Raw genomic sequence first — 144179 nt, forward strand, 5'->3', positions numbered from 1 at the left:
ATCCAGGAGGGTTTTTGATATGTGACGACAGCTGCTGCACTGTTGTATTATTCTGGTAATTTCCCATTGTCGTATATCACGACCTTGCACCTCTTGAGTGGAGAAGAATGATTCACAGCATGTCGATGCTCTTTTTGAGTTTTCTTTATTTATAAAAATCAGGTATACATATTTTGCAGAGAGAGAATCATTGAGGTCAAATTAAAAAGCCTGCAAGGGTCCAGTCAAGTCCGATTCTCCAATTCTGATTCTCTAATTCTGATTCTCCAACAATATCAGGGTGTTGTCCCAAATATATAGGCTTATGCAAATTAACCTGCAGCTGTGGATTATAACCTTTTTTATAAAGATTACTATAAGTGGGAACAATGTCTACATCCTTAAGGGATATAACAATCTATTTAAACTGACCACCCACACAGATATAAGGTTTTTTCAAAATACAGTAAAGACACTGCACCAAAATATTCACAGCACCGTCAGTGCAGGAGCATGATTAAAACTTATATTTATTCTTTGTAATTACAATTTGAACCAGAAAGAAACAAACACCAAGGAGAGAGAGATAAATTGTGGACTGATTTGTTAGAAAAAAATCAATTTCAGTTTCAGTGAAGTAATATTCCATTTTGAAACCAAACGTTGCAATTACACATGTATAAAACAGTTTGATCATGAGTAAAACGTTGATCTTACATCCCCGCCAAAACAATTGAAGGTCAAATAAAAGATTGTAAATGTGTGATAAAAAGTGTTTGATTTCGTGATCTGAGTTCAGATCACAGAAAAAATCCTTCCTCTTCAACATCATAAGACAGTGATGTGTTCATCCTCCTCCTCTTTCTCCTGTCCCTCTGTTGTCTGCACAGAAAAAACTCACTTAAGTCACTAATATGTGGTTGTAAAAAAGAAATACAAAATGAAATAACTCACTTACAGTACATCGACAATAAAACTTGGCAGACTGCTGTAACTACAATTGTATTTCATTAAAATTTTTGCAGCAGATAAATAATAAGCACTCAACTAAATGATCCCTCCATGATACAGATATAGTTCTTATTTGTTCAACCTTTGCATCTGTCACACTCAGTCAGCCCAAAAGCCCTCAAAGCTGTAATAATACTGGAGTGTCAGCTGCACATGTGATGTAGACTACAACCAGGTCCATTCATCTCCAAAGAACTCTCAAAAAGCACAAAACTTAATTTATTGTCCCTGACAGTTTTCTTGCAGAGCAGACTCCACAGGTAATTGGTCTCCTCACCCCATTGGCTGTTCCTTAAATGAGGTAATTACACTGAACACTGTATGCCTCCAGTATACTGTTCAGAAGCAATGAGATTGGATGTTACAGGTCAATTGATAACTGAATAGATGGTTCATCAATAAGCTGATGATACATAAACTGTGTCCGAATGTAAGTCTCATATACAGTAGGTACCACAAACTGGTCTCAGTGTGTTGCTTTTCACTTAGTATTCAATAAAATCAACAAATCAACAATTTACTGCTTTATACTGACAGGAAAATCGATAAATGCAAATCAAACTGTGACTTTCATTCATTGATGTTCTTATTGTTGTAAGATACCTGTACATTTGAGCAGAACACAAAAGACAGATGTTTTGCATTCCAGGCTACCCCCAAAAGATGTAACCTCACTTTTGAACCAACAGACCTGAGGATGGAACTACCACACTAAAGTGTGAGTCTGAACAAATAACTTACAGCCAGTCAACAAACACATCCCCAGGATATTTCAAATGCCCTCCTCTGCTCCAATAATACTGTAATGTCAGTACTTCATTACTTTTCTTATTATTTGAATGTGTACATTTGTATTCTCACTTAGATCTGAGATTTAATGGTATTTATAGCTATATTCTGCAAGTCGTATGTCTAATAAACTCACATATTAATATTTCCATATCCATTAGAGATAAACATGTGATATTTGGTCTCATTGTAATCACCGGTGGAATCAGGATGCCAGATTTTTATTCATTGTATTTATTAGTAACAACATATGGTTATTTAGAAACTTGTCTTAAAAATATTAACAATTAAGCGTGTGACATCTGGCCTCTTTATGCGCTGAGGGAATGTAAGCATGACACCACCCCTGGGAGGGCAGCCGTCCAGGGATTGGTCAAGCATCTGTCTGAATCTCTATCCCAAACTTTCCTTATAAAAACCCTCACTGGAATGCAACTTCGAATTTCCTTTGTTACCAGTGCTATAGGTGTCCCATTCTATCTCTGCCTAGCACCGCTAATCTCAAATTCAACAGAATCTTCACCTCCACACCTGCATCACCACCTTCTCTCCCACTCTGGGAACATCCACACTGAATCAGCTGTTCTGCAATTCAGAAATTACAATTGGCTTCTCTATCCAAATGTAACTCTAAATTTACCACTGTTTTACCAGCTACTTCCAATGATGGTCATACTTTGGTTTGCTCACCTGTTAGCGTACTTTCCCTGCAAAACTGCGGTTCTACGGTGATGTAGTCATTTGTAGCATTACTGTTTGTCTAGTTAGCATGTTGTTGTGTTATTGTTGTGTCGTTCTGCGTTAGTGTGTGTGTGTAATAAATGATGTATGTATAAAGTCGTTCCCTTGGCTTTCTGTAACTTACTTTCAGTTACTTCACGATTCTTTGTTGCTTGTTCTACCCAAGTTCAGGTTAATTCTTTGCCAAAGTTAAATTGTTTGTTATATACACTCTCGACTGAGCACCAAGAGAAACAGCTTTATTAGTGTTGTTATACTAACTCTGAGATTATATCGGTAGACGAATAATTAAAGTGGTTCCACATGGTAATTCTGATTATCGCCGTATTTCCTAAATCAAGCTAATTGTCCCTAAATTGTGTGTTCTCGTATAAACAGGTATTTAACCCTTCACTATGTATTGTAATAAATTAATAATGATCCAGATATGACTTTGAAGAAGCTGTATGTTTGTTATACACCTGTGTCACAGGTGTGACACAGGTGTATAACAGGTTTACAGGAGTGTAAGTTATTTACCAGAAACAGTAGTGTGTGGTGGATGATGAACTCTCTGGTGAGTCTGAGCAGATCCTGGTTCAGAGTCTGAAAGAGAGATGGGACCAGAACCAGAGCCAGATTCTGAGCTGACATCTTGTTCACCTTAGAAAACACCTGGACCCTGAAAGGCAGGTAATTAAGCTTGATTAAATCCAACAAATATCAGCTCAGTTTCTACAGTCCTGAATTTTTTTTTGCTCACATGAACAACAGTGTTTAACAACAGCTCACTGACATCTAGTGGACAAAGACTCATACTACAAGCAGAGCATTGTTTAACTGTGTGAAGTTATGTCCTCATAACTTCAAAATGCTGTAGGAGGCTCAAGACCTGGTTATAGGTTTCAGGTTAGACTCAGGTTTAGGTTAGGGTTAGGCATTCAGTGGTGATGGTTACAGTTAGGGTAAGGGGCTAGGGAACGCGTAATGTCATTAAAGCGGCCCCACAAATATTCTAAAACAAGGATGTGCGCATTACTGTGTCTTAGTGTGTGTGTGCGTTACATGTAGAAGTGTCCAAACAGAGCACTCAGTGTAGCTCGGTTGTTGTCAGGAAGTTGCTGTAGTAGCCGTCGGTATGCTTTAAACCTGGAGCGTTCATCTGAAATCACTGAGAGAGAAAGTACTGTTAGACTGAGCACTATTGTAGTATTACTACTATTACTACTGCTGCTACTGCCTCTGCTGTTAGTACTACTACACTTAAACAAACACTCTACTGTGCAACTAATGTGATTTATTATAAATCCTAATGCCCTGCAACAGTACTACATACTGTAGTACTACATTCATTTGTATTACAGATACTGACCTGCGGCCTGCAGCCAAGGCTCTGTGTTGGGTATTAAACTCTGCTTCCGGCGGACATACTGTTTGAGGGCAGAGCCAGCATCTAATACACCCTGCTCATCACTCTCCAGGGGAGCAGAGCTTGGTGATGTCATGAGAGCCTCCACCAATTGGTTCACTTTGGCAGCGAGGCCACAACGGCGGTACACGCCCTCCACCTTCAAACCTGAGAGAGACAGATGTCATTTATTCAGATCAAGGCTGGATTACTAGCCAAGGAGCTGTCCCTGGACCCCAGAGCCCCAGGGCCCCCAAATTTCCTGGTTCACTGGACCTTAATACGTTTTTGGGATACTTATTAACAAGCGCAAAATCTATTTTGATAATCAATTAATCATTTAAGTGATTTGAAGCTAAACCGCCATCATTCTGTTTTCAGTTTCTCCAGTGTGTCAGATTTTCTGCTTTCTATCACAATAACTTAATCTCTTTGGGATTTGGACAAAAGACATTTGAAGACATCATTTTAGACTCAGAGAAACTAACATTTTTTATGTTTTTTGCACCAAATGAGTAATCAAGAAAATACTGTCTAGATTAATCATTAGTTGCAGCCTTACAACAGTTTACTGACTGAAAACATAAGATTGTCTCTGTTTTTCTTGGTGTATACAGATTATATTATGTATGTATATGTGTATATATATATATATATATATATATGTACATATATATATATACTATGTTCTGACCGTGGGCTGTGATGTGGGAGATGCAGCGTTCGATGCCAGGTGGTACCAAACCTCTTGATCCCAAATCCATCACCGGGTACACTGACTGACGAGCTGAGCTCTGATTGGCTGCAGGATGGAAGCTTGGAGCTAAGCTCTGATTGGTCAAAGCTCTCTGCAGGTGGTTGAACCAGGAATGACAACTGCGCTGCTCCTTGAAACGCAAAGACACACTCCTGAAGAGAGAAACAGCAAGATTTTACCTTTAATGTCTTACATACCTGTGGTGAGCTCAGCCAATGAGAAGCAAGGAAACATAAAATCCTTAAAATGTAAATCAAGTACTTTTATCTCTGTCTTCAGTTGATATGTTAAAAGTACCACTGATTTCATGAGCTGGTTGATTTGTAATTTCTCATTCTTTAAATCTGAATGTTGTGTCTGTGTCTGTGTCGGTGTGTGTGTGTTTGTGTGTGTGTGTGTGTTGCACACCTGTCTCCGGTTACCATAGTGATGATGTTTTCAGATGGCACCATTTCTGAATGACAAATCAGTGAACATTTAGATGCTTAATTCAAATTGATGATCACATTTTAAATAGAACCAATTCCAGTCATTAATTTAGTCTTAAAACAAATGGAAGCAGACTCGATCCATCACCATTATCTTTCCTAAAAAAATAAAAATAAGCCTGAAGAATATGCCATTTAACTCCTGCTGAAATCAGCTTTTGTTTGTTAGAATTATTATTTGAATGTACGTTTACAAGAATACACATTTTTAAAAAGTATAAATCTTTGTTCTGAATAATTTCACAGTGAAGAGTGAAGCTAATGTTTGCTTCAGATTTCAATTTTGACAGATTTCCTCGGAAAAAACAAACAAACAAACAAACAAACAAAGAACTGATTAATTAGAAGAAGCAGACCAGTTTGAATCAATTTTGACTCCAAAATGTTCCTGCAGGTGGAGCTCAGGAGAAATTCATAAAACTTAAGGTGTTAGGAGGCACTCCATGTACAAGGTGTGAATAATAAAAAGACTGTTACCGTAGTGAATGATCGTGCTAAGTTCCATACTCAGAGCCTGTTGTGAGTATCTGTGGACGGGGTGAACACTAACCCCATCCTCCCACAGTAACAACCAGGCATCAGATTGACTTGAGGCTCTGCCCACTTCTACCACACATACTTTACTGACTGCAGAAGCCTGGCCCACCTCTGCATAAGACACGCCTCCTGGAAGAATCACCTGGAAGCAAGAACTCAGGGTTTATTAAAAACTAGAACTCAGCTTAACCTCAACCTGATTCTGAACCCTAAATCCAGGGCTAAACCCTGAAACAGATATCTGAAGAAATGAAGACTTAATTCCTCAGTGTTCAAAATTGAAACCAGTCCTCACACACACTAAGAGAGTCAGGTTTACCTTCAGTATATGAACCAGGTGAGTAAGCAGACTGTCCTTATCATCAGCAGCACAGATCAGCTGATCACTCAATGTCACCATCTCAAACTGATGAGCCGGTCTGAACAAACAGGAACACAAGAAGAGGAAGAGATAAATGAACTACAAGTAGAAACATTAGTAGTGTTGGTAGAATTAAGAAGAAATCCACTGAGCACAGACACAAAGAAAAACTCTACATGCTCTCAATGATACTATCACACCTTTTACACTGTTACTTATCTTAGACAAATAAAGCATCAATGAAAACACATCATAATCTTTTCAAACAAGAGCTGAAAAATGAAAAACCTGAAAGTAATGGGGAAAAAAAAAAGTTACTGAAATGCAATTTAGAGTGTTGATAATTTCTTAGTAGTTCGTTGTTTGTTAATGTTGTTTTACTATATCAAATCCTTTACATTTTCTCTCCTCCACATGTTGAACCTGCTTGTAACAAGCTGCAGTGACAGACAGGCATCCACCAGAGGGTGCTGTTGTCTTCAATATCAGTCCACAAGGGCTGCGGTCAAATAGTCCTCTTTGCTTAAGAAGGTTCCTCACTGAGTGAAATGACCCAGAAGTATCCAAGTGGCAGCCATGATGACAGCTGGTTGAATTCTCTTAATGCTAAGGAAAGGATCTTCAGTGCTTCCTATCTTATTTCCTTTAGCATAGGATACAAGGTATCAGTAGTAGTATTAATAGTAGTAGCACCAATCATTTTAGCATCAGTAGTGTTAGTGTTATTAGTATCAGTAGTATTTACCCATCTTTGAGGAAGACAGAGCGAACTTCTCGCAGGTCGAGGACATCACACGCTGCTGAATCATTTTCTAATGAAAAGAGAAAACGATCTTCCTCCAATTTACCATGAAGCTCCTCCTCTTCTTCACCTGAATACACACACATTATTTTAATTTTTTATGACAATCTGACCTGTAGTTTTTGAGATGTTTGTCTGTGGACAAAAGTGCTGGACAGACTGATGTCATTATTTTTAGGACCCATCTTTGGAGGCCGAAAGGTACAAAACACTAACATTTCAGAAAATTAATAAATTGTGTTAAATAGTTAAAACGTGTCAGAACCACTGTTTTCTTTTCCAAAGTGTGCGTTGTGTTTTCAGAAAGGTGTGTGTGGTTTACATTTAAGAGCCACCATTAAATTACTTTTTTTGTGGTAATTACTTTTTTTGTGGTAAACTATTTATGTTCAGTGCTCCCATTATAAATCCATCCTGGTAATTCAGCCCGTTTTCTTACCGGAGGGGGCAGAGTCAGGTCTCCTATTGGCTGACTGAGGCTGATGAGTTGGGCACTCTGAATAAAAGAGAAAAAAAGAGACCTCTGTAAAGAATCACATCCTGTTGAGTTAAATTTAATGTAGGGTTTACTATGTTAGCTGTGTGTCTTACCTTTGTGTCTGTGTAACATGTGTAACGTGTGTATGTTACCTGCATGTGTATGTGTATGTGTGCGTTACCTGTATACTCGTTGAGTCGGAGCAGCTCAGTCTGCAGAGCCTGACCTGCCCTCTCAGCCAGAAGGATGGGGGAGGGACTCTGAGGGTCTACCTGACACACCTGTACACAGATAACATCACTCAGATACAGAATTAAAATTAATCACAGAGAACTGCTGCTGCTCTGCTCACTGCTCTTTTTCACAGCAGACATTTTGAGTTTGACGATGACTCTTCCACCCCAGGGTCCCCGTAAAACACTACAATGTGACAGTAAGCTAACACCAACAATGCCAGGACCCTGATTCTGACCCACACATCATTAAATTTTACTATTTACACTTTTTTAAACCTGTGAATGTCTGTTACATGAGCAGCTCCAACTGTAGCACAGAGGCCACACAGACAGGTGGAGCCGCTCAGGAGACCAGCCCTGAGGCTGGACAGACAGGAATCAGTGAAGGAAGGACTGTCTGGTGGGTAGTGGCGAAGGCAGGACCGCTCTGGTGGGTAGTAGCGAAGGCAGGGTCCCTGTAGAAGTTGAGCAGGAGGCTGATGGCAAAGGTGGGATCTCTCTGGAGGCAGAGCAGGAGAGCAGTGCCGTGTCCTCACTGGAGATCGAGCGGGAGGGCTATGGCAACAGTGGGTCCCCTCCGGAGGCAGAGAAGTATTCTGGGGTCCAGAGTTAGTAGCCAGTGACAAGGGACATGTACAGGCCAACAGGGGAAGCAGAGAAACAGGCACACTGGAGGCGGACAACTGGAGCTCCAGGTAGTCAACCTAATGATCAGGCGGGTCGTGGCCGGCTGAGATGATGGCCAACTAATGGTCTAGGAAGTCTGGCTGTTTGTAAGCAGGGACTGTCAACTGGAGATTGGGAGCAGGTGTCGGCTGGACTGCCGACCAGGAATCCGGATCGGGCCTCGGACCGCCAACCGGGTACCAGGACCAGACTTGATGTCAGCCAATTCAGGAACAGCCTCGGGAACTGATGGGACATTAGCCAGGATGGCCAACTCAGGGACAGGCTTGATGTCGGCCGGGAAGGCCGACTCAGGAACAGATGAAATGTCAGCTGGGACCACCAACTCAGGACCAGGTGAGTCATTAGCTGGGACCCATGACTCAAGAGCAGTGTTTTCATAATACCAAAATTGATGTGATACCTGCTAAATATGTTAATACTGAAACAATACCAGAAAGCCTGTTCTTATAAATTGTAATCCTTAAATCTAATTTGAATAAATAGAAAACTAGAAAAACCACTCAGTAGAGTTCCAAAGAGGTGTATTGAGTAATTTGTGTTCAGTCTACTTTAGTTTTCCAGCACTTTGAAATTACAGACATGCAGTGTAGATGTTTTTTAATGAGATAAAATTTCATCAACAGTTTGCCTTCTTCAGTGTTTAAAAGGGAAAAGCAGAGCATCATATTTATAACTTCCAGGGTGACTAGATAGATGAAATTATCTGTATGAAATAGATAAAGGATTAAAAACACTCCATACAAATTACTTTGCATGTCCTGTTCTGAAATAATTAAATTTTGCTGAGGTAAACTACTAATCCAGTAAAAGTTACATATGTAGAAATATATCGAAATGGCCACAAAATAATTATTCAGTTGTTTATTTACTTCATACAGACAATTTCATATATGCGTGTGTGCACTTGTGTGTGTGAGAGATTAATCATTAGTGAATTTAGTCAGATTAGAATCATAAATATCTTTACAGCAAATTGTAAAACCATCAGCTCCAACCTTTGCTCCTGAGCAGATCAGAGACATCGTTTCTTCTATGCTGTCACTACAGACCACCTCACGTAGCCTCTGAAACACACATATCCCATGCATTCACATCATCATAGACCTGTACAGATGTTGTTGTTAATGTCTCAAAATTTAAGACAAATAAATATGACCTTATATTTTGTCTGGTATGTATACAGACTATCTGTGAAACTGTTCTGATATATGGTTTCAGATTAAACTACTTGTTTTATTTTGACACATCAGGTGCCTCCTCAGAGCATTTTTGATCAAAATCCGCTTTTCACATATTGGCAGTTACTATGAGCTAACATAGCAAAAATAATTGTTTTGTTCATATGCTGAATATAGAGATATTTACATGGATATAAATGTATTTATATGTTTGAATAGGCTGTGCAAAATATATCCATATATTCAGCATTACAAATAAGTATTAGGTGTGTTATTTTAATATTTTAATACCTTATGTGTTATGAACATATGGCTTTACATTATTTAGCCAAGGTCTGTAATATAGGATTTGAAAATACAGTGTGTAGTTTACAGGAATGATGAATATTATAATAATTTTCAGTTGGTTTTGTGAAATATTATTATACTATTACTCAAGATGTGTTTTCTGTTACACAGAGGAAAATAAAAAATAACTTCTTAATTTAAATCTAATTTATGAAGGCATAATAATGTAGTTTGAAATGCATGAACATACAGGAAAATATCTGATTAATATTAGAAGAAATATATATATATATATATATATATATATCTCAGCAGTTTACTCACATTAAAATCGGACTAATGGCCATGTATAGTATGTAAATTACATATTTACTGAATGTCACTCACCATAACCAAAACATATAAGTAACATACGTGTACGAACTGCGTATACCACATGCATTTCAAAATATAGTAAAAATAGCAGTTATGATGTATGACCGATGTATCAACACAAGTATTTTATATCATAAATGCTAATAAATAATGTCTCAGAATACAATGAAATTAAAGCATAGAACAAATAAATGATAAAGATTAAAAAACAAATGAATCACGGAATCCTAAATCCTAAATTTGGTATAAATTTTATATATATATATATATATATATATATATATATATATATACACACACACACACATACATATATATATATATATATACACACACACACACATACATATATATATACATATACATATATATATATATATATATAAAACCTGCACTACTGGTTAAAAGTTTTAGTATGCCCCTGTTTTTCCAGTTTTATTTAAATTTCAGCAGTTCAAGTCCAGTGAAAAACCTTAAACATTATGAAGGTCAGCGGTAAACTACCTAAGGTAAAACAAAAAAAAAAACAAAAAAAGGTTTAGGTGAAAAATCACGTAAATTTCACAGAAAACATGCCTTTTTCGGGGTTAAGAAATTGGTTCACTTACAGCTATGGAAGAAAATGAAGCCTTGAAAGTTAATGCAATCAATTCCTACAGTTGCCCCTTTTGTTGATTACTTACAAACCCTCTCTCTGTACACAGCAGTGTTGGAACAAACTGTTACTACAGCCTCTGATGCATTATTCGGACAATACTGTACTGCAGGAAGGAATGGTGTGTAAGTAGATGGTGGCTTCACATGATGGAAGACCAGCACTGTCTCCAGATTTAAACCTCATGGAGCTGGTTTTGGATGAACTAGACATTAAGTGTAAAGGCAAAGCAATATGCAAGTGCAGTACATTTGTGGGAACTTCGGCAACAGAGTTGGGACAAACTTTATGAACAATATTTGATTTCCATTTTAGAGAGAATATCACAAGTGTGCTCAGCTGCTCAATGAGTCAAAAATTTATACCAAATTTAGGATTTAGGATTCCGTGATTCATTTGTTTTTTAATCTTTATCATTTATTTGTTCTATGCTTTAATTTCATTGTATTCTGAGACATTATTTATTAGCATTTATGATATAAAATACTTGTGTTGATACATCGGTCATACATCATAACTGCTATTTTTACTATATTTTGAAATGCATGTGGTATACGCAGTTCGTACACGTATGTTACTTATATGTTTTGGTTATGGTGAGTGACATTCAGTAAATATGTAATTTACATACTATACATGGCCATTAGTCCGATTTTAATGTGAGTAAACTGCTGTCTGTACATTATTACAGTAACCGCGGTAACATGTCAAAGTCTGATCGTCTGTGGATTAACAGTATAGTATAACTAAATATAACTGAGTCAGACCTGGATCATCAGAGAGGGAGAGGACGTCAGAGAGTGGGCTCGTCTGTAGCGCCCTTTGCTGTATTTATCCTGGATGAACTTTGACCTTTCCTCATTAGATGACTCAGGAAGCAGCTGCTCTGCCGCTGGCACTGCTGCAGCCCACACCTGATTTGCCAGCCAGTTACCGTAGGTAACAAACAGCTAGAAGACGATTAAAGGGTTAAATGTCCCGAGAGAGATTGTAAACACCCCCCTCCCTATATGAGTGGTTCAGTCCCCCCTTACCTGTATGAGTGGCTCAGTCCAGACCTTGCTGTCCATCTTAAGACTGCGTACCTTCGACAGGTTGCTGCCAAGAGCTCGATGCTGACCTGAGAGAAGACTGTTAGTATTCTGCATTTAAACCAGTAGATCTGTTAGCAATGTCAGCCTTCCACACTTAGATTTCATTCTTTATATTTGTGGGGAAAAAAAAAAAAAATCAAATTTAGTTGTCCAACCCTTACTGGCTACCTGTCCACAGGTGGTTTACATGACCATTCATTTTAAAAAATCTAATTAATTTCACTTTCACTTTCAATAAGTTCCTCAAGGATCAATTTTAAGGCCCTTGTGTTTCAGTTTAACTTTTCAATGCTGTGACAAAATGTAACACCCACCTCTTTTGACCAACTCTTTTTATGCTGCATTCAGGCGCTACCCAGCATTTTAGATTTCCAGTTTAGCAGCAGGTATGTTTCCCCTGATTAGCATACAATACATTTAATCTCAGCGGTAAACTTGGTCCAGTTCCTTGATTGCTTTAATTTACAGTAGTAAGTAATGTTTGTGGTAGTGCAGTAAAAGTGGACTTGCAATAACCCAAACAACTTGTAATGATAGTACAGTTCCGTGTTTCAGTATTGAGTTAAAAATTTAAATTACAATAAAATAAAATTGTGTTCTTATGAAAAAATAAAGATGTTTTAGTGATTTTGATATAATGTTTATGCCTGAAGCTAAAATGGCCTTCTGCTCTAACAAGTTTGTACAGTACTTTTTATATTGTTTATTTTTATAGAGACAATGCATATCAAACAACATTACTGTATATTAACCCTAACATGACCAACTCTGATGTCATACAACTGTCTGGACTTGTAAATAAGAGTAAACATGAGAATCTCTCCATCTCTACATCCTTAACACATGATACAAACTCAGCATTAGCCACCCTGAGTCCTTCATTAGCTTGTACCTGCACAGGCCTGACAGATGACCAGTAGTAGGTTGACTGAGGCCCAGTCAGGATTTGCCGAGCCGCAGTCACCACACACCTTGTTGGTGGGGTTTTCCCAGAGACGCATTGTCACCTGGCTGCAGGACAGAGCGCTGCGGATAGATGAGGAAAGACTGTCCATCCAGATGGACAGATCCTTTGCTGAATCTACAGATAGGCTGGAGGTGAGGGGGTGGGATTACAGAGAATCAAAGAGGCAAGAGTTAAAAAAAAAAAAAAAAAAAAAAAAAAAAAAAAAAATCAAAAGAAAAAAAATGTTTCAATAATATTTCTTTACTAAAGGACTACAACAGTCAGTAAGACAGAGCAATGTTAAAACTGACATGTAGGCAGACAGACAGGTATGTACTTAAAGTTCTTGTATGGAGTGATGAGGGTAAACGAGTGTTTTCCTGTAGATTTGACAGTGGCCACGTTCAGGGGGACAGAGAAGGAGGCGATACCCAGCTGATAGCCCTCTCTGTTGGGGTAAATCCAGAGGTTGTGACCCCAGATGGCAGCGTAGGCACGGCTCCGTGGGTCCTTGATGGTGATTTGTCCGTGCAGTTCAGCAGGGGTGGGGCTTGGCTGGCCTCGGGAAGCCAGCAGAGATGTGACCCAACCATCCTGAACCTCTGAGAGACAAAAAACACAAGATAGAGAACATTAGTACTGCAATATCTGTCACTTCCACAGTTTCTACAGTGACAGATATTGCAGTACTACAGGGATGTGACATAAACTCCCCTTTATTTTAGTCATGTGGAGCTAAAAGCAGTGTTGAACATTGTCAGTATACTGCTATTTCTGTCTGCTCAGACCACCTAATAGATATTTTAATACACTGATGGCTGAGAAGCACTCAGACCTCTCAAAATCATAAAAATAAACCTCACTTACACCAGTAGTAAAAAGTATATAGTTCTTTCAGTTGATCACCATAATGATTTTCATCTCCATCACACCAGGATATAATGGTAATTGACCTTCCTTTTCTACAAACTTCTGAGTTGCTCCCGACAAATCCCAGATTTATACAATGAGTTCATTTGTGTCATTAGTTAGTGTCTGCCTTTGTTATTTTGAACAAAACTCCAAAGCCTGTTTCCTCTGGATAATCAAAATACATTTTCTGATTGAATTTTCAGATCTTACAAAGTTTCCACTTAGACTGGAACCACTATTCACTGAGTCACATGAAGTGGGAAGATAGCTCTTGAATACAGAGCAGCCCATACATCTAAGTCCAGTAACAGGCGATTCCTTATCTTGTTTTTCATGTAGAGTAAGGATAAGAAAGCCAGCTCAGAGATATTTTGTCAGGAACTGTGATACCACACTGATTCCACATTCAGACAATGATGGGCATCGATGTCCCAGAAGCAGACAAAACCTGTCCGTAAAGCCGTAAGCTCAATAGCTTTCAGTGTACTGTCTAATGTTAGTTCTTTTGGTCAGCACAGGTTCAGTCATCTCAGACTGTGCTGAGATATTGCAGTATTTTTCTGATTTATATTTACTTTAACAACTCAAAAGACAAAAACCAAGTTAGAACACAGGTAAGCACTTAAGCAGACAAAACCAAAATGGATGAGGCAAAGGTGAGGTCCAAAAACTAGCAAGGGGAAAAGCTACCAGCCAAAAGCTACACAAGGAAAAAGGGCTGGGAAAACAGTTAGTGAAACCAAAATAAATCAGGAAATACTATGAACAATGGAATAAATGAAAACATGACCTAGGAGGCAGGGCGGGACATGACATTTGCAGTGCATTGCTCTGGCACTGTTGTATAGCCAGAAGACTCAAAAGCGGAAAAAACATGATGCGTTACTCACACCTGAGCAACCCTGAGGTTTCGAGTCATTAGCTTCGGCATAACTGCGTATTTGACTGGGTTGTGAAAGTGACAATGAATGTAAAATATAATGTAAAGGCAGTTTTTATTTTTAATTTGGTGAAAAGTTAGTAAAAACACACAAAATAAAAAATGTAATTTAAAAAATATTGTGGCACAATGGGTTCATCCTCGTGGCACCCAGTCTAGGAACCAGAGCAGCAGAATGCCTTAGGGGAAGCAGACCACACTAGAGTGCATTAGAGAGCAGTGTTCTTACCATCACTATGAGCCATGAAGTCATAATGTTTCTTCCTGAAGTAAATAGAGAATCTTCTTTTGTCTTGTTTCTTCACATTGGTGATACTGGAGACATGAAACAACACCTCACTGAATCGGTCCTGGTAATCAAAATAAAACGCAGCCATTACCTACTGACAGGCAGACAGTACAAAGAGAGTATACAGAGAGAGACAGGTAGAGAGACATTGACTTACTGTGCGTTTTTTCCAAAGAGACATCAGCTGTCCGTCCAATGTCGCCCATAAAACATTATGTCTGTTAGAGAGAAAACACGTCATCTGTCTCTCTGTGTTTCAATCTGCCCATCCTCCATCCATTTTATTTCTACCTTATTAAAATGTGGCCTGAATAAGATGTCTGTTGTGACTGCCGGGTGTTGTCCTGATTTGGTGTTTCTTAGGGATCAATCTTGGATATCCTGTTATTTTTCATTTAAATTACCACGATTCCTCTGGGTCACATCATTCATAGATACACTGTTTATACTGTTCTGCCGCCTGGGGGTCTGGGGCAGCCGTTTCCATTATTTCTGTTATTTATGACACAATCTACAGAAACGTATCTTGAAAATGATGATGATAGTGATTGATGCTGTTACCTGAAGCCCTTCCAGACATCCAGCCAGCTGGATCGGACCACGGCGCTCTGTGGAGCTGAACTCCCGCTGCCCCTCTTCTTCCTCGACACTCGAATAGTGGCGACTCTGCAGGACAAACACTCTTTAACTCACAAATATGTATTACATAATCTACAAATTAAAAATAAGATTTACATATTTGTACAATAATTTGTGCGTAATTTTGGGTACTCATAAATGCGTGCTTCAATCCACGCACAAATACCAAGTAATTTGATCACTTGTAAAGCAGTTTTACAAATGCACACATCACAACCAGAATAAGTATTAAGACAGTGTGTACAGATTTTAACTTCAACTTCACAGATCTAGTAAATTTTGCTTGCAAAAAGCTTCCTGTGTATACAAATGTCTAAAAATATTTGTGACATTTTATCTACAGCTTGTTAAATGTGTGTGCACAGATTGCCTGATACGCACGGATCAGATTACAATTTTGTATGGAGTTTTGAGAGTCTTTTCATGGTCTCCCGCTCAACACAGATCCACATATGCATGCTGTGTTTAAGTGCTGGTGTAATCTGTAATCTAGAAAATGGGCTCAATAGAGCACAGACATCCACTAAGGCAAATGTCAAACAACATACACCAGATTTCAGAGGAAAAAAATTCAAATCTGGATGATCTGGATCTGCTCCAAAATTAATCAGTTCTTCCCTGGCCCATGCCCCATCCCTCCACCAAGTGCGGTGCAAATTGGTTCAGTGGTTTTTGCGTAATCCTGCTGACAAACAAACAAACAGACATGGGTGATCACATAACCTCTTTGGTAGTAAATACAAAAGAATGTCACAGATATTTTCAGCCCTTTTGTATACACAGGAAGCTTTTTGAACCCAAAAATGATCAGATCTGTGAAGTTGAAGTTAAAAATCTGTGTGTAAAATATTTATAAAATTTATTCAGGCTGTGATGTGTGAATTTGCAACATTTTTTTTACATGTGTTTAAATTGCTTGGTATTTGTATGTGGACTGGAACATGCATTTATTAGTAGCCAAAATTATGCACAAATTGTTGTACACATTTGTAAATTTTATTTTTCATTTTTTCATGTATTACACATTTGTGAGCATATTGACTCCAAACTTCTGAGAGCAAGAGGAAGCAGTATGAACACTTTCTAACTGAAACAGCAGAGTACTTGCTGACAACCCGAATGACTGTGAGATACAGTTACAATAAAACCAAATCTAACATCCTACACTGCCTCTGTTAGTTTTCATGTATACATATTTATAAATGTTTATATAAATGTGATATGTCTCTATCTGCAGAGTCCAAAGCTTCACAGAGCAGCTCTGTTGTTAAACTGCCCAATAAAAACATGATGCTTCACTTTACCTTCAAACTAAATATTAGATTTACACTTTGACACCAAAGCTTATCATCCAAAAGGGATTAAATCAAATATCAAAACTCTATAGAGACATTAGAGCCAGCAGTAAATTACCTAAGGGCTGGCCATCATGGAGGCATTCTCCCCAGGATGATGACCATGGTCGCTGACTGAAAGCTCTCACCCAACCAGTAGCTCCTCACATCTCCCAAAATATCAGATAATTGTTTGTAATAAATAAACCACAAATAAAAAATCTAACTGCTTCATATCTCACCTGAAAGAAATATGAAAACTAGATCAGGTGATACAATAACAGTTGTGTCCTCCACCCCTGCTGCTGGTTGGTGATACCAGTTTATATTTGAATAACACAAGTCAGCTACCCAAGCGTCCTGGGTAAAACAGACAGAACAGGAACACTTCTGGATATTTGATTTGGACTTGCCTAGATGTGGACTGAATTGGTGCAGTCCACAAGAACACAAGAGCAGACCTTGTGTGTTTGTGTGTTTCTGTGTTTTTGTACCTCGGGATCTTCTGCTTCACAGGTTTTCCTGGCTTTTCTGAATGGCCAGGAGGACAAGGAGGGGGCGGGGCTGGTCTAGTGGGCATGATACGACCTGGAGGACTGGTTGGAATACTGCAACACCAACACACTGTTAGCAGCAGCAGAGGAATTGTAATCGTTGTAGTAGTTATTGTAGTACCGTATACATACTTGTTAGTATTTGTAGTCGAGACGAAAGCAGGATCTCCTTCCATTGGTCCATCAGCTCCAGAGGGGGCAGGGCTAACTCCTGTATTTTCCTCCTCATTGGATGACTCAGAGTCAGCTTCCTCAGCTTCCCAACAAGCCAACACTGTGACATAAGGGTTTTCGCCTCCGATGGTGTGAGGAGACGGAGTTAAAACTGGAACCAGAACCAACAGGATTCAGACTAAGGAGGATGAAGACCAACAGGACCCAGACTAAAAATAGGGGTAAGTTTATACCTTCATCTGTGGGCTTTGCAGCTCCCTCTACTAGAGATAATGTGACTCCGGCAGTCTGGTCTAAAGTTGACATCACCAGCTGTGACAGCGCCCCGACATCTGGACACACATGATACAGAGACACAGTGAACATGTCGAATAGCCAATCAGGAGGGAGTATGTCTGTTTTGACGTACAGGACCAATGAGTGTTTGGCGGGGGGTCACTCTGAAACGTTTGTGTGGCTGTTTCTTTTCTACTTGTGTGTACAACTTGTATGTTTAAATTTTGTCTCTATTTAAAACCTGGGTCCTGCAGGAGTTGGATCAACCAATCGTTGTGCTTGACACGCAGGTCCACATGATGTATTGTTTGGGAGATTTTGGAGGTGCACAGCGGCTCATCTGTAAACCTCTGCAGTCCATATTTAACCATGGGAGAAGCATAATTCCAGCTTTAGGGAGTCCTGAAGCAGTTGCCTGCTTTGTCTGGTTGGTAACCCAAAAAGACATGATTAAAATAAAGCACTTTAGATTCTTGATGATATTTAGCTCATTTGGACAAAAATGTCTGTCAGATGAATGTAATGTGATGTAATGTATCGTGATATAACATATTGTGTTGTAATGTGATGAATTGTGATTTAATATGATGTAATGTAATGTGACGTTATGTAATATGATGTTATGCCATAAAATGTAATGTGATGTCATGTAATTTCATGTCATGGCATGTCATCCAGCCTTCTTAGAAAGACTGGATTACCAGGAAAGTTCTTCAGAAGGAGCCATCCGTACAAGAGGCCAAATGTCCTCAAGAACCTAAAGAAAATCCAGTTGCCTGTGACTAAGCACCTCTAGACAACATTTGCAATATTTAAATGTAAACAAGACTTGGATTACTAACCGGGTTAAGCAGACAACTGACCTGGGACTCCAGACCTCCAGGGGCCAAAAAATTCCCTGTTTCATGATTCTCAGAAGAAGGCCTTTGAATGAGAGGTGAGTTCCCTTTGAGTGGATAGTACATAAAACTGGTTCAGCCTCTAACCAGTCTGACCAGGACCGGGTTATAGTTTTTATGGTAACTGAGGTCAGACTAATTAAAACCTTTATGAAGATCCTGGTCTCAGTTCAGATTGACTAATGGACTAATCATCTGATTGATTCATTTATTGATGTACCGGTGTGAGGGTCTCCGGAAACTCCGATCCTTGGCAGCAGGGGGGGGGGGGGTTTACCAGCAGAGGGGGGCGGGGCTGACGAGTTGTTGCTAATAGCAGGGTAAGCCACACCGCTAACAATCCCTCCTAAACTGGGTATGTTAGCTAATGAGCTAACGATGCTGTCGAAGTTAGAAGCATCTGTGTTAGCAGCAGGTACAGGTGTGGTGGAGGAGGTGGGGTTTAATGTAGCAGCAGCTGGGTTAGCCACAGCGCTAGCAAAGCCTGCTAAGCTAGGCACGTGGGTGGTGATGCTGTTAGCCAGGCTGTCTATGGAGTGGGGGGCAGGGGGGGCGGAGGGGGCGGAGCCTCCGATGGCGGCAGCAACTACAGCCAATGATGGAATGTTGGTAGCAATGATGTCAGCAACACCAGCCAGAGTCGGGATGATGACACCACGATCCGAACCAGCGGAAGGAGGAAGATGACCATTTTCATCTGAGGAAGAGGAGGAAACAGTGACATCATCATTAGAAATCAGCCGATAGGCTGAGACACCTGTCAATCAAACAGACATCTGTGTCCACCTGCAGTTCCTCTGACGTTCACCAATGGCTCCAACTGCTCTCTACTAATACAGACTTTTCACAATAAGAGCCCTATTATGACCACAGAGGGGAGGCTTTCAGAATAAAAGTTCCATAAGGAGATATGAAGGATTAAATAATTATGATTTGATGTGTGTTAACAGGAGTTTTATGTCAATTACAAACAGTCACGACAGACTGGTTTTGTACTAACTGTTGTTTACATGAAAATACAACACAAGAATACAGACACATGATGCTGACTGTGATGGATTCTCTTTTTAAAATCAAGGTTAAAATGAAAGAAATATAAAAACAGATGGATAATTAAAAATTCAGCAGGGATGTGACATTTATATTTAACATGTATGTTTAACATGACAAACCAGCTGCTTGCAGGGGAATAATGGAACTAACTACTCATGGTCATTAGGAAACCTGGAATTAATAGTTTGTTGCTATCTGTAATTTTAAAATGTGTTATATGTGTCATAAGGAAATTATAAATCATTAGACAGGCTGGTTTGGGGCTTAAAAACTATTAGAGGTTCTCCAAAATAATAACTGTGCTGCCGTTGATGCTGATGAGGGAGGCTGCATGTGAACTTTCATTCATGTTTTTCCAAAAACTTTGAGAAGCGGAGCCCTGAGAATTTCTGCTAAAGGTTATTTGACCAATCATTTGTTGTAGCTCAGACAGTCGTTTTTAGTGTTATTATTATTATTGTTTTATTATTTATGATAAACAGCAGAGCAGAGAGTCAGGATTAGGCTGCTGATGCATATATCTGGATTCAGTCATCTGTAGGTGTTAAAGTTGTTGTATAAAGAGGGGAGGGGGCACACTGAGGCTTCATATGTACTGGGGGTCATTATTCTCTGGTACACTGCTGAATGTAACATGTTAACTCTAACAGTACAATCAGAAACATGTGATGTGATCTTTACAGTCTGTACATTTCCTGAAATTATATGATCTGTCAAACTGGTTTCAGACAATCAGCAGGCTGCTGTTTCACAAACATCAACAGCAGGTGAGTTTTTAATCCACCGGAACAAACCGGTTTGACTGTTCACACTGAGACAACGCTGCAAGACGTCAACATTGAGTCAGGCTAAAAAGAAAATGAGAAACAAAAAACTAAAGCTGTCCCACATTCAGACATCAGTCAGCTGCAAGTGTCCCATATTAGAGCCATCATTTAAAATCTGGATTCACAGCATTTAGCTTTACTTAAGAGTGAATCATAGGGAGGCTAAGATGGAAAATATGTGTAAATATTGGAGCTGAATAATGAAAATAAACTGTGGTATAAACAAACTTCAGTCAGTCATGAGAATAAAAAATATGATTTTAAAAAAGCTGTTATTAAATACATGACCTGTTCAGGAGAAAGAGTTTCTTCATTGTTTATGATTTATTCTATTTATAAACGCTGGTATTGCACTAACACTGCACCAATACTAACACTGCACTAACACCAATAACTAACACTAACACAATAGTAATGCTAACACTGCACTAACACTAACACAAGTAAAAACACTAACGCAGCAGCTCCCACACAAACATCCTACTATCCTACAAACAAATGGAGAAATCTCTGTCTGTCTGTATTTTGATTTTCTCGACAACAACTCAAGGAAGTGCACTGTCGAAGTTTTTTGGAAGTTCTTTCTCTGCGTGTGTGTGTGTGTGTGTGTGTGTATACCTGTGCTCAGGTTAACATCATTAGAAAAAGCTGGATTTTCATCAGTCAAATCTCTGAAACACAGAACAAAATATTCTCACTGATGATGCTATAAGATTTTATACGTAAATTTGTTTTCAGATTTACATGCAATAATCAGCTTTTAGTGTATGTGTGTGTCTGTATGTGTGTGTGTGTGCGTGCACAGATCTAAAGGATTGCTGCATATATTTTAACATTTGTTATTTGAATAGTTTGTAGATTTCAAGGTTTGTTCTGTAGATTTAAAGGTTTTTTCCCATAGATTTAATGGAGAACTGACCCATCCAAAGAGGAGGCGTAGCTCAGACTGTCTCTCATGTAACGAGCTCGAGGCTTCGGGACAGGAGGAGGAGGAGGAGGAGGAGTCATCTGGAGGACAGGAGGGGACATTTAGTGAATCAATTACCTGTCAGGAAGCATCATCATCTCCTAGCAACTAAATATCCTTAACACACATGAGTGGCGGTCTGGAGACCAAAGGGAAAAAGTGAAACCAGGGATAAAGAATGAAAACACTGCTGATAAAATGTCCTGCGGTCTATTCTGCATATTAACTCAAAGGTTTAATTGATTAGTGTTTTCATTAATTTCTTTAGCATCACCTCTCAGGCAAGACGACGTGTTACTTTAAATAGCCAATCACCGATGTTGGCTGCATTGATATCAAAACTGGTACACAGGGATGATGACTCAAGTGCACAACCCTGGAGACAGTTCAGAAGCATAATCAAAAAGCCTTTACTCAGGAAAAAATGGTTTGATACTTGGGAAGGCAATCAGTCAGGCAAACAATGCAAAAAGGACTAAGCAGAGGTGAGGTCAAAAACACAAGCAGAGATCCAGAATATCAGGCATATTAAAACACTAGGAAAATGCTGGAACACTTGACACTAGGACTGAAGGCAAACTGATATAGGGAACTGGGAGCAAACAGACTAAATACACAAGAGAACAGGGATAATTGGACACAGGTGAAACAAATAAGGGCAGGGCAGGCAATCAAAGAAGTGGGAAACACATGAGGGCAGGAAGTGGAAATGAGAGTTGAGGTGAGTAACACAAAATAAAACAGGAAGTAAAGCAATAAAATGTGAAACAAAGAAAACATGACTTAATACAGTGGAATAGACTTGAGAAGTGAATCAGCTCATCTGACCAATCATATCGCTTGACAGCAGAAGAAACTGTACTACTCTGGTCTACCTGTGATGAACCTGAGCCTCAGGTCAATACAATACAATCAAACAAAATATGTGGTCCTTTAAACAAACTGAATAATATTGGAAATGAATGAAAATAGTCTGAAACTATAACTTGATGATTTTATAATTCACCCAAACATAAGCAGACAGAAGATTTAACTTCACAGACAGATCCAGTGTTTCAGTTTTAGATCAAACGACAGGTTGAAGGTTTCAGGCAGAAAAACAAGAAGACAAGTGAAGAATCAAACGGACCAACACAGACAACACAATCTGACTGTTCAACATAGAAACTTAATGAGTGTTTGTCTTACTTTGTTGTCACTGTAATAACGAACACCTACGAAACCTGCTGCTTACCTGTCTGTCTGTATACCTGTCTGTGAGTTTACCTGTCCGTAAGTTTACCTGTCCGTAAGTTTACCTGTCTGTGAGGACTGCTCTCTGTTGAGTCTCTGTCTGTTTCACATGTTGAACTTCCTGCTTCAGATATACCTGCACTCATAAACACGTCACTCTTAAATCTACTCTTGTGTGTGTGTGTGTATGTGTGTGTGTGTGTGTGTGTGTGTGTGCGTGTCTCAGTGTGTTTGCTGTTGTTTTTCTATCTTTGTGAAGACCTTTTTCAGTTTAGACGTCTGTGTTGAGGAGCTTCATCATACTATGTGCGTAGGCTCTGAGGTTATGCTGTACTATAAAAGTCCCTCTGTGTGTTTACTCAGACACTCTTTCACTGTTGAGCTGCATGTATGTCATATAAGCTTTAGATGAACTTTTTAATACATATTTTACAGAAAAAGGACTGTAAATTGCGTCCCCCATCACTTCCATTGAAAGTTCATTAAGAGGGGATTTGTTTATGTCGAGTATGAACAGGAGGACTGATTACAGCGTGAAAGAGTTCAGGTGTTATAACCATGAATATTTTTACAGTGAACTCAGATAAATCTCACCGGTTCAACCTGCTAGCAGGAATGTAGGTGTGTGTGTGTGTGTGTGTGTGTGTGTGTGTGTGTGTGTGTGTGTGTGTGTGTGCATGCTGAAGTCATTGTCAAGTTTTTTGTTTTTTTTTGTTGTATTTTTAATGAGAAGAAAAACAGAAAATCACCAACAGAGTTTTACTCTATTAAGGAGAAAAGAAAAGGCCTGGTGTTAAGTATGTTACCAATGCAGGGAATCCTGAATGCAAGAATGCATGAAGACATTCTTAAGATGAAAAACAGAAAGCATTCATCGTGCACTCTAAGACAGAGCAGAAAAGAACAGAAGTGTAAATTAGCCCAGAGGCTTCATTATCATCTGTTGTTAAAATGGCAATCTAAAACTGAAATAAAATGATATATACATTTTATGGTACCCACCCTAATTAATACATACAGACCAAAACAATACACACCCACCAATTAAAAAATATGACATAATTATGAGTAGTTAACAACAGTCCCTAAACAAGTTTAGAAAAAAAAACACTTAATACCTTTAAAATTAAACTCCACTGCAGAAAAATCTCCATCTTACCTTCAAGTCCCTTTTTGTATAATTCGGCTAATGTGCCAAAAAAAAAATCTAGTATCTTTTTTCATTTTAGTATCTCCACTAGAATTTAAAGTTTACAAAAGTTAGGAAATAATCATCACATGTATGAAGATTGAAGTAGCAATGGATCACAGTTTGGTAAACAAAAGTCAAATTAAAGACAAAAAGATTGTTGCAGTAGAGTTTAAAACACACTATCTAATGATATAGTTACTCTAGATGACAGTGCCCCGGCCTCCAGCACCACTGTTAAGAATCTCTGAGTTATCTTTGATCAGGAAATGTCCTTTAACTCCCACATAAACAAACTTCAAGCTCTGCCTTTTCTCACCTACGTAACACTGTAAAAATCAGGCACATCATTTCTCAAAAAAATGCAGAAAAACTAGTCCATGTTTTGTTACCTCTATGCTGGATTATTGTAATTCTTTATTATCAGGCTGTCCCAAAAAATCTTTAAATTCTGTCCAGCTGATCCAGAATGTTGCAGTGTGAGTACTGACAGGAACTAGGAAAAGAGATCACATTTCTCCTGTGTTAGCTTCTCTGCATTGGCTCCCTTTAAAATCCAGACTAGAACTTAAAGTCCTCCTCCTCAGCTACAAAGCCCTTAATGGTCAGGAACCATCACATCTGAAAGAGCTCATTGTACCTATTACCCCAGTAGAACACTACGTTCCCAGAACACAGGCTGGCTTGTGGTTGCTAGAGTCTCCAAAAGTAGAATGGGAGGCAGAGCCTTCAGTGATCAGGCTCCTCTACTGTGGAACCATCTTCCAGTTTGGGTCTGGGAGGCAGACGCCCTCTCCAGGTTTAAGAGGAGGCTTAAAACCTTCCTTTTGATGAAGCTTACAGTCAGGACTGGCTCAGGCTGGTCTTGAACCATCCCCTAGTTGTGCTGCTATAGGCCTAGACTGCCGGGGGACTTCCCATGATACACCGAGCTCCTCTCTCCTCTTCCTCTCCATCTGCACGCATTCATATGGCATCAATGCTCGTTACCCCCACCCCCATCTCACTTCTCACTCTCTCCGTCTCTCTTTGTCTCTCACCCAGCCAGTCAAGGCAGAGCCCCCCCGCCATGAGCCTGATTCTGTTCAAGGTTTCTACCTGTTAAAAGTAAATATAACTATGAAGAATACGGTCCAGACCTGCTCTACATGAAAAGTGCCCTGAGATAACCTCTGTTACGATTTGGCACTATATAAATAAAATTGAATTGAATTGAATTGAATTGAATTGAATTGAATCCAGAGGTGGAGGGATATGAAGGGATTGATAAAACTGTCCCTTAAAAAGGAAATTAGAGCGCTGAAGGTTAAACCTGAGATTTATTTTTGTCTGTCAGGAAAAATAAGACAAAGAAAGGTGGTTGAGAGCTACTTTTCTTTAAAGGCATCTGTTAAAAGGAAAAGGTTTTTTTGTGAGTTCTGTGAGAAGAGAAAATTTGGTTCTGACTGGTCTAAGACCTGGTCACTCTGGTCTCACCTGTTCCAGCATTGCCAGATTTGACTGACAAAAATAGTCCAGTCAGACACTTGAATCTGCTTATATTGTGGAAAATTAAGTACGCTGAATTTTCTGTGATCAGATCCTGTTAGCAATGTACCCATTGATGTACAGACGACTATCACTGGATCACTGTGATACTAAAGAAAACTTAAAACATGATGATTCTGCAGCCTCTTATTACTTTTATTTCTAAGGGGATTTCTGCAGCTTTAGTCTGGAGGGACATCAGAGGTCATGATATTCTCAGGAAGTAGAAGTTACACTGAATCATATCAACATTTGTTTCATGCCTGTGTTTTCAGATCTGAGTCAGTTAGGACTCTGAAAAGGAGGACTGAAGCTTTAATGTTGATGTTTGACTGGCGCCACCTGCTGACTGACTGCTGGTGTTACGGTCGGTCAGAGTACACTGCTGTAATCAAACTTTATAAAAAAGGATCCCTGGATCACACACTTGTACATTGTGTCTGAAGTGTATCAGTCCAGTTCACACCCAGCTACAAACAAAAAATAGTAAAGTAGTGAAGTATGAGAAAAATATTAGTAAAATATAAATGCAGCTCTGTCCAAGAAAATATCCAAAAAACTTGATCATTTAAGCTGTTTAAAGTGGAGTCAGTTTTAGTCTCAAAGCTTCAGAGTGAAACTGCTGCTATTTTGATCTTTAACTGATTTATTACTGGTCGATCAATCTGTCTGCTGATACTGTCTCCCTACCTCTCTGTCTCTCACACACACATATACACAGGCACACACACACACACACACACACACACACACACACACACACACACACACACACACACACACACAGGCACACACACGCACGCACACACACACACACACACTCACTAACTCCACTTTATTTAATCAGCATCACTGCAAAACACACACAAAGTAACACACATTAAATCACAGAAACACACTTGACAGCAAAAACGAGTGGAAAACTCACAAAAAGACCTCTTCAGTGTGTGTGTGTGTGTGTGTGTGTGTGTGTGTGTGTGTGTGTGTGTGTGTTAGTGTTTAGCGTGCATGTGTTGGACTCAGTTCACTTCCTGTCAGAGGAGGGGGGGGCAGATTGAAAACAGACGTTGGCTCTCTCTCTCTCCCCACTGCAAGTTAATGTCTCTCACCCTTTTTCTTCCCTCAGTGCTGCAGACTCGCCTTCTCCCTCTCTCTACTGTGAGTCTATGTCTCTCGCTTTCTCTCTCTCTCTCCCACTGTGAGTCCGTCTGGTGGTTTCCATTCGTCGTTTGTGTGGAATGAATTCAGACTGAGGAGGAGAAGAGGAGTGAAAGAAAGCAGAGAAAAACACAAGAAGAAGAGGGAGAGCAGCATCAGAAGGTCTGAACAAACTAAAAATCTTTTCTTTTTTCACCTATTCCTTATTTCAGTCAGTGTCTGATGAGATTCTGCTGATTCGACTTGTTTTGGAGACTTCACATCATTTACTGCAGTAAAACTATTAGTACCACTGTGTACAAGTACTCTGTTTGGAGTACTGCATCACTGCATTCAGAATGTAACTTTGGTAGAAGTATAATCAGTGACATTCACGTGAAGTATCGAAAGTACAAATACTGGTAATACAGAATGATTCTCATCGTCAGTCCTTATCACATCACTGATTCTGAGTCATGGATGCTTCAGCAGCTTTTTACCGGGAGCTGCTCCAAGTGGAGCTGATACTTATTATACATTTGTCTATTTCATCTCTAATAAAAGCATCCTATTTTATCAGCTGGTCGGGTTTCGACTCTGTAAAGTAACTGCAGCTGTCGGATAAATGTCTTCTGTTTAGAAATGTTTTTTCATACATAGGTTGAATACATTTAAAGATGTAAATACATAAAAAAAATACAGTCTGATGATGAAAAATGCTCTGCACATCAAATTTCCATCAATGGGCTGAAAAGTGTTTTCCTGAATCTGACTCGTTCAGTGGGATGTAAAGGTTTTCTGAAAGTAAACCGTGGTTGGGACAGTAAATTTGTCTTTCCCTCGTGTATCTGTTTAGAAGATCACATATACATTGTTTATAATGAGTCAGCAAAACCTAGTTTAAAAATTCATTCATGGACATTGAGCACTAGGCTCAGAATTAAAAAACTGTGATTTTTCTATTGTTTTGCCCAAGCAAACCAAGATATGTTAAAATTTTCATTACATTACTTGTGGTGATAAAATCACAGGGAACAGTTGATACATTATCCTGCTGACAGCTTGACTTATAACCTCACTTCTATCAAACACAGGACTTTGCTCATGAGAACCTTCACTTTCAGTGTTTTTTACTAAAAACCTTATGTTTGTGTTTGTCTCTATCTTAAGGTCAAAGGTCACTGACATCAGCCTGTGATTGACAGCTGGCAATCACCTGATCGGAACCGATCAGGAGACAGAAAACAACCTTCGCCATGGAGGAGTGACGGACAGGTGAGACACCTTTTGATCAGGTGAGTGTGTATCAGAGCTGCTGTTTGTTGTGACATTATAAGCTTCATTTTGGCTAAACAAACAAATATTTCATCATGCCACTGTTCAGGTAAAGGTAATTACACTCAGACCTTACAAGCCTTGACACAATGTCACATTGATGGTTGTTACATTTCCTTTTTTATTATTATTAAATATTATTGAACCTGTTTTGCAGAAATAACAAACACGGTGTTCACACTATTTAGTTAAGTAATGTAATGATTGTGAAGGTGTGGAGTGGTTGGCAGAGAGCCTGAGATATTCCCCAGAGTAACAAGGCAGATGGTGCGTAGGGAAATTCAAGTAACTCAAAGTGGAAACATGTTCAGGTGAACTCATTTATCATTCACCATGTATCAGATGCTAAGTTTATAAACCACAACTGCATCATAAAGTTTCATATGAAGCCAGTGTGTAGGATATCATATTCAACATTACTGTGATGAATAGATGAGACAGTGCTGGTGTTAACTTGTTTCAGAAGACTTAATTTATTCAGGTGTTTATTCAGGATGAGGATGAAACAAAGCAGCTGTGTATAAAAACAAAGAGACATTTAATCCATATGAAACGTAGCATCAAACTGACATCAATAGTGTTTGTGATACTACTACATCTGTGATAGTACTACCCTGGCTTGTATAGTAATCTGATGTGAAATTAGGCTATTGAGAACACCCTGCTACATTGCATTCATGTGTTGTCGCATTTGGCTGCACCCCTGGGTGAAACTCCAGGACTGATCTTAGTCCCAGTCTATCCTTGACTGATGCTGGTTCTGAGGATTCAAAGAGAAGCTGCAGGTAATCGTGTCCTCAAAAAACTTATGTCAGATTGCCAAAAGAGAAAGCAAGAAAGGAGAAACAAAAACTCAAAACAACTACAAACAAAAATCCTCTGAAAAGACAAAGTATACACCTTACTAGCATGTTAAAAAATGACTCCAATGAAGTCCTCTTTAGTTCTTCAGTATTTTTTCCTCAGTCTTTTTCGTCACCCTGTCTAATACCCTGAGCACAGTATCAACAAAACAAACAAGTGAGATTTTGTTCCATAATCTTAGCAGAGGACTAATTAGTAAAAACCAATCAGATGTTTGTAAGAAAGAGACTATAAATCTCCTGAAGACTTTACAAAAACGTGGAAGTGGAGACAAAAGAATAAAATCTTCATTAAAAAAAAAAGCAACAACTTTTTACATTTGAGGATAAAACTGAAGAAGTGTATTAGTGTACTGTCAAGATCTCACACACACACACACACACACACACACACACACACACACACACACACACACACACACACACACACACACATACACACACACACACAAAAACACAAACACACATACTTACACACAGACTAAGTACAGTTGGTCTCTTACATCCAGAATGAAGAGAGAAAGTGTGATTTCCATGATTCTGTTTGCTGAGCTCTCATTGGCTGTTCACAGCGTCTTCCTTACGGCTCAAGTATGAAAAGTCTGTACATGAAGCACGCTGACGTGGTGCTGTGGTTTGACCTCTGTCACCACATCAGGAGAAACAGACGTCCTGTGTCCACATGTCAGGTCTCTTAAGCAGCAGCAGCTTCAGCACGCTGGCTCCTCAGGTCAGCACGTCCCGACTCTGTCTATCTGCCTGTCTCTTCGATGTGACATTTGCAGCACACGGACAGATGTCAAGGTTACCACACTACAGACAAATTACTACAGTACAGATAAATTAATATAGAAAGATTACTACAGTACAGACATTACTACAGTACAGACAGATTTCTACAGTACTGACAGGTAACCACAGAAAGATTTCTATGATACAGGCAGATCACCACAGACAGATTACTACAGGTCAGACATATTACTACAGACAGTTTATTACAGTACCGACAGATTACTACAATACAGACAGATTACGACACACAGGTTACTACAGTACAATTAGATTACTACAGACAGATAGTTAACCACAGAAAGATTTCTATGATACAGACAGATTACTACATGACAGACAGTTGACTACAGATTACTACAGTATAGACGGGGGACGCTTTCACATATTGTACCACACATCACAGGGAACACACTGATTGTTAATAGGTCTCTTTTCTTACTTAAATCAATTTCGGGAGCTTGAGGGGAGCGTGAAAGGGGGGGGCAATGGGTCTGTGAACAGTTGACCATCCTGTGATGTCAGCAAATACATCACAACATGACTGCAGATCATTGACATTATCAGTTACATCATTGTGTCCTGCAGGACTGACTGACCTCGGAGCAGATTTAACAGTAGAGCTGTGCTGAGCAGTGATTGGCTGTGACAATACTCCTCGCTGCTTCCAACAGGAAATACTTCACTGTTTATTTTTCTCCTTTGGTGGTCAACTCACATTCCTCCCGCGCACACGGCCAAGATCCCCGGGGACACATTCTGATTGGATGACTGGACTCGAACTTCTTTTTCTCTAAAACATGAAGGGGAAAAAAATCCCCTATTCCCCCTTTGAAAGCACACACACTCTTTCTCTCTTTCTCTCTCAGAGGAATGTGTTTTCAGATCTGTTTGAACCATCAAAGTTCAGAAACGACTTAAATGATTTAACAGACGTTGACTGTTTCTGTTTAACTGACTCAGACTTCAGTGCAGAGCTGCAACAAGTACTCACAGCTTTTACTGCAGTAAAAGTACTAATAGCACAGTGTCCTTTGGTACAAGTTAAAGTCCTGCATTAAAAAGTTTACCTGAATAAAGGTACAAAAGTATTATTGTCAGAATATCCTTAAAGTACCAAAAGTAAAAGTACTTATTATATTGCATTATTGTGTTATAATTATTGATGCATTAACCCTGTCAGTTTTAATGACTTTATTACTGCTGGTTGGTTTAATCTGTAATAATACATCAGGATTTATTTCTGGATTATATTTCTATTCATAATCTCACTCAACTCAAAATTAATCAATAGCTGTAGTTCTGGTCTAATATTGAGAGGTTGTAGAGTAAAAGTACACAGTAAAATAAAATCGAAATACTCGAGTAAAGTACAAGTACCTAAAAATTGTACAATACTTGATTAAATATACTTAGTTACTTTCCACCACTGTTTTACAGACAGAAACAGTGAGTTAGACTGTTATCTGTGTTGTTAATGGTCAGGGTCAACGGCCATGATGGCGTCCATCAGAGGGCAAACAGGAAGTCTGAACCTGCTTCACTTTCTGTTAGGTAGGTAACAAACAAAACATCAGTAAGAGTTTACGGGTGGACTCATACCTGTCTGTCTATTTACCTGTCTGTATGTACTGTATGTCTACATGCAGGTGTGTTCCTGGTTCGTCCCGAAGGGGGCATCTGTCTGGAGCTGCTGCCGTCAGCCTCTGAAGTTATCCTGAACTCAAACTCGAACTTCACTGTGGTCAGTAACACCTGCAGATGTACTCAGATATCTGTCTATCTCCTCAGGTGTGTTCAGGGTGGAGTCACGTATCTGTCTGTCTCCTCAGGTGTGTTGGGGGTGGAGTCAAGTGACATGGCGGTTACCTCAGGGCTCTGAGATAGATAGGGTTGTTGTGGAGAATCGTGGGTCCAGCAGCGTCCTGCAGCTCTTTAATGTCACCTGGAGGAATTCGGGGAGATACACCTGTGAGGAAGCTTCAGCCTTTCAGAGCAGAGAGATTGACATCTTCATACCTGGACAAGGTGAAAATATTCATTATTTATTGATTCATATCTGGCCTAGCTGTGAGACCTGTTTGTCCTGATACGTACACCTCCCCCACCTCGTACTCAGGTCCAGATGAATGGTTCGTCCCATTGGGGCCAGCTGTGGTGATGAAGGAGGCAGAGGAAGATACCATCCCCTGCGTGGTGTCCGACCCACGGCTCAATGTCTCACTGTATGAACGTCCCGGCAGGATGCCGGTTACTGGGACGACATATGAGCCAGGCCGCGGCTTCACAGGTCGTCTGAATGACACGTCATACGTGTGCTTGGCCACCCACGGAGACGAGGAGAGGGAGTCCAAGGTTTACTACGTCTTCAGCATTTTAGGTGAGTTAATTAGATAAAATTTGAATCTATAAGGGCTAGGTTGGATTGAGTTAGTCTAATTTGGATTTTTAGGAGTTCACTCTCTACTAAATATTGGGAGTAGAGATTAGATTTGATTAGATAATTGTCACTTGGATTAGGATTAGATTAGATTGGATGTCATTATATTAGTATTGGTTTACACTGGATTGGTTTGATTACATTAGAGTTGGATTCGATTCGATTCGATTTAAAAATTAGATTTGATTATTTAGATCAAATTAGAGACAGGTTATATCAGAATAGATTAGGATTAGATCAGAGTAGAGAAAGTAATAGTAGAACTACTATATAAAACTAGGTTTTATTATTCTAAAACAAGAATTAGATTAGATTAGTGATTAGCGGGTGATTAGGTTATACAAATTAGATTTTGAGATTAGTATTGGATTAGATTAGAATTTAGACTAACTCAGATTAGCATTAAAGAGTTTTATGAAAATATAACAAATTAAATAGATTACATTATTGTCTGACCATTTTACCTGTCTGTGTCCCTCTGTACCTGTCTGTCTCTCTGCCTGTCTGTCTCTCAGTTCCTACGGTGATGGAGGTTGATCTGACGGTGTCCCGCAGTGTGTTGAAACAGGGGGAGGTTCTCACTGTAAACTGCACTGTCAAAGACACTGAGATGGTCTTCTTCTCCTGGGACTTCCCCCGCAGACAGGTACCTGTCTACCTGTTTGTCTGAACTATCGTGTAGTCAAACTGCTTTCCTTTATGGGCTCTTATTAAATTTGCTAATCTGAAACATTTCTCTTGTGTTGGTTCAGGAAGTCGAGCCGCTGACAGACTTTCTTCCAAATCGGATCCGGTCCCTCATTAACATCTCCAGGGCAACGGTGGCAGATTCTGGTAGGTCACAGGATGAAGTCTGCTGCCGCCTGAAGTTCTGCATTGAGGGAACAAAAGTCTAATGATTGTGTGTTCTAATCAGCACCTCTTTAGTAAAAAGCAAACTAAGTAGTGACAGTTATCAGTTGCTATGGTAACGTTTAGTCAGGGTTTGCTTGTTTCGTATCGGGGTTACTGTGGTGATTTGATGAGGTTGTGTGTGTGTGTTATGTGCTTCCTGTAGGTGTGTATGTGTGTGCAGTAGAGGAGACGATGCAGGGAAAAACTGTGACGAAAAACATCACAGTGACAGTACTGGGTCAGTGCACACACACATGCACTAAAACACACAGGTAAACACACATACTGGGGCCTTTACTACAAAGCAAGTTCAATATACCCAAGACATCTTTTCGTTGTCTGGCTTCACTAAGTCTGACAACTGCAATCATGCTAAGCAGTCACACGGCGGTGGTTATCAACTCGGTGTGTCAACCCAGGTTTTCCCATGTTCACATAAAATTGGTGGTATTTGCAGCATATGACCAATCACAAACATGGACATGTCTACTGGCAGCTGAGCAGCATATTTTAAAAATGGAATTGACAGCAAATAAAAAATAATATAAAAACATAACTCAAAGTGGTAAGTAGGCTTACTTTCATATCTTATAATATAATATCTTATAGTACAAGGTTTCAGTGCTTCAGTCATTCTATGTTGTAGGATAAAATTGGTAAACAAAAGCACAATGAAATGGCTCTGATGTTGCTTGCAGCCAACAGGAAGGAAAATGAAATGAAGACAGGAGGGGGCGTCCTGCACAGGAGTACGGTCCTGCTGAGAAGCTGGCCCTCTGCAGTAATTAGGGTTGCTCATAAAAAAAATTGTCAGGCCAAGCCAAAGCAGTTTGCCGGTCTCTGAAGATTCTTGCCCCAGTAAGAGACCTGTCATGGTTGCAGCTGAAAGAATGAGCCTAAAATTGTCATACACCTCATAAGAATACATCTAGGTAATCCATTAATTTAATGGAATACACACATGTAATTATAGTCAGATCTGCTTGTGTCCTCATGATGGGCAGTGATATTATGCGCTTATTAACTTACACATTCACACAGTACGGATTTTTTTGCCAGCTATTCTTCCTAAATTTGGCAGCTGCAGTTGTTGCTTTTAGCCTGGATTATGTGTTTAACTTCGTTGTATTTGTCTAATATGATTGCTTACTCTTTGTCTGTAAAATATGCCGCTCTGCTGCCAGTAGACTTGTCCATGTCTGTGATTGGTCATGTGCTGCAAACACCGCCGCTTTCAGGTGAACACACTCGAGAAAACCTGGTTTGATTTACCAAGTTTTTGAGCACGGTCATGTGACCGCTTAGCGTGAATACGGTTGTTAGGCTCAGTGAAGCCAGATAACGAAAAGATATCCTGGGTATGTTAAACTTGCTTTGTAGTATAGGCCCCAGTCCTCTGGTAAGCACACACAGGTAAACACACATACAGGTAAACACACACACAAACAGGTAAACATACAAGTAAACACTCACAGGTAAACAGTCACAGGTAATCATTCACACGCAAACACACACTGGTAAACTATCAGGTAAAGTGTCTCTCTCTGCAGATCGAGGGTACGTCTACCTGTGGCCCTCAGGTGAGACCAACGTGTCGTCTCTCCTCCACCACACAGTGGAGTTCAGTGTGGAAGTCGACGCCCACCCCGCCCCCACCATCCTCTGGACCAAAGACAACCAGACTGTTGCCACGGAAACTACCTCTATTACCACCACACATCTGACAGGTAGCAGGTAGGTCAGAGGTCAAGGTAGGTACTACTACAAAGGACAAGTACAGTTTGCACTGATTGATTGATTCATTTGCAGGTATGTGAGCACACTGACACTGGTTCGAGTCCAGATGGATCAGACAGGAAGTTACACAGCAACCGTTTCCAATGAAGACGACGTTGACGAGGTCATCTTCAACCTAGAGGTCAAAGGTCAGAGTGTGTTTTGTGTGTTTACCTGTGTTTGTATTTACCTGCACGTGTGTGTGTTTATGGGGGGTGAAAAGGGTTATGAAGGACAAGATACATGTATATACAATTTGACTATTCACTAAAAGTCCCACATGATTAGTGATTAGTGATCAGTACAACTCAGCAATGCTAACACAGAGGTATGCGTGTGTACATACGTCTGAGTGATCACCCTGCAACTGCACGTCCACACGCACATGTGACTCTTAACAATCAGGGTTCATCTAAACTTTCATTTTCAGGTGATTTAATAAAAGTAAACATGGTGAACGGCTGTGCATAACGGCACTGCGCTCTGACATGCCACTTTCAGAGGCTGCGGATTGAACAACATAACAGTCCTGCTGCCTTCAGATGCTGCAGGGGATTGAATGAACTGAAGGAGAAGCTTTTCATATAGTATCAGACAGTAGATACTGGAAGAATCAGCCAAATTCATTCATAGATCAATGCAGACTGATTTACTGACTTTCCTGCATTAACCATATTAAATGTTTCTCTCTGTGCCAATTTTGTTTATTTATATTTTAAGCATCAATTTGTTGTTGCAGCATGCCTGCAGTAAGTAGTTAGTTTGAAACACAGGCACCAGATATACTAGCCTACTGTATCATAAGCTTATGTCATGAACACAAGAACAAAGGGATTTTATGAGTAAAATAATACATATACAAATAAGTTATTTTCTGTTTGTCTTAAAAGGAGAACAAACGCTAATTTGGGACCAACACAATAGTAGCCAATTGATCAGGTTGTCCATTTCATGTCCTTTTATGCTCTTTTCTGTCAGTAGGTGGTAGTATGTAGCTGCAGTTCCCCTGGGGACGGGGGGTGCTCTTTACAATTTTTCCCAGCAGTGTTCCAGCATAATCTATTAATCTGAGACTGTAATTTGGACCCGTAACCCCTATTTTTACACTCACTATCAACAGCACCACAGCTGCAGTCATTTAAGATCCCTGGCACCATTATCTCCAAGGATCTCCAATGGGACATCAACAGAAGCTCCATAACCAAGAGGGCCTAACAGAAGAGGCAGCTGAACAAGAGTTAACACTGGCAATGTTGATCCAGTTCCATACTGCTATCATTGAGTCCATCATCACATCCGCTCAGCCAAGAAGATCATCTTATGCAAACTTTCCCCCATTGATAAACTGCACTCCACCAGGGCCAAGCAGCGTGCAGGCTAGATCATCTCCAACCCATCCTTCCTTGGACACAAACTCTTTGAACTTCTTCCCTCAAGCAAAAGACTGAGATCGATAAAAACCTCCACAAGCAGAAACAGGAACTACAAACATCATGCATACACAGAAATTAAAATAAAGCTACATAAATGATGAAAACAGATGAAGAACAATAATGACTCATAATAGGCTGTTAATGTGTCCACATTTAGATAAACAGCGGGTTTTCTTGGTTCTTCTTGATTGGATAGTCTAGATGAAGGCTGACCATTAAGAGTCACACTTTGTGCACACACATGCATCTGCAAGGCTGAGTTGTACTAATCGCACACAGACGCACGTACATACACACATGGGACTTTTAGTAAATAATCACAGCACATGTATGTGCGTCTTGTCCTTCATGATCCTTTAAACCCCACACACATGCGTGTGTTTGTGTGTGTGTGTGTGTGTGTGTGGGTGTGTGGGTGTGTGTGTGTGTGTGTTTGCAGCTCCCCCCAGGATCACATCTCTGTCGGAGGTCGGCAGTAAGGCGGTGCTGTGTGTCAGCGAAGGAGCTCCACCCCCCTCTGTCACTTGGTACACCTGTCACAGCACACACAGGTAAAAACACACACAGATAAAGGCACAAATGTAAATACACACACACGCACACATATGTTGCCATAGGAACAGTGTCTCTTCCAGGTGCAGTAATCTGACAGGCAGATGGAGGAGCCTATCAGCAGCCTCGGAGGGCGTGTCTCTGCAGGACAACATCACTGAGGTGGAGGAAAGAGGAGTAACCCAGGTAACCAATGATGTCATCATAGGGACATCATCAGAGGGGAGGAGAGATAATAAATTGTAATGATGTGAAAATGACTGACAGCTCTGTGTATATGTATGTCTGTGTGTGTGTCTCACCTGTGTAGGTACGCAGCCTGTTGACTTTACAGGCTCTTAGCTCTCTGTCAGCTGTTCGCTGTGAAGCCAAAAACTCTGCAGGACGACGAGCCAGAGACCTCCGAGTACTGTCCACCTGTACGTGCTGATACTGCAGTACTACTGTAGTATTACTGACCTCTGAGTACTAGCCACCTGTATATAATGATACTGCAGTACTACTGTAGTACCATAGTATAATAACACTGTCTGTGTCAGTGTCAAATCCCTGTTAAATCATACAAAGAAAAAAAGCATTCTGTCACTAAAAAAAGCAAACCAAAGAAAGAAGCTATCCCACACCGTCAAAAATATCATAATCCATAAAGTTCACCGCCTCGCCAAATAATCAGACAAGCGACGCTGACCTATCATCACAAAATTTGAGCACTTTCAGCAAAAAGAACAGATCCAAGGAACTGGAAAATACCTTAGAGTAAAGGATTAAACTTTTACCAAGCTGATATACCAATAACCCCAGTGAACAAAAAAAATGATATACAAAATGTCAATTTGAAACCCCACTTAAAAGTATCATACACAAAAAAAAAACACAGTTCCTTATCCAGCATCTCAAAATTGAAAATTTTCAATACAGTAAAAAGCAAGTAAATATCTGCCAAATCTGCTACAATGCAAAAAAAAGAGCAGCACGTATCCCACCCATATTTAGTTCTACGGTACTATTGACCACAATCCACAGGATATGACTAATGCCTTTAAAATTTTTCACAGCAACCTATACTCCTTGGATCACGAACTCAACCAATCAGAAATAGATGCCTTTCTAAACAACTTAGACTTGCCAATACTACCTAGAGAGCAAGCAAACATTTTAGAAGCACCCCTAACCGCTGAAGAAGTCCAAGCCCTGAATAATATGGCAAATAATAAATCACCTGGAAAAGATGGACTTCCGTTTGAATTCTGTTGTCACTTCCGGGATATTTTATCATCATTATTTTACAGCATAACCTCAGAAATTAAAGTCACCATACCCATGCTCGTGAATACTGCTGTCATGACACTTCTATTAAAATCGAAGACCCAACCCTCCCTTCCAGGTACATCCTCTCTCACTAATCAACACCGACCTAAATATTTTTAACAAAACCCTAGCAACCAGAACAGAGACAGTCACCATTGCACCAACCCAACCTGACCAGACAGGATTAATCAAAAACAGAAATGCTTCAGATTACATCCATATACTTCTTAACGTAATCAATGTATCACAAAAAAAAAAAAAAAAAAAATCATACTTTTATCATTAGATGACAAAAAAGCATTTGATAAAGTAAACTGTACTTTTCTATTCGGTACCCTGTGCCAGTTTGGATGTAGAGAGTTGTTCATCCATTGGATGAGAAAACTGTACACTTCACCTAGGGCCACAGTACTCACAAATGGTGTCACCTCACCAAGCTTCACGCTTCATCAGGGAGCCATACAAGGATGCCCATTTGCCATCTTTATCAAACCACTTGCAGCAGCAATACGACAAAACAATAAAATTGAAGGACTTCAGGATGCCAATACACAATATAAAATGAGTCTTTATGCAGATGATTTATTATTATACTTACAGAACCCTTATGTATCACTAAGGGAAACTGTCAACATCATTAACAAATTCTCCACGATCTCACACTACACAATAAAGTGGAACAAATCAACTATACTACCACTGTCTGAAGATGCTTGGGATTCCGCTGCCCAAGATTACCCCCTCCCACTTCAATTTGGAAACATAATATATTTAGGCATTAACAGTTCTCCTAGGCTGTCAGAGCTCTCCAATCTCAATTATACCCTTTTGCTAAAAAAATATAAGATGAACTGAAAGTAGTGACTTTTGATGTCTTTTCATTTGCCAAACTTTTTTGACCTGTGATGCTGAGGCTTTTTCAGATTGAATAAATCTGCTACATTGTCAAATTAGGGCTGATTCAGGCGATTCTTACTGAGGGGATATGAGTTGGAAAGAAAACGGTCTAATTGAGATTGAATTGTTTGATGTTTGATTGGTTTCTGGTGGTCCTCCTTGACGTTGTTTGTCCATCTATAATGCTGTTTTAATATAGTTCAGTTTATTGGGTTCTGCTGCATAAAGGTCTGTTATTGTCTGTCTAAAGTAGAGTGCAACTTTACTATGATCAGATAAGGGTGTTAGGGGGCTATATGTGAATGCTCTCAGACAAAAGGAGTCTAGGTCTGTAATGCAATATTCTACTGTGGTGTTGCCAAGAGGAGAGCTTTAGTAACCAAAAGATTCCCCTTGAAGCCGACCGTTAATATGTACAGACCCAATGTTTCACATAGCTGATTTAGCTGTAGAAGTCTAAGTCCATTTTTGTTGGCAGTTTTGTCAAAGTTGTTCCTGTGGGGATGTGAAGGGAAGGGACTACTGTTTTGGCAAAATATATGTTTGTCTCCCTGTGGGTTAATATAATCTGGTTCTATTACTGTCCTGGCATTAAGGCCCCCACAAATCAGTACACTTTCCTGGGCCTGGTGGTGATCGAGCTCATCTTCAAGAATGGAGAGATTATTTTCTTTATAATAAGGGATTTCTGATGGGGCAACAGTATACAGTACAGTATGCTTTACACTTGAATATGTCTTTATCTGTGGCGACAACTTATTTTATTTTGAACCAAATTGAAAATTCGCCATTTTTGATTGAATCTATTGAGTTTACGCAGTTTGCCTTGTACCAAATCAGCATTCCTCCTGAATCCCTGCCCTGGGTTATTCCTTTCAGTTTGGTGGATGGGAACAATGCTGTATTTGACTAAGGTCCAATCAATAAAGCCTCTTTGAATTTGATATTAACTAACACTTTTATACATCATGACTCTTTTTTTACTGTATGAAAGCAAAAACAAATAATCTCTTTCTCTCTGTCTCTCTCTATCTCCGTCTCTCTCTCAATCCTCTCTCTGCCTGTGTCTCTCTCTCTATGCTTGTCTCTCTCTCCGCCTGTCTCCAGCTCTCCTGTCTCAGGTTGTAGTATTAGCGGCAGTTTTGGTTCTGGTCATCATCACCGTCTTCTTCCTCATCATCCTCATCCTACTTTGGAGAAAAGTCAGTATTCAGAACAATAACACTATTAACTGCAGTTTAGTAGTAGAGTAGTACAACTGCAGTAACGGTTTTATATATGTTTCTCACTCTTGTGACATGAAGCAGCAGTATTTTCTGTTTGCCATGACAACTGAGATTCTGACTGTAATAGAGAACTGAAAACATTTAAACATTTTAATTCTTTTATTTTGTGACCTGAGTTCTCATTGTCTCTTTCTCTTCGTTAGAAACCTCGTTATGAATTTCGTTGGAAGGTGATCGAGTCTGTGAGTGCTGATGGACAGCAGTACACCTACCTCAACCCTGCCCACCTGCCCTACAACTCCACCTGGGAAATACCACGAGACAACGTAGTACTAGGTAATACCATGAGACAACATAATACTAGATAACACCACAAGACTATATAGTATTCTATTCAATTCAATTTTATTTACATAGTGGCAAATCATAACAGAAGTTATCTCAGGTAACTTTTCATATAGAGCAGGTCTAGACCATACTCTTTACAGTATTATTATAATTATAAGCCCTATTATTATAAAATAACAATTATAATAATAGGGATAATAATAAAACTAATAATATTAATCAGACTAAATTTTACAATAATTATGATAATAATAATAACAATAATAATAATAATAACAATAGCAGAAATACCTGCAGAAAGCAACAGGAGGAGAAAGGAGAGAGAAAGGAGAGAGACGAGAAAGCACAAAACTATGCGAGAGAGAAGAAGCCAAGTTAGTAACGAACATTGATTGGATATGAATATGTACACATGGAGAGGCAGAGGAGGAGAGAGGACCTCGGTGTATCATGGGAAATCCTCTGGCAGGCCTGTAGCAGCATAACTAGGGGTTGGTTCAGACAAGCCTAAGCCAGACCTAACTATGAGCCTTATCAAAAAGGAAGGTTTTAAGCCTACTCTTAAACGTGGGGTGGGCGTCTACCCAAACTGGGAGAAGGTTCCACAATAGGGGACCCTGATAAATGACGGCTCTGCCTCCCATTCCACTTTTCGGAGACCCTAGGAACCACAAGCCAGCCTGCATTCTGTTCGAGTGGGTTAATAGGGTATTATCAGCTCCTTAAGATATGATGGTGCCTGACTATTAAGGGCTTTGTAGGTGAGGAGGAGGATTTTAAATTAAATAAAGGGAGCCAATGCAATAATGCTAACACAGGGAAAATGTGATTTGTTTTCCTAGTTCCTGTCAGTATTTGTGCTGCAGCATTCTGGATCAGCTGGAGAGTATTTAGAGACTTGTTGGGACATCCTGATAAGGAATTACAATAATCCATCCTAGAAGTAACAAAAGCATGGACTACTTTTTTTCTGCATCTTTTTGAGACCGGATTTGCCTGATTTTTACAATGTTATTTAGGTGAATATAGGCAGTCCTTTAAGTTTGTTTTATGTGGGAGTTTAAGGACATATCCTGATCAAAGAGAAACTCAGAGATTCCTAATGGTGGTGATGGAAGCCGGGGCAGTGCCATGTAACATTAGATAATGTCTTTCTGGGGTGTTTGGGGCAAATAGGAGAAAATTGCTGGTCATCCAGGTCTTTATGTCCTTAAAGCAGGCTTGAAGTTCAGCCACCTGATTGGTTTCATCAGGCTTCATTGACAAGTACAGTTGGGTATCATCTGCATAACAATGGTAGTTCATGGAGAGTTTCCTAATAATATTGCCTAAAGGAAGCATATATAAGGTGAATGGAACTGGTCCAAGCACAAAACCTTGTGGAACTCCATGAATTTTTGTATATGGGGGAATTATGGTTAATGTCTATAAACTGAAATCGATCTGATAAACAGGACTTAAACCAGCTTGGAGCGGTTCCTTTAATGCCAATTAAATGTTACGGTCTCTGTAATAGGTTGTAATGGTCAGTAGTGTCAAATGCAGCACTAAGATCTAACAAGACAATACAGAGACTAGTCCTTTGTCCCATGCAATTAGAAGATCATTTGTAACGTTCACCAGAGTTGTCTCTGTGCTACTCTAAATCCGGACTGAAAATCCTCAAATAAATTATTATTATGTAGAAAGTCAAACAACTGATTGGCAACAGCTTTCTCAAGGCTCCTAGAGAGAAAAGGAAGGTTAGATAAGGGTCTATAGTTGGCTAAAACACCTGGATCAAGAGTAAGCTTTTTAAGAATAGGTTTAATTACAGCTACTTACAGGACTGTGGTAGATAGCCAGTTAATAAAGAGAGATTGATTGGTCCAAGCAATCTTTTCATGGGAACTTTCAACAAACGGTCCAAAGAAGTGTTGATGCAAGTGAAGGAGGCCATAATTAGGCTGAAAAAACAAAACAAATCTATCAGATAGATGGCAGAAATTTAGGAGTGGCCAAACCAACAATTTGGTACATTCTTAAAAAGAAGGAATACACTGGTGAGCTCAGCAACACCAAAACGTCTGGAAGACCATGGAAGACAACTAAAGTGGATGATCACAGAATTCTTTCCTTGATGGAGAAAAACCCTTCCCAACATCTAGCCCGGTCAAGAACAGTCTCAAGGAGGTAGGCCTATCATTGTTAAAGTCGACAATAACAAGACACCTTAATGAATTTAAGTACAGAGGATTTACTACAAGGTGCAAACCACTGGTAAGATTCAAGAATGGAAAGGACAGATTAGACTCTGCCAGAAAATTTCTAGAAAAGCCTGCCCAAACCAGGATTAACTTGTACCAGAATGATAGGTAGAAAAGAGTATGTAGAAGGGAAAGGAACGGCTCATGATTGAAAGCCACCACATCATCTGTGAAACATGGTAAAGATGGTATTATGGCATGGGCATGTATGGCTGCCAATGGAACTGGGTCACTGGTGTTTATTGATTATGTGACTGCTGATAGAAGTAGCAGGGTGAATTCTGAAGTGTATACGGCTATACTATCTGCTGAGATTCAGCCAAATGCTGCAAAACTGATAGGATGGTGCTTCACAGTACAGACAGATAATGATCCAAAACATACTGCGGAAGCAACCCAGGAGCTTTGCGAGGCCTAGAAATGAAATATTGTTCGAAAGTCAAGTCAGTCACCTGATTTCAACCAAACTGAGCATTCTTTTCACTTACTGAAGACAAAACTGAGGCAGAAAGACCAACAAACAAGCAGCAAATGAAGGCGGCTGCAGTAAAGGCCTGGCAAAGAATCTCAAGGAAAGGAACTCAGCATTTGGTGATGTCCATGGGTTCCAGACTTCATTCAGTCATTGACTGCAAAAGATTTTGATCCAGGATTTTTGTTTTCTTCTCTTCTCTCAGTGTGTGTTCCCACAGGCCCTGAAAGCTGCCATCAATACACTCTTAAAAAAGAACAGTCTAGACACATCACTAATGAACAATTATAGGCCCATATCAAATCTCCCGTTTTTAAGTAAAATCATTGAACAAACTATTTTTCAACAGTTGAACAACTTCTTGGCCCTAAACAATTGTATTGATGTCTTCCAGACTACTACAGAGACTGGTCTTGTGAAGGTCACCGACATCCACTTAAACACAGATAGTGGCAGAATTTCAGTCTCAGTATTACTGGATCTCAGTGCTGCATTCGAAACAGTCAACCACAGCATTTTAGTAGACCGACCGGAAAACTGGGTGGGACTTTCTGGCACAGTACTAAACTGGTTTGAATCCTACTTAACGGACAGGGACTACTTTGTGTCTATAGGTAATTATATATCTGAGCTGACAAAAATGACATGAAGAGTTCCCCAAGGCGCCATTCTGGGCCCTCTTCTGTTCAACATCTACATGCTCCCACTAGCTCAGATTATGGAAAACAACAAAATATGTTATCATAGTTGATGACACACAGCAGATGACACTCATTTACAAAACCAATTCACCAGGGGACAATGATACCATACAAGCTCTGAGTAAGTGCGTTGAACAAATCAACAATTGGATTTGCCAGAATTTTCTTTAGTTAAACAAAGATAAAACTGAAGTAATTGTTTTTGGAGACAACAAAGAACGATTAAAAGTCAGTGCTCGGCTTCAATTGATAACGTTGAAAACCACAAACCAAGCCAGAAATCTTGGTGTTGTCATGGACTCAGACCTGAATTTTGACAGCCACATCAAGAATATTACAAAGTCAGCCTACAATCACCTTAAGAATATATCAAAGATTAAAAGATTTATGTCTCCGTAGGATTTGGAAAAAACTTGTCCATGCATCTATCTTCAGTCAACTCAACTACTGTAATGGTCCTCACTAAGACCAAGAAAGTGGATCATATCACTCCAGTTCTCAGACATATACACTGGCTTCCTCTATGTCAAAGAATTGATTTCAAAATACTGCTGTTGGTTTATAAAGCACCGAATGGTTCAAGGCCAAAATACATTTCTGATCTGCTGCTATGTTGTGAACCATCCATATCCCTCAGGTTATCTGGAATAGGTCTGCTTTCTTTCCCCAGTGTCAAAACTAAACATGAAGAAGCAGCATTCAGTTTTTATTTTCCACATATCTGGAAAAAACTCCTACAGAACTGTATGTCTGGTACAATACCCAGTTTTATAAATCAATTCTGAAACTTTTCTATTTGCCACCGGCTTTTATTTAATCCAATAATTACTAATTTCTTACATTGCACTGCAACTTTTACTCGTGTAGTTTTCTTTTATTTTTTATTTTCTATTGAACTGTTTCTAATATATATCTTAATGTTTTTTTGTATTGTCTTGTGTTGTTTTTACATTTTGTGTTGATGCCTTTCATGTTTTATGTTTTATGTAAAGCACCTTGAATTACCGTGTTAATTAAACTAATCCTGATTTAATCCTAATTGAGTTTTCTATAATTCTAATAATTCTAATTTAATCCCAAATTAACAACTAATTTTAAATGAGCCCTGAGTTAATCCAAATTTAATCCTAATGCCTCTATCTCGCTCTGTTTTTTTCTTTTTTATAACTAACAGTGTGATTCATGATGTTATGTTGTACAAGACTTTGCTCTTTCAAAATTAAATCGCTCAGTGACGTTTGGTTTTGTTAGCTGCGAGATGTTACAATGATAAAAGCATCAAACTTTCAGTGTTACTAAAACAGCAACACATTTAAATCTGCTCAGTCTGTCAGCAGCTGTCTCATCCCCCTCCTTGTCTGTCTCTCTGTCTCCAGGTCAGGTGCTGGGTTCAGGTGCATTTGGTCGTGTCGTCGAGGCGAATATCTCTGGTCTGATTCACTCTCATTCTACAACTAAAGCAGCTGTGAAGATGGTCAAACGTATGTACCTGTCTGTCTGTAACTGCCTGTCCCTAAGTCTCTGACTGTCTTTCTGTAACTGTCTGTCAGTCTGTTGGTCTGTCAGTTGTCTTACTTTGTTAAATCAGATTTCCAGCTGGAAACATCTGCAATCTGTCTGTACTTACCACACTGACACTTACTGTAGTTTGGGACAAGTTATAACCTGTCAGAGTTTTTGAATCACAAACTTAATTAAGTTTTCCAATTATATTTCCCCCTAGTGTTTTTTTCAAACCATCCCTGTCTGACAGTGATTTATATATTTTTATTATGTTTTATTTACATGACTGCATCATTAATTGCATCAACTAATCTACTTCTGGTTTTCTTCTTGTTAAGGAGTTTTTAATTTCAGTGTTTGAGAAAGCTGATGAATTCTCTCCCTTGAAAGATGATCAGCTGTTTTGTCTGGCAGAGTCTGTCGTCTCTGAGCAGGACTTCCTTACCTGATGGAAGCTGTCGGTACAAAGACTACCCCCATGTTGGAGATTTACTCTCCACTGTTTAAATGTGAGATGCTGAATATTGAGCACTGAAGAGAACCATCCAGTCAGTTTTTCAGTTTTTTCAACTGACTTCTCCAGACATCACAACAAAGTAACTGATGTTGTAAAAGTCAGTCAAAAGATCTCCCTCCAGGACAAAGGCAGCATCTTACGTACAGTGAACCTGTCTGACTGATTAGTGAAAGTTGGATTTCAGGCCAGATATCAAGAAAAACACAATGTTTTGTATGTTTCTCTGTGTATGTTCAGCGAGCAGCGTTGCAGTTCAGTCTTTGATGTCAGAGTTGAAGGTTTTGGTTCATCTTGGTCCTCACCTGAATGTCGTCAACCTGCTGGGAGCCTGCACGAGAGGAGGTACACTCTGTAATCCTGATTTAATCCTGATTTAACTCTAAAATTATCCTGATTTAATCCTAAACTCAATTCAATTCAATTTAATTTATATAGCGTCAAATCATAACAGAAGTTATCTCAGGGCCCTTTTCATATAAAGCAGGTCTAGACCGTACAATTTATAAACTAAGCCTAAATAATTTTACACTAATAAAAAAAAACCAATTCTAATTTAATCCTAAACTAATCCAAGTGTAATCCTAATCTAATCTCTAAACTAACCCTGACTTGATCCTGATTTAATTCTAAACTAATCCTGACTTAATCCTAAATAAACTTTCATCTAACCATCCCACTCTGTATCTCTGATTTATGATGTCAGATAAAAATCCTGCTGCTGCCCTTTGCTCACACTTTGTTGTTTCCGAATAAAAGCCTTTTATGATGTTTAGCTCTGGTTGATTCAGATCAGACCAGTTTGTGAGGTGACCAGACAGGCAGGGGACATGTTTATTGCCTTAGCCTTTAAGAATTATAGAAGAATTTTTATTCTTTAACTCACAACATCATTGGTGCCAGTTTCAGTCAAGTGCTGACTGAAAGACTTTGAAAGTCTTACAGTTACTGTCCTATTTACACCAAAAGATATTTATGTCCAAGGCTGTTGTCATGGCGACGTGATGATGTACGTCAATACACAACTGACCTCAAACCGAGTGTACAGATTACACGATTAACTGATTCTCCACTTGTAGAAATCCAAGTCTGGATCAACTGATCACATTATTCATTGAATCTCACGGGAACAGCTCAGGATGAGATGATGACAGGTCACATGATGGATTTTGTAGCTGATTTTATAGCTGTGAAGCTCACTGAATGTATAGGGCATTTTACCTGACTGTCTGTAACCTGTCTATCTGTCTGTTGTCTGTCTGTTTGTCCCTGTCTGTCTGTAAACTCTGTTTGTCCCTGTCTGTCTTTAAACTTTTCTGCTATCTGTCTGTTATCTGTCTGTCTGTCCAGGCCCTGTCTATCTGATCACTGAGTTCTGTCGTCATGGAGACCTGGTGAACTACCTGCAGAGGAACAAACACACCTTCCTACAGAGTGACACACACACCAAAAGGTCAACACACAAATACACACAAAAGATATGAATCAAACCTCTCTCTTTCTCTGTTTATGTTAAGTGTTAGTGTCTCTTGCCCTGCAGTGACAGTGATGGAGGTTATATGGACATGAATAAAGAGGAGAGCGCTCAGTATGTCGCCATGCAGAAGCTCAACTATGCCATCACCGAAGCCACGGTGTATGAGACACCATACACACCACCAGGTGACGGAAAAATGACGACATGCTCCACCTGTCTTCTGTCTGTTATGCACATAGTGGACTGTATACATGTACTTCATCTGCATCATGTGTATACAGCCATATGTTTAATGTGTTCATTTAAACTGAATAATGTCAACATGTTATGGAAGCTCATTTCTGCCAGGAAAAAAAAAAAAAACTAATTTGGGTTGATCTTAGTTTATGCCTTTAAGTCACAAAATAATAAACAGTAATAAAATTATAAATAAAACAACAACAAAATAATAAGTACATGTCAAAAACAGATGAAAGCATTGACTGAAAAGGTTTCAGCTGAAGTCAGAGTTTATTACACACAGTGTTAATGAAAAAAAGATTAATATATGATATAAATATGACTTCAGGTGAGTAAGTCATGATAATGTAGCCAATATTATCACTAACTTTCATTATTGGGAGTTGATAAATAAATGGTTTCTTGGTATTTCTTATAGTCATACAGTGTTAGCTTAATGATTTTATAATGACTTAAATTAAAATCATGACGGGCAGTACAGTCTCATGATTATTATGTCATAAATCTGAAATTATTATTACTTAGAAAGTAGATATTTATTTTGTATTTCTTAATTCTGAGTTTGGAAAATGTCTAACTTCAAATTATGAGTTGAGATCTCAGCTGTAACTTTGTTTGAAATTTATCATAAAACAAGGTCAAAACTGACTCTTTATTAAAACATTATAAGTGATCACCATGACATTCAGTTTACTGTAGAAGTAAGAATATATTATTTTACTATAAGATAAATAAGATACAGTCACAGTTTTCATTTAACATACACTTTTATGAATATTATGATAAGTTTTTCAAAATGAAAAGTAGTCACATTTTTGTCGTCTTTTCTCTTAATCGTGACATTTTAAATTAGAGTTCTGCATCCCTCTCCTCTCTTTCCTTGCAGTATTGATTTTCAATGATCGATGTTTGATTAAATCAAACAGTACTGATAATGAGTATTGATAAGCAGATTCAGTGATCTGACTCATCCTGTGTGTCTCCTTCAGACCAGCAGGAGGCATCCCCTCTCCTCTTAAGTGACTCTCCGCTCCTCAGCCTCAATGACCTCCTAAGCTTCTCCTACCAGATCTCTCAGGCCATGGACTTCTTCTCCTCCAGAAATGTACGATCCCATTGAACCCACTGATAAAGTAACTGATATATAAACTTTGTATTGCCTTTTACTATGTTATGCTGTGTCGACATGTTGTGTTGTATGTTACCATGCTGTTTTATGTTGACATGTTGTGTTGTGTGCTGACATTTTGGATCACATGTTCAGATGTCCTTTGGTGTCCTTCAGTGTGTCAACAGAGACCTGGCAGCGAGGAACGTCCTGGTCTGTGAGGGGAAGCTGGTCAAGATCTGTGACTTTGGTTTGGCCCGAGACCTGATGAAAGATCAGGACTACATCACCAGGGAAAACGTCAGTCAACGAGTTTAATTCACTTTATTAACCATGAATGATTAACACAAGCTCACGGTGTTCATCAGCAGCTGTTTCTTTGTGTTGTTGTTCAGAGCTTCCTGCCGGTCAAGTGGCTGTCTCCAGAGAGTATCTTCCAGAACATTTACAACTCTCAGAGCGACGTCTGGTCATACGGAATCTTACTGTGGGAGATATTCTCTCTGGGTAAACCAGTCTGACCAGTATATATCTACACACACCAGTCGAAACTACTCTGAATCTACATTAACTGTCCAGTATAAATCAGGGGTTCCTGATCAGGGGCCCAGGACCCCGACTAGAAGTCACCAGGCAATTAAGAGGAAAAGCAAAGCAAAACAGATATTTGATACTCCAAATAACGTTCCGGTCACGCTTTGTGTAAATTACTTGATATTTCCCCCGAGGTGTATTTCAATAAAACAAAGAAAACACTCTCTCTCTGGTTGAACTGGTCTCAACTGATAAACAAATACAACCTGAGATGAGAGGTGCCGAGCCAAAAGGGTTGGAAACACCAGTCTACATCAACACACACCAGTTTGCCCAGTCTGCATCTACATCGCTGCAGTATTTGTGTGTATTTTGTCCCAGGTGGAAGCCCGTACCCCGACCTCCCCATGACCCAGGACTTTTACTCTGCTCTGAAGAGAGGATACAGGATGACCCGACCTGAACACGCTCCACATGACATGTATGAGAGACACCTCAACACACATGTATGGCTCAACATGCCAACAACATGTATAACAAACAACACATCTGTCTGTTTGCTGTCTGTAGCTTTGAGCTTATGAAACAGTGCTGGGAGGAGAAACCTCAGTCCAGACCTTCTTTCTCCTCGCTGGTCACCTCTGTAGGAAGCTTGTTGACAGACGACTACAACAAGGTACAAACAACTTTATTACCTTTAATCTGACTTTAAATCTCTGTGAGAGAGACACAGATTGAAACTGTCTAAAACTCATAATACAAAATGCAGAACAGAAAATCTCATTAGTGTATCCTCAACTATTGTATCTATGTATCTATTTTCTTAATACAAAATAATCTGTGCTGCATTTTCTCTTCTCAGACTGTTTAATATGAATAGTCTTTTAAACTGAATGCACTTTCGGTGCACTGCACCTCCTTTCAGTGTTTCAACCATTTCAAATCCTTCAACTGTAAATTTTCACCTTTTTCTTTTCAGTAAACTTCATCTTTTCCAGTTGAACTCATGAATTTGTTTCAGTTTTGGTGATGGAGGATAATTAATTCCTCTTCAGTCTGATGTTTTTGTCCTGCTCGCTCCCCTGTTTCTTTTACAGATACAGGTAATACAGTCTGTTTCAGGGTCAGTAAATGTTGTTGCTGTTGTTATTGTTGTGCATCAGCGTTACCTCCAGCTGACAGACAACTTCCTGAAAGGTGAAAATCCAGCTGTTGTTCGATCCAGACTGAGTTTATCCAGAGCTGCATTGCATCAGACAGAGGGACAGACAGACACACACGGTAACACACAAAACGCGCAAGTTAACACAACAAAACAACACGATCTCTGTGGTTGATACCAAGGATGCTAAACTCAAACCCTGCACTCTTTTCCTTTACAGGAAGCTCCGCCCCTCAGGGGAATATTCACCTGTCGGAGGCGGAGCCAGATGAGGCAGGCCCCTCCCATGGTACTTACATCATCCCCATCGCTGATGTCACCATAGAATCGAGCAGCGGCACTGTGCTGGACGCAGTCAGGTACGAGTATCGCTCTGACACTAAATCTTTTATTGGGCTGACCGGCGGAGAGAAGCAGCTCTGTATTTAGAAAAATGTTTATATCACAGACAGGACTTTATTAATCTTCCCTGTTTTTAATCTTTATTTCATCTTCTCAGAAATAATTTTCTGACTCATTAATTTCAGCTGTTTCTACTATTTGGTCACTACTGACAATGGAAGTGTCCCTTCAAATTAAATGTCTTCCTGCTGCATAAACCTTTACTTTCCTGACAGGCTTTTAATGTGAAGTAAAAACGGTGAGGAGTGTGCACATCGAGTTGGATTCAGGTGCAGAACGAAAATCGGCAACAAATGAAAACGAGAGTGGGTAATATATAAATTGAGTAATAATTGAAGAAAAAGAAAAGTCAAAACACTGGCTCATGTCATGTCAGTCATGTCACCTGCACACATCCGACCAATCACAGCGTGAAGTGAGTGTGACCATCAAATTGTTGGTTTCAGAAATTTACAGAAAATAGTTGACGCAGTCCCTCGCCCATCTGACTTCGGAAAGGTGTGGGGGGAGAGGTTTTCTGCTGCTATCCAACAATATAAAACCCCCACGAACTTTCCAAAATGTCTGAACCTGTGTGTCAAGTGTGCGGATTGGTTGGTATAACTCCTGACAGCACAAACAAGTGTAAACATAATGTACAAGTATAAAGGAAACCACTGATGCATCTGAGACACCACAGTGCACGTTCACCTCCAAACAGCTGGACATAATTTCATCATGTTGAACAACTGACCTGTGTCTGACAGGCTCTACTGAGCAGTTAGAGCTTGAAATCAGCACCTTACTGAACTCACCATTTAAGAGATTACATCAGTGATAACAAAGATGATGGTGATGATGGTGACGATCATGATGAAGATGGTGATGATAAGGATGATAGTGGTGATGGTGGTGATGATGATGATCATGGGGATGATGATAGTGATGAAGCTGAGATGGTGATGATGATAGTGATGATGGTCTGTTTCCTCTGCAGCCCACACCCTCACCTCTCAGATCTTACCCCCGACTCCACCTCTCAGGATGCACCAGGACAACAGGAAGTGGCATCATCGGAGGGTAAACAGAAAGCAGTGGAACCACCTGCTTCAGCCTGCAGTCGTGAGGAAGAGGAGGAGAGCTGCCTGTGAAGGTTCCAGATACATGACAGACAGAGCAGATCTTTTCATCAACCCACTAGTCCTGCCAAATTCTTCCTGACAGACGGAGCAGAGGGTTCATATAATGCCTGCGTCTGTTGACCCATTCATTCATAAAAACATCATCACTTCATGTACAGGTAACCATGGCTTATTTTCCCCTCAGTACTGACTGTAAGGCTGCCAGAAGAAACATGCTTTAGCCTTGTTAAAACTACGTTCGACTCCACAAACAGGAAACAGATGTTATTCCTGTTTAAATGAAAGTATCTATATTATGAAACGGTTGACTGTACAGCAGGTCCTGGATCAGATTTACAACTTTATAATCCTTCATTTATCCTCTGTATAACTCTGAATTAACCTGAAGTGTTTGTGTATATCTGTGTTTTCTGCTTTGTGTTTATTGAAATTACTTTTAGATTTTTTTTTACACAAAATGTTCTGATTCAGAACTAAAGCTCGCTATTAAAATATATTAATAAACAAAGTCCAGCAGTTAATCTGAGTTTGTTTCAGATGTTTTAAATCAAACTGCAGCCCAGTAAGTTTAAAGGTTTTCATCAGTGAATTTGAACTTTATAGAGGGTTTATAGACTGTAAATAATGACTTTATTATTATGATTTATTACACATACACAGTCCTGATAAAGTAGCATGTTAAAACTCTTAATTATTAAAATCTAAAGATGTTTTGTTTTCTTTAATAATTGCTTATCATGAAACATAATGTCAGAAAGAAACATACAGCATTTTCCAAGTTATGAAAACCCTTTGACTGATCGGACTGTTTAACCAAAATCATTTATTATCCGCTTATTAACATTAATAACTTCTGACATAATGGATTATTAGAAAGAGATGAATCAATGAGTATTGATTAATGGATTATCTATATTTCTAACTATATTGATTACCACTAATCAATCACTGATGTCTAATACACCATTATTAAATGATTTACTAGCATTAATAATCTGCTATCTAATAATCTTTGGTTCTTAACTTAAAAACCTGAGCCTAAATTATATTAAATGCTTAATAATGAACCATCATTATTAAAAAACAAAAAAATCAAATGTAGTGAACAACTCTGAGATGCACCATCTCGTTTTGATGACATAAAAACATGGACGTTAAAAGACAATGAATAGAAATAATAATAACAAAACTGTATTTAATAACATAAGCAAATACAAACAGTCCCAACATCAAATGAACATCGTTGTGTCACTGAGTTTATCTGTAAACTACAAGCAATTTGTTGAGAATAAAGACAGTAATGAAAGAAGGTAATTCCAGTCCAGAATGAGAAATCCAGTTCTCATACTGGACTGGATTCTGAGTTCAGCAAGTTGTTTCTGCCTGTTGGAGATTTAAATTTGAGTTGAAGCTCATATCAGAGTTAACAGACTAAAACACCTACTGCTGTCTGAGGCTCCTGATCCAGGGGTGTCAGGTGTGAATGATGCTGTAGGTGTGAACCTGGGTTTACCTGCTCTCAGGGGAGAATAGTTTTTGTTAGCTTTTTTGCTTTTCTCATAAAAAAAACGATGTGTGTTTCACTTGGTTGCAAACCTGACTAATGACACAAGATCTGACTTATATCAACTCAAAAGTAAAGAGCTTCACTATAAAAGACAAAAAACAGACATGAAATATAGACATAAGGAAGTATATTTTAAAACATAAAAAGATTCAAAATAAAAATAAAAAACTAAACAAAAATAGGTCTGAGCAGCATATTAAAAAGGTCCACAGATCTTCAGTCAGAACAATTTATAAGTGGTGTCCTCACTTAGCCCAGCCCCCCTGTCAGACTACGCCCCGCCAGTCTGACCCCGCCCCTCTGCCTGTAGTTTTCTCCTACTTCCTGTTGTGTTGTGAAACAAAGAGAAGTTCAGAAATGTGCTGAATATTAGAAAAGCTTCGTCCATCTGTCTCTGTTTCCTGAAACCGTGAGTCAGTGGACTAAAAGTTCTTCCTCATTTTTTCAAGTTTCTCTTAAAGTGTTGATCATCTGAGTTTATTTCATCCATTAAATCATAGACATCCCACCCAGAGCTCATAAGCAGATTCATCTACATGTCAACGTCAACAGCTCTGTCAGTTCAGTGAAAACTTTAATCATCATTTTACTGAAGTACCAGTACCAGTACCACAAGTTAAAAATACCTCATTACAAGCAAAAGTCCTTCATTCAAAGTACACAAGTATCATCAGCTAGATGTACCTGAAGTATCAAAAGTAAAAGTACTCGCCCCCTGTGACTGATACTAATGATATTATTACTTTTGATAAATACTAATATTATTATCTATTTTATTATCAGATAATTTTACTGTTGGAGCTGCTCCAGGTGGAGCTGCTTTTCAATTACTTTATATACAGTTAGACAGTTTAGTCCACTGGTTCCCAACCTAGGGATCGGGCCCCTCCAGAGGGTCACTGGATACATCACTTTTAAAATATCTCTAATCTAATCTGTAATCTATGATTTGTGGTGAGATATTATATAATTTGATTTTTGTGCCATGAACGGTTATTGAAATGAAACCAATGAAGTTTAGAGGTGAAATGTCTCTTTGCTGGAGCTGAAAATAACTCAGAGACTCTAATATGTGACAAGGGCCCAACCAGACACTACTGTTCTTTAAATGTATTCTAAATTTGTTATGTGAAATCTTAATCTGAAAAGTAACTAGTAGCGGACTCTGAATGACAGGCACACAGCACAGAGAGGGCCAGTAAAGAGACTGACAGGGCTGGTAAACACACTATGGATTTTTTGATGGTCGCAGAGCTGATCTTTACAATAATCTCATGAATTTATAACATAAAGTCTTTTATGTGTTCCTGGACATTGCTTCTTCTGCAGCAATGATGTCAAAAAGACCATCGCCTTGTGTGATGATCTGTGGGGAGGGGCTTCTCTCCTGCCTCTGTGAGTGTGTGTGCTCATCTCTCTCACTCTGGATACTCAGATTTAGGTACTTATTAACTGAAGGTGCCTGAATGCCCTTCTGGATCATCTTGGCCCACTTTAACCCCTGAGTACAAGTATTAAGTAGTAGAAAATGGACATGCTCAAGTAATGTACAAGGACCTAAAAATTGTAGTTGAGTAGATGTACTTAGTTACTTTCCAACACTGATATCATGTGATCTGACTGAAAGCTCAGAGCAAAGAAATCTGCTGATTTTAAGACTAAAAGGACAGCACTTATATAGTAAGTTTCTAGTCTTATCGACCACTGAAAGCGCTTTGCACTACATGCCACATTCAGCCATTCCCACACACATTCATACAGAGCTATTTCCATACATACAGTGCTTTTCTATTCATATACACACACTCACACGCCGATGATACATTGGGGGCAATTTGGGGTTCAGTAACTATTCAACATGAGGACCCGAAGGGGAGACAGGGATCAAACTGACGACCCTCCGGTTATTGGATGACCTGCTCTACCTCCTGAGCCTTAGTCAAGATGACGTCTAACAACCTGTAAACATCTTGGCCACTCTAAGAGACAGTTCTGATTGGTTGGTAGTTTATCCGGCAGGTAAACTGCTGTCAGTCGGTGATTTTCCATCAACCTGTGTTTATTCTGATTTTCAGTTTGTGCATAGTGGAAAAACGACAAAGCCGAAAAATTCTTGCAATATCGCAAAAAAACCTATTTTCCTCTTGTCTGAGATGGAGAATTTAGTGCATCAATAAAACCACTGACATACATGAAGCATGAAGCGAGGAAACCATTAGATCTGTGTGGAGCCATGAGGAGACCGGAACCTTCCTCACATTAAAACATGAAACCGACAGAATAGTCAGATATCCATCATGTTCTCCACAAGGTTTCCATTGTTGGAGGTTTGACTGGAGCTCTTTTTGTGGCCTCATCTCGCTGTGTCCTCTTCTTCTGCATTGGCTCAATGGCAGCGACTGGAGAATCAGCTCCACCAGCTTTTGACCAGCTCGTATTCACACAGCAGCAGTGGAGGGAAACAAGACTTCACTCATGTTTGATTTGGACCATTTTCTATGAATTTGGTTTAAATTTAAAATCTGCATTTGGGTGAAAACCCCATAGTGAACACAGCGTCAGACCTGCGAGAATTAGATATGACACCAGGAGTTTACATTCATTAGCATTTACATTGACTCATTTCGCGGACACATTTATCCAAAGCGACTTCCAAGTGAGGGACAACACTGCAGCTTCAATACATTAGGAGATCTTGAATTAAGTACGAAATCTGTTCAATAAGACAAAGTGCAAGGAGATCAGGTAAAGAAATGAACCAAAAGTGCATAGTAAGACCTAGTTAGGCCTGTCGGAGTGTTAGAGGTGTTTGGAGAGGAGGGGCTCTCAGAAGAGATGAGTCTTCAAAAGATTCTTGATGATAAAGAAGGACACCCCTGCTCGGATAATATTTGGTAGCTCGTTCTACCATCATGGAACCACAAACAAGAACAGTCTGGACTGTGATTGCCTTGTGTGCAGGGATGGCAATACCAGACAACGGTCCTTGGAGGAATGCAGTGGCCGAGAAGGAGCGTAAGGCTGTATGATTGAGTTCATTCTTTTAAAACAATAAAAATAAAATAATAGATGTGTTTAGATTTATAAAAGCCTGAAGACATGAAGTTCTGCTGCTCAGTGTTGAATCTGGTGACATTTTGATTCTTACTTACAGAAGTATTTTGGGAGGATTTCATGTCTTTATCAGACAGAGTACAGTGAAAATCTCAGACCTGACACAACAGAGACCTGCAGCCGGACTCGAACCTGTGATGCTGAGTTTTCATGATCAGAGTCTAAGACCTGCAGGACGCCTATCTTACTGTCTCAGACAGAAAACTTAAAAGACTAGAGGGAGGGGGGTGTGGGTGTGGGTGGTGTCAGGTTGTCGGGGGGTTGAGAGGAAGTTTGTCTCCTTCAGATTCAGTTTGACTTCAATCCGAACAACAACAGAGAGAGAGAGAGAGATGTTGGTCCATTCTCTGCTGCTATCGATCGCCCTCAGCTGCTACTGCTCTGCTGAAGGTCAGAAAACAACTCACACACTCTTTATATACTCTTTGTTAATCAGGTGTTATTGCCTCATTAATGGTGACTTATCTTTGTCCATGTGTGAAGGAAAATACACAGATATAAATATAAAACCATTTAACAACATTACAAAAGAGAAAAACTTCAATGAGGTTCTAAATTATTTTAGAAATGTATAAAGTTGTGTCTTAAACTATCATTGATGAGTGTTTCTTAATGAGGTAATTATCTTTGAAGGAATATACATAAGCACACAAACACACTAACCTTAACCCTAACATCACAAAATAACATTTTTTGACATTTTAAGTTGCATCTTAATCTACAATTAATGAGTACTGATTAGTGTTATTAAACATCAATCAACCTTTAACGCATACCTGTAAACCTTGTATCTGTATCAGACAGTACTAAATTATCATTTATAAACACTTAACAGACAATAATTAATTTTTTAGAAACAGTTTGATAAAGTTAATAAGTTTGATTCAATTCTGTCGTAACACAACATAACACACTGATCCACATATTCACCGGAAACAAACCAACACACAAAAACATTTAAGCTTTGACCCAACAGCAAACACAAACACAAAACTAACAAAATAAAACTATAAACATCAGATAACATCTAAATCGTTTCTGCATTTACCTGAAGCCTGACGGAACAAAACTTCTCTCAACTGTGCTGCTGTCAGATGTAAAGCTCTTATCTGTAAATCTGTCTTCAGCTCGTTGACAGATCAGTTTCTACAATAATCTTCTGTGTTATGAGTTTGAAGACATTTTTAAGCAGACGACAAAAAACTGGACACTGGACACTGGTAAAGTGATTAATGTGAGTGAATACAAAAAATTGTGCAGAATAATTAGGTAAATTTACACAAGTTACTTCAGTACAAATTGTAGTTACTTTACTTGAGTCCTCCCATTTCACTTTACTTTTACTTCATATCATTTCAGAGGGAAATACTGAAGTTTTTTCTGCTGCAGTTACTATTTATTTTACACATGTTACAATCCTATGATGGACATATGATATATATAACATATGATGAAGCACTGTTGCAGATTAAACTATAACTGTATATAAAGTAGTTAAGACCAGCTCCACCTCCAGTAGCTGCAACAGAAAAATCCTGCTGAAGTATTGATGATTCAGGATTAATAAAGTAATAATAGAATATATATACACTGACAGGACACTCTTTATGCAAAATTAGTACTTTTACTTTTGATACCTTGAGTACATTTTGTTTAATACTTTCACAGAAGTGACACTTTGAGTGTAGGACTGTTACTTGTATTTTTAGACTGTATTTTTATTTCTTTTATTTCAGTAAATTATCTCATTACTTCATCCACTTAAGAATACAAATCAAAATTATTTCAATGACTAAAAACATCATTCTGGCTGAAAAAGTACAATAATGGGGGTCAGATAGTATGAAAGTAAAAGTTATTATTGTGCGATTAATTACTGTTTATTAACAGTTATTAATAGTTGATCAAATCTTTACTGATGTTTTCTTCAGAGTCCAGATTAAAAGCTGTTAAACATTAATTAAAAGTTTATTAATAGTTGTTCATTGTTGATTTATTGGTATAGATGTTTTCTTGAGAGGTAAGATGAATTCAAAATGAATTAAAATCAAAAATAAATGAGAGCTGTTAACTGTTTATAAACTGGAGGTTTAATGTAGTTTATGAACAGTTTATAAAGTCTCAGTCTGAACAGAAGATAAATCCTCAGAGAATAAATAAATGTTTGAATTTTGTTCAGACCTGTTGCCACATTTTTATTTCTTAAACCACGCCACCATCAGGACAAGCATTTAGTCTGTGTGATTTTTAAAGAAAACGGAGCTCTCTGCAAATTTACATCCAAGCTCTTTGTTCACACAGATGCGCTGAAAGCTGTTTTACACAGATTCAATTATTATTTTTTCACATTTCTGCAACATAATATCAAAAACAATAATATAGATAATAAGAAGAAGATCAATAAAACTTTAAAAAGTATCTTTACATGATGGATTAACATGAAATCACTTCAGAACAAAGAAGTTAAGAAGTTAAATCTGTACAACATGGGTAAGATAAAAAGATTGAGTGAATTAACCCAATAAAACATGGGAAAAATAAAACTACAATTAATGAAAGAGTTCTTCATAGAGTTAAGATAGGTAAAAATCAGGTCGGCTTCCTGACGTGAACCAGAACTTACAGGAACAATCAGAAGAAAACTAAAAAACTGTGAGGATCAGAGCAGCAGAATAACTCTGAGATTTAAACATGATCAGTCAAATCTGTAACATCTGTAACATCCAGCCTGTGCATGGCGTTCAAATGTCCCACATTTTACTGAACATCTGCACATTTTTTAAACATAGAGCACTTGAAAATATGAATTTAAAAAATTACGTTCAGTGAACTTATTTCAGCTGGTTTTAACTCATGAGATGACTGCGAACAAACTGCTCAACTTCAGGTGAGTTTGTTCACATTTTAAAGCAGCAGGTAAACGTCTACTTTTAAAGTGAATCAGTTTGAACTGTTTGAAAAACTATCTGAGGGTCAGCTGACATCTTTCTGTCACTGACCAGCTCATAATACTGCCATCAGTGTTACTACTACTACTACTATTACTGCAAGTACTGCTACTGGAGGGTTCTGTAGTGGATGTAAACATGTTGCCGTGGCAACCAGTTCCTCAACCAACTCTACCACTCCTACAAAGTCCCCAACAAAGAAGAAGTAAGACAAGGAAGTGGGAGAATAGACGCTCCTCACACACACACATTATCCCTATGTGTGCACGTGTGTGTTTCCGTGTGTGTATGTGTGTGTTTGTGTGTTTAAGTGTGTGTGTGTGTGTGTGTGTGTGGTCTCTGGTAGAAAATGTGTTTCCTGACTCTCTGAGGTTTCACCAACCTCCTAACTGCTGGATTTTCTCCAAAACAAAACTCAGATCTGTTGCAAGAACCTTGTATGTCCATGTTTTTCAGTCAGTTTGAGAACCTGATTAAGACCTCCTAAAAACATATAAATAAACCTCAGCAGACAATGTTCAAACTGACAACAAACCTAACAACAGCCAGCTTTCAGCAACAAATCTGATAATCAATCATTTAAGTCATTAATCAATAACCTCTTCTGTGGTAAGTTTCTTTAATGTGTCCGATTTTGTGTTTTCTATCACAGTAAACAAAACAAGAAGTTTGAAGACGTCACACAGGACTATGAGAAACTGAGACGGACACTTTTCACTGTTTTCTGACATTTTATTGATAATTGATCAGTTGATTATTTGAATTAATTTATCTGGAAGCTTCAGGTGTTAATGTGAATGGGGACAAATAACAGTTTTAAAAAAATCAAAACTAACAGTTTTAGTCCAGCTCGGGACTAATGGGGTTTCCTTCTCACACATTTATTACAAAAAAATAATTAATAGAGACAGAAAACCAGTCCTTTAATAAACAGTCAACTCAGTGCAACGTTTCTGTTCCTGAAAAGAAAACGCTTTGTAGACAAGGTTTTTTAACACTCTAAAAAGAAAAACAGACAAGTTTTACATGAAACATTAAAACTGAAACACTGATTCTGTCCTTAATATGTGAAGCACGATCACCAATATCATGAATAATCATATTGTTAATTGTATAATACAATATAACTAATGTAATAACTGATATCATATTTAATAATATTGTTAATTAATAAATGATGAATTAATAAATTAGTCTCAGGGCAACAAAACAGGACAGAAGTATTGTTAGCTTCATGTAGTTACAGTATCACAGTAAAAGTACTTCATGTACTTCCAGTATCACAGTAAAAGTACTTCATGTGGTTAAAGTATCACAGTAAAAGTATTTCATGTATTTCCAGTATCACAGTAAAAATATTTCCTGTAGTTCCTGTATCACAGTAAAGGTACTTCCTGCAGTTCCTGTATCACAGTAAAAGTACGCCATTGTTCAGGGACCCGTCTCCTGTGACTGGTCTCTGATTCTCTCTGACGTGATCAGATCACCGATCCTTAGTCATGGAAGCCTCCGCAGCATTTTTCTGTTGGAGCTGCTCCAGGCGGAGCTGCTTTTACCTACGTACATACAGGGAGAGGGTTTAGTCCACTGGTTCCGATCAAAGGGGTCGGGCCAATCCAGAGGGACACCAAATAAACCTGAAAGGTCGTCAGATGATTCATGGGAGAGGAAAGAAGAAAAAACACAATTATGATTCACTGATCTGGTTTAAGTTTTCACACATCTTCGCTAGTATTTGTGAAATATTGGTACATTATTATAACTTTGACCCTCAAACTGTCACCATATGCTGTTTTAGTTAAAATCCTCAACTGAAAAGTAACTTCTGACTTGTCATATAAACCTAGTGCGGTAAAAGTACAATATTTCCCTCTGAAATGTAGTCAAGTACAAGTATTAAGTAGTAGAAAATGAAGATACTCAAGTAAAGTACAAGTACCTTAAGTAAATGTTACTTTCCACCATTGATTTAATGTCTACAGATCAAGCTTAAACTGTAAACAAGGATACAAACAGTACAAGAGTGTAGGAATAAATACTGTAATGTAATAAGTTACACTTTACAAAGACAAAAATGTAATATAAATACATACATATACATATATATATAGATATAGTTATAGATATATTGATTTTACGTCCTGATCTATTCAAGTTTTATACATGTAGTGTGTCTTTTCATTTTCTTCCTTTTATAATATATCATGTAAAGTTTGAGTATCTAGTGAAGAGCTTTATAAACACAGTTTGACTGTTAATTTATAAATAATTTCTAAAAACGTGGATCAAATGGATGTGTGTACAAAGATCTATCAGGATGTAAGCACTGACCCAAATCATCATAACATAATGGATTTCTTCTAAACAGATAACTTCAACCAGGCCATAGTTTCCATGCACAAAAAGACTAAATAAAACTGTTGAGAAAACAACCTCACTACAACCTCCTTTTAGTACCTTTTCCAGAGCTTTTGATGGAATCACATGATCTTCCTCAGGAGATAAAGCGACGTGGTTGTCTTGGAAACCTACTGCATGTTCACATTTCACTTTATCTGAGCTCTGTACAGAATTCTGTTCATGTTGGCTCAAAAGTTAAGTTTCAAAATTCAGTCTTGACCTTGGAAGGTCTATTTACTAGCTGTTCTGGCGCTTTTGATCATATCCCATGATGTTTTTTTCAAGGTCAACAATGAACTTTAAACATTAATTGTAAAAACACTGAGACTGAAATTTGTCCCAGGATTTGCTGAATTCACCAGTGTTAAAGTTGTTGTCTGGAGATCAGGTCTGGTGATTGTGGGTCGGTTCTTAACGTTTTGGGTTCAGATTTACAAACAGGATCTGTGCAGGACTCTGTTTGATAGAGTTTAAAACCTATTTTTAAATGTCTTCTGTAGTATTTCTTACTTTTTGTGGCGTGAAATGAGTGCAGAGAGAATTAACACAGGCTCCTGTCCAGACATTGTGATTACAGTGTCAGTATTTTAAACCATCGGGATGCTATGATTATTTTATTATTAACTTAGTCCCACTCTGCTCAGAAGTCATTTAATTGGACTCTGGATAAATGGAACACAGGCCTGTTCCAGAAAGCAGGTTTAACAAACTTAACCCTGAACTCTGAGTTGACTGACGCTGAAATGGAAACTCAGAGCTTTCAGGTCCAGAACAGCTGATTTGGGTCGGTTCAATCAACTCTGAGTAGAGTAACTCTGAGTTAATCGTGTGACTATAAAAAAGCCATCATCAGTGGTACTCTGATAGACCGATTCACCATGGTAATGGGTTGACAAACAGCAGAGCCTCCATTTGTATCCAGCGGAGCCAGAAATATTAACGTGTGACAATAATGCACATTTATCTTTAAAAACACAGCAGCAATGAAAGAATGGAAGAAAGAGTCAATAAGTTATTAACACTAATACATTTTATTCAGCATGGTCTGTTCATTCATTATTTAGCAGACTTGAATTTCCTTAATGGATGATAAACTGGAATCCTATTGTTTGTTATGATCAATATCACATAATCTCCAATATGATATTATAACTGTGGTAGGAATGTTCCAACAGTGCGACCAATCACAAAATGAGAAATAATTATTAATTGATCAGTGTCTTACGAGTCTAAAGCTTCACACATATTTTTAAGACTCATTTAAAGCGATTACTGCAGTATTGTAATATAAACATTTCAGTGCAGGGGCACTGATTGACAACCTGACAGTTCACTTAATGTCCAGAGAGTCAGAGAGTCACAGTCTTATAAAGACAGACAATGTATAGATGTGCGTCCATCTAACCTTGTTTCCTAAAAATGTTATTTATATAAAACTAAACCACAACAGCAAATATTGTTTGTATGAAACATAATTGCATTTAGGATTAAGTTTTTTTATTAACATAAAGAGGCTATGTTGTTAATAACATATTAGTGACATAAGTCGCAAATAGGTTGATACTGATCATATATGTAAATTCTTCACAGGCAACGTATTTGTTTTCCACCAAAATATCTGATCCTGTAGCACAATATCCCCTTGTAGTGACTCCAGCATTATCATACTGTTGTATGGTTCTGTTAGGCTCACAGCACTTGATTAAGGTTCGAGAAAGATCTTGGTCTGGTTTAATACAAAAGAAGTTCGCACTAACCTCAGACACAACCATCTCTGCCAGAGAACAGGTCAGGTTCACAGAGGGAGTTAACACGGTAACTGAGACAGAGATAAATTGTTCTGTTTCTGTAACAGGAAACTCAGATTTCCCTCAACTCAGGATTAAAAAACTTAGCATTTTCACTAAACACGCTTTCTGGATCACACTCCAGGTCTTTTCACATATTTAACCCATTACTGACCCTGTAAACCATCAACACAATTATCACAGATCATTCACTGACTCATTTAGTTGATCATTAACTCTGATATAAATTCTGCAGTTACACAATTTCTTCATCGTGATGTGGTTTCAAAGACAGACCTCAGTGTTTTCCACCATGCCTCAGGAAGGGTTGGCAGTGTATGTACAATCTTATTTTAGAAGTTGAGGTTTTAGTTCCATTCCTGTTTTCTTGCTGGATTTTTTTTTCTAATCTTGAGTTCACACAAACGCACACTTATGTTTGTCTTTCTTTTCTTGTGAGGACCCTCATGACTTACTGCATTCCCTGCCCCTAACCCCAACCTACACCTTAAAACCAAGTCTGAACCTTCAGACACTTTGAAGTAGGGAAGACCAGACACAATGTCCTCACAATGTAGAAATGTCCTGACTACAGTGGTTTAAACTGAAACACACGCACACATTAAAAGGTGGAAGTGAATCCTTTAGAGTACAACATGAGCTCAGATCCTTCAGGGGTCTGAATTCATTAGTTCCTGTAGCTTCCTGAAACATAAGAATCTGTATATAAAATTTCCAAACTGAGCAAAGATCACGTCAACATATAATATTAAATCAATCAGCAGATCAATCAAAACAATCTCCTTCAGAACTGATAACCAAACTGCTACCAACAAAATCCTATTGAAATGCAATTGTATTTATTCTAAAATCCTCCGTCTGAATTTTCTGTATTGGATCTCTGAGGCAATGACCCAGACTTTGTTACAAACTAACGGTAATGTAGCTTAAGTCCAAGCTCCACAGTCTGGATGTGAAAGTGTTCCAGCAGGAGTTTCTGTCAGCTTCTGATTTCAACCATCAAACGCCATAATTTCTGGTCTTTGTCATCAGAGGAAAAGAATCATTTAATTTACAGTGATACTGTAATGATTAAGTTTGACTCTTGGGCCCAAAAGTAGAACTCTGACGAATAGAAGCTTTAACAGTTCGAAAATGGTTGTGCATTGGAAATTCTTAGAGAGGCTGGTTGTGGGGGATGGGGATCCAAGCTGCTGGAGAGCAGGGCAGGCAGCAGAACAGGTAACAGGGCCAGGGCTGACTGCGTAGGCTGGGTAGGCTGAGCTCTGGTTCTTGGGTGGGAGACGGAAGACACAACGGTGAGCTGGGCATGCAGATAAGCAAGCTCGCAGCCAGAGGTGAACCTGAGGCACAGGCAGACAGCAATTCACAAAGTTCAAAAAATAAGCCAAGGTCAAACTGGCAAGGCTACTAGGCGTTGCCTGAAGCATAATACCATGTAGGTGATGAGTGAAGTGAAGAGTCGGTCTTTATATACAGCAGCAACTTGTTGAGTGGATGAGATGATTGGATGCAGGTGTGCAGGTGGATTGGTGGGAGAAGGAACTGGAGCACCACACCCAGAACACACACAAACACAGAGGAAAGCAGACTGGGGACAAACAGGAAACACAAGGGAGCAAGGGAGAAGCAGGGCGGGTGCCCTAACAATTAAAATGGCTACGGTGTAGCAGTTGTCACTGATCAGGCCCATCACCAGGGTGAAGTGACTGAAGGGGCAGTCAAAAATGGCGAGGGGGAAAATCTTTTACATAGTAAAACAGTTGGTTATCATCCTGCTATGCCTATTTCTGCATTTTTTTCATCCTGTGGGTGACACTATGGGGGTATTTTGACTAGATGCAAACATTCCCTACCCTGGGGACTGTGGCCCCATTCTGACCTTGTTTGCTGCCAGGGCAACATCTTCCACAGCTGGTGGAGCTAGCAGATTATATTTGGGCTCAGCAATATCATTGCTGCTGCTGGAGGACTACTGACCTTGGCTGGGGTCTCCACAGTGTTTTGTTTTTTCTTACAAAGCCACGTTATATAATATGATATTCATCCTCATATCAAACTAGCTACAGTACATTATGGTGAATGTTGAACTAACTATTTAGCAAGCAAACTATCTTATGTGTTCAGATCTAATAAATAAATCTCTTGACAAAGTACAACAAACAGCACTTTCCATGGTTCTGAAATAACAATACTATCTTTTCAGAACTATGTTTGAATGCTGTTTGTGCAGTGGGAAAAGAGAGTGGATCAGATAACAAGCTTCAAATATTTTATGGGGGAAAACTTCAAAAGTGTTTCATTACTGTCGTCTATGTCACTTGTATCTCGGCCAGTATTTTTGTTGTTTTTGGTATTTTTCCTTAGTGTACATAAAACCTAAACTGGGGGTCAGAAAATACAACTGAGGAAGCCCCCTCTTGGCCCCTTGTGGTGCTGGATGCGTCACTGATATTGGTCTGTGAAATTTCAGCACATTGCCTTATGTTCTGGGGAGCAGCAGTTATCCAAATGGCTAGCTACTGGCTTGCAATGTTGGAACTGAGCTAAGTACATTTGCTCAAGTACTGTAATTAAGTATAATTTTGAGATACTTGTACTTTACTTGACTATCTCCATTTTATGCTAATTTATATTTCTACTCCCTTACATTTCAGAGAGAAATATTTTTGTACTCCACTACATTTATTTAACAGTTTTGCGTACTGGTTACTTTTAAGATTAAGGTTTTACACAATTGATAATATAACAAGCATTTAAAATGCAACAAATTGTTAAAGATTAAACCAATGGTTTCCAAACTTTTTGGCTTCTGACATCATCCAACAGCAGCAGACACACACACACACACACACACACACACACACACACACAAACACACATACAGTCATGTCTCCATGACTTCAGAGGACATTACATTGACTTACATTGATTTCGTGGAGATTTACTCCAACTGTTTTTTTTACTGCCTAACTGTAAAAAAAATGAAATCACCTTAAAATTTAATGACTTACGTTATGGAGACTTACTTTTTGTCCTATAGACAACTCCACTTAATGTGACTGTGTAAACAGATTTAGGTCGCCACAACATAAGTAATCCCTGGACCACAGTCACACACACATAAGCACACACACAAACACACACACACACACACACACACACACACACACACACACACACACACACACACACACACACACACACACACACACATACACACACACACACACAGTTTCACTTCTTGTTTTTTCTCACATAAACCCTCAGATTGTGAAACACGATGATGTGAATCTTCAACTGTCACATTAAGATTCACAACAAATCTCTTCATTTGTCTGTTTATAATTTCTGAATCTGTGTATTGATCAGCGCACTGATTGATTAGTTTGACTACACTAGGTCAGTTTATTAGAAACACCTGAACATCAGCTGATCTCAAGGAATCCGAACACTGAAAATAATACGTTCAAATTTTTAATCTGCCTGTTCTGTCTGTTGTGTCAGTTTGTGGAGAAGTTTGATCCCCAAAAATATCACCAAGAGTAAAGGTTTTCAAACTGTGGAGCTTCAGGTCCTGCTCTATCTATCCAGTAGTTGTTGAGATATAACATTACCATCCATAGAGCGATGTCGCTAACATGACTGAAAACATGACTGTAGTGTCGTGTGACCTCAGCCATTGGCTGAGACACCTGCCAATCAAAGCAAAAACCTCCAAACAGCCCTTCTTTAACTCTTAATATAACATGGCCTCTATTGTGAAAATCGCAGACACATGAATCCTGTGCGTGTCGTGTAAAAACTGAAGTTTTGACTTCAGACGTCTTCACTGCAGGTGATCACCATGACAACTCACCTGCCGCCATGACGATTGGCGCCGCGCAGTTTCCTGCCCAATCTGATGACAACCCCACCAATCCAAGCTCCGCCCCCAGGCTGTTGGAGCTGGTCCAGGATCAGCAGCCAGAGGCACTGTGGAGGAAGAGGGTCCTGGATCTGCTGACACAACTGGTCCTGATCCAGAAGGAGGTCACCAAACATCAGGTCCAGGTGATACAACTGCTTGGCATTTTGGAAACTCAGGTGGGTCAAGATTAGTTTAGTTAAATTTATCTGAGGTTTAATTTAGCTTAGTTTATCTGAGGCTTAGTTCAGTTTATCTGAGGTTTGATTTTGTTTAGTTTATCTGAGGTTTAGTTTACTTTAGGTTATCTGAGGCTTAGTTTAGTTTATCTGAGGTTTAGTTTAGTTTATCTGAGGCTTAATTGAGTTTGTTTTATCCGAGATTTAGTTTAGTTTAAATAATTTTGTTTATCTTTAGTTTAGAAAGGTTTTATATTAGTTTAGTCCAGATAAGTTTTAACTTAATTAATTAAAACGTAATTATCACCCTGGGCAGAGTGACCAAGCTGTTTGGCACGCTGGGATTTCAGTTCAAGTAGGATTATTCTTCTTGTGTTCCAATTCGTATACCATAAATAGTCCAGACTACACTAGTCCAATGTAGTCTAAACTAAAGAAAGGTCCAGTTAGCAACTTCAACTTTTCTTCAGAAAAACTAATTAACAAGATCACAGAGTCATTATTTCATCGTCTACTGGTGACATAATGCAGTCTAGTCAGACCCACTTTGACTAAACTAACCTAGTTGTGTTGGTGTTCCCTCAGGGTTCACAGCAGATCCAGGATCTGCAGAACGTGGCTCGTCACCAGAGTCTGCTGGTTGAAAACCATCAGGCTTTACTGCTTCAGATTTCCCGAATCGCCACCCACGTGCAGGACATCAACAAGAAACCTGTTGCTGCCACCCAATGAGATCCTCTGATCCTCTCATCCTCTTTGATTTTTTATACCAGTTATCTATTGACTAGTTAATCACTAAAAAACCTGTAGTGAGTTAATCAATGAGAATGATTTCCTATATCAGTATGCTGATAGTTCTAAACACACTGATAATCAAACTTAATATTGGCATATTATTTGTTTTCTGAGATGAAGAATCATGAAATTGTATCTATAAAAAACAATATGTTAAAAAATAAAAAAAGTTGAACACGTGTGTCAGAATCATTGGTCTTACATCACTTTTTAATTCGTTATCAGTTACTGACATCATAGCAGCCCATTAGCTGAACTTGCAAACAGCTCAGGTTGACTTTGATGTTATTCACTGATTACATTTTGTTTTAAATCAAATGTGATTTCAGTGATTTTTGACTTTGAATGGGCAACTCTCCTCTGATTTAGAATAAAGTAATGTTGTCTGTGAAGATTTCCAGAAACCATGACTTTATTAATGTCATCCAGGTCAACCCTGACCAGGTCATGGTTATCAACAAGAGTTGAATTGAGAGCAGTTATACTTGGTTGTGGATCTTGAAGACGTCTATCAAGGAGCCTTCTTGATAAAAGTCTGGAGGGGAGTCCCAGGTATTTAATCTCTGTGGGGGCGTTATCAAGGCTATTGAATCACTTGGTTTGTTAGTGCTCCTGGCTGTTGTAACAGTAGTTGGAAGAGTCTTTGGATTCACCTGAGTCCAAGTGTGAATGGTTGCTAAATCTCCCAGAAAGGGATGAAAGGACAGCATTGTTAGTGGGTGATGATTGGTGTCGTAGACCTCCTCTGTTGAGGGATGGATGGACTGACTCCTTCACTCCTCTTTCAAACCACCTGTCCTCCCCATCCAAAATATGTATGTTGTTATCTTTGAAAGGGTGTCTCTTGTGTTTCAGGTGTAGGTAAACTGCTCATTCTTGACCTGAGGAGTTGTCCCTCCTGTGTGTAACATGGCTCAACACAGGAGGGCCAAATCCTCAGGTCAAGACTCAGTTTACCTACACTTGAACCTACACCAGGTTAAATAACTTGGACTCCCCTCCAGTCAGTCAGATCTGAAGAAGCCTCTCGGTTGAGAAGTGAAACGTCTTCAATATCTACAACAAAGTCCTTTTGCCCTTCAACTATCCATACCATCCATCCAGTGGTAGTGTTTCCGTGTATTACAGTGTACAAAATACTTAGTATTTGGCTATATTTGGCTATGTATATATATATATATATATATATATATACAATGCCATGAAAGAGTTTGGGCACCCCTGGTCAAAATGTCTGTTACTGTGAAAAGTTAAGCAGGTAGAAGATGAATTGACACTTTTCTTTAATATTTTAAGCAAGATTACTTTTTTATTTCCATTTTTTACAGTTTCAAAATAACAAAAAAGAAAAAGGGCCTAAAACAAAAGTTTGGGCACCCTGCATGGTCAGTACTTAGTAAGACCCCCTTTAGCAAGTATCACAGCTTTTTATAGCCAGCTAAGAGTCTTTCAGTTCTTGTTTGAGGGATTTTTTCACAATCTTCCTTGCAAAAGGCTTCTAGTTCTGAGATTCTTGGGTCATCTTGCATGCACTGCTCTTTTGAGGTCTATCCACTGGTCTTTGATGATGTTTAGGTCTGGAACTTTGAGGGCCATGACAAAACCTTCAGCTTGGGCCTCTTGAAGTAGTTAATTGTGGATTTTGGGGTGTGTTTAGATCATTATCCTGTTTCAGAAGCCATCCTTTTTTCATCTTCAGCTTTTTTACAGATGGTGTGATGTTTGCTCCCAGAGTTTAGCATGATCAATATATATATCGTATCGTATACATATAAATATGTATATATATATATATATATGTATACAGTTGTATTATTCAGTGCTGTGGTGCTAAACCTGCACTAATTTTTTTTTTTAAATTTGGGGGCTGCAGAACAACCTGTAAACATTACATCTGAAAGACTCATAATCTTGTTGCACATGTTGCTATGTTGGTAAACAGCTTCCTACTTCCTCATCCAGCAGACACAGATCAACATGAACATCCCATTGACAGTGTCAGTAGTTACTTGTGGGGTTCCTCAAGGTTCTGTTCTCGGTCTTTTACATATTTTAATGGTGCTGTTTAATGTGGCAATTTATATGTTCATTAACCATCAAATCTCTCTTCTGTTAGCTCACTGAGATACATTGGTTCTCCTAGTGGAACAACGAAATAATTTACCAGTACCTTCAAAAATTACTCATACCTTACAAAAACAATTCATGTGAGTTTTTTGATCTGATGGCTCTGTGGTTAAAGTTTTGTAAAATTTCAGCATAAAATAAAAGATTTATTAACGGACTTTTTCCGGTTTTTTGAGGGGGGAAAAAAAACATCATACAGACTCATCTTATAAAGTAGTTGTGTCTAACATGTTGGTAAACAGCTGCCTACTTCAACATTCAGCAGACACAGATCAACATGATTATCCCGTTGACAGTGTCAATAGTTACTTGTGGGGTTCCTCAGGGTTCTGTGTCCTTTTTATTTTCGACTTACATCGATTTTATGTTTGGTTGTCAAAATTTAATGTGCCAATTTATTTCTCTATCTACCATCAGTAATCTCTTAACTCACTCACACACATAAGTCGTCTTACTGAAAAAACAATACAGCTCATTTACTAGTGCCAAAGACAACCAAGAACAAATTAATGTTGCAGTTAACTACTATGATGGGCGATCTCTGATCAGACACTTTGTAGGCTACGATTTAGGCTGATTAGGCTTATTAACTAAACTTACTAACTAAAACTACCACTTGGAAGTTACAGAGCAACACGATCATTCACTTGGAGTGGAATTTGTGTCCACATGTTGAATGTATTCAGCATTAAATATTCACCCTCTTTTAGCTCTGTTTTTAGTCTCTACCAACTTCTTAGAAAAATATTCTTCATCACAGGAGCTGTGGTCAGGTGTTATCAATGCTAGCATTCCAGTTGTGTTTCAGTGTTGTTGTTGCACATATATCACATTTACTGTTCGTTTGTTTCAGATCTTCCTGGTCCTCCATCGATCAGTCTGAAATCTGTCTTCCTGCCAAATCAAACAGAGGTGGTTCTGACTGCCGGCTCCGCCTTCTCCCTCAGGTGCCATGGTAACGGTTCGATCCGTTTGTCAAGCACCGCATTTAGTCTGCTCTACAAGGACAAACTGCCAGACCCATTGGAGGTCAAGAGCTCAGAACCTAGACATACTGGGACATACCGCTGTGGGTACACTACCCAGAGCCTGGAACACCTGGACACCTGGATCCACCTGTACATCAAAGGTAAGATCAGTTGAGGCCACGCCCCCTACCAGTGTCAGATGGCTGAATCCAAACAACATTCTATTTCAGGATTTTGTAGTTCCAAAAATATGTAGTCCCTCTAATGCTTGGTTGGTATATTTCCTGTTTTTGGTGTAAAAACACTTTTAGGTTATTACAGGTACATGACTCGACTGTTTATAGTGATTTTTTTTTATACACTTCATCGTGGTCTAAAAGTGACCTCCATTTTCCCATAATCCATCTCTTTTAGACCCAGCCAACACTTCCAGTGTATTTGTCACTCCTCGCAGTGCCCCTGATGTCAAAGAAGGCCAGGACTTCCTGTTCAAGTGTCTGCTGACTGACCCATCCGTCAAAAACCTAACCCTCCAATCAGAAGGTAGTGCTGGGGGCAGGGGGCGGGGCCTGCCGCAGGGCATGAACGTGACCTTTGACCCCAGAAGAGGAGCCCTTATCCATGACCTAAAGAGGTCGTTTAATGGACGCTATGTCTGTTCAGGCTGGAAGGACGGGAAACAGTTCAGATCCAGTACTGTTGACCTGCTGGTGGTCCCTAGTAAGACCTGTCGTCTGTCTGTACAACTGTCTGCTTGTTCACCTTTCTAACTATTAATTTCTCCACCTGACTATCAACCTGTCTGTCTACCTGTCTGTGTGCAGGGCTGCGTAATCCTCCCTCTCTGTCTGTCAGTCAGGATGAATTTGTCCGTCTGGAGGGAGAAAAATTTGAGGTCACCTGTCTGAGCAGTAACCCCTCCCACTTCTACAACCTCACCTGGACACACCCGAACATACAGGTGAGAGGTCAGAGATCATCTATGTGTCTGTACTCCTGACAAACTGTTTTGATGTTCATTGGTTGTTTGGTTTGTTCCAGACACTGAATGTGACCGTCAGCCGACACTATGGTAACCACCAACTGTACATCAACAACACTCTGACTATCTCTGCTGTCAGTCTGAAACACAGGGGACCATACACCTGTACCGCTTTCAACGAAGCTGGAGTAGCCAAAGCAACCACACAGCTCAGAGTTCTGGGTAAGAAGATTTGGTGGAGACACAGGATAATAAATACATAGAACAAGATAATAACTACTGGGGAAAAGATAATAACTACTGGGAACAAGATAACTACCAGGAACAAGACAAGATCTTTCGGGGACAAAATAATAACTCATGGGAACACACTCATGTTTGGACCATCATAATACATGGGAACAAGATAATAATTTGAGAAAACAAGATAATAGCTTTTGGGAGCAAGGTATATACTGGAGGGGACAAGATAATAACTTTTGGGAACAAGATATATACTTGAGAGAACAAGATAATAAATTTTGGGAGCAAGATAACAACTCATGGGGGAGCAAGGTAATCCCTTTACAGAACGAAATTTCTATTGAGAACAAGATAATAACTCATGGGAGCAAGATAATCACTATAGAAAACAAGATAACGCATAGAAACAAGATTATAATTTTTGGGGAAAATATAATTACTTTTGGGAATGAGTAATACATATTTTGGGAATGAAATAACTTGTGTGGACAAGATAAGAACTTGTGGAATTAGGACAGTAACTCATGATATTAACGTGGTAATAACATAGTAACTTATGGGAAAGAAAATATAAACTTGTAGGAGTAAGATAATTTGAGCATAAAGATGGAAAGACTGAATGTTTAGTGGCATTTACTCTCTCCCTTCCTCCTCTTCTTCCTCACCAGATCATCCCTACATGAGGATCTACCTTCAACTGATGCAGCATGCTAACACTAACACCAGGACCATAGAGGTCAAGGGGAACCTGTTTGCTAATATTAGCAGCATGCCATTGGAGGTGCCACGAGAGCCAGACACTAATATTAGCAGTGGTTCACTGGATGTGAATGGGGAAATGATTGCTAATGTTAGCCACGAGAGAACACATGTGAATAGTGCTATTAGTGCTAACATCAGCGGCAGTAGCAGAGTGGAGGTGGTTGAAGGCCAAGATGTGATGTTAACATTTGTGATGGAGGCATATCCTCCGATCAGGCACCGGGACTGGATGACACCAGCACACATCAACAACAACAACAATACGGTGTACCAGGAGAGCTACACTGCTGAAGGTTACAGGTTAGTATGCTTACCACTACAGACTAGCATGCTAACTACTACATACTAACATTATCAGATTTCTACTGCAGGTTGGACAGAGACCTGCTACACCAAAAATAAGAAAAATAAGTTTTTTTAAAGTGGTATTGTAGGTGTTGTATTTTGTTGAGACGGTAGTGTTGGTTTTTAATTGTTATTAAGATAGTGTTGTTGCTGTTATGATTTGTTAAGGTGTTACTGTTAGTGTTAAGGATTGTTAAGGTTTTTCTGTGGGTTTTCAGGTTTGTTAAGGTGGTATTGTTGGCGTTAAGGTTCTGTTAAGCTGTCATAGTTAATGTTTCAGGTCGGCAGCGAGCCTGCTGCTACGGCGGGTCCGTCAGGAGGATCGTGGACGATACGCGTTTAATTTCTCAAACTCATTCTTTAGTGGCTCACAGAACGTCGATCTCCGAATCTACCGTAAGAAATATTTATTCCTCCTCTTCCTCACTGCAGCAGCTTTCCATTTTTCTTCTGATTATCACATGATCTATAAACTTTGACTCTCTGTTTTCTTGTTTTTTCTTGCTGTATATATCCTCTGCGGTCAATACATATCAAATAAAATGTCTTCCTTCAGGTTCTCCAAGTGCTGTGGTCAGTCTGCAGAACAACACTCTGATCTGCAGCAGCCCTGGATATCCACTACCCACAATCCTCTGGTACATCTGCCCTGGGGTTCAGGACACGTATGTACCACACAAACTGACAGTATTAAGTGCTGATAGCACTCCCTAGAGGGTGCAGATTTCATTACAATCAATATCATGATGATTTATCTGTTCAGTGTACAGCAGTGGACCTGAACATATAATGTTTATCCTAAGGATGGCGCAACAGGATTGATCGTAGGGTCATTAATGTCTAATTATTTATTTCTTGTTTAAAATAAAAAAATTAGGTATGTAGTATTTGTATTGTATAGATATAGTTACATTGTGATGCACATTTGTGAGACATGTTACATGCAAACTTGAGATATGTGCTGTCTTTGAGCTGTTGTTGTACACGCACATAAAATCACAATGTATGACATAAAAGAACATCTGTGATGAACTTTTTTTAGCAGCAGTTTCGTACTCTATGACTTTCTGTAAAAACATTGTGGTGGATTTTACAAATGGTTCAAATCTCTTTAGCTGCTGGAAATTCACTGAATTAAGTTCTAATGTGCCTTCAAGCAATAACAAATCAAATCATTGGCTTTATTTATAATTTTAAAAACAGTGTATTTTTGAAAAGAAAAACCTTAACCCTAACCCTAACAATTCAGCACTATAAATTTAATAAAATAAAGTGACTAACAGAGTAAAATACTAAATAATATAATACAAGATAAAAAAGGGTGAAATAAACAAACAGAACAGATAAAACACCTTCACCTCCTCTGCAGGTGTGGAGATGGCTCCCCTTATCAGTCTCCAGCTGATGTGACCTCACAGGAGGAAGAGGATGAGGAGGAGAAGGAGGAGGTGAGGAAACACCTCCCTCTGTCAGCCGGTGATGATGTCACTGTGGAGTGTGTTGCCTACAATGACATGGGACAGTCGCGTACCATCTTCAATTCTCGTCAAGTCAAGTCTCTGGGTATAAACATGTTGGGTTATTAGAAAAACCTTGTATGTGACTGAACATGTCTTTCTGAATTAACCATCGCTTTGTTTTTAGGTTCTATAACAGAATCTCCAATGTTTTTCACTCCGGCTCTGATTGGAGCTCTGAGTGCTACTGCCATCCTTCTCCTGCTGCTATTGGTCGTTTTTTACCATTGGAGACAGGTACGTTTACTGATCATAATGTAGACTCACTTTTGTCAATGACATGTCAGTATATTTACACAAACCCAATAGATACATTTGTTAACATGGATTTTTTTGCTGCAGAGGAAGACATTAAAACAGTCTCATAAAATTAGGATGTGAGTGAGACGAAGAACTTGTTCTCCCTAGAGGGAGATTTATTTTTTGTTACTGAGAGTCCAATGCGTGAAAGGTGTGTGAATCGGATTTGGAGGACAAAAAGACAAAGCATGCAAGTTCGAAGACTATGTAACAGTAAACTGGCTAAATGCTTTATGTACACTGTCTAAGCAGTATTAAACAAAAATATTCATGTTAACTAAAATTACGCAGAGGTAGCATTACTTGGGGATTCCCCCTGCACTCTGAGGTGTGTGTAAGCCTTTTCTCTTGATACAACAAGGTACATAGATCCAACAACTGCAGAGAATCAGGGAGGTTGGTGTCCTCTGGTTAAATCCCAATGTGAGTCAGAAGGAATATTACAGGGAGTTAATCACCGTGTTATTTCAAATGAAACTGCATCGGCTGCAGTGTTCTGGTCAACCAGTTTTTAGTTAAGATTTTTGTGGTTATAAGATTTTGTAACCCTGACCAGAGGTGAGTAAAAAACCTCACTTGTTGCTCTTTGTTCTTCAGCAGAGGAAAACGGTGATTATTTCTTAACACCAGCCATAGAGACTGATTCCAGGCTTATCCAGGTCTTGTATATTTGGCAAATGTCAAGGTTTACAGTTCTACTGTAGGCAACTCAGTGGGCGGAATCTACGAATGGAGTTACAAACAGAATTGTGGGAAACGCCTTTGTGGGTAGCAGTGTTGTCCTGACAGATTCACGGATTTAGTAATTCACTGCTTTGTTCACAACCTGCCGACCAAACTTTATATCATCTTCACACTCACATTAATTAACACGTTTCTACTTCTTCTACCAGAAACCCAAATATGAGATTCGCTGGAAGATCATCGAGAACACAGATGGAAACAATTACACCTTTGTTGACCCCACCCAGCTGCCGTACAACCACAAGTGGGAGTTTCCGCGAGACAAACTCCGCCTTGGTACAAAACAGGCTGATTCAAAACCAAAAGCAACACCAAACAATACAATGTTCAGTCTCAGACACTAAAATGTTGGCGTTCAGTTACATTATGTGTGCAGGTTGTCTGTCAAACACACACACAAAACAGTTTTATAAGGCCCCATACGCCACGGGCTCTGACTAGCTGGAGCAGAGGGATACGTTTCTAAATAAGAGTCAGTGTAGTTACTGATAATTATCCTGTGAGTATGTTTTAACAGCCGATTTCCACCAAACTGAGAGTTAGAGATGTAAATCTCCACGATGTTTAGCTTCTGTTTATCAGGTGTATTCAATTTGTATTCTGTGGTTTAGTCCTTGACCTTTGACCTCTCTGGGTATCAGGTCCTGTTTTGGGTTCAGGGGCATTTGGGAAGGTTGTTGAGGCGACGGCGTACGGTCTGGGCACTGAAAACATCGTCACCAGAGTCGCCGTCAAGATGCTCAAACGTCAGTCCGCAAACCTTCATCATCAACATCATTATCATTATTATTTGTGTGACACATTACTGTTGTAATAATATGATCTGATGTGTTAATGAACAGCGAGCGCTCATTCGGAAGAACGTGAAGCTCTGATGTCGGAGCTGAAGATCCTCAGTCATCTTGGTTACCATGACAACATAGTCAACCTGCTGGGAGCCTGCACTCAAGGAGGTGATGATGTTTGAATTATTAAATAACAGCGTAAAACTACAGCCATGTCACAAAGGCAGATACACCATAAATTTGACTATTTGTTGTCCAAAATACAAATGTGGATTAATCCACTGCTGAAAATAATCCTCTACAAATGCACTATTTCAGGAAGTCAGAAGGTTTTGAGAGACAGACTGACAAACTGTTGGTTTAGCTCTTTAAATATATAACTTTAAAACTAAACGTAAAACTGTCTCTGTGTCCCACTTCCACACATTATACTAACTGTTTACAGTATATGTAATATACTAATCATCACAGTACACAACAGCCAGTACACAAGAAAATCAAATACTTCACTGTTCAATATTAAGAGGAAATGATACAAAATATGTGCTGTTTGATGTCATTTTTAAACAAAAATGACAAAAATTATCTGGTTGCACTTTCTCAAATATGATTATTTACTGGTTTTATTTGTAGGTTACTCTATTACAACAAACAGAAACATAAGGAAACTGTGATGGACACTTTTCACTTTTTTCTGACATTTTATAGATAAAATGATTCATTGGTTGATAGAGAAAATATGCAGCGGATTTATCAGTAATGAAAATAATAGTTAGTTGCAGCCTGGCACATCACTGCTCATTATATGTCATTCAGAGAAAGCAAAACATACTCCCAACACACTAATACTTTGCATTTCTCAATTATTTTAATGTTGTTCTTTTTGCATTTTATTGTTGGACACTAGTGTCCATCAACAGTTCAATCAAAACTCAGGAGTTCATCAGTCAGCATCAAGTTTAGAGTTTTCTTTCTTTGTCTTTAGTGAAGACAAAACAGACTGTCTGACGTTTGAAACTGAGACATCATGTTAACTCTAACATCAGCGCTCTACCTTTAACATTTGACCTTTGACCCCCCCCCCCGACCCCCCGACCCCCCAGGCCCCATGCTGATGATCACAGAGTACTGTAGCCATGGCGACCTGCTCAACTTCCTGCGGGCTCATGCTCAGGACTTCATGACATCAATTTTGATTGTGGATGAAGTTGAGGAGGAGGCTCTCTATAAGAACATGGCCACCCAGCATGCCAGGCTCAGGAGGTCTGACTTTTTTTGTATTAACTAACTGATCCACATTTTTAAACAATCATAATATGACAGGAAACTAATTAATCTTTTGTAAACAAAGGATCTTCATAAGTTTGGTGGAATGCGAGATACATGAAGAGTTAACAAACGTTCACTGAATATAACAATTGATTTTGTTATTTTACTACAAATTGCACAAGTATGATTTTTCCAGCTCAATTTGTCATCAGGTGAAACACCAAGAAATCTTATAGACCTGAAAGTTCAAGTTAATTCCAATGAAAAAACAAGAGTTAGATTACAACTGTGATGGAAATCTTGTGAGCTGGTTAACTTGTGATGGAAGAAGTTTCAGGAGACCCAGATGTCTTACACAGAAACATTTGTCGAAGCTCAGTGCATAGAGGAGAAATGAGATGACCAATACAAGTTAACAGCGTATAATGTTGCCCAGTTCTGAAGGTTATCTTCCTTGCAGAGCGTATTTAAACCCATACTAAACCCATACAAAACTTACTATATGTCCAAATAAGGATATTCTTCACCGGCCACAGCACCTATCCATATATGTGAGAAGATTTCATTGGGGACCAAATCCTAAACAATAAATAACTTTCACCTCAGTCAAATTGTATATTTCATAACATACCTATGTCCTCCCATGGGGAGACTATCCATCTCATGACCCTGAGGGGCACCAATCTTATGACTAACAGCTGTTCTACGACCTAGGCTGGTATGGCAACTGCTATTGGGTACTGGGTCAGTTTGACTCTATCAGTGTCATCACAGCTATTCTTGAGACAGACAATGTAATATTGCTTTCTGGGCTTACTTGTAAGTGGCCTGTGGAAACACTGCCTAATACTACCTAAAGACCTAAAGAAGGAAAAATTCCATCACAACAACAGCTTTTGTTTCGTAAGTAAATGCCATTCGATTAGATTTAATAACATTTAAAGAAGTTTATTTGATTTGAACTATTTAGAAATTTTAAATTCAGAATGTGCCTGAGAAATAAATGTGTAAAAATGTTAATGTTAAAGAAACAAACCTGTACTATCAGCATAGAGTAACAGTAACACAGATTAAAATGCAGAGCCTCAATCATTAATAAAGATGAGGAACAAAAGAACAAAATGTGCCAGGAATGGATCCTTGAAAGACACCACGATGATTCAGAAGTCTATTCCGTTAAAGAGCCTTTTGTTAGTCAGTCCATTAAAATCATAATGTGATAATGTAATAAGAAAATCTGATAGACTATTAGAAAGCGTTTAATGAGTCCAAAAATATACGCAAAACAATATTGTTATAAATAGAATGAATTTTATCAACCAGCTGACATTCTTCATGCTGACACTCACACAAACTGATCTGCTAGTGAAAATAATTAAGACTTGCATTATACATCAACCTTTGTGTATTACTTATGAAATTGCTGATCCTTCTTTCAATACTTTTTTGCTTTTGATACGTCTGTGTTTGACCTTGAAAGGAGATATTTGGACACTGCAGTGTTTCCAGTTTTCCTAAAGTAAACCATATGAATTACTGATGTCTTCAGCATACATACCATTCATCCACAACATTAAAACTTCTTACCAGTTACTGGTTTTAATGTTGTGGCTGATCGGTGTATGTAACTTGATATTTAATGAAGGCAGAGCTCAAAAGTCACAATGACAGCAGCTGTTTCATTCATGCTCCTCAATCAGTGGCTTATTCATCGGCTGTGTGGTTGCCAGCTGACTTCTGACATCCAAACACGTGTGTTGCAGTGACAGTGGAATCTCGTGCTGTTCAGAGTATCAGGAGATGCTGCCGGTTCTGAATCCAGGACGAACACACCAGGGTAACAACCTGAACAGACCTAAACACACCTGGTTTCCGTCTCTGTGAGGTTCAACCTGTCTTATTCCCTGTTTGTCTCTCAGGTGTGCAGACAGACAACCTGTCTGTCAGTGACCTCATGAGGTTTTCCTACCAGGTGGCTCAGGGTCTGGACTTCCTGTCCACCAGGAATGTAAGAGAACATACACACGTTTGTCTTTCTATACTTGTGAAGATGCTCATTGATATAATGCATTCACAGGCCCCTAACCCTTAACCTGATCCTGAACGTCAAAACCAAATCATTAATACCTTCAAACAATCCTGACCGGCCAAAATGTCCTCACTATGACGGTTTAAAACTGAAATTGCTCCTCACCAAAGTAGCAATACAAGCGCGCACGCACACACACACACACTGAATATTATCGTTACAATCAGCACGTAAAACCTTTGTAACAGTCTCTCTCTGTCTACCGGTCTGTCTCTCACCTGTCTCTCTCTCTCTCTCTCTCTCTCTCTCTCCATCTGTCACCTGTCTCTCTTTCTCTGTCAGTGTATCCACAGAGATGTAGCAGCAAGGAACGTCCTGCTGACTGATCGTCGTGTTGCAAAAATCTGTGACTTTGGTTTGGCTCGAGACATTTGCAACGACGACAGCTACATAGTCCAGGGAAATGTCAGTGTTTCAACTCTACACACACTGTTGCCTGTTAGAGGGAACAACAACACTCTGTTACCTGTAAAAGTAAATAACACACTGTGACCTGTTCAGACATCTGCGGGGTCCTTAATCTTCATCACTCTCTACTTCCTGCTGACAAAATAAGAGACCTGAAGTCATTATTGACATTCAGATACTTGGCTTTTTTACTGAAACACACTCAGAAAATATATCTTTACATATCTGAACAAAATATTTCTTAATTCATCCCTTTTTCTCTGATAGTAATTTCCATAGCAATGGATACAATCCAGGTAGAATCAGATGAAGCATCAGGCCACACCCTCAACAACACTGACTTCTGTTTCCTGCCTACTTTATTTTGACACTTCCAGTCTGTTTTATTTTGACAGGCCCGCCTCCCAGTGAAGTGGATGGCTCCGGAGAGCATCTTTCAGTGTGTTTACACTATACAGAGCGATGTCTGGTCGTATGGAGTCTTACTGTGGGAGATCTTCTCTCTGGGTAACCGTGGCACCACTCAACACCCAGTCACATTACAGCTCTGATTTTGATTAATATTGATTATTGATTGTGACATTAAACACTTCAGTGGTCCCTCTGTCCTGGTCGTCAGGTAGAAATGTTTCGGGTTTATTCCCTCTGTTTGTTCTGTGGAGTGTCTCTAGAGACTGCAGTACCCATGAACCTCCGCAGCCGTTGTTACGGAGACGCCTCCATCCAGCACTGTGACATCGGATTTACATCATGTTCAGATTGATTCAAATGTCTGAGTTCACTCGAAGATCCACCTGACACTTGACATCTCTGGGGTGTCTCTCACCTCTGACTGTTTGTGTGTTTACCTTTTCAGGTAAGAGTCCGTATCCAAATGTTGCCGTGGATACCAACTTCTACAAGATGATCAAAGATGGTCGCCACATGGCTCAGCCAGACTTCGCTCCAGCAGAGATGTAAGGGGACGGACAGATTCATTTTAATGTTAATAAAATTATTTTGAATCTAACCCAAACTTATCCTCTCAGGTATGAGCTGATGACTCTCTGCTGGTGTCTGGAGCCCACTGACAGACCAACCTTCAAAACGATCGGTCAGCTCATCAACAGGCTCCTCCCCTCCACCAATAACATGTCACCACGTCACAGCCATCAAGTGAGGACCAATCACAGAACAGGGGGGCTTCTGTGCCCTCAGCTTCATCTGGCAGTCCGCTTCTTTAAAACCAGAGTAGAACAGAGTTGAAACAGTTGTTGCCTGAACACATCATTTCTCTTCTTCTCTCTTCAGCCAACGTACAGGAACATTGATGAGTGCAGAGAAGAAGAAGAAGAAGAAGAAGAGGAGGAGGATGTCGGAGGAGGAGCAACACTGAAGAGACCAGAAGAAGAAGAGCACGGTCAGAGAGGTAATTAATCCTAGATGACATCATATATTGCTAAGAGACAGTTTACCTGTAAACGTAACTCCACTTCCTGTCCTGATCCTCAGAGCACAGTGGTGTTGAAGAGGAGGAGAAGGAGCCGATGATGAAGAACATCTACCAGCTCTCCTGACTGTCTCGTCCAGTCAAAATCGGGTTCAGTTCTGCTGTTTCTCACTTGTAGTTTATTATTGAACGAATAATGAAAATTTGAGAATGAGTTGATGTCATGTTACTCATTAGGCTGCCCTCCTCACTGCTAAAAACTTTATGGAGATACTGTCACGTTAAAATAAAACCTTTATTCAAACATCCAGCCTGAACAGACATGAAGGGACCTGTCTGTGTGGTGTTCTGGTGTCCAGGTTGGAGGTTCATTTGAATGAGGCGGAGAGATCTGGGTATTTGGGTGGGAAAATTGTCCCACGGTGCATTCACAAACACAAAGTAGACCTCAGTATCTGGTCTCTCATGAATCTGTAGTTCTGGGGAGTGGGGGTTGTTTTGTGTAATTTACATCCTCTGCTCCAACTGGACAGTTGTTTTCAGAAGAGTCCACCGCCAACAGACATCAATAATGTCGGTGATTTGTTTCCAGACTCGACATAGAAAATTGGGAGGCCAGAGACGGCGATGATCAGCTTTTCTTCCACTTTGTTTAATGTTGAAGTTTTTAGTGCAGTGCAGTAGTAACCAACTCTGTGCTTCTGTTTCCGCTGGAATCATGATGATCAGGATTGGCTCTCACCAGGCTGTCACTCACACTGCGTCAGAGGATATTTGAATAGTTGAGTCTTTAAGGCTTTGAGACCAAAGCCAGGTCTCCTTCACAATGAATCGCAGCCATCTCTGTCCCAGCTTTTTGAATCTGTGTATGTGTGTGTGAATGCGGCATTACACTTTGTGCTGAGAATAGATGTCTCTGTCAATATGCTGCCAATCTGATTGTTTTATCATCAGGAAAAAACTAAATACCCAGAGCAAATGCAAAACAATAACAGAAATAAACTGTTTTAATCAAACTATCTCTAGAGAGTAGATGTATTTATCTGATTAAAAAATAACATTAATTGTGTTTAGAGCAGGAACATCAGTAAATCATACTGGTCATGGTCTCATAGTTATGATGGTGCTTTTTATGTCAGAGACATCAGATCACAGCAGCTCATCAATCCTCACAAAAAAAAAGCTAATTAGTAAAAAAAAATCTGAATCTCATTGTTTATTCTAGAAATGTATTATGACGCATAATGATGCTGTATCAAATTTCAAAATATGACATAACTATTTATAACGTGAAACAGCATCAGATTGATGCTTTCATATTACCATCTTCACAGAACTTTTTTTATTTTTCATTTCTATCATCATTGTACTCATTAATTGTTATACACCACCTGCCTTTGGCTGCAGATTTGTGCTACTACTCGTTCACGTTGCGTCACTTTGCATCATCCAGACCAGAATATGATTTCCTGTGTCTTTCCATGTATTTACTTACTATCATCATCTTTCCCTGTGATTGTTTCAGCTGTTTCAGAGCAATCAGAGCAGGGATGTGATTGGCTGAGAGTGTATCTATTAATCACCACACCCTCTGATCTATATTCACCTTCACTTGCTGTACCTACATGAACCAAAACATCTGTTTTAAAAACCAACACCTGCTGCTTTGTGTTTCTTATTGTGTTTGTTAAAATAGATTAAAACAAAGCGCGGAATCATAAAACACCTCAACTTTCAACAGAGTGGCAGCCGGGATTTTAGAAATACTGTTGACATGATTCAAAATGTTCTCAACTGCATCACCAACCAAACTCTGTGTAATTTTCTAAGCATTAAAAAAAAACAACATTTTATTTTTGGCGAGACACCAACCAGATTCTTACATTTTATGTAAGTATCCACAAAAATCACAAAAAAAAAAAGTGTTTTTGAAAAATTTTCAATTTAATTTCTGACATACAACCAAACTCTTAAAATTACTGAATGCTTTTAAAAAATATTATGATTTACTGCTTATTCGTTGCCTAAAAACAGTCAAATTTTGAGACATTAAGTCAAAAAATATCAGAATCATCTCTGAAAAACCCAACATGGGTAATATGTGTGTAATCATAATACATGTCATTAAACCCTGTAAATTCAGACATGTTACAGAGAAAATGACTTTAAAGTCCTTTGTCATGAATTTCAGATTAAAAGCCAGGAGGGACTAAGAAAAGATTAACACAGACTGAAAAAAGGGATAAACAGATTAATCCAGTCTCAGTTTCTTTATAACATGAACAGATAAAGAGTCAGGATTCGTCTGATGAAGTCTGAACTCTGGCAGCTACACAATGACGATCTTATTTACTGACTTTTAACATTTAACCAAAGCTTGTTTATCAATCATCTTGAAAGATTTGATTTTTAAATTGTTATTAATCTGATTGTAATCTAGACTATCTCCTCTGTGACTGAGCAGAAGGGTATTTTCATATTTTGTATATTTACAGTGTCACGTGTTTTTGTAAAAAATAAACTCTGACAACATAGTGAGACTGTTTGGGAAGATATATTGAACTTTGTTTTGACTCTGAGCTCAACTTATATCTCAGTTTAAAACCTGGATGATTATCACATACATACACACAGGTTAACACATATTTACATATTCATAGGTGTTTTGAATAAGAGAGGACTTTTTAACAAGTTAACTGAACTTCCTGGTCACGCTATACTTTAAGCATTCATTACAAGTTTACATATTGATCATTAATGATAAACATTTAACAATTATTCACAATTTTTAATGTGCAGAAATTTCCTTTATATGTGTCTCCAGTCTCTTCACCTGTGCTGCAAGTAAAGCTTCTGTTGTGCCTGTAAGGTAAATGCAGGGGACCTGGGACAGATTAAAGTAGATAACCTGACAGGTTTACTGCCTCTGGACTTTAGATTCTGATAAACATGAAACATATAGACAGTTTAATGTCAGGTGAGTTTGTTTCTATTTGATATGGATTATACGTTTATAAATTCAATTCAATCCAATTCAATTTTATTTATATAGCGCCAAATCATAACACAGGTTGTCTATACATGTCTATACTGTTGTCTCATGAATTAGTCTCATGTTCCAAAACAAATCAAAAAGCAAATTGTTTAATTAGGTTGTGGTTATGACAGTATAAGCCTATTAGTGCTAGATTGTTTATGAACATCATTCATCAATTTATCAGATAAATCCTGTCAGCAGCAGCTCAGAGGAACAGACAGGTGAGCTACAGGTAAACCTCTGAATTCACAGTCAAATGTCTGAGATTATGAACTGATTACAATATAAATACAAGCTGATGTTTTTGAGATGGTTAGTGTTTGAGTTTTCCTTAAGCATAACTTGACTAAAAATACAGTGTCTCAGGTCTGAAGTGTCTCAGGTAGGTGATGAAACATCACCTACAGGTTATTATCCATTTGTTTTCCTGTGAAAATGTATCACGTGTACATTTTTATTGTTCATTTTAGTATCAGATTTATACGAATGAATGTAAAATACACAATGCACTTTCTGTTTTAGACAACCCACATTTAACTTAGCAACTTACTGTGTGTGTGTTTGTGTACTGAAGAGAAACACAACTGTAGCTGTGCATATTGGTCATATGACAAAAAATGTTTCAACCAAAGCTAAAACCTAAGCGATGCTCCCCGCAGGTAACATTACTAATGTTTGACTGACAGGTGGGGTCATTCGTATCAGTTTTGGACTTTGATTTTTCCTGAATCATCATACACACAATAAAACAAAACGTTACTTCAATATCTGTACTGACATTTACACCTGCTCATTCTAATGATATTGTGACACTTAGATGAACATGATGAAGACATGCAATGATACAAGTATACGATGAAATCTTTTCTAAAGCGTTGCATTTTATGATATTAATGAAGAGTCACAAACATAAACCAGTTTATCTCCTTCTGCTTAGTGTTCCCAGCAGCTGAAATATAATAAATGTTTATCAGCTGCTCAATTGATAATGAGACATTAGTCATTTGCAGCTCAATAAAAGCTGATCACAGGTCAGGTTCAGAGCCAGAGAGGACAGACAGTTGTGCTGTTCCTGATCCTGAATCCTCAGATTTTAGATCCGCTGTGAACAAGAAAAACAAACAGAAAACAGCTGAAGAGGAAAACAAACTGATCTGAGGTCTGCAGCAGGTAAACCGACTCATGTTGTTGATTTAGTTTAACACAGACAGGTGTAAGTGAGATGGTTTTAAAATGAGGTTAAACTTAGACTCTCCTCCTAATTAAAGCTTGTATGTACCAGTGCATACGAGATATTTCTGTTGCTGCATAACTCGGACTGACTGTTGTGTTAGTATCTTCACTCTCTTTACATCAGCAACCACATTAGAAATGAGTCTGGACTATACTGTATCATCGGGACATTTTCACAATTGTTCTTTCTCATACTGTTAAATCAATAAAACCAAAACCAGCCAATCTTATCCACTCAGACCAGAGTCAGACCAGACTCAGACCAATGAACTGAGATCTTGAAACAGGACTCAGCCGTTTGTCTTGACGTGAGAGGAACCGATTTAGTAGAAGTTCACAAACTTTCTCTAAAACTCTGCAGCTGTAAATCTACAGCCACTCATTTAGTTTGATTAACCAAAAACTCTCCAGAGTTGCAGAAGATCCATCAATCACAGAGCTCCATGAGGTCTTGTTTACCTTGTGTAAATTTTCGGTGAGATTGTTTTGTCAAACAGCTGTTTCCAAGGTCAAGAATGAACCTTCAGTCTCAACATTATTTTTAGGATTTAAACATATTTATAAACTACAGAGAACTTTTTCATTTGAACAAACTCAAATGGAGCGCATTCATATATTCATTCATTCATTCATTTATTTATTTACTCCTTCATTCATAATGTTTTTTTTTTGTGTGTCATAAAAAGTCCACACACATAAAACACTTTACAAAACCAAATAAAAAAGAAGAAAAACAAAATGAAAACTGCTCTCTAATAACTGCAGCAAGACCTGACTGATAAACAGCTCCTAGAAAAGCTGATTCTTGTTTTAAAAACTCTCTTATTGATTGATTGAGTGATTGATTGATGGACTATGTATTGTTCCCTGCAGCTGTCAGTATGAAGCAGCATGTGTCATCTCTGGAGTTTCTCCTCAGCGTTGTTTCTTCTGTTCTTCTGATCTGTTGTGTCGGACTGATTGTAGTTTCATGGATCAGCCTGAGGCCTGAAGGTAACTCACAGTCTGGTTTTAATAAACTGATCAGATTTCAGAGGTGTTATTAATCAGTATTAATGTTGTTGCTTGTGTGCCGAGGTGCCGTTGAGCCTGTGGTGCTGAGTGGTCGCATGGTGATCACAGAGGGAGCTGTGTTCTCTGAAGAGCTGAGGAACTCCAGCAGTCTCCGGTTTAAATCTCTGGCCTTCGACGTCCAACAGCTGGTGAGATCATAGGCTTTTACTTCGAAAGAGAACAGGCAGATTCAGCATCCAGCATTTGGTCGCTTTAGCAACTTTTATTTTGTAAGGCTACAGGTGGCCCCAACCTCCTGTATGTTTTAACATTATTAGCTTTTATTTGGAAAGACAGCAGGCAAAGTGGCTCTGTATTGCTCAGTATTGCTCAGTGTATCAGTGTGAATCTCTTCACAGTAAATTTTGACATACTGAAGGTTGTTTTTTGTAAATTTAAAGATTAAATCAGTGTAAACAGTCGTTCACACGCAGCCGTATCGACTCTTTAGCGCCAGATTTACCAACGCACCACAAGCTGAGGATGTTTCACTCTGTTTTTTCTTCCACGGCCGTGAACGGCTCCCCCATCTGTGTTCTGTATTTTAGGACAAAACTATATGAAGCGTGGTGATCAGTACTGATCTGATCACTTTCATCAGGTTTAATGACATCACAGATCACACAGTCTGTCTGTGGGTCTCATGTTTCACTGTAAACTCACCTGATCACAGGCGGACCTCTGATTGGTTGACAGGTGTCGGAGGCATTCAGCCACACTGAGCTTAGATGGCTCTACAGGTCCTGTCAGGTGTCACACTTCAGGTGAGATATTGTTGCGATCAGTCACAGCTTTACTATTCCATCATCAACAACTAATTTATTCATCGGTTTCATCTCAGCAACAGAGCTGATCAAAGGATCAATCACATCATCACTGATCGATGATCTGCTGATTAATCCGTTTTACCCCAACAAAAAAAGTTGTTAGAAGGCAGCAGATCCTGTTTTATTTTACATTGATTAACATCTTAATTGATTAATTGATTGATTATCAGTTGGTTAGTTCCTTTACTTCTCAGCTACATTTGATTGATTGATTATTTGATTGATCAGAGGCAGATGACGTGTGTCTCTATGTCGTACAGTGCTGGTGATTCTAACCGATTGTAATTAATCTGTTGATAATCCTGTTGATGAGGTGATTACTGTTACTGATGTGTGTCCTCAGTCGGGGCAGCGTGGCCGTGACCTTTGACCTCTGGTTCACTCAGCTGATCGATGTGAAGGAGGCACAGCAGCAGCTGTGGGCGGGGCTTCAGGAGGCAGAGGGCAGAGGATTGGTGATCAAAAGAAACAGCATCCAGATCACAGGTGACACTGTGAGGTCACTGTGGGGTCACTGAGGTCACAGGTGACACTGTGAGGTCACATTTCCTTTTATAAACTTGTTTTTTTTTTTTTAAAGTTCCTTTAAACTTGAAGACAAACCATCCAATCAGACTAAAGACGACTGGGTTACAGTAAATTAGATCAAATCAGATCAGGTTGGTTTAGAACAAATAAGACTAGATTAAATTCTGTTCTATTCAAATAATGTCAAAGTGTGTAAAAATCTCATGTGCCACCACGAACAAATAAAGGCCCAGCGTAAATTCAGTGTAATCTTTATTTCCACAGCACTAATTCATCAGTACAACAGCAGAGTCCTGTCAGACTCACCTCTCTGCTCAGAACAAATGTGAAAATTCACATAATGAATGAATAAAAATCCTGGAGAAAGTGCTGAGTTTCATTCCTGGTAGTTTACCAACCATCCAACAACAAAAACTTTAAGTGAACTCTTGAACCGATGAATTTGCGCTGTGGTTCTCTCTGAAACTGCACAATATTAGAGAATTTCTGGCAAATTCCATTAGATTAAATTGCATTTGACTAGAATCCAATGATTTCGAATGGATTAGATTAGAGCAGGGTTTATATTAGAATAGACTGAGTCCAGACCAGATCAAACCCGGATTATACTTTTTCTGATCTGATCACTTTAGATAAAACCAGTATCTACTACATCAGACTGAAGCCAAGTTGTATGTCTGTTAAGATATCTATTTGTTACTTTTACAACATGACTTTATATTTTTTTTTACATGAGTTTATATTATTTTACACCACATCTTTCTGCTCTAAACCTGAGAATCAAACAACAAACAGACAGCAACAGAAACTATAAAAATAATTTCAGGATGTAACTGAAACTTTTCCTGCAGAGAAATCAGACGAGACGACAGCCGCACCGACGACCGTAACACCTACAACCGGTGAGAAAACTCTTCAGAAACAGTTCTCAGTTCGTTTTATTAAAGATTGTTAATATTTATCAGTCTCATGCTCACTTTTTAAAGTTGTTTTTCTCCTCTGTGTCTCCACAGTGACGTGTCCTCCTTATCAGAAATTTTGTGCCGATCAATCGATGTGTGTTCTGATTGATCGGTTCTGTGACGGAGTCGACGACTGTCCTGACTCCTCTGATGAAGACACTGCTCTTTGTGGTCAGTGATTATTTATATTAAGATATTAGTTACATTAAAGAGGAGCGGTAGCTCGACAGTTGAACAGGCGTCAGGAGGTGGGATATTATCCGCATATACTACATTGATCTTGATGTTATCAATAATACATTTCTTCCGTAAGCTGGAGCAAACATGCCACAAACAGCAGATCTCAGTTTTTTCAGACTGATCAGGTGATATCATCACCCTCATCTCCACAGCGACAGCTTGTGATGGGCAGTTCGTGCTGAGAGGACCAAGCGGTTCGTTCAGTTCATCAGACATTTCTGAGACGTACAACAGCAGCAGCTTCTGTCGCTGGATCATCAGGTCAAACTCTGACTGGCTGCACACACACACTGAACACACACTATATTACACTGAACATGGACCAAACCCTGCAGAAACTGAACACACTGAATATCAACTGTATACACAAGTATACACACTGAAAACACACTGCATACACCAGTATACACACTGCACACACACACACAGTGAATACACACTGAACCAACTGAATACACACTGAATACATATCGAACACACACTGTGTACACACTGAGAACACACTGTACACAAACACACTGAACACACACCAAACACCGCACACACTGAACACACAGTGAACACACACTAAACACAGCACACATAATAAACACTGTATACACCAGTATACACACTGAACCAACACTGCATACACTGAATAGACACTATATACAACAGTATACACACTGCACACACTGTATACACACTGAAAACAGCACTGAACACACACCAAACACTGCACACACTGAGCACACATTGTACACACACACACACACACACACACAAACACTGAACACACACCAAACACTGCACACACTGTATACACAATCAACACACACTGCATACACACTGAACAAACACTCGATTACACTGAACACTCACAAACACTGCACACAAGCTGCTTAGAGTACACACACACTGAGCACACACTGTATTTCACTGAACAGACTGAAAATACACTGTATATAGATGGTATACACACTTCACACAGACTGCACACACACTGAGCACACAGTGCCTACATACTGTATACATAAACCTTTACGCATACGTACACCATGTACACACTACACACACACTGTATACTCACCGCAAACACATTGCATGCAATGTGCATACACCCTTGCATACCGACTGCACGCATTGCATACTGTACACACACTGCATACACACATAGGAGTCCTTTTATGATCACTGAACTCCTTCTGCTGTCACACTGATGGGACATTTACAATAACATTCGTATTTTAAGGGGAAAACAGGGATGTTTGGGAGTGTGCTATTTTTTTCTCCAGAATATTTCACATACAGACTCTGAGTTTCTTTCTGAGAGTAAAACAAAGTTATTTTCAGGGTTGAGAGAGGACTTTCAGTTCAGATCAACTTCCATCAGTTTGAAACAGAAGAACGTACAGATACTCTGAAACTTTATGAAGGAGTCGGACCGCACAAACTGCTCACAGGTAAACTTCAAACACACACAGACAGTGATTACATGTTTTACATGCTTTCAATGTTCAGATCTAAGATGGAGCAGGATCAGGCTCTTGCAGCTGTATCAGACTCGATCCTGGTCCTGTGGATTGACTCAGACTTCTTTTAACCTGACGACACAGTAACTGACATGTTGACATGATTTGCAGCTGAGCTCTCAGGCACCGCCCCTCCTGGGACCGTGTGGCTGCTGACCGACCAATCAACCGTGGAGTTTATCTCTGATGATGTCAACAACCTGTCAGGGTTCACCGCCATCTACAGCACCGCCAACACCTCCGACCTCTCGAGTAACACTTTACATGAAAAATATTAAAGTGTTACTGAGCGTTTTGCTGTAACTGACTCTGTCTCTCTGTGTCGCTCTCTGTTCAGATGAAGAGAAGCTGACCTGTACCTTTGAGCAGGGCATGTGTTTCTGGAGGCAGCGGCAGGACGACGATGATGGAGACTGGATTCGAATCAGCGGCTTCACATTTCCTCCACTGACCGGCCCGGATGTCGATCACACACTGGGTAACAGCTCAGGTGGGTTTAATGTGAAGGGCAGCATAACGTTATCATATCTAATGGAAATGGTTCATTATTTTGTATTAGTGTCATTAGCAATAGTATTTATCTGTTTGTGCTGAACTCTGTCAGGTTTCTACGTCATCACACCTCTGAGTCCTGGCCCACGGCTGAAGAGCTTCAGGATCCACAGCCTCCCTCTGATTCCGCACACAAAGCCCATGTGTCTGAGCTTCTGGTAAACAACGGAAATAAACATGTAAACAACCAAAAAACAAATCAACATGTCAAAAACAGAAAATAAACATGTAAACACCACAAAAGTAGACTAATAAACAAAAGAAAATGAACAATCAAACAAAAATGAGAAATATTCTATTGTTTTAAATTAGTAAACAAACAAAGACAAGTAGACAAGACAAAAACAAACAAACATGTTACTGAATAAACATGTACACATACAAACATCTTTTTTTTTTTTGCAGGTACCACATGTTTGGAGAGGACATCCACCGTCTCAGAGTCCTACTGCTCCAATCGTCTCAATCACAGCCGGAACCTGCCGTTACCGTGGTGTTCCAGAGAGATGGTAACTATGGCGACAACTGGAACTATGGCCAGGTGACCTTCAACCTGACAACACAGGCCAGGGTCAGTGACACCAAGCAGGAAGTCCGCAGAGTGATCAGTTTATTGATCCTCATCTATAGGTGATCAATCATTGTGTGACCTCTGACCTCCACAGGTGGTGTTTGAAGCTTTGAAGAAGGGAGGGATAAGGAACGACATTGCTCTGGATGACATCACACTGACCGCTGATCCCTGTGGCCCCGCCCCGCCGGAACCAACCAATGTACTGCCTCCAACGACCACGCCCCTTATACCATGTGAGATGCAGGCCACAAATGTTGTTATATTTTTTTAAATTTTTATTACTAATATTATATTCATAATATAATTTAGTCAATGTTATTTTTTTGTTTAATGTCTTATTTTTAAAAAATATTTACATATTGATCTTTCATTATTATTTGTATTTTTGTTTGTTAGTAACTGACACACACAATTAACATGTTTATTCTTTCTTTTTATTGAAAACTAAGTTTACCATTTTTAAAATAAGAAATATGTTAATTTGCTGTCATAGTTCAAACAGTTCCGTTTTATGAATTATTAATTATAACGCACATGAAGGTATGTTTTGTAACAGTGTTGGATATGTTTATATGGATATGTTTTAAGTATATAAGTCATAAATATTGTGCAGCATAAGTTAATATTAGTATTCATACACTCTACCTGAACATGGTCATATTGTACATACAGTACACCTGGGATCTGGATCCAGTCTGATTTCTTCCACTCTGCTCTGTTTGGTCCAGCTGACTGTGGAGGACCCTTTGACCTCTGGGAGCCAAACTCCACCTTCAGCTCACCAAACTACCCACAATCCTATGGGAACGAGGCTCAGTGTGAGTACAGCTGTCTGCCCAGTGTCACCTTCAATCTTCACTTCTTACTCTAATACCTGTACTCCCACTTCTTATTTATACTTTACTAATACCTCTGTATCTGGTTTTTATCTGGTCTCCACTAGTTTTCTCTGAACTAATTGGACTTCAGGACTTAAGACGTCTATTTTTGGATTGTAACACTCAAAACTCACTTACCCATAAGTCAACAGTAATTCACTCTATATAAAAAACGGGTTGCGATTGAGATGAAAATTTGATTTAATTCATTAAACTGTGTGTATCCTACTACAAAAACAAAAGATCTGAACCAGAACCTGATTTTGATGCCCTACAAATTAATATGTTGTATGTGTCTTACATTGAGTTTCCCGTTTTAATGTGACTATAAAACTCAGTACAGTTTATATTAATGTATTTACATCTATTTATTTAGAATTGTTTACCTCCTATTTTCAGTTTCACTGTTATGTGGACATACTGTATATCTGCGCTTTTATTTCCTGTTATTTTTATTTTTATATTTTCTCATTTGAGCTGTTTCAATAAAGATACACTTTACTTTCTTTTTTCAGTCAACATGTTGGAGAGACGAAACAGAAGAGAAATTATTTTATAAATTTAGACTTAAGTCTCAATCTTCAGCCATATTTACAGAGCCACTGATCCCTGATTTAACCAGGAAATGTTTACCTGTTGTTGTTTTGAACCTCACCCAATATGTTGGTGCTGTAAATTACACATTATCCTCTGCTGCTGCAGGTCTCTGGACTCTCCACACTGTGAAGGGTCGAAACATCCAGCTCCACTTCCTGGACTTTGAGGTCGAAGCGACCTTTGATGTTGTAGAGGTGCGGGACGGGGCGGGGCCTAACTCCACCGTACTGGGTGAGGTGGTGTTTCACCCACAATCCTCTTCAGCTTCATCCTCACCTGTAACTGTGATTATTCAGTTTGCTCCTCTTCAGGTTTTAACTTGTTTTTTTTTTTCAGCTGTCCTCACAGGCAGTGATGGCCCCGCCCACGACTTGTTCTCAACAACCAATCAGATGACAGTATGGTTCTTTACGGACAGCTCGGGTCACAGCCGCGGATTCAGAGCCAACTTCACCTCTGGGGTCGACCTGGGGACACCAGGTGAGTCAGAAAGGTCAGACTTTAGTTTGTGTCAAAACAGAAAAGAGCATTAATATTTACTAGTATTATTGATGATTGTTTATGATTGGTCATGTGATTTGTGAACAGCTCCGTGTGCAGCTGGGCAGTTCCAGTGTCAGACAGGAAGTTGTATCCACGGTAATGGTCAGTGTGACGCATTGGTCGACTGCCCCGATGCCTCTGATGAAGCCGACTGTGGTGAGTGAGAGTTTGATAAGTAATACAGGATGTAATAATACGTCACAGAGATTAACTTCAGTGTTTTCATTGGTCTGTCTGTTGTTTGGTAGAAACTGTGGGGATTTTATATTTGTTTATGTTGTGTTAAAGTTACAAAAGTACTTTAAGTTACATTATATTGTTATGTTACATCCTTGTTACCTTACATCACGCTGTTTGTTATCTTGTGGTACATTACAACATCACTTATCATGTTATGTTATATTATGTCACGTGACGTCATGTTACTCCATGTTACGTTACATTGCTAGGTTAGATTGTTAAGATGCCTCATGTTATGTTGTTACATTAAATTATGGCACATTATATCATGTAATGTCATGTTACTCCATGTTATGTTATTTTACATTTAATTGTTAGAAATACAAACAGTTTTATTAATCCCACTCAGAGCACTTTTTTGGGGGCAGCTCATTGTTCGCACAACACATGAACATGCAAACAAATGAATAATACAATATACAGTACACAAAAGGAATGCAAAGACAGTAGTTAGTTGGACAAGCAGGCAAAACATAATGTAGCGTCTGTGTTCACATCAAATTTAAGATGATCATCAAAATAGCAAACAAATATTTGTATGATTTAACCATTTCTACAGTTTCATTATGTATAATGTTTATGTTAGATCGTTACTTTACCTAATGATACATTATTTTATATTACATTACATTACATTGCTACACTACATTGTTACGTCACGTTTTGTCATTACATTGTGTTGTTACAATGTTATGTTGCATTGTGTTGTTACATTTTTACATTATATTGTCATTATATTGTAAGGTTACATTGTACAGGTGCTTTTATTTGTTTGAACTAAACCAGAAGTGAACCCTGGAGGTATTTGAGCAGAAATCAGTAACATGACTTTTTATGGGGTCCACAGACATACACCTGTAAACCGTGTAAACAAACCTAACGAGGGTTAAACTGGTCCATTGTTCAGAGGACATTTTAAGAGACAAATCAGACGCTCAGTTGTCCTCACAGAGATTGTGAGGTCACCTGAGTAGGAAGTAACTATGTTATTTATGTTTTTTTGATATGTCATCAGTGTGTGTGTGTGTGTGTGTGTGTGTGTGTGTGTGTGTGTGTGTGTGTGTGTGGGGGTGATAGTTGTGTTGCAAGTGAATGGTTCCAGCCGTCTTCAGTTTCAACTTGTCTCTACTCTGTTCACTGTGTGTGCTGACACCTGGGACTCTCACCTGTCTGACCTCATCTGTCAGTACCTGGGATACAGGTAACACTCAGCTGTCCAACCATACCTGTCAGTACCTAGGGGTTCGGGTAACACTCACCCGTCTGACCTCACCTGTCAGTACCTGGGATACAGGTAATTCAGGTTGTAGAAGAGTTCTGAAGTTTCAGATCTAGACTTAGATCTGGTTTTTGTCCCTAACTCTCTGCAGGTCTGGAGAGGCCTCGCTACTGCCAGCTCTGCTGCAAGATTCGCCATTTACAACCATCTCAGTCACCAGTAATGGAACACTGGAAACCACTGTCAGGTACTGAAGACAAGGACCATCACTTGGACCAAAACTACAACCAGAACTACAACTAGAGCTCAAACTATAATTAAAAGCAGTGTAAGGTACTGAACACCAGACCCTTAGCTACATCTAGAACCAGGTCTAAAAACAGATCTAGGACCAGAAACCGCACCATAACCACAAAACCAAACCAAAAACAAAACTAGAAATATAATTACAACAAGACAACAACAGAAGCCTGAAGTTTTAAGTTAGTTGCTGAAGACAACAGCCAGAGCTAGAACCATGACCGGAAACAGAAACAGACACAGAGGCAGAAGCAGAACTAGAAACTGAACCAGGAACAGAACTATAACTAAAAACTGAATCCAAAACACAACCAGCGCCAGAAAGAGTAAATTAATGTAACAACCTTTTTTTTTTACAGTGAAACCTGCCTCAGCGAGGAAGTGATTTCTCTGCACTGCGACAACCAACGTGAGTACACTCATAAATGCTGACCGTTAAAACAACACACTGCTACACTCATAAACACTCACTGTTAAAACAACTTCATTTTTTTCATATCAATTTAAAGGTTGTTTCAGGCTGAGCGAACTGAGATGTTTTATATTTGAAGACTTACCAAGCCTCTGTGTGTTTTAGCTTGTGGAGTTCGTCAAGTCACACGAGAGAAGGACCAATCAGAGGAGAGGAAACCTGGTCATGGTAAGAAAATTAATTCTGTTTTTCAGTTTGACCTTAACTCTTGTTGGTAAACAGGAGCCTCATTTATAACCGTTGCACACGCACAAAATGGGGCCTGAAAGAGGCATATGACAATTCCCTCGCAAATGTTGAGATCTATAAAAACAAACTTGACGGGAGAATGTGCGCACCCGTACGGAAACTCTGACAAATGAATATGAACATTTTGGAGACAGGGAAAATTGGCGACGCACAGGGGTCCCTTAGTACACGGCCTTACCAGGGCTTGAGCCCCAGGCCTATGGCCTACCAGGGGCCTAATCAGACATGAGCTTAATTTTTTTGTCTTCCCTTTCTTTTTTTCTTTACTTTATTTCTTTTTTTTTTTCTCTTGAGGCCTCTGGTTGGTTGGACGCCCGACAGGCTTGTCATCATCATCCAAAATGCTCCGCCGCACATATACTGGAGGGACGGTACTAACCATGCACATAACTTTACTCATGGTGCAAAATGCATTCTTTCACAACAGCAAACTGTAAACTACTAAAAAGACTGTGGAAACAGAATAGAACAATAACACTAATGACCAGGGCCAAATCAGCAGCTGCAGCAGAGAAGAAGCTGACACGGCTAGTGTCCCAAATCAAACATACCAGCCATGTTGTGTGACCCACAGGTGCATGCTGGGTCTGACTAGACACTAAATGCTAAAATACTGAGGGTTGATCCTTCAGCTGTGACCTCTACATTCACTTCTACCATCAGGGAGTTGTGCACTACCTTTCTGCTGTTGGTGATCTTCCCTGTTGTGACTGCAGAGCTCATTCAGTGCAGTGTCTGAAACTCCACTATTTTGCACTGATAATGAACTAGTGGAGAAGTTGGATTTAGAGCAAATTGTGGAGGACTCTGCAGTGGACAAGACTCACAGAGTGACATTCAGAACGGTGAGTGCAACAAATGACTGATTGTTGTTACTCACTGTAGAGAGGAGAGAATAACTACTGCGTTGCCTAGCAAACGTAGCATCATGTCTGTGTTTGTTGGCTGAAGCCGCTGCGGAGTTGATGTTGTTTATACATCCGGACTTTTTCTGCTGCTTTATTGTGCTGTCAATTCTATAAGGAGACGCAGGCTATCTGATTTATTCCTGCCGTGGTGTCCATTGACCTGTAACTATCCAAAAAGTCTGTAGCCCCAGTGCCTACAGTTATGTTAAGGTGCCCCTGGCGAGGCAGATGGTGAGTCTGTGAATTGAAGCCAGATTGTACAAATTAAATGGGAGAGGCATTATTATACATTTAATGGTGCCTCTCACACATTTAATTTCACTTCAAATCACACATTACGTATAGATCCAATTTATCATAAATACTCAAACCAGTAGCGTTATTTGTGCTTGTGCTTGTGAGCCATGATTATTCCATATGCACCTTTTTAATTGTAGAAGATATAAGCCAACTCGAATCTCAAATCAAATTCCGTTCAATATTTCATCAGTGTTGTCGCTAAGCAGAGGAGAGGGCCGGACTGTATGCTGCTGACATATAGTTTTTGTGTGTTTTCATATAGATTTTGTGTGTAAAATCACCGCAGTGAACACGACTGTGTAGTCAGGCGCACAGAGTGCACTGGAGACACCACTTAAATAAATAAATTGTGTTCACCTATCAAACTTCCATTTTCAAATGATATCCCAGGGTGGCGGATAGGCTACCACTGATTGTTGCGATCATTTTGGCAAAGTTTGAAGCAATCAGTCTGATTGCTGTAAACGTGTATTGTAAATACTGCACTGACATTCGTGCATAATGCTGCGTTATGGATACACTGCCACTGCTTGAGATCTATGTGAATGGAAGAATTAGGAGGGAAAATGTGTTCAGGGACCAAAAAGATTTCCTGGCCCGTGACGATGAATGGCTAATAAGCCTATCTAGAGCTGTGCTCTTGGATCTATGTGCTGAACTTGGTCCAACATTAGACAGACCAACCTGACGGGAACCACACCATTCTGGTACATATATAAGTCCCGACCACTCAGGGGTTTCTGGCAACCAGCTGTTACCTGCGTGAATTAACTGTATTAACCACGGCCGCAACATGTTGCCCTTGCTGCACTGCATTTTCTTTTGTTTGTGACCCCACTGCTGTGGCCACCAAGCAATATGTGCTGTCTACCCTCCACCTTACCCACAAGCACCTTGATTTTTGATTCTGAAAAATTCAATTTTCTGGTCTCTCTCTCGGTTGTTGCCATGATTAAACATAAATAACCATTGATCAGCAGGCTCATTTCTATGTGTCAACATTTATGTGCTGTTTCTAAATGAACATTTATGGTTATGGAACGAAGCTGATGCACATGTGTGCATTTCTAGGTGGACTTTGATTTATAAAGGTCTGCGTGCGCACGGTTTTATAGATCTGATTTTCTGATTTTGTCGTTTCTGAGTTAGTTTGTGTGTTTGTTGTTACCTGTCAGGTGTGACCCGAGTGGTGGGCGGGGCTAATGCAATGATTGGGGCGTGGCCGTGGATGGTGTCCCTGAAGTGGCGAGGGCGTCATATATGTGGAGCCTCACTGATTGGCAGTGATTGGCTGCTGACTGCTGCACACTGTGTCTACGGGTGAGAGACTCAAATCGCAAATCATATTTCATCTAATAACACGAAGGGTTTATAGAATCTATAAATGGCAGTGTTGTCCTAAAATGGATTAGATACGTATTACATACATGGAAACTCAGAAACTTTACCTCTGGGTCTCTGCTAATTGTTCATTTCTAATCTGGCTGGACAAGTTTGAAAAGTTCACATTCAAACAGTAGTTCAACTTCAAATAATATGAACTCTGAGCGTGTGTATTATGTGATTGGTGCAAAAATGCTGACAATCGTGTTGCCATAAGTTCTCTTCAGGTAAACAAACTCTCTGCTGCCGGTCTGTGTGGACAGACTGAGAACAGATAAATCATCAGGATATTGTTGATACTGTGACTGTAATGAACACTGCAGCCTGTAGGGGGCGCTAATAGAACTGTTGTTGTTGACGATTTGATGATGCTGATAAATAAGTGATGACGATGAGAAGGTCAGCTGTTAAAACTCATACAGTACAGTTGTGATCGTCTCTTCTGGTTACATGGTTTTTTGTGTTTGTCCAACAGTCATCCTCACAAGGACATAAAGACATGATAAAGAAATTAAGTAAATTCAGTTCCTTCTCCACAGGAAAAACATCCACCTCCAGTCCTGGTTGGCTGTTCTTGGTCTTCACTCTCACAGTGACATGAACTCTTTGGACGTTCAGACCCGACGAATTGATCGCATCGTCATCAACAGAGAGTACAACAGACGAAGCAAACAGGCTGACATTGCCATGATGCATCTGCAGCAGCCAGTCAACTTCACCCGTCAGTAACAACACACAAAAAGGCAGAGAAAAACAACAGGACAAACAGTAAACAAGAACAAAATATTAGGACATTAATTCTTAATTGCAAAATTCAACTTTAGAAACAACAGAAACTGAAGCAGCTGGTTGAGAATCAAACTCACAATGTAGTTTGCAGTGAATTTCCTGAATATGAAATTCTTAAGTATAAGTCATCTGCATACAGTTTGAGTTCTACAGTCAGAGCTTCATGGTAACTCTGTAGTTTCAGAGCAATGATGTCAATAACTGTGGATTTAAAGACAATAAGGATGGTTTCTACAAAACAAAAATGTATACAACTTATTCTATTTTTGGTCTTAAAATGTTAGTTTCATGTTCCAAAAAAAAAAAAATCTTTGTCAACATAACCGCTTATTTCAGTATTTTTTAAAAACAGCTGTCAACAAAGTAGAAATCACTTTTGTTGCAATAAATAAGATTCTTGAAATAACTCCTCGTTATCCTGAAGAGAAATGTGTTTTTCAGAGACGATCCAGCCGGTGTGTTTACCTGCTGAAGGTCAGGACTTCCCAGAAGGAAGAAAATGTTTCATCGCTGGTTGGGGACGAGACGCTGAGCAGGGTGAGACACACCAGGACACACAAAGACATGAGGACACACCTAAATGTGTCACTCTCTGCACCGGTCTCTCTCACTGACCTGTCTCTCTCTCTGTCTCTCTCTCAGGTTCTCTCCCTGATGTTCTCCAGGAGGCCGAGGTTCCTCTGGTGGTTCAGGATAATTGTCAACGTCAGTTACCTGAGTACACCATCACCTCCAGCATGCTGTGTGCTGGATACCCCAAAGGAGGGGTTGACTCCTGTCAGGTAACTACTCACCTGGACTCATCTGGACTCCACAGCCCACCATCAGAATCTGAACCAAATCAGGTCCCGCTGTCAGCAGAGTGACGCTGTATTAGATCAGATCAGTGAAACAGACACAAGTGTATTTAGCCCTGGTAGCAGTAAACTCAGATATCAGCACGCCAGAGGACATTAGTGGATGCAAACGAGCCGCGACGGCTTCAGAACCCAGACAAGAAGAGGAGTGAAGAGTACAGACAAGTGTATGAGATGGTGACGATATCAGCAGTAACACCGTATTTGTTCCTCTACTGCCAGTAAACATGCTGCTGTTACTGCTGTTACTTTCAGCAGAGTTCTACCAAGGTCACTTCACAAACACACAGGAAACGTGTCGGGTTCAGGAGAGGCTCCAAATGTTCTATCAAAATTATGTTTCTCAGATATTTCACTGATATTTTGCTGGTATATTGTGTGAGATATTTTACTAATATTTTATTAGATCATTTTCTAATATATTTCGGATGGAGGAAGTGATCTGAGGGCTGATTGGTAAGTTAGCTGCAGCGTAAACACACAGGTTAATAAAGTTTATGTTGTTTTTGTTAATAAAGTTTCAATGTGTTGTTGTTTCCAGGGCGATTCTGGAGGTCCACTGATGTGTCTAGACAATGGACACTGGACTCAGATTGGTCAGTCACACACACACACACACACACACACACACACACACACACACACACACACATATATACTGTGGTTATTTCTTACAGGTCAATGAAGAATAAAATGTATTTCGATTAATTGGACAGTTTTTTTAGTTTAGTATCCGAGGTCATGTTTCCTCTAAGTTCAGGCTCACACAGTTACAGCAGAGTATAATAAAGTCATTTAGAAAAGACAGACTCATAAACATGAATGTAGGTGCTGTGCTAAACCTGCAGATGTAGATTATCCACATACATTAAACACTGAGGGGACTGTTTTACGGCTGCACACCCAGGTCATTTTAACATGTATTTTATTTTGCCTTTATTTTTTCTTATTGTTTATATTCTTATCTACACTTTTAATACAAACTATCAAAGTCAAATCTTCAGCTTTCATCATCAACCCCTTTTTTTTGCTGGAAGGCCGCATTTTGCCCACAGGCCACTGTTTGCCCACCCCGGTATACAGCATTTTGTACCTGGGGTTTTTATATTACTATGTAAAAAACAGTAAAATTCACAGTAGCTGAGGTTTGAAGCCGCATTCTGGTTGGTTCCTGACAGGTGTGACCTCGTTTGGGATTGGCTGTGGGCGTCCTCAGAGACCTGGAGTCTACGCCCGAGTCTCCGCCTTCACCTCCTGGATTGCCCAGACCAGACGGTCCTCCCCCTCCGCCTCCTTGTGACCTGCTAGCATGCCCACTAGCAGGCTAATCCGCTAGCACTTTTACTCCCTGCTAACCACTGTTGGCTGTGTGAGCCAGTTTACTCAGCTCACAAAGCCTGAGTAAAATCTCTGATATCTAGCAGAGCTCACTGACTGTGTCTGACCATGCTGTTTTAATGGAACACTGACCACATTTCAGCAGGATCTGATTATTGAAAACTACTTTTTTTGACTGGCTCAGTTACTGGTGTCACAGCAGCAGGGACAGCAGGGTTAGGGTTAGCTCATCTGACATTTCTGATAGTTCACTTTGAACAGTGAACAACTCTGTAATAGAACTAATACAGAAATTAGAATGTATCTTATTTTGAAGGGATCCTTAAAAATGGCTTTCAGATTCTGATCTTCATCTAATAAGAGTCTTCAGTTTGTTTTTCATGATCATTTTTTAAAATTAATTCTTATTATATTAAAATAAGTTTGACATTGTTCTGATCATAGCTTGTCCAAAACAAACTGAGGTAAAAGAATAAAGCAGCAAGATGAACAGTTTCATTGTGTTTTTCTCTTTGCTGAAGAGACTTTTACTAATTTTCCAGTTTGTGTTTTCACTGTTTACATTCCTTTGTGACACTAGTGAGCAAGGCTAATAAAAAGTCCAGCCGTCTCCAGCAGTCACATGACCCTCAGCTGGCTGGTGGTCTGTCCAGTCAGAGTCCCTGCATTATGCTATTGTTGGAGTCTGAAAAGAATGCCTGCAGACAAAACTCAGGGATGAATAAATATTGTTAACTTCTTTTTTGGTGAATATTTTTATCTACAATTCTCGTAAAAGGTCACCAATATTTAACACACGCAAGACAGCAAAGCTTGACTGTAAAGACACAAAAAAAAAACATTATCTGTCAGAAAGTTTCAAGTTACTACAAAACTAAACAGGATTTGTGACGTATACATTATCAGTAGAGAGCATTCAGCTTTTTTCTTGTAAATCCATTATTATGACAATAATAAAGCAGATATTTAGAATCACTTCTGAGACCAAAGCTCCATACTGAGCCTCTTGGTATTCAGTTTCAGTTTGATCTCCAGCTGTTCAGACTGATCTCAGCTCAGATTTCATCTTTGTTTAACTGTGACTGATATGTTCAGTCCACCAGAGACACTGCTGCACTGTGTCTGGACATGTACAAGTTATTATTCATCAGACTACAGACGGTAACATCTGTTTACAGTCTGTGATTGCTCTGATCAATGTTCATTTATTACCTGCATCATAAACCTGTAATCATGTCCTTCTTCAGAGCGGAGGTAAGTTTAATTCAAAGGAAACACAATGTGAAACACAATGTGAGAGTTGCTCTAAACATCAGGCAGTAACAGCTTCCACAGTTCAGTTCAGCCTCAGCTTCTCATGGAACTAGTTGAGGATTTTTTCAAAGGTGTCGTTTGTTGCAATGTTCTCCGCCAACACGACAGACTCCGTTCTCTAGAGCGTGATAGTACCGCTTTAGTTCCTTCAGGTCAGACTTCAGTTGTTCTTCCACATCCTGTCAGTCCTGTTGAGCTTCACTCAGCTTCTACTCGTACTTTGACTCCACAGCTTTCATTTCCTCCTCCAGTTTCTTCTCGTAGAACTCTCTGAGCTCTGTCTCTCTCTGTTCCAGCATCCTGACCATCTCCTGGTAGTTGTATTTGGAGTAAAACTTCCCCCCACTGGGAGCCACCCTCGCCTGCACCTTCTTCAGTAAACCCAGGACCTGACCATGATCATTGGCTTTTTGGTAGTTGAAGATGTGGTATCTGTTTTCCACCTTCTTCAGGATCTCCTGCAGCTCAGGTCCAGTTTTCTCCAACATCTGATCAAAGTCTGAACCAACTCTATCTCCATGAGTGAAGAAGATAATGGTGTTCTTCCAGGCATCCCCCTCAAAAACATTCTCCGCCTTCTCAACAGCGTCTCTTTCCTCTGCTGTAAATAGCCCTATCTTGATGACCAGCAAGATGACGTGGGACCCCAGGGCTGACATGCTATGGCATTTGGAGTTCTCCCTCTTCACTGTATCATCAGGCAGAGAGGTGTCGAAGAGGTTGGGGGTGTCGACATCAGCCACTTTCCTGTCACACACCTCCTCTTTCTTCTTGTTGCATTCGCTGGTTACTGAGGAGAAAAAACACATTTTCAGGTTCATTCACACCAAACAACCACCACACTTACCATGTGGAACAGTGGGAGTGTGTCTGTGTGTTGACTTCATCCTGCGACTGATCTCTGATCAGCAGAAATTCCACTTCCGTAATTTCCCTCCACCCTCTCTCCTTTCTACTCTACATTTGTTAAAATCAGATCCCGGGAGACACACTACTATGTCCAACTTTAGTTCACATCTAACTGTGTCTGAGTTACATGTGCATGACTATTCTGGTTTTAGGTCTGTTCCTGGTTTTGATCTTATTCAGGATCTGATGTTTACATGCAAAATGAGTAACCTGATTATTGATCTCCCAGTTTACATGTTCAGAACAGTTTCCAGGTTTCTGAACATCTGCCTGCAGCCTACCAACAGAGAAACCTGATCAGGTTCACACGCGATCTGGTATCCTGCTTGTGTTTTACGCATGTTAACATGTTTTCATGGTTTCAGAGACCTGGATGTGTCACCTGCAGTACTGTGATAGAACCCAGTATACGAAGCTCCACCTGGAGCAGCTCCAACAGTAAAATGCTGCTGAGGCTTCCATGACTCAGGATCAATGATCTGAGAATCAGAGATCAGTCACAGGAGACAGGTCCCTGCACAATGAAGTACTTTTACTGTGATACTTGGACTACATGAAGTTCTTTTACTGTGATACTTTAACTAACTACATACTTTAAAATTGTACTTTAGTAAACTACTTGAGTAAATGTACGTAGTTACTTTCATCCACTGTCCTGATGTAAGAGAGGAGCTTTTTTAAACTGATAACAAACTAAACATAGATCAGAGACTCAGTGTTGATATTTAAAGACATAGGATGTTGATGTCCTGTTCTACTCTCTGAAGAATTGAAAATTCAATTCATTGTGAGTCTTTACATCATTTATTTATCCTTAAAAATTACATGTCTGAGGAAAAAAACTTGCAGTGAAGGTATTTGTACCTGACCCCGGATATTTATCTGAATATAGGACTGTAACTAATCCCACTTTTGGTCCTTCTTCAAGTGTTAATTTCCAATCTTTATCTTTATTATGTATTGAAATAATAATAATATCACTATTTTATTCAGGAAATAAGAAATAATTGTTGTGTCAGAGACCTTTTCAGGTTCGGCCCAACTTTGGTTCCGGGATCAGGTCACAAATCCTACTGAACTATTATGTTTGCGCTCATAAACTTCACAGCTGCAAGCAGTCAAAGAAACAACCCAGGTTTCAGCAGGAACCTGCCATAAATATCCTGTTTTAAACCTCTTTTCATTGGACACATTCAAATCCAAACAGATGGGTGGACAAAAGGACTTGTATGAATCTGAAGAACCTTCACTGGGCAGATATTAATATTTTAAATCTACTTTGGTTTGAAGGGGGTGGCATGTTTCCTGTGTGAGCTCATCTTCTGCTGTGCTAATCACACACCAATGCTTAGGAACTCTGCTAAACCCCAAACTAAAGACGAGCTGTGGGTTACTGCAAACAGTCAGCAGTGGAGGTCCAGACCCGCACAGGAACCAGGACATGGACCAGGACAGAGACCTGTGATAACATTTTTCTTTTTTCCAATTAAGGTCTGATTTGTGAACATTATGCAGCGAGATCATGGACTAACATGCAGAGATCTGAGGTTACGGATGGTCCAGGACGGCTAAAGCTTTCAGCAGGACGAGCAGTAGTAGTACGATGGCATTATTGGTATCTTTAAAATCTGTGGTACAGAATAGTAATCACATATCAGATCAGACACGAGGGAATTCACACCCTGACCACCACAGTAGAAGACACTGTCTTATAGATCCAGTAAAAGGTTAAAGTGGCATCTGATGCAGACAGCTGACTACTAAAAGAAGAACCTGGATACATGAGCATGGATACATTATGAAACAATGTGCACTGGACACAGAAAAGTCTATTTGCTGACTTTGCAATGAGAAATGTTAACAATTACTTCGTACAGAGGCTGAGGCCTCTGAGCCTGGTAGGCCCATTCAGTCATCCATGCATGTACTGTACATGAAGGGTTCTTCTATGGTCTTTAAAAGGTTTGAAGGGTGCTTGGGGGCATTTAGAGGCCATTGGGGAGGTTCTAACAGTCCTTTAGGAGATACTAGAGGTCACTGAAGGTTCTAGTGATCACTGAGGAGGTACCATGGGTTCTTTATCAGGATCCGGTGGCTATTGAAGAGGGTCCAGGGTCTTTAAAAGGCTCTAGAGGTAATTTAAGAAGTTCCAGTGGTCATTAAGGAGGTTCTTTAGGAGACTTTGGTAATGACTGAAGAAGTTCTAAGGGTCTTTAAGAGGTTCTAAGAGTTCTGAGAGTCCTATAGGAGGTCCTACTGGTTATCAAAGTGGTTCTAAAAATCTATTTAGAAGGCTCTAGTGCTCACTGAGAAGGTTCTAATTTTTTATTTTACTACACAATAGTAGTAAAATAGTGTACGTGAATGTCAGAGAATCATTATTTTTGCTGTAACACAAAGGTTTGGACAGGACTTAATCAGCCTCTTCATGCTCTCCTGCAAGAACAAAATATCCAAATTCACATGAGGGTTTCAACCAGCAGCAGGACTTCAGATTCTCTCTGGTGGTTTTGTTTACCCTGCTCAGATAAATCTTTGTTGTCGGACACCTTTCACTGCAGGTTCTCTGGATTTATAATTTATACTTCATCTATAAACAGGTGGATAACGAAAGAATGGTGATGTTTAACCAAAGTCTGAGTGATTTCTCAGGGATTCCTTCATGTTTTTAAAGGCTGCAGTGTCGCTCAGTGTGAAACAGTTCCGAATAAAAAAATAGGTGAACATCCGGTGTCCTTTTACTTTTGTCAGAGTTATGTATTGTAATAGATATTTTAAAAGGAAGGCCTCTTGAGTAGGACTGGATAGAAAAAAAATCAACTTTCCAATTTAGAGCGGTTTTTATTTTAATGATTCAATATGGATCCTTAAAATCTGAGATTGATCGTCTTTTCTCAGCAAACATGTACATCAGAGCGAAATGATCTGTGTGTGCAAAGTAGCGTAGATGGTAGCTGCTATATGAGCCGCCCCTGAGTCATGACAGTCACCTAACAGTACACTTTTAGTGATAGGTGGATAATTAAAGTCTATGCGGACCTACTGCAGTTTACAGGACTGTGGTAACTGACAAATTCTGGAGATCTACCAGAAGGAACGACTGAAAAAAACCTCTGCAGACTGATCTGAGCTCAGTTTGTGTTTGCTGAAGCGATATTATTTCTGGCTACGAGATGTGAGGCCATGGAAGTTGAGTGAACAGCGTGTTATTCTGCTTTTTTAAGCCTGTCTCTTACAGGGAGCGAACACCAGCTAACAGATGTCTGCAGATCTAAGGATGACATCCTTCCAACACATGCAGAGTAGACTAATCAGTGAGCTGACTTCCAGTTTCTGTCCTATCTGTGCTCACACTGATCATTACATTGGCCGTCTGTACCCAGCTGAATCATCTGTTACTGACAGTTTAAAATATGCAGAATCATGAAGCCCTTGTAAGTGGTGCAGTTTTTTTTATTATTCTTGCTCAACTATAAATGTAGGCTTAAAAAATATTGATGTGTCATGTTTTCTTTTTGTATTTGCCAGGTAAAATAAATTCTTGGTCCACAGCTTTACAACTGAAAATGTGTTTACAGTTTAGCGTGTGACTGTGACTTTACACAGTTTTAATTTCAATGAAACAACAGTGTTGCTCACTTGTTCAATGTCGAAGAAATATGCGCTTAATGCAGTATTGGTATTTATCTGACGTAACTGAATCCTCAGGAATCGAGTTGAAATGAATCTGTTCTGGACTTTGTGAATCTAAATCAATTCAAAAGATTCATTACACCAAATCCTCCGGCTGCTTTGTCATTTTTAAGTGAACTGAGGAGCGTGAGGGTACAGCCCGACAACCCTCTGAATGACCTGGTTTTCATTAACTGGTCATAAAGTGTTCTGGGCCTCATCTACGTCACAATTACAGAAAACACTATGTACTTAAGCTAATTATGCACAAACAAGTATAATCTTTGTGTCTTTACTGAACACACCCATTAAACATTCACAGTGCTGGTGGAAAAAGTCAGTGAAGCCGTGGATTTAATAACTGGTCGACCTCATTTGGCAGCAATAATCTCAAACACTTCTAGTGGGAGTAGCCACAGAACTGAACTGTCTCCATTTAGACACAGTTTGTCTGACTGTGGACTCATGAATATCTGAACTCAATGAGATGACTCCGTAACCCTTCCCAGCTTCATGCAAATCAACGATGCTAAGTCTTCCCAGATCTTCTTTTTTGAGACGTGGTTCATATCAGCAGATGCTTTTCGTGAACAGCAAACTCAAAATATTTGAGTGTTTTTTATGAGTCACACTAGCTTTAACCCACATCTCTGATCTGCTTTCATTGACGAGACTCCAGGTTTGCGGACTCCTGAATCCAGGTAGCTTCTGTAGAAGTCATTAGCCGAGGGGGTCACATACTTTTTCCAACCTACACTGTGAATGTTTGAATGATGTTTTTAACATGGACAAGATCAATACAATGATTTGTGTTAATCGTTAAAACAGATTGTGTTTGTTCATTATTGTAACTTAGATGAAGATCTGAACATATTTTAAAACAAATTTACTCAACGGTTCTCATACTGTTTCTTACCACTGTGTTATGCTCTGTGCCGTTTTTTTATACCTTTATTTTTCATTTATTTTATTGATCATATTTGTTTTTGTAATATCTACAGCTGTTTAAACAGGAGGCCTCTAAGTCTAATTTCAGTGACTATATTATAATAAAAAGTGAATCTAAAAAAGACAACAGAGAGACGTAAGGACAGTGGGACAGTAAACAATAAACCAAACATTCTCACTGTGAGACAGTAATATGTTTCATGTATGGATATAAAATTGAATCATCAAAATATAAAAACTCATGACGGACTGAAAGGAATGATTCTAGTCTCTGAGAAATATTACAAATCTAAGCTCCTGTGTTCTTCTTCTTTTACTTGTTGGTTCTTTATTTAATGGTAAATAAAAATCATTTACTTTTTCTTTGGAAAACACGCTGTAACATTATTTTGAAAGCTGCTATATAAAGACTTTCATTATTATTATTATTATGATTATTAAGCTTGGAATTTTCATAAATGATCCAGCAGGAGGCGGAAATGAGCGGCAACAGACTGAAAACCGGGAGAAGAAAAACTACAGTCCTGCCTGAAATATTCTGGAAGCACCGTGAGTCTCTGTATCTGCGACTCGTGAATCGGTTCTGATAAGACCCGGACCCGTACAGAAGCCGGAACGAGCGCCGGATCACCAAACAGAACAGCAGAAGAAGAAAAAGAGGGTCATCGTCCCGGATGTGACATCAGAGTGAGTCCTCGGCAGGCTAACAGGTGTTAGCAGGTGAGAAAATATATGTAACGTTTTTATTGTTTTAAGCTTTATTTCGCCGTCGCGCCGATGACGTCACACTGATCTGTCCGCCGGTTACGGTGCGGGTTTACGTACGGAAGCTGTTCGTTAGCAGTTAGTTGTTTGTTAGCCGTTAGCTGTAGGCTAGCCTTTAGCTGCAGTTCCGTTCAGACCAGACATTTAAGGTTTTAATGTCTGTTAGGAGGTAACAGACCATTTTTACTTGGAATCGTTTAGAACTCCCATTTGGAATCTGCTGATTTAACACGCAGCAGGAGGGAAACAGTCAAAACCTGCACTCAAGAGGTAAAAATATTTAAGTCCAGAATCCTGGAAGACCTGACTCACATCTGGACAAATACAGTCTTTAACCCTCGAGACACGTGTTCAAATCTTTCTTAAGTTGCAGTAAATCTCTTCAGAGCAGCGGGACGTTTGTCAGAGTATTTACAGCTCAGGCCATATGACTGTGGACAGTAACAGGTTTTGTTCTTCAGGCTCTGAGCTTTAGCACATTCAATGTGAAATAAAATAATGGATACTACATGAAAGTGCCAGGTCTCTGCTTTAATTCTAGAAGGTTTACATCAATACAGATAAACCATGTGGGAGATATGACCCAGTGCCGAAGGTTTAGGGGCTCAGAAGTAATTGGACAGATACACAAAGTCAAGCAAATTCATCATATTTAATATTTAGTGGGAAATCCTTTGGTGTCAGTGACTGCCTGAAGTCTTTGACCCACAGACATCAGCAGACTCTTTGTATCTTCTCTGGTGATGCTCTCAGAGTTTCACTGCAGCCTCCTTCAGCTCTTGTTGTTGGGGGGTCTTCTCTGCCTTTAGTCTGGTCTTCACCAAGTGGACTGCTGCTCAGTTGGACTGAGGACAGGTGAGAGACTTGGCCAGTTGAGGATATTCCACCTCTTCACCCTGAAAAGCTCTGTGGTTGCTTTGGCCGCATGTTTAGCATCCGTGTCCTGCTGAATGATGCAATGTTGTTTCTTTTTGTGTGTTTTTTTTTAACTACAGCCTCTCTGTTTTTTTGAAGTTTACCAGTGGTTTGCAACTTGTGATGAATCCTCTGAGGTTCTGTTCATGAAGTCTCCTCTTGATCGATGACAAGGAAACATGTTTGCCTACATCCTGGAGACCATTCTTGACTTGCTGTGCAGTCATAAATGGGTTTTTCTTCACCAAGCGAGGGGTTTTCTGCTGATCCACAAGACTTGTGGGCCTCGGTCTACCAGCTCATTTCACATTTTCTAGTTTTCCTGTGCACAACCGGCTTTTTTAGAAAGTACCCAAACCAACTACCTTTGATATTTCTGATAGATTTTTGCCTTTTTTGAGCCTCGTCGTTCTTCACTCGCACGATCACCTCTTCACTGGTCATATTGACATACAGGTCCACCTCAACCTAAAGTCTCAACTCTTAGTCAACTCTGAGCCACACGTGAGCTTGTTTTGTGCATGAACCAACATTGAAACAACAAATACCTGTCCAAGAAACATTTAGTAGCCAAGTGTCCAATTACTTTTTGAACCCCTAAACCTGCTGAAATTAAAACTGAGACTTGGCACTTTAATGTAGTATCCATTACTTTATCTCAAACTTAATTTGCTGAAGCTCAGAGTCTGAGAAACAAAAACTGTCTTACTGTCCACATACTTACAGCCTGGACTGTATTATAAAATCAGAAGCTGATCTCTGAGACTGAATGGGATGATAAACCATCAAAGAAATAAACTGGGCTTCAGTCTGTCTACTGACAAAAATACAGAGGAACCTCATGATGGAAAAAATAGTCTGACACACTGCTGTCTGATTGTCTTTGATTAGATTTGAGAAATAAATCAGTGATTAATGGATCAGGTAACTCCCTCATGCATCAGCATGTCACAGGGAGGGCAGTACAGGTGTGAGGTATACAAGTGCTGTCAGACCCCATCAGACATTGTCAGATCATGAGGTCGGTATCACCTAGAATCAATATCACAGTTAATCATCACATTTACCTCCGTAATCGTTAAATTAAATTAGATCTTATTAAATTGATACTGCTCACTTAACCCTGTCTGTTGAGCTGTAAACTAAATGATGTGACTGTACTGTGATGAAACTCATCAGTGCTGGTGCTGATGTTCACGTTTCTTACCAAAGTTAGAAAAAACTGCATTTCATGGGCTAAAAATGGCTCAACACGCCATCTACTGTTTTAACTCAGCAGTAGCTGCAGATGGCAGCAGGTCCCTCTATAGCAACACTCCGCTATGTACATTTGCAATCTGCATTTTTCAGTGAGAGCTATTTTAACTACATGCTCGGCTCTGAGAGCTTCAGGTCCTGGCATTGGTGGGACTGGACCCAACGTCTCTAGCTGATACTGCCGGGACCACCATGGTCCTCCACCACACTAATGTCAGCTTTAGGGGATTCTGGGGGGGAAAAGACCTCCACCTCCAAAGAGCCCTCTAGCATAGGTGCCTTGTGGTCACTGAACAACTCCTGCCTAACACATCCAGCTCTTGAAGAGCCGTGGCTTTTATTTCAGTTTAATGCTAATCTGACTCTGCTCTGACCGCAGCACACCTGACTCACCTGAGCACAGACACACCTGACGTTATCTGAAAGTGTTTCCATTAGGGATGTGCACAATTAGTTGACAAAAGTTGCTACTCTCGCTAGTCAGCACCAGAAATACTAGTCGGTTAAACTAATTATTAATATTTTATTAATGAACAACGCCGGTTAACTGTGGCGTTTAAGATGTTATGCAGAGACCCACCACTAGCCGGGGCTGCAACCCTGTCAGACGGCAGACCCCTCTCCCCTTGCTAATGCCTGGATGTTGTAAGCAAGCAAGGTGGAAAGCGGGACAGAAGACCTTGTAAAACCAGCGCAGTTTGGCAGGATTTTGATCTAGAAAATGAAAATACGGTTGTACGTAGGCTGTATCAGAATAAACAGGCATGTGACCACTCCACCGGAACAATGCGTATCCACATCCAGCACACGTATGTGGACTTAACCTGCAATGAAAGAAGGCTGCTGGTGCGAGCACTGCTAACGTTAGCCACACTCGGCAAACCAATATGCCATTGTTTCACTGGGAACATCTCTAGGTTGTGTACACTGTAAAACCTTTGTTGTTTAAACAAAAAAAGTGAGTGACCAGGCTGCCCTCAGCCTCCAGGTGAACAGCCAGTTTAATTTGTTCATTAGCTGTTCTGATGTAAAACAGGAGTTGACTGAGCTAAACTCAAGTTCAGCCAAAGCTATGAAGTTATATTTACAAGAACTGCTGTTTAGGCCTCACTTCCAGTGTTTGTGTTCTTACTAGGAAATTAGTTTAAAGTCCGGTCTCTTGTGTTCTCCATTGCCTTACCATCACACCTTTGTTTTACTGTTCGCAGCCACATTCAGACCAGGATCAGAGGTGGAAAAACCCAGAAACACTATAATTATTCCTACAGACAGAAACTCACCATGTGGCTTTTTTCAACCATCATTTACACCTTGACTGTCTTCTTATGAAAAATTACTGGACACATAAAAATGCTGTGATCCATCACTCACAGCAGGACTTAACGTTAAACTGAATTATATAATGCCATTTATAGTCATTTTATGATTGTAACTGGAAACTCAGCCCTGATACACCGGGGAGACTTAGTTTGTGATCAAGTCTGTAAGTCAAGTTGACTTAGGACTTCACTCGCTCTCAGAGACCTGGATCTTGACTTGGACTTGCCCCATAAAGACTTACGACTTGACTTGGACTTGCCTTTAAAGATTTGAGACTTGACGTGACCCGCCCTTAAAGACTTGGGACTTGATTTGCCCTCAAAATACTTGATACTTGGCCTGGCCTGCCTGCAAAGACTTGAGACCTGACTTGAACTTGCACCCTAAAGATGTACGGGCTAACTCAGACTTGCCCTCTAAAGACTTAGGACTTGACTCGGACTTGCCCTCTAAAGACTTAGGACTTGACTCGGACTTGCCCTCTAAAGACTTAGGACTTGACTCGGACTTGCCCCCTAAAGACTTAGGTCTTGACCTTGCCCTCAAACCCGTAGGACTTGACTTGCCCTTAAAACACGTGATGCGTGACCTGGCTTGCCCTCAAAGACTAGAGACTTGACTTAAATTTGCCCTTCCCGCTAAAGACTTAGAACATGACTTGGACTTGCCCATGCAATTCTGATCAGTATTACTGCTTTATTGATTTTGTCCAGGGGAGCTGCAATATGAGCAGTCAAGGAGGTGAACGGAGATGCAATGGAGCAGCTGGAAAACCCAGAGAGCAGGAGGAGAAGGAAGAGGACTTTTACGACTGCCAGGAGACTCTGGGGCTTCCAGACCCCAACGTGGAGGAGGAGGAGGCCCGACAGGATGCAGAAGGGTCGGAACACTGTCATGTTAAAACTGAGAGACTATCTGACAGAAGAAACGACACTGAGACTGAGACAGAGGGAGAAGGAATACATCAGGAGGAGATGCAGGGTGACAGGCTGCAGGAGGATTCCGATTCAGAGATAAAGGAAGAGAATAGCCAGGGGGATGAGTTTGATGATGACTACCTGAGGGAGGTGGAGAAGGACCTGACAGAGGAGGAGAAGGAGGTAACACCTGTTAATGTGTTTACTTGTTCACCTGTTCACCTTTTTACCTGTATCTGAAGTGGTGAAATGTCAGCATCAGTCAAATTGCTATTGTAAATTTGTTTCCATATTTCCCATCTGTTTACTGCAAGTCCCACAAACCACAGTGGCGTCCCCTATAAGCCAGAACGTTTCGTCAGCTTTACTTTCAGGTGTTTTTTCTTTCTGAAAGCAAATAATTTAAAAAATATTTCCAAGAAATAAATATTCAGAAAAACCCACTATTTGTGTTTTGCTGAATATCGTATTCGGGTTCGGCTGGACGGAGGGGGTGGCAGGTTAACAACGGGGATGCATTTTGGTCATTTTGCTAACAAGGAGGATGGCATCCTCCCTCATCCCCCCCTAAAATCACCTACTGGCTGTGGTAAATCAGAGTTCTCTCATACATTTATCTTCTGTCTGGGTTGCAGAGTCGACGGCAGCAGAGTTTAACTCTGAAGGAAAAAGGAAACAGCCAGTTTAAAGCTGGGGGTGAGTATAAACCTTTGTTTTTGGTGTATTAGTCCAGTATAAACCAGTACATAAACCAGTATAAAAATGTATCTGCAGACTGGTTGGAGGCGGAGCACAGCTACACGGAGGCTTTGGTTTTATGCCCGGTTTGTTTCAGCAGAGAGCGAGCCATACTGTTCTCCAACAGAGCTGCCGCAAGACTGCACCTGGTAACAACATGCTAACAGTAGGATAATGACATGCTAACAGTGATACTAGCAGGATGCTAACTGTGTCTCATTGTCAGGATCTGAAGGATCGGGCGATCTCAGACTGCACCAGAGGTGAGTGATGACATCACTGTGTACCTGTAGAACAGCAGGTCACCGATTGATGCGTGTATCAACTGATTACGTCTGGTTGCTGTAGCGATAGAGCTGAATCCAGACTACGTGCGGGCTTTGCTGAGGAGGGCAGAGCTCTACGAACAGATGGAGAAGCTGGAGGAGGCTCTGGAGGACTACAAGAAGGTTCTGGACCGAGACCCAAACCAGACCAGTGCCAGGCAAGCCTGCATGGTAAGTTCACTGACTGCTGGGACAAACCAGACCCAGGCATGCCTGTTAAGCCTTCTCCAGTATCACAGTAATCCAGTCTCTAACTGCAGTCATCAGCTGATTCATCCTCAAGCTCCAGTTCAAGTCTGAAGTCTCATCCCGAAACATCAACTATCAGACACCACACTGCTGACAGCTATCTACCTGTCCGTTTCTCCACCTGTCTGTCTCTCAGAGGTTACCTCAGCAGATTCAGGAGAGAAATGAGAAGTTGAAGGAGGAGATGATCAGTACGTACTGCACCTGAATGCACCACACCACTGTTCCGTTAAATAGCGGGAAGACGAGACAGGAATAATCATTACTACCAATGATCAATAATGACTTGAGTGAATAGTCATATGTGTTGAGGGTTAAAGCTATTCAGATTTAATCAGATTCGTTTTTGTCCTTTCACAATAAAAGCACAGGTACCAGAGGTCATTAAATCGCATATTAAAGGATAATTCAGGTGTTTTTATTGTTGACCTGAGGGGGTGAAAACCTACCTGTCTACCCTCTGACCGCTCCAACGCTTACTCGACCCCCTCCCCACCGCAGGTAAGCTGAAGGACCTGGGGAACATGATCCTGAGGCCATTTGGACTTTCCACCAACAACTTCCAGGTGAACCAGGATCAGGACACTGGATCGTATTCCATAAACTTCGTCCAGAACCCAAACAACAACAACAGGTGATGTCACAACGACAAAACCACGGACAGTGATGACATCACGGCAACATGTGGCTGAACCTGTGTGTGTGTTTCAGAGTTAAATAAAGTTTGATGAGTTTCGTGTTTTTAATGTGTGGCTTCGTTGATCCTGGTTCTTAAAGTAGAAACAAAGAGGAAGCAGAGACTGAGTGAAGCGTTAACATTTTAATAAGAACAACAAACACACAAGAAACACAGGGAGTCACTGACATGACGTGTTATTGAATATTGATGAGTACTGATCAATGAGCTCGCCTGGACAGCAGCATTTCTCTGATGTTGTCTTCAGCTTCTTTCACGCTGCGTTCAAGGTACACCTTCTTCTGCTGGAAATAACAAACACATCGTCAGATCGCTGACACGCCTAAACTGCGGGTGTTGTTAATGTGGGTGTTTCCTATCTGAAAACATCAAGCTGCTGATTTGTCATGTTTAACCAGAATCCAGGCAAAAACTCCTGACGTCTGAATAAACCAACTGGTACTGTTGTTGCAGTTGCTCTCTGTTACAACAATTATTCTAATATCAGTAATTAATCATTGAACAGGACCTGGAAAAGCAGAAGAAAATGGATAAAGCAATTAAAAAATAATTAAAGTCCACATATGAATTTGACAGAACATCAGAGGTCAAACAGTTTTTTACTAAAATAACACTTTATAAGTCGTATTTCAGACCTTCAAAAATGAAATTTTCAACACCTGCAGGAGCTCAAGCACCTGTCACACCTCCGCCAGGTGAGCAGCTTTATCTCAGACACCTTCGGGTCCACTCCATTTTATTGTGTATCGGAGTGTAGATTTCGTTGTGTATTTTTGTACCTCCAGCTCTTTGATCTTCTCGTCAGCTGTTTTCTGTTTGTCCATCAGCTGATTATTGATGTCCTCTTTTGACTGAAGAATGAACCTGAAACAAACACACACAGAGTAGCTGTTTAGGAGCTTTCAATCATATCACATGACCTTCCTCAGCAAATGAAAGTTGCCAAGTTCACTTAAAAACGCACTGAAAATCTACATTAAACTGAACTGTTTTTTGATTAAAAAAATGCTTTTAAAGAGAAAAATTACATTCAATTTTACTTGACATCCTTTCCAGAGTTAAGAAGCTGCAGGAGGTGTGAGCTGAAATATTGACTTAGCTGTGATTCATTTACTTTAACTGTGTGAAGTCTCAGCTGTTTCTGCTTCGTAACATCTTTGCACATTTACACTCAAAGATGTTTTATGAAAAGGACAGGTGACAGTGAAACGTTCGCATTGGCCGGAATATAAAATGACCCTGATTATTTTCCAACATCTGTTAAATGAGAAAAAGACTTCATTAGGGCAGAGACACTTAACAGTCATCCTGTTGGAAAGTTTCCCAGAGATCCCACTAATCCAAGGAGAAGAGTCCTCATCATGAGGCCTTTTCTCTGTTAGAAGTGAAACATGAAATACAGTGATATATAAAACCCACATCAGTGTCTCTTGTCTCTCAGTCACAGACTCTGTCTCTCTCCTGTCAGACTGGTGAAGGTTAGAATCATTTTCTCTGAGTATTTTTCAGGCTTCAGTCTTTTCTGAGCTCATCATCTTTGACAGCCGGGATTCTTGTTGCTGTTTGACAGATTTTCTCTCTGGTTCATTTCCACAGTAAAGACATCGGAGATGCTGTGAACTCGTTTTCACTTGTCATGAATTTATTTAAAACAGAAACCCCTGCATGTTAAACTGGACTAACCAAACACTGACAGACTCACTATAAATGGAGTGAAAGCACTCGCTAGCATAGCGACAGGTCTGTCCTTTTTTGTAAATAACAACTGATTGACTATAAATTAATACAAAACTTCGGAATCTCATGATTATATCTGCATATTATTGAGCAGCACCAAGTATAACACTGTTGTAATATCTGAATAATTTTGAATTAAGAGTTCATTCTTCTACAGAAAACTAACCAGGTATATTTATCAGTTCACTTTTCTGTTTCTGTTCATATAAAAACGTCATAAATCTGACGAATTTTTGCACTTTTTTTTTCTCTAGCCGATCACAGATCATTTATAGGATATATTCATTATTTAAATAACACTTTTCTGTCAGAAATAAAACAAAAAAGATTTGATCTATTGTGTTAAGATCATTTAGCAGTAATGTGACACCTGAATGATTCTGACTCACCTGTCTGTATTTTTAATTCACTAAACACAGTTCAGTTTTGTTTCTCTTCATGTAAAAAGGTCATGAATCTGTAAGATTTTACCTTCTTTTACCTACTGTTTGTAAACAGTATAATTTATTTCACATTCGTGTCCTCTGTGTTGTCGCTGTGATGTCACATTTTCTGTTTGAATCACCTGTCCAGGTGAACAAAGATGCTGGTTGTCATGGAGACTCACATGCGTCCGACTCCCTCGTAGAGTCGTGTGTTGTCGGGCAGCGTGGTGATCTCAGTGTGTGTTAGCTTAGCATGTTTCTGGACACGGGTCAGCTGATCGATCTGCAGGTCAGCCAGCTTCACCTTCTGCTGCGTGTCGATCATCTTCACCTGCAGCTCAGAGAACGCCTGAGGAGACAGGAGGTATCACTTTAATCAGAAACACCTGAAAAACCTTCACCTGCAGCTAAGAGAACACCTACAAAAGAGAGGTCCCACTCTGACCAGAAACATCTGAACAACCCTAATATATGAACTAATTGTGATATGAAGCCAAACTGGTAAATTGTTAATAATTTAGAGAAAAGTGAAGTAGGCAGTTTCGTGTCACTACCGGTTAAAAGACAAATATTGAACTGCAAACAATAAATAAAACAAAATGTCGAATGTTTGAATATCTTTCTTTTGTTCCGTTAAACAATAAAATTAGTTCACTGTTTAGTTTGTAACAGATTCTGCTGTCATTATTCAGATGTGTCGTGCTGTCACTTCACCATTACCTGATAGTTCTTTCCTGCAGGCGAGGCGTTCAGGTGTGGGACAGGTAAAATGAAATATTAGAAAATGATTGGATACATCAGAGTGAATAATACCACTTGGTAAGAGATGGTAAAAATGTTATCAGTAAGAGCTGCAGATGAAGAGGTCACTCTGGTTGGTTTTAAGATTTAGGCGGAAAACGCAGTGGGAGGATAACGTTTTCAGAAAATCTGCTGTAGGTGAATGAGTGACTTTTAAAGAGGTCAATGTTAACATCTGCTAAAAGAAAGAAGCTTTTGTTTATCTGTTTGTTTTTTCTATGATACGGGACAGTCCGACAAAAATGAAATGTGTTGGGAATAAAACCAAGAAAAAAAAAAACCCTAAAACTGATGAGTCATGATGATGTGAGGACTGAAGGTTGGTCATAGTTCTTGACAAGACTGTGAATGTTTAAATGGGGTTTTGAAAAAATCTCTCTCTGATACTCAGTCCATTACTGAACTGATTTACAGTGCAACAGTAACAAGACAGAGACTCGAACCTGAAGAACTCAGGATCAGGATTAAAGGGCTCTGCTCATTTAAATGAACTGAATTAAAGACCATTTCCTCTCAAACCTAATAATTAACCTCAGAGACAAACTGTCATCAATACTATGATAAGGAAACACAAGCAGAACAGACCCAAGACCAGGATGATGCGTTTCATGCTTGATAACAGGTGACGCCTCAGGTGAAAACACTCTTTGCAACATGAACAATTAAAATTTGAAGTGATGTGGATTTGAGATGATGTATGACACGGGGAAGAACTGAGCTGTGGACACCGTGCTCCGTTAGACAGACACAGAGCATGTTTTCCACTCAGCACCGAGTCTCGTCTATGAGTCCAGTCCTGCTCAGTTTCCAGGGGTTCATCTGCAGCTCCTCAGACATAAATTGTTACTTGGTTTTCGTGTCACAGTCCTGGATCAGTCTTTACACTGTGGCAGCTGGACTGACGTGAATATCCACTTTGTCACTGAGGAAAAGAAAACCTTTACCGATTGTCTCAGCAGCTTCTATCTGACCAAATCTCCAGGACCAGGTCTCCTGTCTACGGTAACCCGTGACCGTCCTGTTCAAACAGATTCTCACACTTAGCTCGCTGTGCTAACCCTTAGCTCGCTGTGCTAACCCTTAGCTCGCTGTGCTAACCCTTAGCTCGCTCATCGCGCTACACAGTTAAAGAGCTGTTCTTTTACCCACCACGGAATCAGTTAAGGACAGCGATGAGCTGACGGACAGGTGAGGACAAGTGAGGACAGGTAGTAACAGGGGACATATAGAAACAGACTGTACCTTCTTCAGCTCCAGGTCTACGGGCGCAGCCATTTTCTCCGGTGCTGAAACGGAACCACACAGAGATTGCGCATGTGCGGACCCGTTGCTTTTCATCTGCGAGTTTTACGGCAGGTGAAGTTGATGAGCGCCTCCTGCTGGACACGGTCCTCCTCGGCCCAGTCCTTCTGTCGTGTGAATGCAGTTTCCGTCCTTCAGTACATTTCCGCCCAACGGGGTTTCGCACCTGTCGGATGTTTCCGTGTGATGAGAACGAGCCGTTGGTGTCGCGTGTTATGCAGCGTTATTGTCTTATGTTTTTATATATTACTTTTCTATGCGATTAAACGAAACCTGCTGATGGTGCTTGTAATGGATATAATGTACTGAACAGAATGTGTTATTCTGCAAAGAATGCAGCCAAGGACATATGACTGTGCACGTGAAAAACAGCCCCTTATATCGCAATGGCGTGACAATCTGGAAACCGTCCTCGGGTTCTGTGTCTTTGGGTAAATCTAATATAAGCTGGGCCAGGGAGAGAATAGTCACTCAGACTCGGTTGTGGTCTCTGAGGTGGACTGTATGGTATAGGACCTGAGGCCCCTTGTCAGAAGCTGCTTCAGGCTCAGCAGGAGGAGACGGATAGTAACTCAGGGTCTGTTGGAGAAAAGCTGACAGAGAGCAGGTAGATTTAGATTCACAGAGTAAGTTACCGCGATAACTGACTCAGAGTTAACTGAGAACCCAGAGAACTCAGGTTTTCACTAAACTCAATTTCTGAAGCCGTGTCGAGTCCAGATGTTTTCTCAAAAACAAAAATGTGAGTTAGTTTCACATCATTTCAGACCGTTACCTTCTCTGAATTTCTTTCTCATTAAGAACACAAAGCCCCATCACTTGCAGTCACTGGTCTTCTCATATCATCATATTTACAAATGCATCATTCATCATAACAGGAGATACAGTGGGGTTTAACACCCCCCCCCCAAAGGTGTAACTGATCCCAGTTTAGGCTGAATTCTTCTCCCTTAACTGACAGAATGAGGAACCCTTACCTTCGGCTCTGATATAACACCAAATTCTAATATGCAATATCTGAAGTCCCTTTACAGAGTCAGGTCAAGACCTGACAATGTCAGACACAGAAACCCAATAGTTCCACCATGAGCAAGCACTTGGTGACAGTGGAGAGGAAAACTCCCTTTTTACAGGAAGAAACCTCCGCCAGAACCCAACTCTGGGTGGAAGCCATCTGCCTGTTCAAGCCTCCAGAACATCATCTGTGCTCCTTGTAATAGATTCTTATTGTATTGGACTCTGCTGGAGAGATGAAGAGTATTCTACCAAAGGACATTCTTTCATTTGGGGTTTTGCTGATGGTGGTGGGAAACGCTATCTAGCACATTGACACAAAATCTCCCATCCTGAATAATCCTGAGAACCTTCTTAGATTCTTTAAAGAATGTACTAGCAGGGTCAATTAAATGAAAGTAAAACTCAACATTAAATGTGTAAGTAAGCCTGGAGCCAGGTTTTTCCTTTAATTTGTCACCTATCTGTAAAGTCCTGTTTGAAATAATTGACACTCCTGAATCTTAAGTACAGAATTTGGAATATCTTCATAAATAAGTGCAAATTACCCGATTTTGTATAATCAGAATATTTTAGTAAAATCTCCAAAGTTACTCAACAACAAAAAAATCTTTCATATAGCGAAATAAAAACTACAGACATAAAATGTATGCTTGAGACAATTATTGGCCCCTTTTGATTAATTTAAATTAGCTCCTCAAATAAAATAGAAAACAAATAAGACTCACCTGGGCTTAATTTTCAGTGTTCACATGACCTGAATTAACCAATGGATGATGGTTTTACTGCATAAAAAGCAGCTGATTGTTTCCAGTTCCTTTTTCACAATGAAGACACACACTAAACCAAGTAGGGCTCCATGAGCAAAGGACAACTATCCACTACTGAAAGAAAGGCACAGAAAAGCAAGACTAATGTTTCGGAAAACTTTCCTAGATAAGCCACAGTCTTTCTGGGATAATGTTCTATGGACACATGAGACCAAAGTACAGCTCTTTGGGAATGCAGTGCAACAGTTTGTTGATAGGTGATGAAATGAGGCCCTTAAGGAAAAGATCAACCTACCTACAGCAAAACATGGTGGAGGTTCTATCTGGCTGTGGGGCTGATTTGCTGCTTCTGGTACTGGAGGCATTTAATATATCAGAAGATTACCGAGGCATTTTACGGTAAAATGTGTTACCCGGTGTCAGAAAACTAGGTTTGAGGTGAAGGTCTTGGATCTTTCAGCAGGACAACGACCCAAAGCAAACATCCAGCAGCACAAAAGAATGGTTGAAAAGATGGACTATTTTAAACTGTCCAGCAATGAGTCCTGGTCTAAATCCCATTCAAAACCTTTGGAGAGAGCTGAAATCCGCCATTGCAAAGACGACTCCTGCAAACATAAAAGAGCTTGAATGCATTGCAATGGAAGAGTGGCAGAAACTACCAGCAGACAGGTGCAAGAAGCTTCTAGAGGCAGTCGTTGTTGCCAAAGGTTCTGCAACCAAATGTTAGTGAAGGTTGCCAGCAATTGTGTCTTGAGTTACATTTTGTGTTTGTATTGTTTCACTATTATATAGGTTGCTTTTTTAATGTAATTTTTATTTTATTTTGTTCGGCTAACTTTGGACATTTAATTATAATATTCTGATTATACAAAACTGATTAATTTCCATTCATTTCTGAAGATATTCTAAATTGTAGACTTAAATTCCGGGTTGCCGATAATTTCAAACAGGACTGTATATTCCTATCCCCAACGCCAAGATTTGTATTTTGACGTGCATTAGTCTCCCAGTCCACTATTGCCATCTTTTACATTTGTCAGTCACGTGTAAAGTACTTTAAACTGAATTTGACTTGTATGAAAGTTCCTATATAGAAAATATGTGATTAAATGTGTGTATCAACTCCATCAAGTTGCTGAAAACTCTGAAGCATCATAGTTTTATGGTGACATGGTTTTATGCCCTAAATGGATTTAATACAAGAGGGGAGGAAAAGGGGAGACAGCATCTCTACAGACTGAAGTGTCCAGGAAGTACTACATAATGTACTGTAACCATTTAGAGGAGCACAGTTGAAAGGCAGCATGTTGTGGCACAGACATTAATCATGTTGTAAAAGATTTCTGTTGACAGCACGAGCAAATGGAGAAACTGTACTGGATAAAATTGTTTGAACATCTTCCAGCCTCATGTGTAACAGACATGCAACTCATCCAGCACAGCCCTGAACGATGTGAAGAACAGTCCAGGATTCACAAACACTGAGACTGTTTGAGACTCATCACTGCAGTGGTGACAGTCACAGGTTTATTAGTGAATATACTGAGATGATGAGACTCCTAGTGCCAGAAAAAGAGAGCAGTGCTCCCAGAAGTCACTTCTTAAAGCTCTGGAACGGCGCCACCTAGTGACATCTAACCAATGCAGGATCAAAGAGGAGGCCTCAAAGACCGTCTGCACACAGTCACACACCTTTAGCATAAAAGACACAGGCGCAGACCATAACTCAATTTGAACTGAGTTATTGTCAAGGTAAAGTACTTCTGCTTGTCCTACAGACACAGGACCAACTCGTCTTCCACCAGGTTTAAGGTCTCTGTGTTTTTAATCATCAATCAGATCTGTAAACAAGGAATTCTGAGGTCAGATTCAGTGTTTCAGACGTTTAATGTGAACAGCCAACATCAACCAGAGTTGAATCACAGTAGAACCAGTAGAATTTTCAAACTTCACGTTAAATGTCCTGAAACCAGCAGCTGATGTTTTTCCTCTGTCATGTCGACTAATTCTCTTCAGAATGTATTTTTGTTTTATTTAAGGAATCAGTTTGTAAACTGTTGGTCAGAATTTAAAAAAAAAAAAAAAAAAACCCACTGACGTCAGACATTTGTTTGGAAAATAATTAATAATTACACCATGACACCAGAAACTAATAAATATATTGAATGTGAAAGAAATTAAAACCCTTTGTCTGGATCTCAGGAAGGAAGGAAGGAAGGCAGACACACACAGAGACACACACACACACACACACACACACACACACACACACACACACACACACACACAGGGGTGTATACTCTGTATTTTAAACCTTATATTTTATAATGTTAAGTGTTTCCAGTTGGTCTCAGTTTGTTCACTGTTACAAACTGGAGTCACTCCTGTTGTCTTGACACAAACATTTACAGAAAACATGGACACAGGTTATGATCTGATAATAACCGGATAACTTTAGCAGTGTAGGAACCTGCAGACAAAACATATGGTATAATGATCCATCACTACACACTTACACTGTAAATATGTTGTAAATATATCTATACATCAGTGTCTGTCTACCTGTCTGTCTACCTGTCTGTCTGTCAGTGGAAGACGGTCTGTCGCCAGCGTTTGTCGGGCGTGAACGGCCACAGACAGTCGGTGATGGCGGAGGTGAAAGGTCTGGGTTCGACGCTCAGGTTCAGCAGCTCCAGACGAGAACAGTTTAACCGACTGTTGATTGGCCGAAGAGCCGATGCTGCTGGCTGCTCCGTCAGCTGCACACCGAGCGACACAGAGTATTAATACGACAAATACTAGAATTAATTTAAACTATAAATATATTAGACTACAAGTACTTAATAGTACAAATCATATTGACTGTTTGTTTCCAACTAGAGCAACAGAAAAGAGTATTAAAATTACAGTTACTACAAACGGGTGACAAATGAAAGGAAAAACCTGAATAAATGAGAAGAAACATAGAAACATAACGAAAGAAGATGCTACCACACAGGTGCACTGAATGGTAATATTAAGCAATTAACATCCCATCATGCTCTGTGGCAGGTATATACATGCTGAACAGGCCCAGTTGATTCTAATTTTGTATAAGGAGTAAAAGATCTAAGTAAGAACTAAGGACTGTGAAAGAGGGTTCATGGTTGGGGCACGGATGGCAGGAGCTTCAGTCACAATGATTGCTCAACTGGCCTGTGTTTCCATAGGAACAGCGACTAAAGTGACCTCTGCATTTAGATCTATGGGAGAGACAGGAAAAGGGGTCGGAAACTCGTCGACGTGCGTTAGTGGGATATGTGAGGAAAAACACTAGAGCGAGTCTTCCTCAGGTGACTGATAATGTCAATGCAGGACGTAATCAGACTCTGTCTGTAAGAATAGTCCGTCAAGTTACATACAGAGGAATATTTATAGTAGGGTTGCAGGGAATAAACCCCTCATTACAAAGATGAATGCACATCTGAGAGTTCAGTGTTGCAAAGACCACAGGCACTGGTCTACAGAGATGTGGAAAAAGTGATATGGTCAGATGAGTCATCCTGCAACATGTTCTCCACAAGTGGGTGAGTGCATGCGTGGCGTACACCAAGAGAACGGTTCAAGCCTGAATGCTCGACCACTACAGTGAGGGGATCCGGTGGCCCCGTTATGCTGTGGGGGGCATTTTGTTGGCATGGTTTGCGTCCACTTGTCCCCTTAGAGGGAAGGGTCAGTGCAACTCAATACAAAGTTGTTCTGAGTGATCACCTTTATTCTACAATGAAACGTTTCTATCCTGATCGGAGGGGTCTCTTCCACGATGACAATGCCCCCATCTACAGGCCACGAGGGGTCACTGAATGGTTTTATGAGTATGAAAATGATGTGAATCATATGCTGGGGCCTCAACCAAGTTTAGCACCTATGGGACATTTTGGACCGACCTGTTAGATAGCGCTCTCCACCACCATCATCAAAACACCAAATGAGGGAACATCTTTAGGAAGACTGGGCTTCATCCCTCCGGTAGAGTCCAGAAACTTGGAGAAGCAATGCCACGGAGCACTGAAGCTGTTCTGATGGCTGGTGATGGCCTAACATCTTACTGAGACACTCTATGTGGGTTTTTCCTTTAATCTGTCACCCATCTGTATATACTACTTACTGCAAAATCCCTAGTACTAGATATACTTTATACTATATACTATATGTAAGTAAATATGATTAAAAAAAGGATTGATAAATGTACATGTGTAAAAGTTTTAGGGACTTTAGATATTCGGGCTCTTTTCCATCATCACTCCCACTAGGAGGCATCTGATCGTCCCTGATTCATTCTGCAGCAGGACAACGAGTCCAAACACACAGCCGGAGACATAGAGAACTAACTTCAGAGACCAGAGGAAATAGGAGTCCTGCAGCAGATGGTCTGGCCCCCACAGAGCCCTGATCTCAGCATCATGGAATCATTCAAGGACCACATGAAGAGACAGAAGACACTGGGACAGAATAAATCCACAGAAGAACTGTGGCAGGTTCTCCAAGATGCTTGGAACAACCTACCTGCCAAGTACCCAAAAAACTGCGTGCAGGTGTACCAACGAGAACTGGTGCTGGTTTAAGGGCAATGGGGGGGTAACAGCAAATACTGATCTGATTTAGGTTTTTTTCTTCACTGCACTTTGGATGAAGTTCACTGAGAAATACAAACTATTCTTGGCTTTATTTAAGAAACATCTTCACTTTACTTTTAGTGCCCAAAACTTTTCCACAGTACTGTACATTAATAAATGTATTGATTATAATATATCTACACTTATATCTGCATATATACTAATTGGTAAATTGATTGATGTATGTTTACAGCTTTATTAGTAAACATATTGATTAACATATTGACTGATGTATTTACAGGTATGAGGTGGTTAGACGGCAGGTTGAAGGCCTGAGCGATGGCGACAGCCATCTCATACTTGGTCATCTGCTCTTTAGCTGAGAAATGAAAGATTCCTCTGATAGACGGGTCCTGGAAGTGAGACAGGGAGAGACAGGACAGACAGACAAGTGGTAAGATGGAGAGAGAGTGGAGAAACAGACAGGTGGAGACTTTCTCCCTCTCACTGACAGTCACCTGTCTCTTACTCCCTCTCTGACAGTCACCTGTCTCTCCTTACCTGTCTCCCGCTCCCTCTGACAGCCACCTGTCTCTTACTCCCCCCCTCTGACAGTCACCTGTCTCACTCCCTCCCTCTGACAGTCACCTGTCTCACTCCCTCCCTCTGACAGTCACCTGTCTCTCCCTCCCTCTCACTGACAGTCACCTGTGTCTTACTCCCTCTCTGACAGTCACCTGTCTCTCCTTACCTGTCTCCCCCTCCCTCTGACAGTCACCTGTCTCACTCCCTCTCACTGACAGTCACCTGTCTCTCCCTCCCTCTCACTGACAGTAACCTGTCTCTCCCTCCCTCTGACAGTCACCTGTCTCCTTACCTGTCTCCCTCCTCTGACAGTCACCTGTCTCCCCCTCCCTCTGACAGTCACCTGTCTCTTACTCCCTCTCTGACAGTCGCCTGTCTCTCCTTACCTGTCTCCCCCTCCCTCTGACAGTCACCTGTCTCTCCCTCCCTCTCACTGACAGTCACCTGTCTCTTACTCCCCCCTCTGACAGTCACCTGTCTCTCCCTCCCTCTCTCTGACGGTCAGCTGTCTCTCCTTACCTGTCTCCCCCTCCCTCTGACAGTCACCTGTCTCACTCCCTCTCACTGACAGTCACCTGTCTCCCCCTCCCTCTGACAGTCACCTGTCTCTCCCTCCCTCTCACTGACAGTCACCTGTCTCTTACTCCCCCCTCTGACAGTCACCTGTCTCACCTCTTACTCCCCCCTCTGACAGTCACCTGTCTCTCCTTACCTGTCTCCCCCTCCCTCTGACAGCCACCTGTCTCTTACTCCCCCCCTCTGACAGTCACCTGTCTCACTCCCTCCCTCTGACAGTCACCTGTCTCTCCACCTGTCTCTCCCTCCCTCTCACTGACAGTCACCTGTGTCTTACTCCCTCTCTGACAGTCACCTGTCTCTCCTTACCTGTCTCCCGCTCCCTCTGACAGTCACCTGTCTCACTCCCTCCCTCTGACAGTCACCTGTCTCTCCCTCCCTCTCACTGACAGTCACCTGTCTCTTACTCCCCCCTCTGACAGTCACCTGTCTCTCCCTCCCTCTCTCTGACGGTCAGCTGTCTCACCTCCCTCTGACAGTCACCTGTCTCCTCCCTCCCTCTGACAGTCACCTGTCTCTCCTCCCTCTCTCACTGACAGTCACCTGTCTCTCCCTCCCTCTCACTGACAGTCACCTGTGTCTTACTCCCTCCTCTCACTGACAGTCACCTGTGTCTTACTCCCTCTCTGACAGTCACCTGTCTCTCCTTACCTGTCTCCCGCTCCCTCTGACAGTCACCTGTCTCACTCCCTCCCTCTGACAGTCACCTGTCTCTCCTTACCTGTCTCCCCCTCCCTCTGACAGTCACCTGTCTCACTCCCTCCCTCTGACAGTCACCTGTCTCTCCTTACCTGTCTCCCCCTCCCTCTGACAGTCACCTGTCTCTTACTCCCTCTCTGACAGTCGCCTGTCTCTCCTTACCTGTCTCCCCCTCCCTCTGACAGTCACCTGTCTCTCCCTCCCTCTCACTGACAGTCACCTGTCTCTCCCTCCCTCTCACTGACAGTAACCTGTCTCTCCCTCCCTCTCTCTGACGGTCAGCTGTCTCTCCTTACCTGTCTCCCCCTCCCTCTGACAGTCACCTGTCTCCCTCCCTCCCTCTCTCTGACAGTAGCCTGTCTCCCTCCCTCCCTCTGACAGTCACCTGTCTCCCTCCCTCCCTCTCTCTGACAGTCACCTGTCTCCCTCCCTCCCTCTCTCTGACAGTCACCTGTCTCCCTCCCTCCCTCTCTCTGACAGTCACCTGTCTCCCTCCCTCCCTCTCTCTGACAGTCACCTGTCTCCCTCCCTCTGACAGCTTCCTGCAGACAGCAGCGACGTCTCGAGCGTCGGTGGGGAATCTCTGCTGGCAGTGATCCAGTGTGCAGCTCTCTGTCGTCTCCTGAACTTTTTGCCACAGTGAAGTGACGGCACTTTCCATCACCGACTCCACCTCCCCAAACAGAACAGGCACCCGTAGCACCACCGCACCTGAGAGACAGACAGGTAGAGAGGCAGACAGGTGAAGACAGAGACAGGTGACAGACAAAAAGGTGATAGACACCTGAGAAACACACATGTGGAGAGAGAGACAGGTCAAAGGGACAGACAGGTACCTGGACAGTGCCGCAGTGTCTCTCTCTCCCCCTCCAGTTTACTTCGCCCATAAACGTTAAGAGGATTTGGACTGTCGTCTTCTCCGTACGGAGGATTCCTTCCATCAAACACGTAGTCAGTGCTGATGTAGAGGAAGAAGGCTCCACAGACGGCTGCATACACATTATACATGTTACACGTATGTGATCGTCAGCATCCAAACACAACACACAGATAAACACGGATGGAGAGAAACCCCCTGCAGACAGCTGTACTGTCAGTTGAGAAAGCCCTGAGTCAACACATTTTGTCAGTTCATGAACTGCACCATTTTTCAGCTGCATCATCACACACACAGCAACACAAGAGCGACGGCATGGCAGTCTGTAAACTCTTTAAAATAAATAAATAAATCTCAACTCAAAATGGCCAAGGATTTTGTAACTGAAGTATGAGTAGGATGCACACTTTGACTCTCTGTAACTGTGTGAAAAACTGATGTTTCCACACCACAGACAATGACAAAGACATTAAAACATCTTGCAGGTGAAACATGAGACTCAGTCGACACATATTATAAATATGTGTCGATAAATATTATAAATAAAACACACAAACACACACACACACACACACACACACACACACACACAGACAGAGACAGTTTTTTAACGTTATATGTTTGTTATCACTGGTGAGAAATGATAAAAGTCACGTTCTTTGTAATCAGTATCTGTATGATCATATCAATTTAACTTTTACTAATAAATCAGAATTACTGAATGAAACATCAGTCTTATGTTCTGCTGACATCTTTTATTTATTTATTTACTTATCAGGGACTGTGTACATTATTAACTTTTATGTCAATGTTTCAGACTTCACTAAAAGACTATATTTCATTAGTAGTCCCTGGACAGATGTTGTATGGACAGATGTTACAGCCACCCCAAAAAACAACAACAGATTAACATTTACACAGGTTATAATGATGCAGAACAATAGCAGAATATAAAATAAAATTTAAAAAAAATTATACTCCATCAGGTACTAATGTAAACATGAACAAAGAGGAACATGATAACATGTGTGATAACTTCATGTGATCACTGACCTGCCTCCTTGGCGAGAGTGCTCGTGGCATGCACATTGAGATTAACAGCTGCTTCAGTGTGTCTCTCCACAACATCTGGACGTCTCTCTGCTGCACAGTGGACGATCACATCAGGCTGAGACAGAGAGAGTGTTTCATGTAAATAACTTTTTTTTATCATGTCAAAAGAGTAATAATTTAACTATGTTTATCACAGGCATGTTTATTTTGTTCCCTGAAGGTAAAAACAAAAACCCTCCATAAATTTTCTGCCCGTTATTTGGGGCCGGGCCTTGTAGGTGGCAGGCTAATCAAGGCCATGTCTTCCAGCTTTTCCTGGAAGAACTGGGGTGTTCCCAAATCAAAGATATATAATCTCCAGTTCTTTGTGGGTCCACCTCAGGTCTCCTACCAGTTGCACTTGCCCGTACAACCTCCAGAGGAAGGTGCCCAGAAAGATCCTGATCAGATGTTGAACCACCAGGCTCCCTTTCAATATGAAGGAGAAGAAACTTTATCTCGAGTTCCTGAACCTGTCACTTAGGCTGAGCCCACTCCAAGGAGGAAACTGATTTCAGCCGCTTGTATTCATAATCTCATTCTTTCAGTTACTACCCAAAGCTCATGACCTCAGGTAAGGGTCAGAATGTACTGTGGATCAACTGATTAATTGAAATATTCTCCTTCAGGATCAGCTCCCCTCTGAACAACCAAAGTGTGATAGAGACCACATCACGGCTGACTCTGATCTCACCTCCATCTGACCTTCACTGGTGAACCAGATCCTGAGATACTTGATCTCCTTCACTTGGGGCGATGATCCACTGGTTTCCAGCAGAGTATCAGAACCTCAGACTGGGAGTTGACTGTAAACTGTCCCAGTGCTCACTGGAGGTCCCGGTCTGAGGAAACTAACTGAACCAAAGAGATACAATCCTGAGGCCACCATACCGACGCTCTCCACACACCTCGATCAGAGCGGAGGAATCATAACTCACTGGAGTAAAGCAATGTCTCCGTGTATGCACTCACCACTGGCAAGATAGGGTACTTCTACTCTGACTTCTTCTTAGAAAGTCTACCTCCTGAAGTCATAATTCCCTCTTTAGTGACCATTTTTTATGAGTTTTACATTTCCCGGATGGGACAGACTACCGAGGCTAGCACAACTCTTGTTTTTAGAATTGGGAGCTAACTAGCCTATGAGTACTGCAGTTACTAGGTCTCAACATGCTACCAACTGCAAACCAAAGCCTGATCTCCCCAGTGGGTACACTTGTTGGATAACTGTGTTGGTAAGTTTTGCTGCTTGGTGCCCTGTCTGTGGGTCCCCTTTTTTACCTCTGCTAAAACTATTGCAACCCTGTGGGCTCCAGGTTTGAGCCCCTACATGCAAGTGCCTGTGTTCTCCCTGTCTGCAGCTGCTACCCTCCACAAATGATCACTACACTATTTTGCACTTTTAGGCCTGTACTGGCCTCCTGTTTATTTCTGTTCCCCAGCCACCCCATCTACAATCCATGACTCCACTCACCTCCCGATTCGGCTGTGTCAGCTGTGCCTGACACTGGTAAGGGCCCAGAAAAGAGAGTTCCGAAAAGCAGAGCGAAAATGGTGTAAATCTAACCTCCAGATTCACTTTGAAATCTATAAAGAAAAATTGCATATTTATAGCCTGAACTTTGCTAGGCAATAATTTTTCTGCGAGATCATCGACAAGAGCAGCAACAATTCCCGCATCTTATTTGCTACCGGTGACAGATTAACCAACCCTCCGGTTCCAATATCCCTGGAACTAGTTTCTAACAGCAAATGCAGTAAGTTAGAATCCTTCTTTAATGACAAGATTCAAGACATCAGATACACTATCAACGCCACAATGCCAAACAAAAAGCATCATCACCGAAGTTTTTAAGAGGTAACTACGTGGGCTCGACACAATTTAATCATGATAACAACAAAACACTTGAATAAATTATTTCCAATCTCAATTCATCCACCTGTGGCCTTGATATTTTACCCACTAGCGTCTTTAAAACAGTTTTAAGCAGCCTGATCAAAGAAATAAAATTCATAGTTAACTACTCTCTCCAATCAGGCATTTTTCCAAAGTCTTTGAAAACTGCAGTAATTAAGCCTCTCCTAAAGAAGAACAGTCTTGATGCTACTGTACTGAGTAACTATGGGCCTATATCAAACCTTCCATTTGTAGGTAAAGTTATTGAAAATGTTGTTCACCAACAACTTAGTAATTTTTTTTAAAATGTAGAAGACTTGTTTCGATAACTTCCAATCAGGATTTCAGCTCCATTATAGCATTGATACTGATCTCAAAAAGGGGCTAAATGACATTCGCCTGAGCAATGACTAAGGCAAAGTGTCCGTTTTATTATTGTTGGATCTTAGTGGTGCTTTTGACACTGTGAACCATAAAATTGTGTTGCAAAAATTAGAAAACTTGGTGGGACTCTCTGGAATTGTCCTTAAGTGGTTCAAGTCATATCTTCATGAAAGAAAGTGCTCTGTCTCCCTCGGTAACTGTGTGTCCAAGCAAATGGCCATGACCTGCAGGGCTCTGCAAGGGTCCATCCTGGGACCTCTCTTGTTTAACCTCTACATGCTTCTTTAAGGCCAAATTATACAAAATAATAGAAGTAGCTTACCATATATAAGCAAACGACATGTAACTCAACATTTCACTTACATCAGGTGGCTGCAGTCCGGTTGGATCTTTGTGTAACTACATTGAACATATCAGTGACTAGATGAGGCAAAAATATCTCCAACTAAATAGAGATAAGAAAGAGACAGAAAGAAAAACGTAATTTAATTTCTCACCTTAACTCCCTGTCTCATAACTAAGAGTCAAGCCAGCAATCTTGGCGCTATCATTGACTCAGATTTAAATTTTAATAGTCACATCAAATCGGTCACTTCATCTGCTTACTGCCATCTAAAAAATATTGCAAGAATCAGCGGAGTAATGTCCAAGAAATTTCCAGTGGATTGGTTTACTTCAGTGGTCTGTACACAGGGCTTTAAGAAAAAAAAAAGCTCTTGGACAACTCCAACTTATTCAGAGCGCCGCAGCTAGGGTCTTGGCGAAAACTAGGAAATACGACATCATCACACCAGTTCTAAAATCCTTACACTGGCTACCAGACACTTGTATCGCTTGCCTGTACTTTTTAAAATTTTTAATTGTAAATTTTTTACCTTGGCTGTATTTTTTATTACCCTGTATAGCACACTGAATTGCCCTGGTGTATGAAATGTGCTTTACAAATAAAGTTACCTCGCCTCGACTGCTCCTTCAGATCCTGTTCATGAAAACCGCAAACGGAATCTGCGACAGGATAAGCCCTGACAGTCCAACACTCACTCTGAACCTGTTTGGACTTCCTGCTGAGAAAACATTGTTCCAGAAAGAAGGTTTAGCAAATCATGAACTGTGAGTCAACTAAATCAGGAATATTCAGCGCTACCAATCACAACATGGGTAATGATTATTCATAGATAAATACTACGACACGTCTTAGTCGCAGAAAGACGGAAAGTGTATAGATTTTATTGTGAGCCAAGGACGAATCCACCATATGGAATATTTGAATGTGAGGACAGAAACCACTGTTTCTATTCTTAGAAACAGATGACAGGCTAATCATAACGTAACTTTAGTAAAACTATCCAACAGGGAATTTAATCTTCGTCTTCTCTCCTGACATAAACCTGTTTAGATTAACACGCACCAATACGTATTTTGATATGATCTCTGATATCGAACTCAGTAGGAGGAAACAGAGAGAAACTCCGGCTTGTCGAATAAAGGCTGCCAGTGAGCAGGTTAATTTTGCATAGTTAAAGTTACATCCGGGACGCCCCATTTAAACCGACACAGTGAAATGGGTTAAACCTGCGTTGGCGGTCTATCTGTATGGCTCAACCCTCAGCCGACCCTCCTCTACCAGAGTTGGACCTGTGTTTCGGACGCTGCCCGGCTTTGGTGACCTGGCGTCACTACCAGCAATGGAAATAAGTTCAATAATACCAACGCTCAAATGTCATTTAACCAACTCGCTGAAAAAAGTAAGGGGGAGTGAAAAGTGAAACTGCAACTCAACTTTTATTTGGTAATTTATCCTATGTAATTCAGTGTAATTCTCAGGGTTATCAGTGAAGTGTCTGAAACAACATTGCAGACTAGACTCTGCTGACAGTGAGAAGCAGCCTGACAGTGTTCACATGAGTTTTTTCTTGTCTGATTCGAGGGTCTAAGGACAGAGGGGGTTGTAAGATGTAACGATTGTTAAGCCCCTTGAGGAGAAATTTGTGTTTTGTGAGTTTGGGCTAAATAAATAAATTCTGACTTGACTTTGACTAAAAGCGGGTCTGCTATCTGAAAGCGCTTTCAAATGAGCCAAAATTACAGAGATCTCAGTTTCTGGAACTGAAAACTCAAGAGTGTCCCTCAACTCTGAGTTAACAAACTCCAATTTCACTAAACTTGCTTTCTGGAGTACATCCCTGGTTGTACATGGGCGGGTAGTGAAGATAAAGTCCTTTCAACACAAAGTGCAGTCAACTTGGTGAAGACCAGACTAAAGGCAGAGAAGACCCCCCAACAACAAGAGCTGAAGGAGGCTGCAGTGAAACTCTGAGAGCATCACCAGGGAAGATACAAAGAGTCTGCTGATGTCTGTGGGTCAAAGACTTCAGGCAGTCACTGACTGCAAAGGATTTCCCACTACATACTAAATATGATGAATTTGCTTGACTTTATGTGTATCTGTTCAAATACTTTTGAACCCCTAAACTTTGGGCACTGGGTCATATCTCCCACACAGTTCTTTTTATATTGATGTAAACTTACTAAAATTAAAGCTGAGACTTTGCACTTTAATGTAGTATCCATTATTTTATTTCACATTAGATGTGGTGAAGCTCAGAGCCTGAAGAACAAAAACTGTTACTGTCCACATACTTCCGGTCTGGACTGTATGGACTGCTGTATGCTTGAACACGGTGTTTGATATGGTCAATCCACAGCAGCACAGACGTCCCACAACATAACACCATTCAGGTTCAGATCAGACAGTACTCCATGTTTCTCCATCATTGGCCGCGTGAATGTTGAAGTCTGTCAACTACAGAGTCTCTGACCAGAATCCTTTCCAGGACAAGCAGAGACCTCACCAAGGGACTCCAGGAAGAGTAGATACTTAACTGCTCTGTGCATAAAGACAAACAGCAGTAGGAGTCTTCCTCTCTGTGACTCATACTAACACAGATACGACCCTCTCGTTCTCCAGCTCCAGGGAAAACTACAAAACCAACAGCTCTTAGTCAGGGCCTCGTGAGAATTCCAACCTATGTCTGGTGCCTGACACCTTTGGAAACTCAAGCAAGGAAGAATGTCCAGCACCTCTCTGGGAGTTTGTCTCCATACCAGGGGCCTCATTTATAAAAACCAGGATCCATGTCTAAAGTTTACATGTGCACAAAAGAAAAAATGGCCTACACCAAAAAATCTGTTTTATAAAACTGTTCGCACACATGCCTGCACATAATTATCCCTTTATACATCACAATCAACTTGAAAATATGTGCACTTTGGTGTAGGGTGAGGATGGTGGAGAGGTGGAGGTGGAAAGGTGTCAGAGTGTAGCAGCCTGGTTGGTGTCTCTGTGCTCTGAGGGTTTGTGAATGTGGTGAGGAGTCAGACTCAATTTGATAAAGGTCCAATAATGAATGAATGAATGAATAACAATTTAATAAATGATCATGGTTTGGTTGGCCTCTATCTTTTCAAACACAGAGGAGCTGATAAATAATAGGAGTCTCACAACAAACACAATATAACACAGCTGGTGTGGTTATTAGTTTGATCATATAGGATCAATATAAAAACTGACTTCAAATCATTGCTTCAATATCAGGAGGAGGGCTGATTCAAATCAAGGCTTAGGGTTAGTTAGTAGATCTAGTACACTAACCAATCAGGTGCTGCTCTGTGAATAACTAACCACAGTTCAGTTCTGCCTGTTTGTTGGTTTAGCATCTGTGTCCACAAATTCTTGATTGCAAATGCTGATCGTGGTGACCCTTCAATGTCAGATCGTAAATGACTGGGTTGTCAGTGACAGCCAGGATGGCTTTCTCCTCCGCCATTGCTGAGAGTGTTGATATTGTAAGTCTCGCACACTTCTTGACTTTGATTGGTTGGTGACAGAGAAGTGACATTGACAAGTGCAGCGGTGGTCCCAAAGCCGAACTATGTTCAACTGAATGCACTTTGAGCACAGCATTTTTGCACCGATGATGTTGAGCGCTGTCAACGCTGAACTTCATGGGATTAGTGTAGAAAATAGATGCTGCTAGCACAAAAACAGCTGCCTGTGGCCCTTACTCCTGGTCATCTGAGTCACTGTGACCCTGAGAGCTCTGAGGACAGCAGCTGATGGTCTCCTGAGGCAGTTACAGTCTGTAGTACATGTAGTACAGTGTGCAGTACAGTGTGTGGTACAGTATGCAGTACCTTGTACTCGTGCAGTAGGCCTCTGACAGCGTCCTCATCAGTGAGGTCACAGCGGAGGAGGCGGGGCCTAGCTCTCCTGTATCCAGTCCCGATAACCAACCAGCCATTGTTCTGAAACTCTCTGCAGACTGCTCGACCGAGAAGACCTGTCGCCCCGGTAACCAGGACCCTCAGGCCTGGGACCACCACCTCGTCCTGAAATACACAGAGTACCGCACATCAGTACGACATTAGAAATACATCAGTAAACACATCAGGACCCCTCAGAGCCCTGACCACCACGTCCTCCTGGCCCACACACAGCACTACATCAGTACTGTGGTTGGTACGATCATCAGTACTACATCTTTTTTCTGTTTGATATTTTTAATTTAAACTATAAAAACAGTTCAGACTCATACTGTAACAGCTGATTACAGATCAGATCTACTGTCAATGTGAAGTTAGCAACGTTAGGTCAGAGTTATCAGTTTGTGGTGATGAATTAACGGATTTCTGTGTTCCGTTTTTGAGAACATGATAAAAAAAAAAAAGAGAGAATATCTAAATGTCCTGTGATTTTTACTGATGAAAGTTTATTCAAAATATTAACTTTAAAACAAAAGAACCACTGAAGTGAAGGATTCTATCAAAATCAAATCAATCAATAAATCAATCATTGAATCTTGACATAACTTTCTCAGAACCTTGAAACTGAAAATTAACTGAGCACAGATCAGTTACCGTGTGTCAGATTGTAAACAGGTGGGTTTTCAGGTAACATCTCATCTTGTTCATGCAGAATCTCTGAAATCAGGTTTTAGATAATAACACTTTTACAGCATTGAATCCAGAAACAATATGACTGATGACTGTATGAAACTTTTTGTCTGTCTGAACAATGTCACGTTCAGAAATCATACATATCATACACATACATATTTTATGGGTCGTGTGCATGTGTGTGGCAAAATGGCTCCATAGCGCTCCCCACAAAATTTCAATGAAGTAGCCCTTGCGGTACGTTTCACCTGCATGTGAGAAATTCAGTAGGCACACGTAATGTTCCAAGACTTACAAAAAAGCCTCATGGAGCCATACCCTAAATCCAAGAGGAAATCATCTATTGTGAATTTACTGTGCAATTCTGACATATTTTTTGACATTTACAGGTGTTGTACCTCCACAAACTCCTCCTACAGAATTGATCAGAATGACATCATATGTGGTCAGCCTAATCTAAAGAAGTTCATGATGCTAAATTGCAATGTAGACCATAGAAAGGCATGTACACTAATACACACAAATTAAACGTAAAACTGATCAGGGAGCAGCTTTACTTTCGTTTTGGTTTCAAACAGGAAGTGATTTAACAGCAGGACGTCTGCATCAGACAATCAATACATCTGATTATTATTTAATAAGACACTTTAAAATTTAACATATTAAACAAAAACGTTTTTAAGTGAGACGAGTCACAAACTTTCCAGGGCATTCCAGGACCTGCCGTGTTAGCCGTTAGCTCCCTTCAGCTATTTACAGGTGAGTGTTTACCTGAACCAGCTGCACACGCCCCGGGCTGAACATAATCTTCAATTCTGCGCCTGCGCGGCTCATCTCTCTGTTCTAATCAGATATTTTCTGATATTTGTTATTTATCGGTATTGATCACTCCGCGCGGCTCTGCTTTTCTGATGCGCACTTTCCTCTCTCTTCCGCTTCCCCTCTGATCAGGTGTTTGCCGCAAAGCAGCTGTCGCGGTGATGCTAGCTGTTAGCATGCCCACTAACAGGCTTCATAGAAGAGACACGGAAATAAAACGATAGCTGAGATAAGTCCGTTTTTATCAAAATGCAGACTTTGTTCAGACAGACTCAGTGAAACGGGTCTAATCGGACCAGGTCCGATCTGAGACCTGATTTAACACTGTCACATTGTTCCTCGCAACATCGGAGACATAGACATAAACTGACGATTTACCTCCGAAACTCTGAACTCAAACCCAGGCATCTGATCCGGGACCAGCTCTCAGACCAGTTCAGACCCGAAGAGGCCTGTAATAATCAGCAGAAACCAGTAGAACTCAACAGAACACCTCCAGCGGAACCAAACGGCTCAAGTCGCTCCTCTTCTTCTTCTTCTTCTTTGGCAGAGTAGGCGACACACTAGCGTATTGCTGCCCCCGCTGCTGCTCCTACTACTACTGCTGCTGCTGCTGCTGCTGTTCTTCTTCCTCTCTTCTTCCTCCTTTCTTCCTCCTTTCTTCCTCTCTTCTTCCTCCTTTCTTCCTCCTTTCTTCCTCCTTTCTGTCTTTCTGTCTCTCTGTCTCTCTGTCTCTCTGTCTCCTCTTTCTTCTTCTTCCTCTTCGTCTTTTCTTTTCTTTTTTTCTTTTCTTTTTTTCTTTCTTCTTCTTCTTCTTCTTCTTCTTCTTCTTCTTCTTTTTTATTGGCGGTTAGCTAACCAGTTTAGAGGTGCACTACCCCCGCCTCCTGGACTACAGTGTGCAACAGGGGATTATGCAGAAAAAAAACCTACATTCTTTCAGCTAAATCGGTTTCTTCTAACTTCATGATATCTTGCTGCTGTTTTCCCCGAGAGACCTGACAATGAAAAGCCATGGCGACTTAAGAAGGAGATTTCTATTAATATTGTATTTCCTACGGTGAAGTTGTACATGTTCCACTGTTTCAGGTTGGCTATGATGGGGGTGTTTGCCTATATTATATAATGTATGGTTGAGACCTGTATGAGCGATTCTCAGAAGGGTGATGATATTCTCTTCCCTTCGTTTCCTGCCCTCCATCCTCCCAACACTGACATCAAGGATCAAGGACCAAGGAAACCTTACTGTGACAAGCAGCAGGTACAGCAAAAGTGAAAATTCCATTAGCCCCAACCCACCATCTGTACTAATAAAAGCAGCTGCCCATTTGAATAAATACACAAAAAAAACTTAAAAAAAAATAGAATATAAGTGGTATTAAACAGGATATAAATAAAGTATAAAACTGTTCAAATAAGCAATAAAAACAACTTAAAGAAGTCCTTCCCTAAACGACAACCATGCAGCAAGAGCTGAAAGTTGTGGGCAGAATGTTAAGAGTTTATGGCCCATATGGCTTCGGGAAAGACACTCCCTCTAAACCTCTCAGTTCTTGCTTTGAAGGAGTGGATACGTCTGCTGGAAGGTAGCCACTGGAACAGAGCATGTCTTTGTATGTTGTATGAAAATCTACGGTTTTGTTTTCATCCAAAAACTCCTGCCAAACCGGTGCAAATGAATGTCTTAGCTTCAGCTTTGCTCAATGGGACTTGTAGATCTACTTGCTCTATTCTAAGTGTTTGTTTGGCCAGAATATCCACCTGCTCATTTCCCTCCACACCAGCAGGAGCAGGAACCCAAAGGAAGCGTCTATATGTACCCTTAGCTTCCATCCTGTAGATTGTAAGGAATATTTCATTGATAATATCTGTCCTAAACGATAATCTGCCAGATTATATGATTGTAAGTACCGAATAGCTATCAGAAGCAATGACGGTGTCATTTATTTCCTTCTCCTCTCTCCACTGCAGGGCCAATAACATTGCCAAAAGCTTTCTGGTAAATACTGACAATTGATCTGTTACCCTTGTCTTAATATATGACTCAGTCACTGGGATATATACTGCTGCACCTGCACACCCTGTATCAGGATCTTTGGAGCCGTCTGTAAATATAAAGACTGAGTCTGAAAAAGGCTAATCAGAATATTTCTGGACTATGTGCCATACTGGAAGTTGCTCTGATTCTTCCGTCAATTCCTGCTGTAAGTTTGAGGTCAACATTTGACAAGGAGAAAAACCAGGGAGGAGATTGAAACTGTGGGGCTGTGCTGTAATTTGGTGTAACCCTGGGTCTTCTGCCTTTGCATCACCTATCCAACCAAAACTTGGGAAATTTGTCTCATTATGTTCCCACCAGTCTGTTAAAACACTTTTGGCAGGATGTTTATCACATTGTCCCTGGAGATTCAACCAGTATGATTCTGATCCTTAAAGGCATTTGGTGAAAATTGGGTTACTAAAGACTCAGCACTCTGGGAAGAACACACACCGAAGAAGTGAAGAATAAATACACATTGCAATATATATATAGGAGGCAATACCTTAAAGGGGTCAGACGATGGAAAGATACTGTATGCCTCCCCAAAAGTCAACAGATTTCAGCATTTATAGTAATCCAACAAGGACAAAATTACACATGATTGGCTCTCTGCTGCTTACATACGATACTCATCCAATGGCATCCTGCCAGATCTTAGAAAGAGTCGAAGTCAACATCAGCAGCGCCCTTTATGGCCAGGTCACTAGGACAACATCACATCTATGGGAGCCTCCTTGCAGTCATGGTGTAAGAATATATGCACAGCCAGCATCTGGCATTTTATAAATAACAAAGGCACAGAGGTATAAAAAACACCGACTAAATGAATAAATGATCAACTTTGATGCTTTATGCTATTTTACTGTCACAGACATTTCTCCTATTTCCACCTGCACCACTGATACTGGAGATGTTCTGAATGATCCACTACAGGTTCTCAGGGCCTGAGCTTGTGATACATCTAACTTCTTCAGGTTTGATTCAGCTGCTGACATGTAAGCTACACATCCATAGTCAAAGAAAGATCTCATGAGTGCCCAGTATATATTTTGTAGAGATGCTCTACTTGATCCCCGCTCCTGTCATGACAAAAAGCGAAGTATGTTGATGATCTTTTTACATTTGTTCTTAACTTCATCCCAATTAACCTGCCATGTGAGCTTTTTGTCAAACCTAACCCCAAGAAACCTCATAGCTGTTACTTGCTCGTGTTTTTGCTACAGATAGTTTGAATCACCATTTAATCAACTATTGCAGGTTGCATTTTCTTATTTACATAAGATATATTGCGGCCTCTTATCTACAAAGTCCAATCATCTGCATATGAAGATTTTCCTACACTTTGTTCAACCTGAGAGATGATGTCATTGGTCATTATGTTGATTAATAACGGACTAAATACACTACACTGTGGAGTTTCATTCTACACCTACTCTCACTTGTATTTTCCTGTCAATAAAAAGCCCAGAACCCAGTTATGTGCTCGACCACCAATTCCCAATGACTTTAGCTTAATAAGTCTGTAGCTGGAAGGATCTGATGGGTCTTTCCCTGGTTTTAGATAAGGCCCTGTTATGACTTGTTTCCACTGAAGGAAACAAGTCACTGAAGGAAGTTGTCCAGTATCCCAGACTTAAACAGTCTTAACACTATGTCCAGTGTATTATCTGTCATGTGTGCCAACATACTCCATCTTTCCCAGGAGTAGTCAGAGGAGCATTAATAACTGCTCCTCTCAGCTCAAACATATTGAAGGGCAGATCTAACGGATCTTCTGACATATCCCTTTTCTCTAATATTTTGGGGCACTCCACTAAGATTCTGTTTCTACATTGCCTATTCTTTCTTCATGAGCTGCATTTTTTGCCAAGTAATCTGCTTCCTCATTTGCATCTACACTCATGCGTGCTGGTAACCAAATAAAAGCCACCTCACATCCTGCTTTGTAAATTCTGTATAATGTTTGATAAACTTCTGTCAGTGTATCAGGTCTGGACATGGATTCGATTTCTCTTATCGTAGTTAAAGCAGCTGCTGAATCGCTGCATATGACTGAGTTGTCTGGTTTGTTGTTCTCTAAACACCAAAGGGCCCATAATACTGCCATCATCTTTGTGAATACTGACATCTGATCTGAATTCTGTCTTCTATGAATTCTTAATTCAGGGATGGTTTCTCCAGATGCCACTTTCCTGCTCTCTCGGTCCTTTGATCCATCTG

The 144179-nt window shown here is 40.1% G+C and overlaps 8 protein-coding genes across 23 annotated transcripts; 4 read left to right on the top strand and 4 right to left on the bottom strand.

Moving 5' to 3' along the window:
* Positions 1 to 149: 149 nt before the first annotated feature.
* LOC120803170 (arf-GAP with Rho-GAP domain, ANK repeat and PH domain-containing protein 1) lies at positions 150 to 23011 on the bottom strand. 7 transcript variants are annotated; one of them, XM_040151546.1, is made up of 27 exons: positions 22955 to 23011; positions 21931 to 22032; positions 21609 to 21697; positions 21308 to 21360; positions 19030 to 19506; positions 17868 to 17966; positions 17593 to 17785; positions 17401 to 17514; positions 15495 to 15599; positions 15091 to 15151; positions 14874 to 14994; positions 13130 to 13394; positions 12739 to 12938; positions 11787 to 11872; positions 11520 to 11702; positions 9252 to 9320; positions 7512 to 7611; positions 7292 to 7348; positions 6796 to 6922; positions 6009 to 6108; positions 5630 to 5831; positions 5073 to 5118; positions 4602 to 4816; positions 3872 to 4075; positions 3565 to 3670; positions 3040 to 3181; positions 150 to 861 (listed from the first exon to the last, which is right to left on the bottom strand). In XM_040151546.1, exons 3-27 carry the CDS (start codon positions 21695 to 21697, stop codon positions 808 to 810), a joined length of 3468 nt encoding a protein of 1155 aa, XP_040007480.1. In that variant the 5' UTR covers positions 21931 to 22032; positions 22955 to 23011; the 3' UTR covers positions 150 to 807. The 7 variants fall into 7 exon arrangements, with proteins under 7 accessions (XP_040007480.1, XP_040007481.1, XP_040007483.1 ...); XM_040151547.1 differs by lacking the exon at positions 22955 to 23011 and adding an exon at positions 22891 to 22943; XM_040151549.1 differs by lacking the exon at positions 21931 to 22032 and having other exon boundaries at positions 4653 to 4816.
* A 3802-nt stretch (positions 23012 to 26813) lies between these two features.
* On the top strand, positions 26814 to 52748 carry LOC120802843 (platelet-derived growth factor receptor beta-like). The gene is made up of 28 exons (XM_040151013.1): positions 26814 to 26925; positions 27913 to 28037; positions 31215 to 31283; positions 31379 to 31473; positions 31562 to 31757; positions 31849 to 32109; positions 32685 to 32815; positions 32922 to 33003; positions 33227 to 33301; positions 34614 to 34797; positions 34873 to 34988; positions 36712 to 36823; positions 36908 to 37010; positions 37135 to 37243; positions 40137 to 40231; positions 40459 to 40591; positions 45399 to 45503; positions 46280 to 46384; positions 47390 to 47492; positions 47580 to 47701; positions 48746 to 48861; positions 49042 to 49164; positions 49260 to 49371; positions 49780 to 49879; positions 49969 to 50074; positions 50562 to 50679; positions 50781 to 50919; positions 51939 to 52748. Exons 3-28 carry the CDS (start codon positions 31226 to 31228, stop codon positions 52090 to 52092), a joined length of 3153 nt encoding a protein of 1050 aa, XP_040006947.1. The 5' UTR covers positions 26814 to 26925; positions 27913 to 28037; positions 31215 to 31225; the 3' UTR covers positions 52093 to 52748.
* A 4315-nt stretch (positions 52749 to 57063) lies between these two features.
* csf1rb (colony stimulating factor 1 receptor, b) lies at positions 57064 to 84766 on the top strand. Of its 2 annotated transcripts, none has more exons than XM_040149743.1 (22): positions 57064 to 57154; positions 71782 to 72057; positions 72311 to 72616; positions 72721 to 72857; positions 72938 to 73100; positions 73790 to 74183; positions 74509 to 74624; positions 74785 to 74893; positions 75598 to 75791; positions 75873 to 75982; positions 76939 to 77065; positions 77431 to 77535; positions 77632 to 77742; positions 78678 to 78837; positions 80607 to 80680; positions 80763 to 80851; positions 81215 to 81337; positions 81736 to 81847; positions 82197 to 82296; positions 82369 to 82495; positions 82631 to 82748; positions 82832 to 84766. In XM_040149743.1, exons 1-22 carry the CDS (start codon positions 57097 to 57099, stop codon positions 82894 to 82896), a joined length of 3174 nt encoding a protein of 1057 aa, XP_040005677.1. In that variant the 5' UTR covers positions 57064 to 57096; the 3' UTR covers positions 82897 to 84766. The 2 variants fall into 2 exon arrangements, with proteins under 2 accessions (XP_040005677.1, XP_040005679.1); XM_040149745.1 differs by having other exon boundaries at positions 74593 to 74624.
* Positions 84767 to 86892: 2126 nt separating this feature from the next.
* On the top strand, positions 86893 to 103740 carry tmprss15 (transmembrane serine protease 15). Its single transcript, XM_040150802.1, has 28 exons — positions 86893 to 86976; positions 87913 to 88032; positions 88117 to 88241; positions 88789 to 88856; positions 89263 to 89405; positions 90299 to 90349; positions 90461 to 90580; positions 90802 to 90910; positions 91982 to 92091; positions 92272 to 92412; positions 92498 to 92650; positions 92765 to 92870; positions 93118 to 93283; positions 93378 to 93519; positions 94015 to 94104; positions 94867 to 94992; positions 95098 to 95241; positions 95350 to 95460; positions 96622 to 96745; positions 96915 to 97010; positions 97423 to 97472; positions 97641 to 97703; positions 100168 to 100312; positions 100915 to 101096; positions 101606 to 101701; positions 101807 to 101946; positions 102563 to 102617; positions 103200 to 103740. Exons 2-28 carry the CDS (start codon positions 87921 to 87923, stop codon positions 103319 to 103321), a joined length of 3090 nt encoding a protein of 1029 aa, XP_040006736.1. The 5' UTR covers positions 86893 to 86976; positions 87913 to 87920; the 3' UTR covers positions 103322 to 103740.
* Positions 103741 to 104738: 998 nt separating this feature from the next.
* LOC120802805 (GTPase IMAP family member 4-like) lies at positions 104739 to 107498 on the bottom strand. Its single transcript, XM_040150973.1, is given in 3 exon segments — positions 104739 to 105463; positions 105965 to 106061; positions 107451 to 107498. Coding segments are annotated over 3 exon segments (870 nt in total).
* A 3192-nt stretch (positions 107499 to 110690) lies between these two features.
* Positions 110691 to 117424, top strand: ttc1 (tetratricopeptide repeat domain 1). 2 transcript variants are annotated; one of them, XM_040149933.1, is made up of 8 exons: positions 110691 to 110922; positions 115173 to 115559; positions 116012 to 116072; positions 116151 to 116263; positions 116341 to 116377; positions 116463 to 116611; positions 116826 to 116880; positions 117191 to 117424. In XM_040149933.1, exons 2-8 carry the CDS (start codon positions 115185 to 115187, stop codon positions 117325 to 117327), a joined length of 927 nt encoding a protein of 308 aa, XP_040005867.1. In that variant the 5' UTR covers positions 110691 to 110922; positions 115173 to 115184; the 3' UTR covers positions 117328 to 117424. The 2 variants fall into 2 exon arrangements, with proteins under 2 accessions (XP_040005867.1, XP_040005868.1); XM_040149934.1 differs by lacking the exon at positions 110691 to 110922 and adding an exon at positions 110975 to 111237.
* Positions 117425 to 117494: 70 nt separating this feature from the next.
* Positions 117495 to 121740, bottom strand: pfdn1 (prefoldin subunit 1). 2 transcript variants are annotated; one of them, XM_040149936.1, is made up of 4 exons: positions 121592 to 121740; positions 119731 to 119897; positions 118166 to 118250; positions 117495 to 117667 (listed from the first exon to the last, which is right to left on the bottom strand). In XM_040149936.1, exons 1-4 carry the CDS (start codon positions 121685 to 121687, stop codon positions 117587 to 117589), a joined length of 429 nt encoding a protein of 142 aa, XP_040005870.1. In that variant the 5' UTR covers positions 121688 to 121740; the 3' UTR covers positions 117495 to 117586. The 2 variants fall into 2 exon arrangements, with proteins under 2 accessions (XP_040005870.1, XP_040005869.1); XM_040149935.1 differs by having other exon boundaries at positions 117495 to 117670; positions 121592 to 121733.
* Positions 121741 to 121825: 85 nt separating this feature from the next.
* Positions 121826 to 140547, bottom strand: mat2b (methionine adenosyltransferase II, beta). 7 transcript variants are annotated; one of them, XM_040149930.1, is made up of 8 exons: positions 139871 to 140227; positions 138338 to 138532; positions 131824 to 131938; positions 130730 to 130882; positions 130411 to 130604; positions 128333 to 128446; positions 126013 to 126197; positions 121826 to 122244 (listed from the first exon to the last, which is right to left on the bottom strand). In XM_040149930.1, the coding sequence occupies exons 1-7, from the start codon at positions 139931 to 139933 to the stop codon at positions 126024 to 126026; spliced, it is 1008 nt and encodes a 335-aa protein (XP_040005864.1). In that variant the 5' UTR covers positions 139934 to 140227; the 3' UTR covers positions 121826 to 122244; positions 126013 to 126023. The 7 variants fall into 7 exon arrangements, with proteins under 7 accessions (XP_040005864.1, XP_040005863.1, XP_040005861.1 ...); XM_040149929.1 differs by lacking the exon at positions 121826 to 122244 and adding an exon at positions 124342 to 125279; XM_040149927.1 differs by lacking the exon at positions 121826 to 122244 and adding an exon at positions 124342 to 125279 and having other exon boundaries at positions 126001 to 126197; positions 139871 to 140226.
* Between the last annotated feature and the right edge of the window lie 3632 nt (positions 140548 to 144179).

This window comes from Xiphias gladius, chromosome 17 (assembly GCF_016859285.1).
Source record: "Xiphias gladius isolate SHS-SW01 ecotype Sanya breed wild chromosome 17, ASM1685928v1, whole genome shotgun sequence".
In the NCBI taxonomy this organism is placed as follows: Eukaryota; Metazoa; Chordata; class Actinopteri; order Istiophoriformes; family Xiphiidae; genus Xiphias; species Xiphias gladius.

Excerpts from the sequence above, each read along its gene's own strand:
- LOC120803170 (XM_040151545.1), bottom strand. The coding sequence starts at position 21,697 with ATGACTCCTCCTCCTCCTCCTCCTCCTGTCCCGAAGCCTCGAGCTCGT. Across the intron at positions 13,395-14,873 it reads CTTCATGGCTCATAGTGATG|AGGTTCAGGATGGTTGGGTC; the intron begins GTAAGAACACTG and ends TTTGTCTCTCAG. Across the intron at positions 7,349-7,511 it reads CCGACTCAACGAGTATACAG|AGTGCCCAACTCATCAGCCT; the intron begins GTAACGCACACA and ends TCTTTTATTCAG.
- LOC120802843 (XM_040151013.1), top strand. The coding sequence starts at position 31,226 with ATGATGGCGTCCATCAGAGGGCAAACAGGAAGTCTGAACCTGCTTCAC. Across the intron at positions 32,816-32,921 it reads GGGACTTCCCCCGCAGACAG|GAAGTCGAGCCGCTGACAGA; the intron begins GTACCTGTCTAC and ends GTGTTGGTTCAG. Across the intron at positions 49,165-49,259 it reads ACTACATCACCAGGGAAAAC|AGCTTCCTGCCGGTCAAGTG; the intron begins GTCAGTCAACGA and ends GTTGTTGTTCAG.
- csf1rb (XM_040149743.1), top strand. The coding sequence starts at position 57,097 with ATGTTGGTCCATTCTCTGCTGCTATCGATCGCCCTCAGCTGCTACTGC. Across the intron at positions 72,617-72,720 it reads TGACCTGCTGGTGGTCCCTA|GGCTGCGTAATCCTCCCTCT; the intron begins GTAAGACCTGTC and ends GTCTGTGTGCAG. Across the intron at positions 80,852-81,214 it reads ACTTCCTGTCCACCAGGAAT|TGTATCCACAGAGATGTAGC; the intron begins GTAAGAGAACAT and ends TTTCTCTGTCAG.
- tmprss15 (XM_040150802.1), top strand. The coding sequence starts at position 87,921 with ATGAAGCAGCATGTGTCATCTCTGGAGTTTCTCCTCAGCGTTGTTTCT. Across the intron at positions 101,097-101,605 it reads GCAGCCAGTCAACTTCACCC|AGACGATCCAGCCGGTGTGT; the intron begins GTCAGTAACAAC and ends TGTGTTTTTCAG. Across the intron at positions 101,947-102,562 it reads GAGGGGTTGACTCCTGTCAG|GGCGATTCTGGAGGTCCACT; the intron begins GTAACTACTCAC and ends TGTTGTTTCCAG.
- ttc1 (XM_040149933.1), top strand. The coding sequence starts at position 115,185 with ATGAGCAGTCAAGGAGGTGAACGGAGATGCAATGGAGCAGCTGGAAAA. Across the intron at positions 115,560-116,011 it reads TGACAGAGGAGGAGAAGGAG|AGTCGACGGCAGCAGAGTTT; the intron begins GTAACACCTGTT and ends TCTGGGTTGCAG. Across the intron at positions 116,612-116,825 it reads GTGCCAGGCAAGCCTGCATG|AGGTTACCTCAGCAGATTCA; the intron begins GTAAGTTCACTG and ends TCTGTCTCTCAG.
- pfdn1 (XM_040149935.1), bottom strand. The coding sequence starts at position 121,687 with ATGAAAAGCAACGGGTCCGCACATGCGCAATCTCTGTGTGGTTCCGTT. Across the intron at positions 119,898-121,591 it reads TAGACCTGGAGCTGAAGAAG|GCGTTCTCTGAGCTGCAGGT; the intron begins GTACAGTCTGTT and ends CTGTCTCCTCAG. Across the intron at positions 117,671-118,165 it reads AGAAGATCAAAGAGCTGGAG|CAGAAGAAGGTGTACCTTGA; the intron begins GTACAAAAATAC and ends TGTTATTTCCAG.
- mat2b (XM_040149930.1), bottom strand. The coding sequence starts at position 139,933 with ATGAGCCGCGCAGGCGCAGAATTGAAGATTATGTTCAGCCCGGGGCGT. Across the intron at positions 138,533-139,870 it reads GGCGTGTGCAGCTGGTTCAG|GACGAGGTGGTGGTCCCAGG; the intron begins GTAAACACTCAC and ends TGTGTATTTCAG. Across the intron at positions 130,883-131,823 it reads CACTCTCGCCAAGGAGGCAG|CCGTCTGTGGAGCCTTCTTC; the intron begins GTCAGTGATCAC and ends ATGTGTATGCAG.